The sequence below is a fragment of the Danio aesculapii genome, chromosome 16 (genome assembly GCF_903798145.1).
Source record: "Danio aesculapii chromosome 16, fDanAes4.1, whole genome shotgun sequence".
Classification (NCBI taxonomy): Eukaryota; Metazoa; Chordata; class Actinopteri; order Cypriniformes; family Danionidae; genus Danio; species Danio aesculapii.
In genome coordinates this window covers 35,227,640-35,346,532 of record NC_079450.1, presented here as the reverse complement: position 1 = coordinate 35,346,532, position 118,893 = coordinate 35,227,640, and the positions used below count along the sequence as shown (strand labels likewise).

The 118,893-nt window shown below is 37.1% G+C and overlaps 2 protein-coding genes across 5 annotated transcripts in view; both read right to left on the bottom strand.

Annotated features, from left to right (window-relative positions):
• grik5 (glutamate receptor, ionotropic, kainate 5) overlaps nt 1-38,642 on the bottom strand; it is a 183,693-nt gene extending 145,051 nt beyond the window's left edge. For both annotated transcript variants that reach the window (XM_056475318.1, XM_056475319.1), the window contains exons 1-2: nt 38,393-38,642; nt 21,442-22,514 (exon numbers count right to left, since the gene is read on the bottom strand). The gene's annotated coding sequence lies outside the window, so the exon portion shown is untranslated. The remainder of the gene's footprint in view (nt 1-21,441; nt 22,515-38,392) is intronic.
• A 16,228-nt stretch (nt 38,643-54,870) lies between these two features.
• znf574 (zinc finger protein 574) lies at nt 54,871-117,044 on the bottom strand. Of its 3 annotated transcripts, none has more exons than XM_056474941.1 (7): nt 116,976-117,044; nt 104,455-104,618; nt 89,192-90,536; nt 85,999-86,449; nt 71,256-71,350; nt 59,316-59,746; nt 54,871-56,253 (listed from the first exon to the last, which is right to left on the bottom strand). In XM_056474941.1, the coding sequence occupies exons 2-7, from the start codon at nt 104,614-104,616 to the stop codon at nt 55,708-55,710; spliced, it is 3,030 nt and encodes a 1,009-aa protein (XP_056330916.1). In that variant the 5' UTR covers nt 104,617-104,618; nt 116,976-117,044; the 3' UTR covers nt 54,871-55,707. The 3 variants fall into 3 exon arrangements, with proteins under 3 accessions (XP_056330916.1, XP_056330918.1, XP_056330917.1); XM_056474943.1 differs by having other exon boundaries at nt 85,999-86,443; XM_056474942.1 differs by having other exon boundaries at nt 104,455-104,621; nt 116,976-116,998.
• Between the last annotated feature and the right edge of the window lie 1,849 nt (nt 117,045-118,893).

Here is a 118,893-nt window from a genome sequence, read left to right as displayed (position 1 = left end):
CAGAGCAGATTTTTTGTTTTAAATTACAATAAACTATGAAATGTAACCCTGGTTACATTTTCATAAAATTGAAATGTAACCTTTGCTTCACAAACCAGCATCATTCTCCATTATGTGATAAACGTGTCGTGACCATTGGACCAAAGCAATAATGCAATTGGACAAAAGCAGTACTATTGGAGATATGATGTGGTAATTTAAGTGAAGTTTAGTTATAAACAAGTTTCGAGAGGATCACGTGCTTATGATTGCTAGCGGCTGGATCCGCATTATCCAATTCTCAATGCACCAATCAGACGACTCCTAAGCTACTACAATACCCTGGGTTACGTACCACCACGCTATCTTCGTTTTGAAGAATCCCCCCATCCACCCCTACTCCTCCTTCTTCCTAGATGGGTGACACGGTGGCCCAGTGCTTAGCACTGTTGCCTCACAGCAAGAATGTCTCTGGTTCTAGGCTTTACCAAACCAGCAGGACATTCTGTGCGGAGTGTTGCATTTCTCCCCGTGCTCACGTGGGTTTCCCCGGGTTTCCCGGTTTCCTCCCACCGTCCCAAAAAACATGCAAACATAAGTTAATTGACTAATCCAAACGGCACTATAGACATGCTCCTAGTAAATGGTTATCTCTCAAGAACAATCACTGGCTGTTCATTGGTTATTACAGCGGGGGAGTTCTCGAGATCTACCTGAGCTCAAACTCCCTTCTCGCCTTGCAACGGGAGGGAGCCCCGGGCTCGAGGATCTTATGAGCTCAGGGCTCTCTCCCGGGACAGCATGCCAAACAAGCTTATAATTAATCATCAGCTAAGTGTGAACTCTTGAAATAGATGTTAAACAAATGGATGGTTGTTTATCTAGCATTTATGTTTGTTGTATCCAGCTGCTAGACAGACATGTGATTTCTTGTAAAAAAAAAAAATTCTGCTCTGCTTTATACACTGTAAAAAGTGATTAGTTATTTTACATAAAAAAGTGAATAAACCCATTGTAATTTGGAACTGTTAAGTGGACAACTTAATTTTTCTAATTATGCACATAGATCATTTACTTAATTTTAAGGCAACAGGTTTACACACTTTTGTAAGACAACTAATCGCTTTGAAAGCAACAGGTTTACACACTTTAATTAAAGTTAACTAATTGCTTTCTATAGTGTTTATATACAGAACCTGACAATATTTTTTATCTGTTAAGTGAGATACATCAAATACACAAAGACAGAATTACATTTTTTATTCCTTTATGAAACATCATCGAACTTAAATTCTAAATAAGTGCAGTGTTTGTGTAATTATTTACTAAATGACTAATGTAATCAGATTACTTTTCAACTGAAAAAGTAAGGGATTACTTTTAATTTTTAGGTAATTTAGTTACTTATTACATATGATCCTGTTGTCATATGTAACTTTACTATTTTTGTATGTGTGATGATGTGTTTTTTGATTTTAGGTTGCCTTTTAAAATCGGGCAGGGGCAACAGATGAAATTTAGCCCTTGTGGCTAACTCTGGCTTATTTACAGTTTCACTGTTTATTAATGAGCATTGTCCCAGTTAAATAAATTACAAGATTCAAAGTTACTTATTAGTTACTCATTATATAAATACATTCAGAGAAGCAGTGTAGTTGTAAAAATATAATTTATGTTAGTCAGATACTTTGCAAATTAACTATTTTTTAATAGAAAAGGTTTTATTTGTCTGACAACTGCACATGTTTAAATAACAATGAAATGTAAGTTTATATATGTAAGCCAATATATGATATGTATATGTATGTATGTACAGTATTTGTGAAATATTGTCATTTATTTGTTTTTGTGGTTTTTTATACATGTACTTTTTAACATTTAAGTGTTTAGAAACAACTAAAAAGTACTGTTTGACTCAAAATTAAATAGTTAAAGGCATGGCCCAGAGTTTATTTTTAAGGCTTGGTTGTGTTTATGGGGTGCAAAGCAATGTGTGCTCATGCTTCATTGGTAAAAAAAAAAAATCACATTATTTTTTTCATATATCTTACTTTGATTATATCCTGCTACTCAGCTAACATAAAAACGACTGTCATATTTCCTAGTTCCTCCGTAGGCCCGCCCAAATATGCTTTGATTGGTCAGCTAACATAATGTGCTGTGATTTGCGGATCGGCTCCATGTCACCAGGAAGCGCCATGCCTCTGCTCTACTACCACGCACTTTGCCATAGTGTAAATACTGTCAGGCTGCATCCTAAATTGCCTACTACACAGTAGGTACTGCATTTGAATTTAAATTTACTACTCGGTCATTAGAAAAGTTGGTTCTATGCAGTATGAATGTGAGCAGTATGAATGGAACTGGGACTTACTACATCCGCCATTTTGTCATCCTCACGTGACCTAGCCGCTTCAGTTGTGTCGCTTCACTCACATTCATCAGTTATCTCGCGGTGCATCACGGGATAACGTATCATCATGCACACTTCAGAATCTCGCCGGAAGTAGTAGGTCATCCTGGGATTTCTCACATACTGTTTTTCGAATACTATGAATTTGTACATACTACTCGGCTCGTATTGTTTTTAGCGTACTATATAGTATGGAAGTATGCGATTTCGGATGCAGCTTCCGTCAGTGTAGCCTGAATCAGACAGAAAAGGAAGAGCTGAACCTCATGCCTGCTCTCTAAAGTAAAATCTGACACATGTCTTTCATTTATATTCGCGTTATAAGCATGTGTAAGTAATATAAAACGTTCACATATATTTTGTAAGTTTGTTATTTGAGATGTAGAATGCAGGGAAAGTGACCACATTGAGAGACACTGCAGCGCTGAAGATTGTGGGTGTTTACAGGGGTTTGATGGATAAATATGAATTTGTAGCTAAATTATTAACGATGCCAAACAGCATTTCCCGTTGTTTACATCCTTGTTTACGTCTTTGCTACAACATACCGTTAACGCTAGAAACTATGCATATAATGGATCAATTTTAATAAATAAAAATACTTACAGGTTGTGGCTCACAATCCGCAGCTTCGTCTACTATGGTTGGAGTTGCTCCTGATGAGTTTTTAGCCAGATCCAGCACTGAACTGGGAGAGATTCTGGAAGCTGTCCTTTGTCAAATGCTAGAGCTATAAATGTCCCTCTCTCTCTTTTCTCAGACTGATTAAAGACAAATGTCAAGATTTAAGTCATTAATAATTTACATTTTAAGCTGTTTCTCAGAAGACAAACTATTCTAGAGCATCAAGAAGACCATTCGAAAATAAAAAAATGTACTACTTGCTTAACTGACACTGTTTATGTCTTATTTTTGTCACTTTGATATTGCATCTAAAGTCATATGGGTTTAGAGCAGCATGAGGGTGAGAAAATGTTTTCGTTTTTTGAGTGAATGCTCATTTAACAGTGGCAAACGGCGACCTTTGGCCATGATATTTAATGTAACATATTGCAGAGAACATGGGGACAGCAGCAAACACATCTGAGCCTGTGCCCGTTTCTCCTGCTGCTTTACTTGAAAGCAAACACGGTTCATGTTTATTTATTAGACACCAATGCAAGGCACTTCAAAGGACTGTCCAGTCTGAAGCTCCCCGAGACTCACAGAACCCGTAAATTAATCCTGCTCCTGCAAGACCATACAGTATATATATACCTGCCAAGACGGTTACATTACCTTTCATTGTTTATCGCAGAGCCTAAAAACAAGTGCAGAGTGAAAACAGCCACATGCACAGGCCATATCAAGATTATATACAACTCAAGTGGCTAAAATAATAGGCTGACAGCCCAAATTGGGAAAGTGTCCTTAAATGACAGTGGAGGTTGTGCTGGGATGTTGAGTTTTTTGGTCTGTGAGGTCCCAGGCTTTACTTGATGGTTAATCAATGATACAGATTGTTTTAGGTCAAAAAAATTATGAGCTAGGTGAACAACCCATTGGAGACTCAGTCCAACTAAGAAAGTCAACTTGAGTAATTTAGCCATTAAATTCCACTGTTCAACTTAATAGTGCAAAACCAAGCCAGTTTCCTTGTTCCTCCCTTGCTCCCTTCAATGGCAGAATTCTTGAGAGAGGTCTGGGTGCAGACTCGGTGCAGTTGCAAACCTAGCTGCATGCAATGCTTATAAAGGTCCCATAAAATTAAAAGAAAGTTTTTTAGATATTAGTATTAGTATTGTTGATTTTTAAGATATCTATAAGCTAGTGTGCACCAAAACAGTGACAAAATTCACATTGAGAAGATATAAAACTGATATCAACATGTAAAGCTTGTAGTTTGTCACTTCTGCCTAAATGGATCAACAGTTTTATTCACGTCAAGCCATTCTATGGTATCTAATCAAATCATAGCCAAACGAATGCTCTCTAGTATCTGACATGCCCCGCCCCCTTCATTTGCTTTTCATTTGATGCACTGGAGCTCAACCACTCTCACTGCAGAGGCTGTTTTTTTAAAGGGGTGGAGCTACACTACAGTATGTCCCACCCTCTCCATGTTTCGATTGCGATTACGTCAAACATCAAATAAAAATTTCACTTCACGGGACCTTTAATGTTTACACCTAACCACACCCCTAACCCCTCTCAGTGACGTCACTAGCTCCAGTGCATTGTGTCTGACATTTCATCTCTGATATATGCAGTCTCAGCTTGCAAATCCAAGTCTGCATCCAGATACTATTGGAATTCTTACTCAACTTGGACTGGCTTCTCCACAAAGGATACATGTACTTTTGATGTAGACATTAGGGCCACATAAGAGTTTTCACGACAAAGAGGTGTACAAACACTTTTTGTATTTCTGATTTCTAGAAAAAGATTTAATGTTTTAAAATGAAAGCATATTTACTCATTACATATGAAACATATTTATTTTATTTATTTATTTATACAGGACAATGTACATCATGACATGTTGTGCCAGAGTTAGTTATAAGTTAATTTCCATCTGTAGTCCCTGGGCAGGAAGTTGAAACAAGTTTAACAGTAAAAATAATGCATTATACACTTACAATACAATACATGCAATACATCATTATCAATAAAATGAAATCAAATCAGTGGCTGCATATTTGATTTGTTTAAGCCAAATGTTAAGAACATTATGAAAGAAAAGGATTAAAAGTGGTACTTCCTCTAATATGCACTGGTATATTATTCCATCTTTCTGCTGCTCTGACTGAAAAAAACTGATTGTCCAAAAGCAGTTCTCTTAAGTTTAACTGAACAATTACCTCCTTGCCGACAATCACATATTGTTTGAAAGGTGGGGGTGCAATATCATTATATATTTTATAAATTAAACATACATCAGCATAAATAAGAAACTGTCGAATGTTAGTAATTTATGTTGTGCAATACAGTTACAATGATGATAGCTCCTTGGCTTATTAGCAAAAAATGTGTACAGTTTGTTTATATATATATAAAATACAATGGTTTTAATGTTCATGTGGGACCTGCTAGTAGTACAATAAGATAAGTGAGGGAAAATCATTGTATTAATAAAAAGTTTAGCAGCAGCCATAGGTAACTGACGCCTAATGTTTCTATAAATCCTCAGGCTTGCTCTAGCACTTTTGGAAACCTTCTTAATGTGTTGGGTTTTTTTTATTTAGAGTCAATAATTGTACCTAAATATTTAAAATGATCAACTTTATTTATTAATTCTCCATTAAATAAAATATCTAAGCAATGCTCCTCATTTTTCTTAATTGAAAAAAAAAACATTCCCACAGTTTTATTATGTTTTAAAAATAATTTATAGACCATTTAAATATGGTCATGTTATTGGCCCATGAACATTTCCTGTTTGTTGTCAAACTGCTTCATAACTGTGATAAGAAGCGATTCATTCATAACGTAACGTTAAAGGGTCATGAAAACAGTCATATATATGCCCCACATTGCTAAAAACACTAATAGGACACAAATATTTACTTAAAAAGTGAAAATTGGTTGTTTTTATGTTTTAGAGCAAATTCGTTCTTCCGGTTTCAAGGCGATGAGATCATTGTGTAAATTCCAGCATGTCTGTACCAGCTGGTACAAAGTGAGGTCATTGAGTTTTCAGCACATCTGTTCATTAATTCATGAGAAAGACTTGGTTCGAACCAATCAGGATGCTTTATTGTGAATGAGATGCAACTTATGAGATGTTAATATGCATGGTATAGCTTTGAAGACTCCTTTTACCTGTTAAAGTGTTTCAGAGAGATGACACGTTGTGTTACCAACAGTATTTCAAACAAGTAGAAGAAGAAGAATTGTTCGGAGACATGGGTCGTCAGTGTTGTGTTTATAAATGTTACAGTTGTCTGCTAACACGAGACCAAAAATACATCTGTATAGGAACATATGTTTGGATTTTTTCCTGAGAGCTTTTCACATCTGGAAATGGTAAACTCCGGATTTGCCACTCGCCTTCTTTTAAAAAATGACGCGGTTCCAGTTTGTGTTGATTGCCCTGTCTCTATGGATTTGGTAAGTGCGTGATCAATGTTCATTGTTTATGTAGTTATTATCATCAGCAGTACTCTTTCAGTTTTTAAAGACATACCTTAGTCAAAATGATTTAATTACTAAGTTTACTGTAATATCACTACAATATTGCAGACTGAAAATCCTCCACTTCCACACAGCTCTCAGATCTGCTGTAAAAGCTGCTCTCCAAATCACTGTCTATCTTCCCTGCATCTGTGTTTGTGTTGTCGCTGTAGTGCACATAATAAAACTCCCCTTTTCATGCAAACCCTTCCCTCTTTCGCAACCACTCGACTCATCCACTTTGATGACTTTTTTTAAACTGGAAGTGTGAGAACACCCTACTGAGACTTGGGGAGTTTCATGGCTCTTTAAAACAGCTATAATAACATTATTTATCAATATGTGGAACTTTTGGGATTCTCAGAAGCTATGGAAATTAAATATGTAAAACAGGAAATATGTTAGGACCATTGTTATTGTTTACATCCCTCAGAATGGTCTAATTTATAAGATGTTTTATGCTAAAACATGATTTGCCTGAAACAATACTAATAATACACAATGTTTCCCATTGTATTTTTTATTCTGGTGAAAGTCTGATTTAATTTGGTTGGAATAAATTGAGTTTTTAAAGGATTTTACTTAGTTAACCCTTAGACTTAGTTAAACCTTTAAAAATTACACTTTAAACTTAATCGTAGTATCTTGCAAAATTCATTCATTCATTTTCTTTTCTGCTTAGTCCCTTTATTAATCTGGGGTCGCCACAGCGGAATGAACTGCCAACTTATCCAGCACATGTTTTATGCAGCGGATGGCCTTCCAACCGCAACCCATCTCTGGGAAACATCCATACACTCACTCACACTCATACACTACGGACAATTTAGCCTGTACTGCATGTCTTTGGACTGTGGGGGAAACCTGGAGCACCTAGAGGAAACCCACGCGAATGCAGGGAGAACATGCAAACTTCACACAGAAACGCCAACTGACTCAGCCAAGGTTCGAACCAGCGACTTTATTGCTGTAAGGCGACAGCACTACCTACTGCGCCACTGCATCACCTATCTTGCAAAATAATTAGTAAAATATATATGTAATGTCATCATGACAAAGATTAAAGAATTAAGTTATTTTAAATTAGTTATTAAAGCTAGTTTGCTTTAAAAATGCTGTTGTTGTTGTTGTTGTTGTTGTTGTTGTTGTTGTTGTTGTTGTTGTTGTTGTTGTTGTTGCTGTTGCTGTTGTTGTTGTGCTTTTCATAAAAGTTCAAAACTTTCATAGTATTGTAATAACCCCTGTAACACTCCATTGTTTTTCCAATAAGTAATTAAATATGTTACCAATGAAGAGTTAATGGATTTATGATACAGACTATAATAAAAGAACCAAATAATAATATTAAAAAAATGAATGTAACATCACTGACCTTTAACCAAAAGATCCAACAAGACAAGATGATTAAACACCTTGAAACAGCCTTTTCTGTAAAAGAGCACATGACTTAAAGGTTTAAAAAAAGATCTGTAGTTCTTGTAAATCCTAAGAGCTTTACTGTACGATCCACTACCCTACATCTCATTTGCTTTTCCAGCAGCGTTTCTGCCCTCCCTCTGAGTGGCTTCTGCTACTGTTGGGTGAGACCTAAATCTGCAGAGATGTGGGAACCTGAGTTCACCCGCGCCCTGTTCTCTTATGAAAGAGTGCTGCCATTGATTTTGCAGTGTGAAGGACTAATAAAGATGGATCTTTTTCAGAGAAAGGCTGAAATGAGGGCCTACAGGTAAGAGCCACAGACAGACGCAGCCACTTGTCCTTAATGGAAGATTGATTTTAATTGTGACACCACCTGAGTGGCCCAGTTTGAAACGAATGTAACGGGGGGGGGGGGGGGGGGGGTGGACATGGAAATGAAAAGCAGAGGGTGACCAATATTTCCTCTAAAGCAAAAGCACTTCAAAAGCATTACCATGACTCGAGACTGGGTTTTTTCCCTTTTCAGCATTACGTTTTTCTTGAGGGGGTAAAAGGGTATCATTACTGTGACGAAGCAAGCTTCAAAAAGATATCAAATAACATCTGCAATCATTTTCTTTTTTCTTTTTAAAAATTTATTCTGAAAAAAGGTTGCTTTCTGGAAAAAAAAACAGCAATCTATTTTTTTTTAAATCTCTAAACCCACACATGGAAATGTGTTTCTTTTTTCTTTTATTTAAAGTGCACCCTTGACTCCTGACTGAGGCACTCTCAGACTTAAAAATTAGAAGATAAATGGCTAAATGATTCTGTGTGTTGGTGGAAATGCATTTAAATAAAGTGCACGTCTCAATAAATCTTAAGATTTTACAGTACTTTCAGATCAAACATCTTACAGAATATGATCACTTGTTGGGACTCGTGAAATATCTTCCGATTCTCGAAGAAAGAAGCCTTGGGAGTGCTATTCAGCCGTTATTTACACAAACACCCAGCTCGCAAAATTCACGTGGCTCAAGTCCGGTCCACACCAGACACTTAAATCTGGCCCATGGAATGATGGCATGGAATGATGGCAATTGGACGGTCCACTCCTGTTTGCCAGATATGGGCCACAATTAAGCAATAGCCATACCACATGGCAGCCAGAATTCAACCAAATGAACCAGAAATGACTCTATTCTGGGTCACAGTTTGCTTTTATTCTGGACCAGATCCGGCCCACACCAGACACTTACATCCGGCCCACATACTGCATGGAATGATGGCACTTGGGCGGTCCGCTCCTGTTTGCCAGATCTGGGCCACAATTAAGCCAAAGCAATACCACATATTAGCCACAATTAAACCAAATGTACCAAAAGTTACCCTATTCTGGGCCACAGTTTGCTTTTATTCTGGGCCAGATCCGGCCCACACCTTACACTTGCTGGGTGTGGCAAAGTACAAAAATCTCAGCATGCATTGCAGGATGAATACATTATATAGCTTATTGATGCTGCAGTTTTCATTATTTGCTGTTGATTCTGCTGTTTATGTTGATGTTGTTGATTTCGTCACTTTTAGTCTCCTTTTTGTGAGTTTTGTTCATTTTGTCAATTGTCACTGTTGTTGTGGTTCATACGCTGATTATTGATGTCTCTGTGAGCAGAGGTTAAACATAGAATTTTTTAGCTTATAAACCTTCATAATTCTGTGGCATGTGCAAGCATGTTATTACATTACTTCTAATAATGGATTAAACATTGGTGAACATCAGTGAATTATATTATTTCATCACAGGTTGTGCCTCACTTCATTTTATTGTTTGTTAGGTTTTTTTTTTTTTTGTTACTTGGCTTGTTTGCTGTAATGAATAAACTTTTCAAGCAAAGTTCTTAAACGTTACAGCAGCTCAAAAGAAATTTATATTAAGAGGTTCAGGGCTATGAGCCCAACTAAACCAAACACTTTTCTCCATGATGGTGACTTTGGTCTATGTGGTCCACTAATGTTTTAAGATAACTGGGCCACATTTGCCATACCTTCTCTGGGTCGCTTTAGGCTCACAGCCACATTAGCCAGAGCTAACTGTGCCAAATATTTGCTAAAAGTTGCCCACATTTGTTTTAGGATAACTGGGCCACATTTGCCATATCTTCTCTGGGCCACTATAGGCTAATGGTTGCATTAGCCAGAGTTTACTGTGTTGAATAATTGCCAAAAGTGGCCCACATATGTTTTAAAATAACTGGGCCACATTTGCCATATTTTCTCTGGGCCACATTAGGCTCACAGCTGCATTAGCCAGAGCTTACTGCGCCAAATATTTGCCAAAAGTGGCCCACATATGTTTTAAGATAACTGGGCCACATTTGCACCTGCACATGTAAGCCACTTTAGACTTGGACCCAGATTACCCTTGAATGACTATGCCACATTTTTGCTGACTGTGGCCCACATTTGTCCTCCATCATTTGGGCCAAATTTATCATTTTTCTCATGGGTCACATTAGGCTTACATTCAGATTACATTTTGCCATAAGTGCCAAATCTTTGCCTTAAATGGCCCATTTATGAATTTGAATCTTTGGCCCCCCTTTGCCATTGCACAGGTGGGCAACTCCAGGCTCACCTTCATTTTGTCTGGGCCGAAGGAATACCACCAGTGCCGCATAACTGCCTAAAGTGGCCCACATTCGTATGCTATCTGGGCACGCTCATTACAGATTCTTAGACATTTCATTCATGAATCAGAGATCTTCCGTTTTCCTGAGATAATTGAAAAAGGTCATTTCTAACATCCGTGCAGACATTCTGGAAAGCAATACAAACCCTGTTGTTGATTTCAGGTCTATTGTTCGCTTGAAGCCATGTAATTTGTACACTATTTTTATTTTGTGCATCATCCGTCTGCATTCTTCCCTTTATATGTTTCAAGTGTTATTTTTGGTATTCTCATCAATCAAAGCAGGAATTTGTTTTCTGCTTTACTCAGCACAGTGCGGCTCGGTTCAGCACAACAATGCACTAGGAACTAGTAAATATGCCATTTGCACGCCACGCCATTTATCACATTTTGCATAATCACGTGCAGATTATCAACTCACAAACACGGCGGCATATGAGAAGGGCATTAAAATGCATACCCCGGTGTCCTCAAAAACCACTGAGCCAGGAGTTTTTTTTTTTTTAATCTCTTTCACGCGTGGACCCAAACACGCACGCACAAATGCACCTGACAAGCTCTTATTCCAGATCAATACAATCGATCCTGCTGCCAGTGCACCAATGAACCGGAACTGATGTCATATTTGTGATGTCAACTTTTCACTGAGGTCATTTCATTCTCGCTAGTCGCTGCACAATAACGCACTCAGCAGCTGTCGATTGTGAATTGCGCACAATTATGAACAATACATAACTGCAAGGAAGCTTCAGGAGCTCCACTAAGCTCCATCTAGTGCTCCTCTCTTTACTGCTGCCAACACTGTTCTGCTAGGGATCCTTCTGACATTACAATAAAGCTGCTTTTCATCCTCGCTGCTGAACCCTCCTCATGTCTTTCTTTGCGACAATCACAGCTTTATTTCCTCGCTTGGCCTTTCCAATTTCACTGAATTTTGCTTTGCCGGTGGTTCTCCAAACAGGTAGAAATAAATCTGCCTCAAATTGAGGGATATTGTCACAGAATCTGATACTTTCTTTTGCGGCACAATTACACAGACATGTATTAGTCAGACCGAACCTCGTGTTTAAGGCTCTGTGAAATCCTGCCGGCTTTTTTTTCTTTCATTCCAAGTAGACTACGATATCATTTCATTCATCTATTCTTCAGCACAGAAGCTAATAAGACCAGCATCACCTTCCTGTAGTATCTAGTAATGGTGTGATCGTGTGATTTAACTATAGGGCTTAGCAATATTGGTAACACATTACAATAACAGTACATGAATAATGATGTATTAATATGTAAACTAAACATTCAATGGTGAATTAATGCATGCCCTAATAATGAGCTAACTTTAACTACAGCATGAGTCACAAGAGTTCATGTGTGAAATAACGGCTACCTTAATTACTTGTTAGTATATGATTGTTTGTTTATTAATGTATTAATTTCCGCATTAGTTTGAATTGAATTGTATAATTATATCATGACTTTACTTGGAGGGGTACATCATCATTAAGCCATTCTTAACTACTCATGAACTCCTTAAGCACGTCCAACTAGTGGGTTTACAATAGAAAAGTGTTCTGATAACATTAACATGAACAGTTTCAACACAGGAGTTTATGAGTAGTTAAGGATGAGTTAATGTTGGTTACATTTAGCTTAAACTTAAATGTTAATTAATACATTAACTTGCAATATTCATATCACAAGGGAGGACAATAAATTAAATTAGTTTTATATGTCAAGCATTTGTGTACTATATGAATTGTTTATCCAAATCTGACCAATCAGATGTGGACTTTCTATCTTCATCCACACCTCTCCAGTATGTGCTGTTAGGTAAACCTAGAGCTGACAAGTACTAAATACTAATGCTGGGAGACAAGAGAGGAAAATAATAACAACCAACAAGAATCAGAAATTCCACTGAGGTTTTCAGTCATTCATTCCTTTTCCTTTGGCTTGGTCCCTTTATTCATCAGTGGTCACCACAGCGGAATGAACCAATAACTTATCCAGCATATGTTTTACACAGCAGATTCCCTTCCAGCTGCAGCCCAGTACTGGGAAATATCCATACACACTCATACACATACAATACTGCCTATTTCACCTGCCTAATTCACCTACTGGGCATGCTTTTGAACTGTGGGGGAAACCGAAGCACCCAGTGGGAACTCCAGGTGAACACAGGGAGAACATGCAAACTCCATACAGAAATGCCAACTGACCCAGCTGGGATTCAAACTAGCGACCTTCTTGCTGTGCGGCAACAGTGCTAACCACTGAGCCACAGTGTCACCGTTTGTGGTGTTTTAAAGTGAAAATGTTTGCACCTTGACATTTTAATTAGGTCAGATATCCAAATATCAGTTACCTGTTTAAGTACAATATGAACATAATATAAATATATTTTCAATTGCTGATAAAATAACATTTTGCAAGTCATTTATATTGTAAGAAATATTGTTGCAACACTCAACAACAATATTGCATAATGCATATTTCCCACTATCGAGCAATCCTAGCAAGGTATCCAGCGTCACTAAAAATGGGAGTACATGTGGTCTCACATGGAGAAGATAACATGCTAGGTCTAGACTCAATAAAATGCCTACTATTTGAAGCTAAAGACCTATTATTAAGGCCACTAAACTTGTGGAGTGGAGGTGGATCCAACATCTGACCTACCTTACTTCTTACAGACGTCAATGAAAAGCAGCAGTTAGAATAGAACCGATTCTTACACACTCCATAAAGATACCAGTATGGCTTTTGACGTGAATATGATGGCAAGCAAGCAAGCATGATATTCATGTGATTACTTTCATGTAAGCTACCAGCATCAGTTATTCCTTCATTCATAAATCATCTCCCATGGCCTTGCGGAAAGGTAAAATATCCACTGAACACGCAAGAATGTTGAAAGATGGAATTATAAAAAAATATTTCATTATATTTATCAAACACTTTTCACATTTGGTGGTTGAAAACTCCTACACTGGATGGCAGCTGTGGCGTGCCAGGATGGCCTTTACACACTAGCATATTGGTAGAGCAGAATGATGAAGCCAATCAGGACATATAGGGATTCTTAGGAGGCCATGATGATGGATAGAGGCCAGTAGGCAAATCTGGCCAGGATACTGCGGTCACACCTCTACTTATTTCAAAGGACATCCTGGGATTTTTTTTTTATGACCACAGAGTCAGGACCTAAGTTTAATGTCTCATCCAAGGAGGGTGCTTTTTGACAGTTACACTATATCACTATACTGATGGTCTTGGATCTATACAGATCACAAGCATTCCAGCATTCCTTCAGCATGAACCAGGTGTTAGTTCAGAGCCACTGCTATTGCTGGTTCTTCTGGCAAACCGTTTGTTGAGTTTTGTTATGGTTTACACTACTCTGGCATCTTCGACCCATGAAAATGGAGGATTTTGAAAATGCTAAAGATCCCGATTTCGTTTGAAAACATTGGTGTTTCCATTTAGGTATAGATGGATGGTAATGCAAACTTTTGAAAATAGAGACATGGCTATCCCCAATTGCTCTCTGATGGGTTTTCTGGACTACTGTATATCATTAGCCCCTTTCACACAATGATCCTGGTAAATATGCAGAAATTTCCTGAACGACTTTACCAGTAATTTTAAAGAAGTGCTGTTCACATAGGCAAGGACGTTCTGGAATTTTTCCAGAAAACACCATTCACAAATCCATTCCAAAGTACCGGTAAATTCTGGCATCATTAACCAGAAATGAGCTCTAAACAGCTTGTATTTTTAAACATAGAAGGGGTCAGGCTTTTGTTGATGGTTTCACTTTTATCTAAATCTTTAGCATTCATGCAGCTGCTTTGTCCCAGAGACATCTAAATGCAGAAGTGGGAACAGCAGCTAAATGTTTACACATTTGGTCACAAATTCTGTGGATGGATAAGTATTCTGAACAACTTTGATGAAAACATATGGAGGAACACTTTCGCATGACGAGATGCACATAATATCTGTGTGTGTTGGCAGTCACCGGACCAGTCTTTCATGTGCACGTGTCATGCAGCTGAAGGAACGACTACTGGCAAAAATGGTAGTCTGGATGAAAAGTGTTTCCATTGTAAAACTTTAAAAATATAAATGTATACAAGGGAGAATAAAATGTTTGCGCAGCATGTCGCAATTTTTGAATAGATATAAACTACAAGTGAGAATAGTGTGTCCGGCATTGTGTTCTGCTAATATTTCAAATATGCGTTCAAAAGTGTTTCAGTTTGTCTTGTTGGCCACATTTACCCCAGCCTCAGCCCCAGACACAAACATGTTCTTACTGTACTTCTATCCCAGTGATGTTTTGGTGCTACTTAAGAACACTTCTCCTAGTTTAGAGCTGGTGCTTTGGATGTTGAAAGACAAAGAACCAATTTGGAATTAAGCTTTGCCTCTGAACCAGCACTTGGACTGCTTAATGCCTCGTTTCCACTGAATGTTACGGTTCAGTTCGGAATGGTACCTTTATCAGGCTTGTATCTCCACTGCAAAGTAGTATCAATGGTACCCTTTTGGTGGGCACAGTGTACAACAGAAAGTTGCAGTCGAAGTCATTCTCTAAAGTAAAGCTATACGGGTCATTCACATATCATATACCAAACAGACACTTTATACACATAAATAGATTGTGTATAAATGTTAAGAACTAACCTTTCGGAACATGATTTGATTATAGCTGCAGATCAGTGATAATGCTACTGTAACGTCTGCGATTTATATAAGATATTAAAAAATAAATGAAGCATTTATGAAAACATACAGAGCCTTACTCTGAAATGTTGCCAGTTACAAAAACTAAAAATACCCAAAACATAGATTTAGGTCTTATTTGGGTTCAGGAATGATACGAAACATATGCAGTCAGCACAAACCTCTCACTTCTATTCATTTTTATACCAGCACATGTAACTTTAACATCTTGTTAAAAAATAATTCCAGAAATTCTTTGGAAAGTGGTACGGTAGGGTTCGCTTTTTGGTACCTTTTGACAGTGGAAACGGGCATAAAAGTGAACTGTACCGTGCCATTTAACAAGCGTAAGTGGAAAAGGGGTACTTGAGCACCCCTTTCTTGTCCTCACTAGCACCCCTGTCAGCAGAAAACATTTTTTCCCAGGAGGCTTCCTATTCAGGTACTGACCAGGGACAACTCCATAGCTTAAGTGGGCTTCCAGCTGAAAGCTGCAGAGTAAAAGCTTCTGGCAAGCTGCAGGCTTCTGAATAAAGTGCATTAGTTTCATCAATATTACAAATTCACACCAAATTCATATTTTTGCCTACTATATAATACATAAAGTAGGCACCTTTATGAATAGGTCATTGAATCACTAGTACACTCGTTTGATAAAAAAAATATTCATTCAGGAATAAAACAACTAGGGGATGTCCCGATGAGGTTTTTTTGCCCTCAAGTCCAGGTAAGAGTCATTTGATATTCGGTATATACCAATACCGAAACCTGATCCGATTCTTTTATAATACATAAAAAAATTAAGAAGAGCAAAGAAACAGATTCAGGATGTTCCTAATTTTTTTATTTAACTCATCTTCGGTTGGGCTGCCAGGCTGTATTGTGTCGGGTTTTTGTTTTTGAGGTGCCTTATAGGGTTTATTGTGGTAAATGTAGCATTTTCCTTTCCACCTCTTGAAATTCCGAATCTCACAGTTTGTTATCTTTGTTGTTGTCATTAACTTTAAAATACCTCCAGACTGCAGATGTACTCGCGCTTTCCGCTTCAAGATGCTTCAGTGTTCTACTTTGCCGGCATGTGATGCCACACGGATTGCTGTTTCTGTGTTAATTCAAGAAAGAGGTCTAACTATGTGCCACCGCATAACTATAGATGTGTTTAAAAATAATGACATACATATAAATTCGACTCCTGATCGGGAGGTAACGTCCTATTCCAATTGAGTCTGAAACTGCGTGATCAGGCCCGATTTCCAATCACGTGATTGGACCTGGACATCCCTAAAAACAACACGTTGCTTTAAGTTGGACAAGTCTTCTGATGAGGTGTTGTTAGGAACTAGTTTCATTAACAAGACAAAAAACAATATTCAGTGCAAAATACAATATTATACCTCATACAATTTATTATTTTGTTTTAGTGGTGAACTGCTATATAAAATAACATCTCCAATTGCCCTCAGTGATATTTGGGAAAATGGCACTGTTGCTTATATGATATTAAGTGAAGTTTCACAAACTAATTTCAAGAGCAGCATGTGATATGATTGACCGCAGCTGGTCTCCCATCTACACTCATTAGTTAGCCAATCAGATTAATCCAAACTCACTATAAGTAGCCCAGCTAAAATTACTCCCTTATCTTCGTTTTCCGAAGAAACCCGCCATCCACCCCATCTCCCCCTTTCTTCCTTTACCACGGGGAGCTCTTGAGAACTACCTGATCTCGCACTCCCCTTACATGCGCATCGATCAGGCAGGAGCCCTGGGCTCAATTATCTCCGAGCTCAGGGTTTTCTTCTGGGACAGCATGCCAAACCTGCTATCATTGTCAAACAATATCTAAGTGTAAACTCTTGAACTATGTTAATTCATAAATTTACTGTATAATTGAAAACCTATACAGAGATTTTTGGGGGCTTTCATAATGGAATAATAGGTTTTTCTAATTGCTATCTAGTATGCATAATCACACAGTGAAAGCTTTTACAGTCTCAAGATGTGTTTTTGCAAAGTGAGTGACACACTCAATGATATCAGCTCACACATTGTTAAAACAACAATTACAGTATTACTGCAGATGATGAACATCGCACACCACTCCTTAACTAATAACAATTGCCAGTTTATTACTGGAGATAAAAGAGGATATTAATGAGCTGCTTCCTACTGTTAGCAAATATGCAAAGGTTTACTGCTGAGCGTTTCATTACAGTGCTGTATGAACTCTCGTAATGCTTATAGACACCAGTGCCTCCCCTAATATTTGTAGCCCAGACAGAAGTAACAAAAGTCCACTGCCATGGAAACAGTACAGGCTGATGTCAAGCAGCGGCTGCCTTGCGCATTCAGACTGTTTATAGTAATGTCAATTAAGAACAAAAAAAGCCAGAAAACATTTGTGTATGTGCACCAGCAGCCAAAGATAGCCTTCAGCCTTCAAGTAAAGTTGGACAGGGTTTAGCCAAAAGCGGTTTTGCTCTCGGTAAGCAGGAGAAAGACAGCAGGACAAAAGGACGTGCGATTCTATTAGAGCAGAGACACATCCATTATGTCAAAAAGGATTTACTAAACCTGTGGAGAGCGGTCACACACTGAGGAGATTACATAACACCTCTGGTTTTCAGTTTCAGATGCGATGTTAAAGGGATTGTTCACACAAAAACAAACATTCTGTCATTTACTCACTCAAACCTACAGTACATGTACTTATTTTTATGGGGAAACAAAGAATATGCAAATCACTCTTTTTATCAGTCAAATGATGTTTTGATTAATATATTGGCAGCTCTTTTTCACAATGTAACAGTGAAACTAAATGAAAAGCATCAAAAATGAGGCAAAGTAATACAGCACAAGTTTTAAAAAAGGCAAAAGATCTGGACGGTCAGTGCTCTGCCATTTCATACAGTAGAATGCTGTACAATTTACTTCTCAAAGTGTATTTTCAATTCTGTTTGTCTTTTTCCTTTGACCTAATGTCTATACTCAACTCTCAGATACCATAATAGAAGAAAATTGATCCAAATTTGAGGAAGTACAACTTTAAATAAATAAATTATTATTTTGCAAGAACACAATGAAAGTGGCGACATAGACTTTCATATTGTTACCAAAAAATTCTAATAAATGCTGATCTTTTTAACTTTTTCTTTAAAAAATCCTGAAAAAGTGTTAACAAAATTTTTTTAAAGGCACGGTATGTAATGTTCGCCACTAGAGGGCGCATATTCACAACAAACAAAGGTGTAGTTTAATGATGCCTTGACTGAATGTGTAATCATTCGAGTTGTTGTCTTCATTACCTCCTTCGGGACTCATGTTTAGGCTGAAATCATGTTTATGTTTGAGCTGAAGTATTCAAAACTTAATATTTTGGTGATACGAAGCAGAGTGAGGCTGAATGTTGTCAAATCGAACTTAGGCCACTGAAGCAATTGATGATGAGAGGAAAAACTCTAATGCAGTGGAGCTTTTATTATGCCACTGCTGACTGCTTCCATTTTTTCTGATCGTGATCACATGGGGAAGAAGCCAGTGGTGGAAAGAGTACTGACAAATTATTTTCAAGTAAAAGTACCATCACTTGCCCAAAAATCTAGTGTAAGTAGAGTTAGGGGCTGATCCCACCGAACAGGCTTTTTGCGTTGAGAGACGCTTTTTTTGAATGATTTACAAACGGCCGTGAGTGTTTTGCAGGCTGCTTATGCACCTCGTGTTTTAACTGCCTGCTGCCTTCTGTTTTTGCTGTTGCGCACCATATGCTTGCTGCTGGAAAAAAGACAACTCTGAGTGGAAAGAGCGTGTTACGTCAGTCACGTCTTTTTCATTCTCCAATCAAATGAAAGCAGTGGCGGGGTTTCCGTTGAGGTGCCTGTAGTGTTAATGTTGTAAAGACAACTACGGTGACTTTTGAGAGTGGAGGAGAAACTTGTGGATGCTGTCTTGAGTTATCCGGTGCTGCATGACTCACAAATCTTGAATTTTACAATATTATTACATTGTAAAGTTATACCAATATCAACAGCAACACTCGCGGGCATTACGCAACTGATTCAGTCATTGCCTAGCGACAAAAAAAGCACACCACACTTCTTTTTTTATTGTCAACAAAAAGGCAGTGTGGTGCGCCTCGTGTTTTTGGAACGTAAAAGCTGTTGTAAATATCACTCAAAGTATGAGAATAAAGTAGCCCTTTTAAAAGTACTCAAGAGTAGTGAGTAGTGAGTATTACGCTGTGAAAAGCTGATGTGTTTACATGTGATGTGTGTGTGTGTGTGTGTGTGTGTGTGTGTGTGTGCGTGCGTGCGTGCGTGCGTGTGTGTGTGTGTGTGTGTAAATGTAACATTCTGTAGTGCATTTAGTTATAGTTAAGGCCATTTCTGTCATCATACAGTAAACATCCGCCATCTTCACAGTCTAAACAGTCTCTCGATCATTGCGTGTGAAGATTTTTGACATCTTCTTGGACACTTTTAATCCTTCCAAACAGTTTGTTGTATTTATAAAGCGCTCATGTCTTGAGGTTGTTCAGTATGATGTGATTAAATTTCTTTGTGCGATTCAGACAGGAATCACAGGACTGATTTTTCTAATCCCCATAGACAGGAAATACTTAAGTAGTGACTACAGGTTGAAGGAAAGTAGTGGACTAAAAGTACCGGTACAGCACTGAAAATTTACTCAAAGGAAAGTAAAGGTACACATTTATAAAACAACTTAGTAAATTACCATTTCTAAACAAAACTACTCAATTACAGAAATTTACACCATAGGTCTCAAACTCAATTCCTGGAGGGCCGGAGCTCTGCGCAGTTTTGCTCCAACCCTAATCAAACACAACTGATGCAAATAATCGAGTGTTCAAAAGAGTCTTGAACACCTTGATTATTTGCATCAGCTATGTTTGAATGAGGTTGGAGCAAAACTGTGCAGAGCTGCGGCCCTCCAGGAATCGAGTTTTAGACCTATGCTTTACACCATTGGATGAAGCAGCAATATTTTGTCACACTACATACATTTTAGGGTTCTGTTATAATGCTGCTCTGCAGTCTAATAACACACAACATAATAAAGTGTGTTAGATGTTTTACTTTTACTATAAAACCAAACCAGAAATTGAGGGTGTGTGCTGTTATTAGCATATCAACACAGGACACAGTCCATGTCACTAGTTAACATCGCTTCTTTTGCTGAAAATATAACTGTTCTAGTAATTTTTGGTTATTATAATGAAAAAAAAATTGACATATTGTGCCTTTAAGAAGCACAACTGTTCTCAACATCCACATTTCTTGACCATTACATCAGCATATTAAACTGATTTCTGAAGAATCATATGACAATGAAAACTGGGCAAATGATGCTGATTTTCACCAAACATGGGAACAGTAGAGTTTCTCTCAAATGTCACAAACTGTCTTCAATAAAATTAATCAGTTGAGAGAATAACACTTCCTTAAATGTTTATATTATTAATATTAATATCTTCAAAAGAGCTTGGAACAACATGAGAGTGAATAAACGTCAGTAAACTATCTATTAATTCAGATTACGCCAGTCTTTTCTCACATTCTCGCCGAATCCCAAATGCGCACGAGCAGCTCAAATAGTCCTATTACACGGCTGCCTACAAAAAGCCATAAATGCACTCCATTTACTCAGAAGAGGATATTGAGGCCCGCAGAGCACCGTGGGAAGTGCGTGCGTTGGGAGTGTGTGGTGATGTTATTCATAGTTCACTGGGCTGTTTAAGGGCACATCCCTATTCACTTTCAGGTGATGGAGGGAGTCAGATCGCCCCATTCCTCACACTACGAAGGTTACACAAGAGAAAACAAAACAAACAAGTGGAACTTCATCTAATGGGCATTGACAGGATAAGGTGGGCGTCGCAGTAATAAAAGCCTCGTATTGTCTGTGAAGCAAAAAACACATGTACGATCACTTCAAGCGTACCGGGTTACATGACCGGCAAAACAAACAACAAGCTTAAAGCCTTTTAAGCCTAAACAACTGTTACAGATTCATTCCAAATGCTCACTCATGCACACACGCGCACAGCAAGAATAAAAATACTCACAGAATGAAGCGGACCTTGTCAGGAACAGGGTGCCATGGATTGCCGTGGTAACAAGTGAGCGCAGTCCTCTGGGGAATCGCCACACGTCTTCTAGGATGACAGGTTGAAAGTCACAGAAATGGAGTGGTGTGGAGAGTCTCAAAGGAGAAGGTATTCCAGCTAGAAATGATCCATCCGAGAGCCCTTCACAAGCTGTGATTCTTATAATAATCCATTTCGATGAGATAAAAGTAGGGTTTTTTTAGCAAACCTCAAGCACTCTCAGGAAAAAACACTGAAGTGTCACTGTTGCTTATTTATTTTTGGCCTCTTTCTGTTAATGTTGACCCTGCCTGCTTGGACACAGAAATAGTAGGGAATAATAGGCGATTCTCTCGAATTCTGCACTCCAAGAGACAATCACACGCTCTTGCATGCACATCCGTACTCTTCTGCGCACAGTTTTTCTAGCTTAGCTGCCTCTTCCTGTCAGCCCTCGGCACAAACCCTCATCCATTCCTGCTCAGGACTTCTGAGTCTCGCATACACACACATAAACACTCCAAGACCAGTCAGCACTTTTACCCTGCTTTCCTCTGCCGCCTCACTCTACCTTACACGTTATTGCTTTTAGTTTCGCAGCGAATCATTCTTGGAGCCCACCTGCCACATCTGATGAAGAGCGCATCGACTTGACACTAGAATAGATTCAAAAACATATAGTGGGAGATATGAAGTCTGGGAGCGAAAATCCTCCAGAATGACTTGAGCTCAAGTGTCTGAGAGGACAAACTGATTAAGGAGCCCAGTGCTTGGGTGGAAATGTGGAGAGCAGCTCACGCTCTGTTCTCCGGCACCCTCATCAATCCAGCTATCCTCCAATTCCCACGGCTCCTCCCTTCAGGAGTTTGGGAATGAGCTTTGGCACGCCAGACACTCCCACTCTCCTTACAACAGCACGTCTAGGATGGAGGCGGGTCAGGTTATGGCTGCTCCAGGGGCCGTGGAAGCTGATATTGGGAAAAGGAGGGGCGTCACATCTGTCGCCACGCTGAGAATTTCCTCATCAGAGTTTCTTGGTCTTGCTTTAAGACCTAAGAAGACAAAAACACCAATAAATATGCATGATTAATTATACGTTATGCTGTAGCACAGATGGCAACCTTCAATATTTATATGACCGTTCTACTATTTTGAAATTTTCTAAATTAAAACCATTATTTGATCATAGAACTTCTTGGCTCACGATATACAGTCACACTACTGAGCTTTTTACAGGTCATGCCAATGATGGCACTGTGTCTGTATAATTAATGTAATGTTATTGAGTGAATGTGGCCGTACGTGACAAGAACATTACATTGCAATCAATATCCAATCCAAACACAGCCTCATTATCATACAATAAAACCAGCGTATCATGACCGAACTGACATTAGCAACTACTTATCGTGTCTAAGTACCAACATCATGGACATATACAGTATGTTCATTGTGGCCCCACTAAATCTGATTGTTGAGCCCATCATTCACTGTATTTATTAATGTTAATGTGTGCAAATATGTAATTACTCAGTTTTTATATTAATTTCAGTATTATTATTGAATAAAATGCAAATGTTTAGATAATGTATGCACAATACAGCTTGTAAAAGTAAGTTTCCTGTCTTTTAGTGACTTAATTGCATGACAGACCTCCTGCAGTTTTGTTTATCCAGCAAGTGGTGCTAAGTTTGATTCATTCATTCATTTTCCTTCACCTTAGTCCCTTATTTATTAGGGGTTACCACAGCTGAATGAACCGAATTAATGAACTATTCCAGCAAAGGTTTCACACAGCGGATGACCCTCCAGCCGCAACCCATTACTATGAAACACACACACACACACTCTTACACATACAACATGACCAATTTAGTTTATTCAATTCATCTATAGCGCATGTGTTTGGACTGTAGGGAAAACCAGAGCACCTGGAGGAAACCCACTTGAAAAACATGCAAACTCCACACAGAAACGCTTCCTGGCTCAGCCGGGACTCGAACTAGCAACTTTCTTGCTGTGAGGCAACAGTGCTAACCACTGAGCCACTGTGCCGCCCCTAGTTTTGATATTGTTTTTTTCATTTTATGTATTAGGTTTTCACCTCCTGCACTCTCAAAATCATTCCACGTAATTGAGCAGCTTACCGAATTCTGCACAGAAAATGAAAAAAATGTCTGCAGATTCTGTCTGGCCCTATGGGTATCCCTATTTGATTTCTCAATGCATGTTTCGTCTTTTATTGTAAATGATTCATTGGTGCACATTCATCTAAGAAATGTTATTCAATAAGTAACAACCAATAAATTTTACATCAGAAACAGGCTTTTGGATATGTAACTAGATAGTCAATGTTTTAACAAACTAGTATTAGGTTTGAATCTTGCATCTCAGTGTTCAGAGTTTTGATTTGGTTTGATTAAAATACTGGAGCTGCTCTGATCTGTTAATTGTTAATCCTTTGTTAGTGTGGTTCATGTAAATAAATGTGTACACTGGTGTGCACCAAACAATTAGACAGAGACCTTTTAGAGTGGATTCATAACTGTAATTCGTTTCTCTTGATTCCTTTGGTCTAGACCAGGGATGCCCAAACTCGTTCCTAGAGGACCGATGTCCTGCAGAGCTTAGCTCCAACTCCTACCTGGAGGAGTTTACTGTGCCTATTAAGAGAATGATTAGCTGTTTCAGGCCTAATTGAGTCTAAGTAAGGTTGGAGCTAAAATCTGCAAGACACCAGCCCTCAAGGACCAAGCTTGGGCACCAGAGCTAAAGACCAATAAAAAAAAGTTATGTTTAGTTCGGATTGAGAACTTGCAAAGAGCGTAGAGTATGTTAAAACGAACACCATCAGGAATTCCTCCGTCACACATACAAACTACCATGATTTGATACAAAGAGATGTGTTTCTTATGCTAATACCAAACAGTGTAACAGAGGCCAGCTACAAAAGTGCTGTACAGGTAAACCTCACTCCTCTGAATTCGAAAAGGTTCTCTAGCGACAGACACTAGAGGCTATGGTCTTATACCTCCTTGTTAGAGCAACCGACTCCCATGCAAAAAGTCGCCAGTTCGATCCTAGCTAAGAGCGGGTTGGGTGGTGTAGGACCGGCATTACATTGGTGCTGTGACCCTGATGGGAGTGAGGTTTATGGGGGTGAGTGTAACAGAGGCCAGCTAGTGAAGTGCTGTGCAGGTGAACCTCACTCCTCTGAACCTAAAAATGTGCTCTTGTACCAAATGCTACAGGCCACGGTCTGTAGCCTTCTTGTTAGAGCGACCGACTCCCATGCAGAGAGTTGCAGGTATGATCCCAGTTCGGTGGTTACAACAGCAATCTGTAAGTTTTTAGTTTAGCAGCTATCTCATATGAAGTTATACGATGTCATTAGTACAATTTAGTATGATTTGTCGATCCTCCTTGGGTTTATGGGTGGGGTTTCGGAGCAAGCCTCCATTTAAAACAGCCTAGATTTTTTTGTCTAAAAATAAATGATATTAACTTGTATGAATTAGCCCATTTTCTAACAATGCATACGTTACATTTCCTTGTGAGATTGGGCTGTCATAATAGGTATGCCAGAGCATTCGGTTCCTTTTATGGTCAGATCTTGTGAAATTATCAGGGGCAGACTTAACCAATAATCGAGTAAGCAGCAGCTTAGGGTCCTGGGGAATTTGGAGGCCCCACTAATGCCAAGAAGCCTATATTAATCGTATAGCTCATTTAAACATTTTCTATCGTATGTTGTCAAATCTGTCTATAACTATTAAGATTTTAACATTACTTCTTTTCAAAACCAGGGGACCCCATGAATAATGGAACATTCCTTCCGTACTGCACATGTGTGAGGTGTGAGCGCTTCAATCAAATACACTGCCAGTCAATGTTGCGAACTTAGTGACTTTTCAGACCCCCTTACCACCAAATTTTAAAAAAAAAGTGACTAGCAAATATTTTTAGGTCTTACTGAAGATTTTTAGAGATTGTGCCGTTCCTAACCTTATTCTTCGCGAGGAGCTGCGGGTGATGCCGTCAGTCTCTCCACCACCTCAGAGCACTCAATGACAGCACAGTGCCACACGGCTGTCTCTCACACCTGCAGCATTGAGAGCAGATCATTCCCTTGCATATTGACAGCAAATGTTTTATCACCGCGAGTGAGTGGTATTTCCCTGGTCCAGTCAAACTCATCTACTTCTCCTCTATTTTAAATGTAATCATTTAAATGGAAAGTTTATTCTTTTCTTGCTGTTGTTCACAGTCATAGAGATTTTAGTGACACCAGTCTGCCAGCGATCAGAGTAGAGGTAGGTAAAGTGTGCAAGAGTGAGAATTTTGAGAACATTTGGGGGAAAATTAAACAGCGACAAACAGCGAAACGCAGCTTCCTCTGTGATCCTGTTGTCTGGCCGAAACATTATTTGTGAATTTATTGCCTTTAATTGTACATAAGGAAAATAAAGGTTCCTTTAAATATTAAAATATATAAAATATACTTTAAATCATGTCATGTTTTTGGTACACTAAGGTGTATTAAAGTCTGTTGCATTCCTACACTGTAAAAGTAATCCCCAATCTACTTGAGAAATGCTAGTAAACTTTACTAATTTTGGCAAATTTGTAGACTTTACTTGATTTGACTGTGTTAGGTGAACTTTAACGTGGATCCAGTAGATAAACTAAAGAACTTGAACTGTACTGAAGTTCATCAAGTAGGTTTGACTAAAGGTTGGAGCCATACAGTACCACACTTTGGTCAGCAGGTGGAGTAAGATCTGCACATGCGCAGACGGAAGGTGCATTCACTCGTGTGGCGCCATTTGAAAAAATAATAATACATTTGAGAAAATAAGCAAACATTTTCCACACAGGTGAGATATTTTATGCTTTATGCATGTATATTATAATGGTTCATCAAAAAGAGCATGCGTTTTGTGTATCATTTCATTTCATAAATTTCCCTCATGTGGTTTTCAGGTTTTTGCTAACCTTAGAAGCTCCAACGTTATTATTTTTTTTCTCGGTTGTGGTATTTATATTCTATTGAATATTAATAATGTTGGAATTTCTTCTGAGAAAATAAATGTTTTAACTACATTAGTAAGCAATACTTGATATAAATTTAAGAGGACTTATTTGACCTAAGTAAATGTGACTCAGTATAAGTAAGAATTTTCTACATTAGTAAATAATACATGATATAAAATTAAGATGACTCAACTGACCTAAGTAAATGTGACTCAGTATACAATAAGTAAGAACTAGAAAAGTAAAGTTCGTTGACAAAGTTTATGGTGGCTAGAAAAAAGCCTGGTCTGAAAGTTTGAAGTAGTTTTAAAGTTTAAATAATTTGAGTAGTTTTTAAGAAGTATGAAACAGTCGACAGACAGATAACTACATATATTGTATGTTAGCATGTTTCATGTATGGATTGCCATGTTTCTCACTAAGTGGTTGATAGGGGGTTCTGAGTGGTTGCTAAGGCACTGATAGGGTGATCTAGGTGGTTGCTAAGGTGTTGCTAGGCAGTTGCTAGTGTGTTCTAAGTGATTGCTAAGGTGTTGCTAGGGTGTTCTGAGTGGTTGCTAAGGCTTTGCTAAGTGGTTGCTAAGGTGTTGCTCTGTGGTTGCTAAGGTGTTCTAGATTGTTGCAAAGGCGTTGCTAGGTGGTTGCTTGGGTGTTCTGAATGATTGCTAGGTGGTTGCTAACATAAATTAGCATGGTTCTAGTTTGAATTGGTATGTTACTAACATAAATTAGCATGTTGTTAGCATTGCTCTATAAATTAGCATGTTGCTAGCATGTTTCTAGTATAAACTTGCATGCGGCTGGTATGAATTTGTATGTTGTTAGTATGTCCAATGTAAAGTCAATGGCAGTTTTTTTAATGGAAGTCTATAGGACAGTTGCAAGGGTGCCATGAGTGGTTGCTTGGCTGTGGCTAGTAAGTTGAATGGTCATCAGTGATTGGCAAAATGGTAGTCTGAGTTAAACGAGTCCAACCTTAAGTCTGTATGTCAGTCTGGCGCAAAGTTATGAGGTCACAAAGTTTGGTCCAATGTTAAGTCATTGGACTTTTCCTAAATTTGTGGGTGTTTTCTGAAAACTGTAAGTCGAATCAGCTGGAAAAGATATAGCAAACTGAGTCAGACCAGTTTGGAGGTTTGGAGTAAGTTTGGTGGCTGTAGTATGAACGGTCTAGGAGGAGATGCATATAGAAATTATCTCAGAAGAAGAAGAATATTACGTTTCTGTAATATAACAGTATGTTGGCTTTCTCAAGCACCATAATTACTTTTCTGCATTAGTAAATATTACTAATGCGATAAAGTTTTGATTACTTAATTGAATGAATAAAGGCAACAAGTTTGCATATTTTAATTACGTAAACTTAACAAATGACTTTTTACAGTGTATTTCAGTTAAATCGCAACAGAGTTTAAATTCAGATCCAAACTGCTGAGTGAACACTAAGCAAAGAACAGAAGAACCAAGAGAAAACAGCCTCAGTGTGAACACACCTTTATTCACTTTTCATCATCCACTAAATTGGATCCAATTATTTCTTGTCCTGTACCTTATTCCCTCATTGAATATAATGTTTCATTCAAAAATATATTATATCAGGAACAAAATGAGTTGCAAATGGGATTTCGCTTAAACTAATTTATTACAATTTGCTCAATGGAGAGCAGGAGCATTCTCGAATTAGACCACACTTTTATAAACATGCAATAGAGGGTTGAGTCAATCTGTGCAGACTTGGTCATGGGTTTCCTGACTGTAATTGTAGGTGGTCATGTCATATAACAGCCTCATCAGAGCGTCAAACTCTCCTGTGAGACAGACCGCTCTATAAATATGAAAGCAGCAGGTAATTAAAGGTGGATCCCAGTGTGGAGCCGTTCTATCTAGATTCTTATTTCCTTACAATTCTCCATGTCATGCTTTGATTATGAGGGGGTCTCTCTCATCAGCTGGACTGATATGAAGGGGAGGAGGAGGAGAGGGGTGAAGGGAGAAAAAAAAGAGTGATGAGATATTGGAGAAGAAGTGACAGGGACGATGGCAGAGTGAGAATGAGACATTAAAAAGAACTGCATTAAAAGGATATGCTCAGTTAGAAGAGAAAAAAGAAGACAGGAGAGGTCATCAAAGAGGTGTAGAGACAAAGAGGGAGAGACAGGGGGACACTGGGAGAATGGAGAAGGCAGAATAAGAGAATAACTTCTGGGGGAGGTCAGTTATGCAGCTCTTGCAGCAAAAGTCATACGTGAGAAGCACACCCTCAGAAACCAATTACAGCTTTAGCCCTTGGAAGCCAGAAGCATGGAAATAAGAAAATATGCTCTTTTCCTAAACATTAGGACTTATGACTCACATATTGTGCTTTCATAACATTTTACTGCAAAATACTTTTTATATAGCTGTCTCTTAAAGTAATGAAATATATTAACATTTACCTGTGTCTGAGTCAAGCCACTTTACCTGTGCACTGGCAAGGCATAAAGACTTATATTTTTCAAAAATCGAGCACACTCACTGTTTTCATTTATTAATAGTGCCTTGTTATTTTAAAACCCTTCCTTTTCCCTCATGTGGTTTTCAGGTTTTTGCTAACATTGGAAGCTCTAAAGTTATTATTTTTCACTCGTTGTGGTATTTATATTCTATTGAATATTAATAATGTTGGAATTTCATCTGAGAAAAGAAATGTTTTAACTACATTAGTAAGTAATACTTGATATAAATTTAAGAGGACTTATTTGACCTAAGTAAATGTGACTCAGTATAAGTAAGAATTACTTTTTCTACATTAGTAAATAATACATGATATAAAATTAAGATGACTCAACTGACCTAAGTAAATGTGACTCAGTATACAATAAGTAAGAACTAGAAAAGTAAAGTTCGTTGACAAGTTTGAAGTAGTTTTAAAGTTTAAATAATTGAAGTAGTTTTTAAGAAGTATGAAACAGTCGACAGACAGATAACTACATATACTGTATGTTAGCATGTTTCTAGTATGGACTGGATTGTTTCTCACTAAGTGGTGAATAGGGGGTTCTGAGTGGTTGCTAAGGTGTTGCTAGGCGGTTGCTAAGGTGTTGCTAGGTGGTTGCTAGGGTGTTCTGAGTGGTTGCTAAGTGGTTGTCAAGGCGTTGCTAGGAGGTTGCTAGGTTCTTCTGAGTGGTTGCTAAAGCTGTATGCTATATAAAGCTATATGATGTGTAGTACATTTTCCTCATCATTGACTGATACTCTTTTTGAAAACAGATGTGCTTTAAAAGGGGCCGAAACATAAATATCATAAAAATTTAAGGTACAATCTTGTTTAATGAGCAAAAACATCCATTTTATTTTGCTAATAGCAATGTATGAAGCAGCTCACACAGTCGCTTTTAAGGCAAGCAGCGTTCTGAACCATTACACAATAGGTGGGGAAATCTTACTGCCTTCGCATGGAATTTCAGTACATGTGGATTTATTTTAAACTGACTAGATTTTACTCTTGGAAATTAATGAGTTCGTTTGAGCAGGTCAGGAAATAACCACTTGAAATGCTCTAGCAACTACTATAGACCTATTAAAATCATCTTAGTAAAATCTTTTGACATGAAAAATCTTGTTTGTTAGAGTTCCCATTGAGGTTACTGGATTTCACTTTTAAAAATGTATCAAATAAGAGTCCATATGATCAAATTAACTATTGCTGGTGTTGATTTTGCCCAGAAGCAACCACATGGCAGAAGACAGTAGCAACCACATACCCATAAGCTAGCACCTCTTAAAAAAATCTTGACTGGAGTTTACTCTTGTGATGACAACTTTATGGTGGTTGTGTTTTGTTAGGAAGAAACCATCAAATAGCAACAACCCAAAAAAAACCTATCAATTATTTAGCAATATGCTAATACTTTCTATATTACAAATGTACTTATAAATGAGGGTAGCAAAGCAAATCTTTCAATCTCAATTAAAATGACTAATGGTTCAACTGCAATCGAAATAACTGCATTTTGCAAATGCCAGTTTGCCTATTGTGACAACTTTATCAGAGTTATTTTGACAGGAACATCCAGTTATACTTAATGAATTGCTGCGTTGCTGTAACCCAACATTTGGTACATAAAATATGGACAAACCCAACATTGGGTTTATTTTTTTTAATTGCATTTAAATTACAATTTTTAACCAAACAGCTGTGTTTGTCAATATTTGACCCAATGTTAGGTTACAACAAATAGCATTTTTAGAATCTAGCAATTACAACATAATATCTTAACATCTGTTAACATGTTGCAAACATCTTAGCTGCACAGCGACATATACCTAAGACTGAGGTTATTTCATTTTGTCATGAAATAAGCCAAACCATTTTCTCAAGATCAAAAGTTTATGCTTAAAGAGCCCCTATTATGCATTAAAAAGAGTCTTAATTTAGTTTTGGGTGTCTCCAACAACATGCTGATATGCATGCGAGGTCAAAAAAACACTTTCATTGTCTTATAATATGCATTTATTCTTACCTAATTATCCCAGCAACTCCCATATGATTTGTTCAGCGATTCATTTGTTCCAAAACCCAACCTTAGCGCGATGCTAATCTGTGCTGATTGGCTGGATGATCCAGTGTGTAGCGACTGGTCAATTGCATTCAGCGCAAGACAGAGAGAAACGCCCACCATGGCTTTTCAACATTGTTGAAGTAGTCAGAGTGCAGAGTATATGTGTTAGCCCAATGCAGGAGTGCATTAAAGCAATGCAGTTTAACAGCATCATATTGCTCTATACTTAACCATAAGTAAAAACAGTGACACACATTCAATATTAATCCACGCAGCGACAAAAGCTGGACTATTTTAAAACTTGACCACCACACTTGTGTAGGATCACAAGCTCACAAACGCATATAAATTGGTAAAGAATGCGTCACGCGTCACTTTTTCAACATGGTTTTAGACGCAATATTTGAATATAAAGTGTTAACCAGATACAGTTCAAGCCACGACGAGCAGTTACAAGTAACAAAACACAATTAAATTCATATTTTGAAGCTAGAGAAAACAAGGAGGCAACCAATTTAATCGCACTTACACTTCTGAACTGGAGAATGAAACTGGTCCATGAACGACGTACTGATTAAGTTCCTGACAGTGTCTCATACATCAATAGTTTTTTCTGGTTCTCCTTTAACAAATGGCTGACAAATCCCGTGTTGTGGGGTAAATTATTGCATTAATCACCAGAATGTTCACTTATTAATATTTACTCATCTTCAGTCCCACACACACCTGCAGTTTACTAGCATTTGAAGGGAAAGGCACGTTCACGTTTTACCGGATCTGGCACTTTATATTTGGTATTATTACATGTCGACGTCAATACAAACAGGCAAAAGATCCGGATGAACAATGAATCATTTAAACAACGATTCAAATCTTTTATTAAAAAAATCGATATTTATAAACAAGGTGCACTTTTCAGATTTAAATCTCAGCTGGATGTTCTCATTCACTTAGAGCTGGTCATTTTTAAAAAACCCATAATAGGGGCTCTTTAAGGAAACAACCAACGAGCCAGGAAAACACCTAGTAACTACCTAGAAAACCTTTGCAACAGAGCAGCAACATGGTAAAACCTTTTAAAACATCAGTGTATCTCCTCTGGTTACATGTGCACTTCTCAATTTGAACTTGCATTTGGGGCATTGGAGGTGGGTACACTAATATTGATGCAGTCTCTAGAACCGATCATTAGTGCACCTCTGGAGGCCAGCAAAGAAAGCTTTACTCAAACAGCTCCTATACCAGCTGCCCTCCGTTACACGCACTGCCCTAAACCTCACTCCTATCCGGATCACAGCACCAGCGTAACCCTATAGGGTCTGCTCACAATGCTCTGAGTGGGATTTGGGCGACAGTAAAGACCACAGTCTCCTGCATCAGTCACTAATGCGCCTCGTAAAAGCAGTGAAGTGAGATTTACTCACACAGCTCCTACTAGCTGGCCTGAAATAGACTCACTCCCCTTAACCTCACTCCTATCCGGGTCATAGCACCAATGTAACCCTTCTGGGTCTGTTCACAATGCTCCGAGCAGGATAATAAGAACAGCGAAGACCACAGTCTCTAGTGTCTGTCACAAATGCGCCTTCTCGAGGCCAAGAAAGTGAGCTTTACTCATACAGCTCCTACTAGCTGGCCTCTGTCACAATTAGCAATGTCCTGGAAAACATGTGCGAGTGTGGTGAGAAATTTGGATTTAGAAGAACTCAATCATTTATTTCAAGGCAGTGTGTTTACGTTACTATTGAACGCCCCCCTATTTTTAAATCAGCTTCTTATTAATGGTGTATTAGCAAAATAATAGAGCAAATAAAGTAGTTGTCAATCAAAAAAGTTGATAAAAGAGAAATCAAAGAGACAGACAGAGTGGATGGAAATGAGAGAAGGATGTCTGTGAGGGGCTACAGTCCTGACATTGGTGTCAATCCTGCTTATCACACGTGTCGCTCTCAGAAGTGAATTACTCTGTCTCTTTTCTTCTCTATTTCCAGCCCTTCCTCAGACCAGCCATATATCTACTAACACAGACGGTTCATTCTTCACACTCGCACATTTACACAGCCCACTACTCATAAACCCTGTTAGATAGTTAATAAGGATAGAAGGGGGTGAGATGCAGGGTGAAATGGACACTAAAATATGAACAGGCCTGAACCATGACCTTTTAAAGCTCTCGAAAATGCTACTGATCGATACACTGCTATCACCACACACACACAACCCCATGGGAGCATTTAGCATGTTAGCGCACTGTCACTTATGAGAGAGTAAGCAGGTGAGATCTGTTCTGTGTGTGTGTACAGTGTATTCCCTATATTGCTGGGACCATGCATGTCCCTTTAAGTATAGCAATAGCAGTTTAACCTTTTGGGGACATTTTTTATTTCTTATTTATTTATTTATTTAGTTGGTCCCCTTGAGGACCTGTGCTCTTAAATTACACAGGACTAAGTATTATGAATATGTAAAAATGCAGATTGTTGCTTGCGAGCATTGGGTTTAGGGGTAAGGTCTATAAGAAGTCCCCATAAAGACAGCTACTTGTGTGTGTATGTGTGCGTACATGTGTTAGTGTGTTTGTCAGGTGGGATGAAACAGAGACAAAAAGGGTAGAAATCTGGATCGATGTAGTGTGAGAAATCCATTTGAGGCACCAGACAAGAGCTGCCATGTACACTTCACACACACACACACACACTTACACAAGTGCAGAGAATGTGAAAAAGACTACATGTGAGTTAGTGAGTGAGCTGGATCTGGCTGTTAACAGTGAGCAACAGTGTCCACCGCAGAGACATAACAGACACAAACACACAGAGACAAACAGCAACAGTGCCAATGTGTGCAACCAGATCTTTCACTAATGTAAAGTCTTCACCCTGAATGTAAAGTGTGGAAAACCACTGCAATAATCAGCTTCTTCTCAATCAGTTTTTGTACACACATCCTTAAAATACGATTCATTTATTTAAGTAACACATATTTGTTTTTTAAACTGCCACATGGTTTAGATGTTTGAAGACTAAATCAAATTATATTTAAATAAAATGGAAAAAAAAATTGATGGGATTATTATTGTTTTAAGAATGTTTATGCTTATAAAAGAAAAAAGGGTAAAATGTAAAAAATAAATTCAATACAAATAGAATTTAAATTGTTTTAAACAGCCTATTCGAATGTTATCACTCTATTGAATGGGCTTTATCAATGGTTATCAGCTGATATGGGCCACTAGTAGGCTCGAAAGGCTGTTATCATCCATCCACATGGTTAATCTGCAATAGATCACAAACAGCTGCGGCCAGAAGTAATGAGAATTATTTATATTATTTATAAAATTTCCCATTACCTGTATTTTATTAATGTCTACCCCTACCCCAACTCTAAACCTAACCGTCACCATAATGTAAAAACAGATCTGGATCTGGAGTCTTCTCTATTAGTAGAACCCCTGGAAAAAAAGTGTAGAATCACCACTCTTGGAAGATGTTCATTCAAATGTTTAATTGTGTAGAAAAACAAACACATAAATGCCACAAAACTATTTTCATTCAACAATCCAACCTTCTGGCTTTATGAAACACTTAAAAAACGAAAAGAAAGAACAATGTAGTCATTTACAACAGTTTTTACCATTTAATTAGAGAAAAAAAATATGGAATCACACAAATCTGAGGAAAATTATATGGAATCAGCATGTACTTTGCAGTTTTAAAACAAACAACTGTATCTGATTACAACTGCTATAGTCAGCAGTTCAAAAAGAGGTGTTGAACCAAGCTGGGGTGCGATTCTGAAAACCATCGTTAGCCAATTAAGGTCACAAGTTGCGTCGTTACAAACATAGTTTGTTGATTTGCCGTTTCCCAAATCCATCGTTCCAACGAACATTTGTAAACTTGTACAATTGCAATAACACCTCTAGAGCAGTAGTTAGAAGCATAGTTCCTGGCTGTGTTCTATTTCCACTTACCCCCCCCCCCCCCCCCATGCCCTATTCCTTATGAACTTTCCAACATTTAAACTTGGAAAGATAAAAAAACAGTAAGGTCATCTCTCTTATGTGTAATTTGCTTTCGAAGTATTTTTTACAGTTGAGTTTTAGCGATCTTCATATTGACAATCGCGCTCCCTTTGCAGTGCATTTTGAAAACATTTAAGTAGACTTTTACAATAAATAAAATAAAATAATGAATAAACAAGATCCTGCTTAATAATAATAAAAGTAAAAATAATAATAATTATTAAGTAGGATTTTTCTTCATTTCTTAATAAATAGCCTACTGTAACTTACAACCATTAACGATTTGTATGATTTATATATGGGATTAAAATACGTGTTAGCTAAGTGGTTTAATGTTTAAGAATAGAATCTGGATTATTCTTAATAATATTTGTTAAAGGAACATTGGCCCACACGTGCCATTTACATATGTTTCAAATAATATGGAACATGAGAGCATGTGTTTACCAAAACTATTATTAGATTTTTTTTTTAATTGTGTGCTGCTAAAACAATATAATTTGCACAAAAAAATATGGGTTTAAAGAAGTCTCTTACTCCACCCTGTTTAGAGCGTCATTATGGCTGTTTTAAGTTATAACTGACGTGGTTAAAACGACGGATCTGCGACAGAGAAACTACAGGTTTTGGGAAACACTCTTCACTACATCGTTCTTTTAACAAACAATGCATCGTACTATGATAGTTCAGCTGCGAGTTACGTCATTGTTTGGGAAATGCACCCCTGATTGACATAACTCATGCCTTCAACACAAGAGATGTCAGCTGAAACTAAGGAGAGGACTATCAAACTTCTCAAGGGTAAATCTTCACGAAATGTTGCGAAAGACATTGGTTGTTCCCAATCAGCTGTGTATAAAATCTGGACGAAGTACAAATCAAATGGGAAGGTTGTACAAGTAAAGCATACTAGTTGACCAAGGAAGATGTCAAAGCGTCAAGACAGAAAACTTAAAGCAATATGCCTTCAAAACGAAAAATGCACAACAAAGCAAATAGATACTAGTAGGCGCAGAAGGCCCCTACTGGCTGATAATGCCCATTCAATTGAGTGATAACATTCGAAGCGGGTGGTTTTAAAAATGTTAGGTTATATATTATACAGTTTTTAAGAACTTTACATTCTTCATTTTTGTGGCATTTATAGTGTTTCTATTTCTAAAAACATTTTGATTAAATTAAAGGATTAAATAAGAAAATATCAAAAAGCCAGTGGGTGAAGAAACTATGACCCCGTTTACACTGCCAGTTAAATGTGACCCAATCCTGATTTTTTTGCTCATATGACACAGATCAGATCTGTTCTATGACCGTGTAAGCACAAAAAATTCTCACAAGGTCACCCACTGAAGCTTAGCAGGGCTGCGCCTGGTCAGTACCTAGATGGAAGACCATATGGGAAAAGCAAGGTTGGTGGTGGAAGTGGTGTTAGTGAGACCCAAAGGGGGCGCTCAACCTGCGCTCTACGTGGGTCCTAACACCCCAGTATATTGATCGGGACTCTATACTGCTCAGTGAGCTTTGTCTTTCAGATGAGATGTTAAACCAAGGTTCGACTCTCTGTGGTCGTTAAAAATCCCAGGATGTCCTTCTAAAAATAGTAGGGGTTAAACTCCTGCATCCTGGCCAAATTTGCCCACTGACCTCTGTTCATTATGGCCTCCTAACCGTCCCCATGTTATAATTGGCTTCATCACTTTGTCTCCTCTTCATAAGCTGGTGTGCGGTCTGGCACAATATGGCTGCCGTCGCGTCATCCAGATGGATGCTGCACACTGGTGGTGGATGAGGAGATTCCCCCCAATATGTAAAGCGATTTGAGTGTCCAGAAAAGCGCTATATAAATGTAAGTAATTATTATCATTATTAGTAACCACCATTTGCTCTCACCAGACCTGAGATCTCTCTCGTACCCACATATTTCTGTGAATGGTGGGGGACACCATATATAAATCAAAGGCGCAAGCTGCGATGACAGCCTCCTCCTCCACCTCAAAATCATTTTAAAGTTTGGCGAACTTCGCATGTTTCGCAGAGCTAAAAGCAAGACAATTTCTTCCATCGTGGCTAGTGTGGTGCAGATGCTAGAACCAGCCTTTACGCATGCGCGACATCGTAAATTGTATGGCAAGTGTAAACACATGAATCGGTGATCGGTCACAATTAAAAGAACGTGCAAACGGGCTATCTTACTATCTTACAAAACAGAAATGATTTGGTAACACTTTAGTTTAAGAACTGTTAAATAATGTCATATAACACTGAAAAACAAATATTCAAAGCTGATTCCTTGGATTTACAATTTTTTTTAAGTTAAGTGATTGTAAACAATTTATTTGAGCTGAATTTAATCAAACAAATTAAGTTGAACATGACTTAATTCAATTTGTTTGTTTAATTTCAATACATATACATTGTTTGCAACAATTTTGCAGAGATCATTTTTTTCAGTGTTCCTGCCAATTAATAAGATATTCTAGTACATTCCTAATCCTACCTTCATAACCATTAATAAGCAGCAAATTAGTGTTTATTGAGATAAAAGTTTGTTAATAGCCAGAATTATAAGTGTGACCAAAATATTTTAAACATACTATTCCATCCACCCAATGTAACAGTAGTTTATTTAATAATATTGATTTCTTGAGAATCCAGACAAAACCCTTAACAAGAAAATGATCATTGGAATAAAAATAGAGAAGAGGGACAACCGAAACAACCAAAAATTTCCTCAAAATGTGCCAGCAGAAGAAGACAGCCAGCTCTCTCTCTCTCTCTGACTCAGACTAGAGGATGGAGGAAGAATAAAAAGCAGGGGAGATCAGGGAAGAGGGGAGCAAATGTGAACGGTGCGCTGAGATTGAACGCAACGGCAAATGAGAAATTCATCAAGAGTGATGCCAGAGGACATCTCTGACAGGGAGATGAAGCAAAAGCAGAGGAGCCGAGCGAGATGTGGAGAAAGAGCGCAGAAGAAGAAGAAGCGTGAGAGGCTGTTGAGAACTCACCCCTGTGTGAGAGTGCTCCTCCTCAGGTTAACACAATCCCTGCTCTGTGGAGCCATTCTGAGCAGAGCCCGTTTGGAGCACCGCACACTGTCTACAGAATACCAATCACACGCCGGCAACACATACACACACACACATACACACGGGCAGGCAGGCAGCGGCATGACATACTCTTCGCTCAGTGTTTCAGAAGCAAATCACCCTACTTGTGAGCTTTGAATGAAATGGTCATAATGAAAGAAGCAGTGATTTTACACACACACAGAGAGAGAGAGAGAGAGAGAGAGAGAGAGAGAGAGAGAGAGAGAGAGAGAGATACTCACAGTGAGACGCAGTTCCAATGACGACCCCAGTGATGAGGGACAACAGGCCGATCTACTGAGGAACTGAAGATGAGAGGATTGGTGTGAAGCTCCTCCGGTGCGCCTCCTCTTTTCCTTCAGTCTTCTTCAGCGTCGCACATCAAGATGCTCTGCAATCTTTCTCTTGCTCCCTCTGTCCTTTTCTCCTTTGCTTCCCTTTCTTTTTCAAGTCCCTGACAATGTTCATAGCTGTAATTCCAAAGCACAGCAGTGCAAGCTGCATTCACTCTGACTCCAAACCCCCTCCCTTCCTCATCTGCGCTCTCTCTCTCTCTCTCTCTCTCTCTCTCTCTCTCTCTCTCTCTCTCTCAGCTCATTGTATCCCCATACCTCCTCTGCTCTCCCTCCAATCCAATCAGCTCTCATTGCTTCTCTCGCTGCTCCTTCCTACACCCCTTTTCTCCCCTCTCTCTCCTCCTCCTCCTTCAAAGACAAATATCAGGCAGCATCAGTGAGATCACTATCTTCTAAGTATTCAAAGAAATGTAGAACACCGTCACAAATGTTAAAACACTTGACGTGTCTTGACGCAGCAGTGAACACCAGGTAGCAGACGTCACAATGGCAGCTCGTACACGGAGAGTATTGAAGCTACAGCACAGGCTGACTAGCACAGAGATGCCCAACAGGTTATACGTTCATAATGCCGAATGTGTTTAAACTTGTGTCCTATATACTAAATATTATTTAAAAATGTATATATAATATAAAACATAGTATAATATTATAATATACAATATAAATATATATATATATATATATATATATATATATATATATATATATATATATATATATATATATATACACAGTGCTCAGCATATATGAGTACACCTCTCACAAATCTCTCTTTTAAATTCATATTTTTATAGGAAGCTATGCAATATAATATTTGTGCATATACATTAGATTAGTCTATACTAAAGCCAAATCTGGAGCTTATCTAACAAAATAACTTACTATAACAGTCTAAAAACTAATACACAAAAATTTATATGTTAAGGAAAAATATGAAATACAAATTTTAAAAAGGGAAAAATCAAGAGAAGCAAAAAATTGAAAAATTTAATTGAAATTTTGTAAGTTGTCATTTTTTTGCAATATTTCCTTGAATTTAAATGTTTTATCTTTCAATTTTCTATATGTTCTGTGATTAAATAATTATTTAAATAAATATATCTGTTTATTAAATCTGTTTGTTTAACCCACTATTGCATGAATTTTTGGTTTTAGGAGGAAAAAAATAATTCACCCTAATTTTTGCAAGTTTAGTTCCAACCCTGCTTCAACACACTTTCCTGTAGGATTTAAACAAGCTGGAAGAACTCAATTAGTTTAATCAGGGTTAAAGATAAACTTGCTTTTTGCAAGTTTATTTTGCATCTTTGGATGGAAACATAGCTACTGTGACTCTTCAAGCTCACTGTCCGAAGGAATGAGCCTAACTGCTCAATCTTGTTTTTTTACCTCCATAAAATTATTCAATATCCATTTCCTGAGTATTATTATACAGTAAAGCAACAAAATATTTATATTATGGTGATCACTATACATTTCTGCACATTTCCATCCATAGTTTTTTTCAAAAGTGGTCTAAAAGTGGTTGCCATGAGGCAACAAATGAAAAACTACCATTTTAGAATATGGATAAAACAAATGGTGTCTATTCTTAATTAAATATGCTTCTTCACATATCCATACATATCACACATAGTTTTAATATAAAGTTATTTAAATTTAAATATGTTAAACAGTGAAATCTATCTTACGTTCTGCTAGCAGTGTGCCCAAGCAGGCTATGGTCCCCAAAAAATGGCTGTTTTGTCCCTAGAAGAAAGGTCAAACCCACACCAACCTCAAATTTTATTGGTCCCCAACTTATTATAAGACTTTTTTTGTGTTATTTTATTTTTAATAAATGTAAAGGGAGGAGTTTGTGGGCCAAAAACCTGGTTTGATGCCTGAGGGCAACACCATGCCATAGAGGGTTAAATGGATCAAAAACATTGCCTATATTCACTGAGAAATTGATTAAAATATTCATTTTCAAAATGTTCTAAAACTAGGCAATGCGGTAGCGCAGTGGGTTGCATAATCGCCTCACAGCAAGAAGGCCGCTGGTTCAAGCCTCAGCTGGGTCAGTTGGCGTTCCTGTGTGGAGTTTGCATGTTCTCCCCATGTTCACGTGGGTTTCCTCCAGGTGCTTCGGTTTCCCCCACAAGTACAAAGACATGAGCTATAGATGAATTGGGTAAGCTAAATTGTCTGTAGTGTGTGAATGAGAGTGTATGGGTGTTTCCCAGTGCAGCTGGAAGGGCATCCTCTGCGTAAAACATATGCTGGATAAGTTGGCGGTTCATTCCGCTGTGGTGACCCCAGATTAATAAAGGCACTAAGCCGAAAAGAAAATGAATGAATGAATGTTCTAAAATGATTAGATGTATTTTAATATGTATTTCTGCATGTACATTAGGGTTAATAAGGTAATCAATCACTAATAGTCTAATTAATAATTTAAATAATGATCTAAAAATAAAACTAAATCCATTTTCATCTGTAAACGTTCATCTTTTCTACATGCACACAGATGTGAGTGTCTATACATTCACTTGTACATTTGTTTATACTATTCATGTCATTTTAATAATCTGTATAATTATTGTATTTTAAATGCTAATTTCATGTTCATATAGCTTTATTTGTTTTACAAAACTGTATAAAAATATTTTAAATCCATTTACTATTTAAAACTAGTCATACTATTTTAGTGTAATAGTTGTATTATGTATCATTACAATTGACATAAATGTGAATATTGATGATTTATTTTTTTATTTCTCATTTTTAAAAACAACTAAAATTTATGTGAGGCAAACAGGTAAAAAAAAACTGAAACCACTTCATTGACATTTTTATTTCACCGGCACGTTAATGAAAACACAGACTCAAACTATTCACCTCTAATTACCAGCTAATCATCTTTGTCGTGCAGTGTCTCTTTAAGGGTTGTCATGTGCACCTGTTGTTAAGCAGGAGTCCCCCTCACTGCAGCCCTGTTTGTCTACTCACACGAGAATCATCCCTCTCTCTCTCTCTCTCCCTCCCTGAACTGGCTAAATATGCATTCAACAGCTGTCTCTCCACCTCTGCTCTGCTCCGCAGCCTCATCAGCGCTGAATCCCCTTTTGATGCAACCCAACACAGACTCTCCAATAAGACACGAGGCGCAATTCTAGCGCTGGGATGAATGACACCGTCTCAAATCCTTGTGTTCTCTACCTGCAACCGGTGGTAAATCCTTGAATACAACCCTTATTTCCATAAGATTTCCTGTATTATTCTAACAGAGACAGGCAGAAACCCAAGGGTGCAGGGCAAAGAGAGAGGACTGAAACGGAAAGAGAAAAAGAAGGAGAATGATGGAGTGAATTGGAAGAGGGATGTGGGAATGGAGGGAGGGATTGGGAGAAGGATGGAATGGGAAAAGGAAAGAGAGAGAGAATTGACATTCAGCCTGTGCACTGTGCCTCACTGGTGGAATAATGATTAGCTACTCAGTATTCCAGTCACACAGCCGCTACAATAAATGGGGGAAAGAGGGGGAGAGAGAGAGAGAGAGAGAGAGAGAGAGATGGTATAGCGCTTTAAGGAGAAGGACCAGCAGACAGAGAGCACGAGCGAGTGAGGGAGAACGCGAAAGAAACAGAGCCGACTAGACCAGATAAGCATGACAAACCTTTCAACAGGAGGCTGAGCACACATGTAGCCATTTCAAAAACACACATGAGCATAATATAGCATTTTCCAGCAGCGCCGGTACATAATAGCTTCTTCAGCATATTCCCACATCATTCGTCACGTTTACCCCGACTCTCGCTCTGAAACGCACAAAGACAAAAGGGTCAGAGCGATCCATGAGGGCCAGAGCATCGTTTCCACGTGCAAAACACAGCTTGTGTGTCTTTTGCGTTAATGAATATATATACTGCAGCTCATACACATGCTGCAGTACGGATATAGAACGCACACACACACACACACATAGAGGGGCAACACACAAGGGGGAACACTCTGTCAAAGTCACAGTAGGTACAGCTACCTCAGCAAAGAGACAGACGCAGAGCCAAAGAGAGGACGAGAAATACGCAGCATCTTTCAAATCATTTAAACTGAGAGCAAATCTCGGGGCTGGAAAGAGTCTCGGTGAAGGAGTCAAAGAGCTGTGGTCGAATCGGGGTTTGTGGTCCAGACCCTCGTATAGTCTTTCCTCACTGTAAGGTCAGCAGATTTAGAGCTCATTCTTGAATATGCAGCATCACGGGTTATACTCATGGGCAGATATTTATAGAGCATAAGATGAAAGAATGAAAAACAACCAGGGTAAAGGTGACACAAGTAGTTTGTGCTCTTGAATGATTTGATTTTTTATGAATCCGTGCAATGTGATTCTCTATATCTTAAGTCATTCTCAGCACATGAGTTATATAATATTCCTTGGATGAAACATCCTAGATATCCTCCATTTAGCACACATTCAAGGTTCAGCACAGGTTAAGCTCAATCAGAAGCATTTGTGCTGTGTTGATTAACACAAAAATAATAATTAGTGCCTCACTTTGATTAAATAAAAAGCAACTGTCAAGGTTAAGATGAGTCATTACAATGGAAGCAAATTTTGAAGGATTGTAGAAAAGGAAGGGCTTAGTATTTTATCAAAGCAATTACAAGAATTATTTTCTTGGAACTTTGAGTAAAGTTACTTGTTTCGGGTTTATGGTGAGTTTTAGGCATTTTCATGGCAACACAAACTTTAAAATTGAATATAACTGTAGACAGTAATTGGTGTAGACACCAGTTATTTATGTCTTGAGTAAAGTTTGGGGTCCTATCATACACCCGGCGCAATGAGGCGCAAGACATGTATCCACGACGTGTTGCTGTAATTTTAGACCAACGCAAACCTAATTTTCCAGTTTTCTGCCACGTTGTTTAAATAGCTAATCCATTTGCGCCACTTTGTGGACTTATGGGTGTTTCGGTTTAGAAAAGAGGTGTGTGAAGGCGCATTGTTGGCGCATTGCTATTTTGAGGAACTAAAATACTGTAGACTGTTTTATAGTCCAGCTGAGAGCAGGTCTAAAGTCCAGCACAGAGTGCGTTAGTTGTGCGCCTCGCTTACACATAGCTAAATACACACAGGATATACAGCAATACACACATATCTTTAAAAATGAAAAAGTATTAAAGGATTAAAATGTTTTAAAAATATATTACTTTCTACATAAATATAAAAACCACTGCCTTCATGCCTTCTTCATCTCGGGAGGCTTTTTTTTGTTTATTCTTTGCGCTTAACAAATTTAATTAATTATGTAGGCTAATCGATGTCTGTGCATACAACACGTTTCACAAGAGCGTATTTTTCCATCCTTAAAATAGCAAACGTGGATTCGGACACGCCCTTAATTTGTTTGCGCCCTGTTCTTTAGACTTTGTGCCTAGACCATTAAAATAGATGGTAATCTTTTTACATAGTTGACAAGGGGGTATATGCACAGCTAGTGATTTTCAGCCAATGATAAACTTTTGCTGAAAGCTTAATGTGACTATTTTCAATTTCATAAGGTTCCTTTCACAGCATCGACGTTGCAATGTAATTAAAATACATCAAGTTTAATAGACTTAAGCATTCATTTAGTTGTTCAAGCGGAAAACGAGATAAAAGACTATGGAACCGCTAGCTGCGTCAGAATCAGCAGGCTAGCGCAGAAACTCCATTGAAAATATTGGGGTAAAATAAATTTATATATTTTAAAGACAAGGTGGTGGAAAATGGAAAAACGTGGTGATTTTATAATAGAAAGACATTTCACTGGAAGCCATGAGGCTGGCTGGCTGAAAATTAAAAGTCATAGAGCCCATTTGGCTAATAAATGTTTGTTTTACTCAGAAAAAATTTACACTACCTGCGATGAACACTGACAGATCTGTTACAATGCAGATATTTGCTATGTTTTCATCCACCTATTTAAATGCACATTTTTGATATAATATAAAAAATGGAAACGGTTAATGGAAATGCCAAGATGCATATACAAATGTGCATAACTGTGTAAAATAAACTAAGAAAAACTAAGAAAACTGCGATGCAAACACTTTTACCGAACAAATTCAAATTTCAGTATAAGTGTTATTATATTATTAATGACCTCCAGAATTGTTAAGAGCATCTGTTCTCCGCATCTCATGCCTTCAGACACCACAATGCGTTCATTTTGTGTCGGCATTGCTTTCTAAAATGCAAGTCATTTATTAAATAAAAAAACATTGGCGCATCTTCTACTGCAGCAAATTTCGTTTTTACTGTTGATATTCAGAAAGTGACGAACTTGTTCTCTTTGACTCGTGGGATAGAAATGCTGCTTAATTCGCACGTCTTGTATGGAATATTCCAGTTTTGTACATGAATTTAATCCGCATCTTTGGATGGAAACATAGCTACACTTTGTCATGTGTATTGAAAACCTTTTAATAATCCAAAGGAAAAACAATTATGTAATCATATAACGATACGTATATCGTAATGGAATTTCAAATTTCGGCGGTTCATTCCGCTGTAGTGGCCCTAATAAATAAGGGAGAAGGAGAATGAATGAATGAATCGCATTTCAGTACGATTATGCATTTCCAACTGAAACTGAATAGTGAGTAGTGGGCAGGGTTTTATTTTTGCTTTCTCCTCTCTCATCTTTCATACGCAGCTAACTAACAAAGAGCTTATAGTCCTATATAAACATCCTGTAAGTTTCAGAACTGCACACTTTGTGGTTCCTCTAAATTCAGCTTATATTGAAGACCGTCTGAAAAAACACAGGTTCTGGAATTTTCTACTCTTTGATGTAACAGGGTGTATAAGCTCCACCTCCACAGAAGATCTTCACTGCCTAGTAAAGTGGGCGTGTACTTTTGAATCTACAGTTGGCCATGCCTATTGAAACAGCAGTTAGATGAGGTTACAAAAAAACTGTCAATTACTTCTAAATTATGATGTTTTTTATTTTAAAAAGTGGGCCTCACATAATAGTACAAATTCAGAAAAAAAAAACTGCTAATAAAAACTTTTTCAATAACAGGGAATTACAATGAAAATACAGAAGAACAAGTAAAATACAAATGCAAATATTACTTTTTGCACAAAAAGAAAATGAAAAATTTGAAAGAAATGTTACAATGGTATGGAAAAGAGAATGAAAATGAGAAAGAATAAAAGACAATAAAATAATAAAATAAAAATGATATAAAAAGGAAAAAAGGGCACATGAAAAAATAACACAAACTAAAGCAGAACTCGTTAATTAACTCGGAAATTCCTTTTAGACCAACAATATCCTCTAAATTACATTCAGTATGGTTTGAAACAACACCGGTGTTATCAACCATAATGTTAACAGAAGGTAGATTCAATCAAAAGCGTTTTGTATAAATCGATTATCTTATTTATTTGTCCCCTAAAGCAGTCCAACGGCAAAAAAGACCCCTGGTGCATCCTAAACTGCCAAATTGCCCATTTACATGAAGGTCACGCAGTAATTGCTAGACAAAGTCTGTAAATTAATGAGCTGAGGAAGAGATCTATCAAAGAGTTATTTGGGAATTCAGCGCGGGAAGAGGAATGCTGTTTCAATATCACTGTCCATCATTTCTGGGACTAATCATAATGATGCCGCAGCTGTATGGAGGAGGAGTTCAGCGGGGCCTGACTAAATTGAGGGAGCAAAGAAGCGAGCGCAGGCAAACACTATGAGCTCCAGTAATGGCTCTACTTAGCCTCAATCTCTCAATGAGCTGAGGTAATGGAGCTCAACTCAAACCTCATTCAACTAGTGAAAATTCATGACAAGATTTGCCGTTTAAAGAGCTGGTTTCACTGCAGTCATCACTTACATCTAAAACTGCAGGATCATTTATTAGGTTTGTACTCAAGGGGCCTGCTGTGGTTAATGTCATGAGGGGATAAAAATTAATTTTCAAACACTTTTTTTCTCTCTGCCATGTTATTTCATTTGTGCCTGCACAAAGAGATGCCTGATTCTAAGCACACTATTCAGAGGCGAATATGCTGGACAAATTATGCCTGTTTCCTGCAAATATTTGGTCATTTTTCCAAAGAGTTGCCCACCTGGGACCGCACATTATATATCAGTCCATCCTATTTCTAAGTTGCTTGGCAACAGTAAATAGCCTACAGTTAGGACTGAAGTACAGTATATTATTTGGCTGAAGAATTGCTTTTCGTCATTATTACTACTATTATTGTTATTACTATACATTTGATTTGTTTATTGAGCACAGCTTTCTTAAGTCGTCGTTTTATGATAGCAATCAATCACTTCAGGTTGTGCTTTTAAGGTGATGTTTGCTTCATATATTAAGAACATATATTAATCCCAGTAACCAAAACTGTTAGCTAAATCTTCACAGCGTGTTGTTTGAAGGGGTCATGTACCAGGATTTTTTTTTTTTTCGCTGAGGTCCCTTTTTATTGGTAGCAACATTTTTATTTTAATAATAAAAATAATTTAGGCTATTCTTATTAAAACACTCCATTTTAGTATAGAGGTTGCTTTCAAGATATTTATGAATATCTTGAATCACTTTCTTAATCTCTCCGTGTCTCTTGGAAACGTTTAAACGTATTTAAAATTGGGCTTCATATAGGTGAGTGGGCTTGACAAACCACCTGTAGAAACACTTCTCTCTTATGCACATGACACTTTATCTTACATATTATACATTAGATTTAACTTCATCTTACAAGAACTCAATAAGGAAAATGATGTTTACTATAAATGTACCACAGTCATGTTACACTGCTTGCTTTAACCCTAAATATCGTATTTGCATCATATTCACATTTAATAAGTCTCTTGTGCAATATCCTGCACAACATTGTTCAGTCACATGTAAAAGTACTTGTATAGCCTATCTTGTGTGTGCGTGCGTGCGTGCGTATGTATATGTATATGTATATATATATATATATATATATATATATATATATATAAATAAATAAATAAATTCAAAGAGGGACTAATAATTCTGTCTTCAACTGTGTGTGTGTGTATATATATATATACATTCAAAGGACTAATAATTCTGTCATTAACAGTATATTTATTCATATATATAGTTATATTTATACATATATAATAAATATATGGTTAATATATAGTTTAATATATAGTTTGTGTTTATGATTAATTTATGTAGCACTGTTGTTGTGCAAGACACAACATTTCGTTCCTCTGAATGTTCACACGTGTAGTGGAATGACAGTAAAGCTTGACTTCACTTGGCTTGACTTGAATAGCTCACAGTTTGTGCGTCGTATAAATTCAACAACTGTGGAATCATTTTGAAAATGTCTGTTAAAAAATTGTTTAAACCAGAGTCTAAATCCTGTCTGTAACAGTGAGTCTTAATAAGATTTTTCCATGTCTGTATGACTATAGAAGGCCGTTGGGGCCAATTCATCTGCAACAAAGGCGTTTACATATTGTTAAGTGTTACCATGTAATTTATGTGTTAACACGCAATTTACGTGTTAACACATTTTTTTTCTGTATTATATAGTAGTGTAACAGAAGCCAACTGTGGAAATATTCATTTTACGTATGTTTTGTGTGCAAAGCAGGTATTGTTTAATAAGTCTATCATGACCACATGTCTGTATAACTATGGAAGGCCATTGGGGGCAAAACATCTGCAACAAATGCATTTACACATTGTTCTGTGTTAACATGTACTTTATGTTAAGACGGAATTTACGTGTTAACGGTTTTTTTTAATATATAGTGGTGTCACAAAAGCCAACTGTAGAAATATTCATATTACGTATGTTTTATATGCAAAACAGTTATTGTTTAATTAGTCTAGCGTTACCACATGTCTGTATGACCACTGGTTTGTCTATTCTGTTTTACAGTCTGTGTTTTTTGTTAGCGCACCTTGTTATAAGTAAACAACTAATTGCAAGAAAAAAAAAGTTTGACTATTTTCTTCCGCATTTGGAGTGGTGGTCCTTCTCTGTTGATGTCAGTTTGACGTCTTAAGCCATAATATTCTTAACCACACCCCTCTTACAGTTAGTATGCTACAAAGTAATGATGTGCAAAAAGAAAGCTCCGCCTCTACTCAATATTCTGTTTAAATTGGAATTGCTTCAGCATACTGAAATAAAAGTCTCAGCAACTTCCGATTCACGCTGACTTGAAATAAAATGAAAGGTTATCTAAGTGCCTTTTTATTTAAATGTATTTGTGTATAAACAACAAAGTTTCTAGTTAGGAACTTGTAGAGTGTCTTTTTTTATAGTGCACTGGTTTCATATGTTTAAAGTCCACATGAACTAGAAGCTGCGACCGCTTTGTTTTTGTATTGTAACGCAGTTCCTAGAAAAACGGAATATTAAATACAGTGGGCGTGGCTTGTTTTTTAGACAGCAATTTGATTGAATGTAGTAAAGTAGGCATTTCATTCAGAAAGATCAGGGTTTGGGGAGAGTTATTACAACCTAACAGACTCATCATCCTCACCATTTCTGTTTGTTGACAGTTGGAGCAGCGTGAATAAATATGTTAGCCACGCCCAATTTCTAAGATATACGTAATCTGACAATTTAGATGAAAAAGAAAAAACAGCAAGTGTTTTTACACATTTCATTTAAAGTTTAGAAGGGCAAACTATTTTTTTTTTCTTAATGACATGCACATGAATTATTCACCACAAAACTAGCAATGAGCTAACAAAATCACATGGTCAGGTTCAAGTGTATCAAGGTGATGTAAGTAACCTGACTAGAACTTTAGCCACCACCTCCTCCAAATGTCGTTTTGATGTAATAATTTTAACTGTCAAGCAGTACAAGTACATTTTAAGGCGCTTTACAGCTCAGCGCTCTCCAGCATGAAATGCTTGAAGGGATACTCACTTTAGTCTTGTTCCTGTTTGACCTCTTTGACTATTACTTTTAATACATTTGGCTATGCAGCAGCAGGTCAAAGTAAGAAATCCTCCAAACACATGAAAACTACTTCACTTGCGCTACATGCTCAGCTTCCGGCTTCCCATATCTGCAAAATGATTGAGAGTTGGAAATGACCACAAAAGCCTTCAATGGCTAAACAAACCATGACATAAAGAGGCATGAGACAGGAGTATTGAGAAAACCCAAATCTACTGAAGCAGTAACAATAATATGAGCCACTGCATTATATTATGAAGTATTTCCATAATTACCTCTTTACAAGTTGTTATACCCAAATCTATTCTGTTGGGAAATGAATATTTATACTGACAAAATAAATATTGTATATTAAAGGTGAAGGAAATGTCAATGTAAAATAAACAGGTCGTGTACAACATGATATTCTATATAAGCACTTAAAGCACCTTTAATCCCGGTGAAAAGAACACAGCATATGTTTTTAAATGGTAATTATACACTGTAATATGTGATTAGATACTTTTTATGAAAAGTGAATGAACCTGTTGCCTTAAAGGGGACTTATTAAAGTTGTGTGGTCTGTGAATATATCTATATAATATATAATAGAATATATATATATATATATATATATATATATATATATATATATATATATATATATATATATATATATATATTGTAATGGTAAAAAAAATGTAATTTTGTAATTGTAATTTTTTAATGTAAAAAAATGTAACACTTGATAAAAACAGTCTGCAGAAACACTTTGGCTGTTTCTCAATATGCGTTCTTCAGCGATCTTGTGTTCCCATGTATTTGTATGTCATCATAAACTACCAAAGTTCAGTTCCAAAACTTAAGACCGCAAGAACAGAGGACACGTGAAGGTTCCCGGATGTGTTCTTGATATCGAGGACGCAGACTTGAGCGCAAACCTCGCTTCAGAAGTCTCAGAAGTCCTTGCGGCTGAACAAAGGAGGTGGGAAGCGCAGCATTTAATATAGATTTATTATTATTTATTATTATAAGTTCAGAGATATAACTTATTTATCTCAGGAGTTTCCCTAAATGAAACGATGAAAGTAAACATTAAAATGAAAATTTTATAAAGGCATAAACACATTAAGGGTGTTTATTTGCTGAAATTCGTATTAAAATCGGTTTTATTTGTATTGTGCAACTCATATTTGTAAAGTCTTTTTGCATAGTATATATTGTGAAAAGGGGAAAAACAATAAATCATTAAGAAAAACAAACAAAAAGCGCTCAGAGGTAACTCAAATATTTGGTCGGTGCTCATTGGGTATAAGGGATTCATCAAAACATCAACAGAAATTAGTCCAAGGCACTCGGAAAATGTGGAAAATTTAAAAAGCCATGTGAATAAAGGCTTTTTAAATTTTTCACATTTTCCGAGTGCCTTGGACTAATTTCTAACAATTAATCATTGTATGAATGCTGTAATGTTTAAATCATTTTCTGTTAAAAGCACGTGAAGGTTATGTGACCATTAGGAAGATCTAGGGAAGAACGCAGCATCTCATTTCTCACAGGACGCGTTCTCTGTTCTCGCGGTCCACCGAGTTCGTTCTTCTGAGGTAACTTGGCAAGACCGGTCTCCACAAGAACAGATCTGTTCTCAGCGTTCTTGGAACTGAAAAAAAAAACAGCTTTTAATTGACATTCTCCCTTTACACATGTCGAGTAGGAAAGCCACCCATTAGTGACCATCTCTCCCTCCTTACCATAGGCTATTAGTCTTGTTTTTAAATCTGCCACTATGCTGACACATAGACATTCATAGCTCCACCCTCTTTTGAAAAGAGCACAATCTCATTTGAATTTAAAGTGACAGTCACTAAAATGGCACAATTAGAAAAAAAGGGGCAGTTTCAAAGCATTATAAAACATTATTCATGGGGTATTTTGTGCTGAAACTTCACATAGACTCTGTAAGGACATCAGAGACTTATTTTACATCTTGTGAAAAGGAGCATAATAGGTCACAAATTGAGTTTTTTTTTAAATTGAGTAAACCCATTGTAATTTACACTTAGCTGTCACATCTTGGCCAATTATTTATGTTATTCTACTCATATGGACACATTTAGACTTCATTTACACTACATGGTTCAAGTGAGTCTATACCGGGTTTTTTTCTCTTCTATGTGGCACAGATTAGATATGGCTCTTGTACGTGTAAGCAGGAAAACAGATCACATGTATTCCGATTTACTTAAATCAAATTCAGGCCTTATTTATATGTGGAAATGTATCCAATATGAATTTGATCTGTGCCCTCATGTCTGCAGTGTAAGCAGATAGATTAGATTGTTCAGACATCAAGTCTGACGATTTCATTTCAGAACAGACTTTAGCAGAGTCGCAAACCTTAAATCTGATACACGAGGACTAAAAAAGCTTTTATATTGTCATGTAGCACAAGTATTTAAGCATGTTAAGGAGAGAGAGAGCGCGCAACATCCGCCATGTAACCAATATAAAACTGTAGCTTACGTCACGTTCGTAAATCACGCCATTACATTACATTAAGACGCCTACTGGTTTAACAAGACCTAAATTAAAAGAAGATGGCCCAAGGAGAATGTTTCAGTCATAAACTATAATAAAACAGCTTCATTCATTCATTCATTTTTTTTATGGCTAAGTCCCTTTATTCATCAGGGGTCACCACAGGGGAATGAACCGCCAACTTATCCAGCATATGTTTAACGCAGCGGATGCCCTTCCAGCCACAACCTAGCACTGAGAAACACCCATACACTCTTGCATTCACACACATACACTACGGCCAATTTAGCCAACTCACCTGTACCGCATGACTTTGGACTGTGGGGGAAACTGGAGCACGTTGAGGATACCCACGCGAACACGGGGAGAGCATGCACAGAAACTCCACACAGAAACGCCAACTGGCCCAGCTGGGGTTCAAACCATAGACTGTAAAATATATGGACGTAGCATCCGTGACGTCACCCATAGGTTTCTAAAGAGCGCAAAAGAAGCCACAAGTAGGCACGGCCAACCGTCGCCATTTTTTTCGCGCGTCATCGCTCCCACGGCGGGATACTAAACAAGGGCAAAGAGGCGGAGAGTGGGCGGAGCTACAGACACCTGTTGGCCCTTCGCTTAGACCTGGCAGACAGACTTTACTTTGGGAGAAACGCTTGATACTTTATTACCTGCGACTCGTTTGTGTTCTGACCACATGTGCTTGACTGTACACTATATCAATAAAGTGTTTAGACTTTTAAGAACACTGTTGTAATACATTGAGCCACTAAACATTGCTCTTATGACGTTTTTCTACAGGAGGTAAACGCGAATTACATCCAAACACTTCAGATGTGTGTGTGTGTTAGTAAATGCAAGACTATTGATAAAATCCAGTACAACACTGTATGACAACGCTTTAGATGACTGATCTACTAGAGCCTACAGCTAATCAATCTGTCACATTCTGGAGTGCTTTACGGGTCTAAAGAAAAATATTAATGATAAATGATCTTAAATAAAACAAATACATTTATAGAGATGGTATACAAGTATATAACTTTACTCACATGGGAAACGGAGGCCACGTGAACGGTTTGTGAGCACAATTAAATGCACACAGCATCCCATATCATCTGATAATTGTAAGAAATAAGTCCAAAAGGCAGCTGACTGTGTAAAGCCCCATAAAACAAAACAAAAATACGATGAATATGCCGAGATCAGTGGCTAATCTGCCGGATTCAGCTGAGGTGAAGTGACGGCGACCAGCGAGACCTAGCTGTCACTCAAGTGGCCACGCCCTTAATTATGCAAACTTAATATAACCTAATATAAAGGAAATAGATGAGTTATAAAAAAATTCACCCCCCTCACAGTTATCATGGAGGGTAATAATAGCTATATGAACCAAAATCGTTCTTTGTACCAGGCTGTAAACACCTTTTTTTCTGCAGTAAAGTTGGCCATTCTAACAGTGGGCTCAATTGCACTTTGCTCTATTATGGAGCCAGGACTAGCGGAATTTTGATGAATTGCAGTTTCAGTTACTTCCGTATTGGCCTCCCGAGGGAGAGCGGGAGGTTGCCGCTTGGTTCAAACCAACGACATTCTTGCTGTAAGGCGATCAGGCTACCTACTGTGCGAACGTGAAGCCCTGTAAAACAACTTATCGAAAATAATTTTTTAAAATGAACAGGAATAAATACAGGAACAAATAAAAGAGCGCTCTTTTATTATCAGCTGTCAGTCAGCGCCCGCTCTTTTTTTTCCCCGGTCATTGTGCCTTTGCCGTGTGCAGTGTAAATACAGACAATCGGATACGAGTCACTTTAAAATGATGATGTAAGCAGGTTAGCAAAAAAATTGGATACAGTCACAAAATCGGAATTGACCATCAAGATCTGCAGTGTAAATGCAGCCTTTGACATTTTCCAGATGTTGTATTCTAAGACATGTCATCCCAATCCTCTGTTAGTAATCCCATATGTCCATTTTAAGTTATTAATATGCAGACTAAATCATTTATTAGAAGGCGAGAGAGATTAAGAGTGTACAAATCTGTGTATTAGTCTGTGCATCTGTTCAGCAGCACTACTTGAGCACATTAAGCATGATTAATTGTCATCTTATTGTATAATTCTAAATATGTGTTTGTGTGCGCAAGAAATCTAGTGTAAAGAAAAAAAAAGATGTAATTATAAACATTTTCTGACATGGCACCTTTAATTCATTCAAAATGATCAGCAATTTAATTTTTCCCTGACTGGCCAAAGCTTCACGCGCAGTCATCAGCGAGTTGACATGAACACTTTTACTCCCTCAGCGACTGTATTCCAGAATGCTGAAGTCAAAGTATCCTGAAATGAATAGGCGACAGACCCCAAGTAGCTCAAGCTCAATTTATTAAAACGAAACACCACAAACTCTGGTCCGCTTTCTGCATTAAAGGCAGATAAAACGCTCAAATTAAAAGACAACTGATGTAATTATAGTGTCAACTTTAAATACAAAACCAGCGTGGTTTTATATTCTCCAGGATAAAGGTGCTGAGTTGTTGATATTCCTAGATCACAAAAGCAAAATATATCCTAGTCAAATAAGCGACTTTCACAAATCCACAAATATAAATACACTTTTGTTAAAGGGATAGTTCATCCAAACTTTATAATGCACTTGCCATTTACTCACACTCAAGCGCTTCCAAACATTTTCTGAAGAATGTTGGAAGCCAGTAGCCACTGACATCCACTGCAGAAACAAATATGCAAATTAAGGCAACCAACATGAAAATATCTTAAAATGAAATGAATCTGAAACAGGTTTGGAAGCACTTGCGAGAGAGTAAATGATGACAACATTTTTATCTTGGTGAGAACCATCCTTTTAAAGGAACACTCCACTTCTTTTGGAAATAGGCTCATTTTACAACTCCAATAGAGATAAACAGTTGAGCTTTACCATATTAGATATAATTTAGCCGATCTACAAGTCTGGCGGGAGCAATTTTAGCTTAGCTTAGCATAAATCATTGAATCAGATTAGACCATTAGCATCTCGCAAAAAAAAAAAAAAATGTAAATAGTTTGAGTTTAAACTTTGACCCTTCTGGAGTTACATCGTGTACTAGAAATGACAGAAATTTTTTATTTTCTTGATATAGCTAGGAACCACTCTCATTCCAGCGTAATGATCAAGGAACTTTGCTGCCATACCATACCTAAACCAGGGGCAATAATATTACACTGCGCTGTTACCTTGTTACCTATGTAGGAATTATTTCAAGTGCGGCGTAATATCATTGCATCTGCTGCAGCCATGCTACGACACAATAATAATGCTTATTAATTATACGACATTTATAATTATGCCAGAATCACAGTATAGTTCCTAGCCATATTGACTGAGAAAATAGCTAATTTCCATCCATCTTAGTACACAACATGACTACAGAAGAGTCAAGCTTTAAGTAAGGGAACTATCAAAACTCTTGTTTGAAAATTTTGAATAAGATGCTAACTGTCTAATCAGATTCAATGATTGATGCTAAGCTAAGCTAAAAGTGCTCCCACAACCTCGAGATTGGTTGAGTGGATTAAAATATGGTCAAATTACAAGTAGGGGACTTAAAATGAGCCTATTTCCAAAAAAAAAACAAAAACAAAAAGAGTAGTGTTCCTGTAATTCTGAACATCATACTGCCTTTCAAAGAAATTGCAAACCGAAAAATAAATTTGACATCCTGTTCAAATTTTCACACAGTCTCCTCTAAGATGACCTCAATAGTGTGAGGAACATCCTGACCCGCTACGACAGAGATGTTGGGCATATTCATGGAGGGCACAGAAATGGTTGGCACAGTGATGGTGGGCATACTCATATTGGGGTGCAGGAAAACCACAGATGAACCGCCCTCCTCCGTCACGAACATGCCCTCCTGGACCACGGGCATGACAGACGAGGAGGACGAGGGTGAAGACGATGCCGACTCCTGCACCAGGAGGATGGTCTGCACCGCGGCATCATCATCCATGACGTTCTGAGCGGTGGGGTCCACGGGGTCGTTGGCGTGGATACGCATGTGCTTGTCGAGGTTTGGCCGTGAGCGGAAGGCGGTGGGACAGCGGGGGCAGACGTACGGCCTCTCGCCGCTGTGAACCCGCGCGTGCTCCGTCAGCCTCGCTGCCACGCTGAAGCTCTTCCCGCACACCCAGCAAGTGAAAGGCCGCTCGCCGCTGTGGATGCGCTCGTGGTCCTGCAGGTGTGGAAGCTGCCGGAAACGCTTGCCACACTGAGCACACTGAACCACAGAGAGAGGAACAGTGTTATCATCAGCAGTAGCAGGATAATAGAAGGACATTTTCTGATTTTAGCAATCTTTGGGGTGAAAAACTGCAATAATTGGATGCTTTTTTATTTAGAAACTGCCTAATTTAAAAATGTCTTTACCAACTAAAATAATTGTAAGGAATAAACTGATGCCAACACAATGTTTGCGTAAAGTCTTCAAAGAAAAATGTGCAGAGCACGATAAGTTGTATTAGCAGCACTTAGAATTAAAAACAGATCTCCATTTCTTTGGAATTCACTTTATCAACAACAAAAAAGCTTTTCGTACTCAGTTTATTAACAGAAATACGCAAATCTAACAATACATAACACATTTTACCTCTTCATGTCTCTCCACTGTTAAACATATTAACTTCATTTGCCATGGAAGTCACTTGATGAGCAAGTTATGATCAAAAATGTTTTCTATATTCACACATCAAATACCTCGTCTCCTAGGGGTTTGAATTTAGATTTTGACTTGAAATCTTTACTAGCGGTCAAAAGTTTGGGGTCAGTAGGATTTGTAAATGTTTTAAAATAAGCTTCTCCTGCTCACCAAGGCTGCATTTATTTCATCAAAAATACAGTCAAATTGTGAAATGTTATTGCACTATAAAATAACAGTTCAAAACTTGTTTATAAATTAATTTAATTATTTATTCCAGTGATTTTAATGATGAATTTTCAGCTTCATTACTTCAGTCTTCAGTTACATGATTCTTCAGAAATCAATCAAATATTAATTATTAATGTTGTTATTATTATTATTATTAATAATAATGATAATGGTAATAAAAGCAGTAATGACTGGAGTAATAATTTTATTTGAAACTAAATGCATACAATAATGTTCTTTAAAAAAAAACATGAAAAAAAAACTCTGACCCCAAACTTTTGACCAATAGTGTGTATATATATGTATGTATGTGTTTTTTGTAGTCATTTTCTGTTTGTTTTGACTTGTGTATTTCTCTTATTTACTTACTCATTGGTTAATTGGGGTGTTGTTTGCATGTGTGACGTCTAGAGTGACTATAGCTGCATCCAAAATAGCTTCCAAACTATTCGCTAAAAACAGTATGCGTAAACAGTATTGTGTTTGACTTGATCGAGCACCTGCCTTCAAGATTTATCTAGATGTGCGCATACTGATGTTTGTCTCTGCACATGTTTTACATCCTTATATAAAGTGTGTGTGTGTGTGTGTGTGTGTGTGTGTGTGTGTGTATATATATATATATATATATATATATATATATATATATATACATACATATATTGTTTTTTTTTTTTTACATATATATTTATATATATATAAATATTTATTTATTATGTATACACTCACCAGCTACTTTATTAGGTACACCTGTCCAACTGCTCTTTAACAAATTTCTAATCAGCCAATCACATGGCAGTAACTCAGTGCATTTAGGCATGTAGACATGGTCAAGACCATCTGCTGCAGTTCAAACTGAGCATCAGAATGGGGAAGAAAGGGGATTTAAGTGACTTTGAACATGTGGCATGGTTGTTGGTGCCAGATGGGCTGGTCTGAAGCCACCTTTCCACTGTCCTCGACATTTGGACACGACTGTCTGAATACGCCTCCTTATGGCAGTCGCACAGAATTTTCAGTTTTGTCGTGCACCATGGGAGAGAAGCTGTTCTCGCAGTGTCCGAAATAAAGGAGTACAAAAGCAAGAGCCTATGTTATCCGTGCGTTCACCATGGTTGAATGAGTGAATACTAGAAATATTAGTAGACCGCTAAAAACTTTGGAGAGAATATGGAGAAAACATGAAAAAAAAATATTTTTATTCCTCATTTATGAAAAGAAATGTTTTTTGATATAAACTTTTTACTGATTACAAAAATAATGAAAAAAAAATTGTATTTGTCATTTCACGCACACGGACCTGCTTGGACAACACTGAAATATCTAGTCACAGAAGTTTCAACGGATCCGCAGCTCAATTCGCATCCAAATTTTCCGAACTTCACGCAGCTCCCAGACTATTCTTCATTGAAAATTAATAACTTCCAGTATGTCGTTTGTCATGTGCAGTGGAAAGGAGGCTTGAGTATTTCAGAAACTGCTGATCTACTGGGATTTTTACACACAACCATCTCCATTTACAGAGAATGGTCCGAAAAAGTGAAAATATCCAGTGAGCGGCAGCTCTGTGGGCGCAAATGCCATGTTGATACCAGAGGTCAGAGGAGAATGGCCTGATAGAAAAGGCAACAGTAACTCAAATAACCACTCGTTTCAGCTGAGGTATGCAGAAGAGCATCTCTGAATGCATAACGCGTCAAACCTTGGATGGGCTACAGCAGCAGAAGACCACACCAGGTGCGACTCCTGTTAACTAAGGACAGGAAACTGAGGCTACAATTGGCACAGGCTCACCAAAATTGCACAATAGAAGATTGGAAAAACCTTGCCTGGTCTTATGAGTCTCGATTTCTGCTGTGACATTCAAGCGTCAACAACATGAAAGCATGGATCCATCCTGCCTTTTATCAATGGTTCAGGCTAATGGTGGTGTGAGGGTATGGGGGATATTTTCTTGGCACAGTTTGGGCCCATTAGTACCAATTAAACACCTCAGCCTACCCGAGTATTGTTGCTGACCATGTCTATCCCTTTATGACCACAGTGTACCCTTCTGATGGCTACTTCTAGCAGGATAACACACCATGTCATAAAGCGTGAATCATCTCAGACTGGTTTCTTGAACATGACAATGAGTTCACTGCACTCAAATGGCCTCCACAGTCACCAGATCACAATCCAATTGATAACAACTGCGTGAGGCTATTATTATCATTATGCAACATAATCTTGGATGAATATTCCCAATAATCTATGCTACAAAGGATTAGGAATTCTTAAGGAAAAAGAGGTTCCAACACGATACTAGTAAGATCTACCTAATAAAGTGGCCGATGAATGTATATATGGCAAAATACAAATGAATAGTGCACATATTTAAGCCATCTGAGTTCCCTTTCCTGCAAGAAACATACCTCGAAGGGTCTTTCGTTGGTGTGTGTCCTCATGTGAACAGTGAAAGTTGAGGCGTAGGCAAACTCCTTGCCGCAGAACTCGCAGGTGAAGCGGCGTGGGGCGTTTCTCTTGCCCAGGGCTCCGCAGCAGTGGGCAACCAGATGCTCTCCTAAAGCAGCACTGGAGGCGAAGCGGCGTCTGCAGGGGGCGAGCGGGCACCGCAGGGGTGTCTGACCCGTGTGGGAGAGACGGTGCAGGTCCAGCCCGTCCTGAGTCACGCACCGGTGCCCGCACATGTCACACTCCAACTGACCTCCCACCTTGCCTCTTCCCTGCCCTTTATATTTGCGCTGTCCCGTCTGCTCCCCTGTGCAGCGCTGCAGGTGTGTGTCCAGCACTGTCTGATTCAGGAACTGAGAGCCACAGTTTGGACACATCTTTGGTTCTTTGTCTGCAAACAATAACAGACAGGTTGCAGGGGGTTGAGACAGGGGTAAAACAGGTCACTTACTCTATGTCAATGTTTCCATGTAAAAAAGCCCTAAAGCTAAAATTTCTAAGCTCGCTCGCTCGCTCTCGCTCTCTCTCTCTCTCGCTCTCTCTCTCTCTCTCTCTATATATATATATATATACACATATATATACATACATATATACACACATATACATATATACACACATATACATATATACACACATATACATATATACACACACATATATACACACATATATATATACACATATATATATATATATATACACACATGACCTTAAAAGCATTCAAGCTTAAGAAACTGTACCATTTGTAACTTTAACAATTAATTTTATTAAATTGCTTTTATTGTTATGATTCCGTTACTAAACTTGAATACCAAAACCGTTAGAATTGGAAAATGATAAAACATTTATTTCAATTGTATCTTTTTCTTGATTGTATTAATAGATCGTTATGCATGAAAATACTCACAACACATGCAAATAGAGAAATGCACTGCAAGTAGCACAGACCACAATGAAAATGTGTCGGGGGACCCCAAAAAGTTAATAGATTGTTTATTCGATTTTATGGAGATCATCCTAATCAATCTAGCATTATAAATTCCTTCGAAATAGAGATATTAAGTCATACGGTGAAATTGTATTTATATCGTAATATATATCGCAAAATAAAAAAGTACTGCAATGCTAGATTTTTCCAATATTGCGCAGCCCTAAACTACAGTATTTCATAATTGGTAACGGTTAACTTTAAAGCGATTTGTCGGAGCCAGTGGTGTAGTGGTTAGTGCATGCACTCTGGTGCTCACGGCGACCTGAGTTCGATTCCCGCCTCGTGGTCCTATGCCGATCCTTCCCTCTCTCTGCTCCCCATTCTTTCCTGTCAATACTCTCTACTGTCCTATACAATAAAAGGTGAAAACCCCTAAAAAATAATTATAAAAACTACAAATTTAAAGTGACTGTTCAGTAGGGCTATGCGATTAATCGAAATCGCAAATGTTGCAATTAGCTAATTGCAAGAGGCTGTGATATGAAATATAACTGTATCATTTAATTTCCCCACCCAGAGCAAATGCCTGACTGCCGTCTGTGTGTGACAGTCTTACTATCCATTTGAGTGAGGACACATTCACACTCATAATAAACAGGAAAAGCATGGTTGTTCAGAAGCATTAACAGACAAAATAATAACAAAGAAAAACAGCACATCTGTAATATTGTAGAATATTTTGGTTTCAAAGTCACAGACACCGAACAAAAACAGGTCATTTGTAAGGGCTGTTGCAGAATTGTTCCCACATCATGAGGAAATACAACAACCAGCACCTAAAAAGCACCACAAGTGGCTATATGAAGAGTGTCTTGCTGAAAAGTCAACTGATAGTATTTTCAATAACATTCAATTTAGTAAATGTTGTAGTAAGTTAATATATTTTTCAGTTTCTTTTTTTAACTAACACTCACTGCAGTAAGAAGCTATGATATAGAATAGTGAGCTGAATCTTGATTACAAAACTAAATCGCAATATCTGTCAAAAAATAAATAAATGAATTAATATTTTCCCTAAATCGCACAGCCCTATTGTTCACACAAAAATAAACATTTACTCACTATTAACTGAAGTCCAGGTGCTTCTTTTCGAGTTTCTTCTGTTAAACACAATATAAGATACTTTGAAGAAAGCTGAAAACCTGTAACCATTGATATCTACAGTAGGAAAAGCAAATACTGTTGAATTCAATGGTTATGGGTTTCCAGCTTGCTTCAAAGTATCTTCTTTTGTATTTAACAGAAGAAAGAAACTCAAACAGGTTTTGGAACAGGTAAAGTATGAGTAAACGATGACAGTTTACTTTAATATCAGGCTGAAACTGCGGCATATCAAATGCAACTTTACATAATTTATCCATTGATAAAACACTTCATTCAAGCCATTTTAAACAAAGATCATTAAATAAACTCGTTTTTCCTCAAAATGCTTTGGTGTAAATTCTGTAGACGCCTCAAATACTCACAAATACAATTGAAACATGTTTCCTGCATGAATTCACAACCAATTCACACAATACAAATATTGGAGAAAGATATGCCAGCGGAACACTTAAAAGTCACACACTTCCTAAGTTAAGTTTTACTCTTGTTTCCCATTTCTCCTTGACTAGAGGACAAGTTAAAAGTGGCCAACTTCCTCCACAATATATAATGCATCAAAAGTGCTTATCTTCAGATAGAGGAATGGAGAGACATGCAGAGCCTCTAGTCCTTGGCTTCTGATGTATCGGACATGAGAGATACTTATGTTTACCCGCACGTTCCCTCACAAACACTCGAGCAATAATACTTTTTTCGGCTTCTTATCGAGTGAGGAAAAACAAACATGTATTGTTTGCTCCTTATCTAAAAAAAGCTGCAAATGGGGGAGAGAGAGCACACAAAAAGACCTGCCTCTTTTACAGAGGACCATTCACAGCTGATAAACAGACATTTTCACAGAATGCCCAGCGCATACGCACAAATAACACACCGCTTTATGGGGTCACAGGTGATGTGATGTTTAGACGCAGAGCATTCAAACTGTCAGGCTGTGACTCAGCTTTACTGACCTTTACAGGCTTTTAAAAGCTCCTCCCTTGTTTACTCTTATCCACCGTTTCCATGATGCTTTGCAAGCATTATAGGAATAACTTCCGTTAAAATGTAAATCATCAGTGAAGTTAAGTTCATCCATCACATGTCAAAAGTAAACTTATTAGAATTAGCAAACTATAATGACTAAGGATGTACCGATATGGACCGATATCAATAACCGTTAACTCTTAAGATTTGGAGGCCAATAACTGATTTAAACCAAAATACACAATAACACTCTATCAAACATATCTATAATGATAAGGAATATGGTTACTTACTGAGTTGTTAACTCACAGCAATACCACATGAAGAAAGGATGGACTTTGAAGGAATAAACAATGTGAGTTAAGCTCTGTTATAGTGCACTGGACAAGTCTGAACAAGTTTGACCCATGCATGTGCGAGGCAGGCAGTTCTGTACATATACATAATGTATCAGCTTAAAGATATTAGCCTATTTTGATATCAGACTGATAACAATAACATTAAAAATAGCAATATATCGGGAATCCCTAATAATGACCATGAATTACCTCAAATATAACATTCTTTCTGCAGAAATATTATGAATGTTATGTAAAAAAAGATGCTTCTTTACATGTTCTTTGCACATAGTAATAGTTCTATGTCAAACTGTATTTTCCCAAAGAACCTTGAGGCTTCCTTCTCTAAGCCAATTGACAAATTCCATGACTTTCACTGACTAAAATGCTGAATTTCCATTACATATAATAAATAGAAAATCAAGCAGCTCTTGAGGAGTTCCTCCAGAATTTTCTGATTGTTGAATCAAATGCAAGTAGTGCAAAATTTAGAGAAGCTTGCAATATTTTAACCCTTGTGTATTGTTCAAATTTATTACCCTTTTGTTATTTTTGTGGCTGTTTTTTCCCTATTGGCTTCCATTATAATGACATCTTTTGATTGCAATGCCATGACACCAAATAATCATGCATTCTTGATTGTTGGTAGTTTTCCCTGTTGGGAAGAGGTCAAATTTGATTCATTAAAACTTAAATCATCTCCAAAAAGGTAGCACTCCTAGCAATGGCCATAAAGACATCATAGAGTATTGTAAATACATTTCACAGCAACCTTGTCCTTCATTGCATCCTGTTTCAGTTTTTACATTTTTTTATTGATTTATACAGTGTCAACTGTTGTTGGTTGTATATATAGTGTTTTTTTGTTAGGGTTTTGTTTTTTTACTTTAACATAGCCTGCGAGATGCAAGACTACGCAATTATAATTATAATATATATTATAATATATACATTTATACTAATAAGTCTTAGTAACTTATAAGTTTGTAAATAAAAAAAATATTATTACAAATATAATTTTATATATTGCAAAACAAATATTAAAATACTTTAAAGGTTCTGTACAGCACTTTCAAAGCATGGTTTCAAAGGGCACATAGTTTACCTCTTTTTTATGATTTAATATTAAAGAGCCCATATTATAGATGAAATAGGGTCATATTTAGGTTGTATGGGTCTCCAACAACAGTCTAATATGCATGCAAGGTCAAAAAACACTTTGATGGTCTTATAATCTGCATTTATTTTTACCTAATTATCCCAACGACTCCCATATGAATCGTTCAGCGATTCATTTGTTCCCAACCCCCTCCTCAGCGCGAAGCTAATCTGCGCTGATTGGACCGATGACAGCCTGCTGCGATTGGTCGACAGTGACAGGCTTCAGCGCGAGACAGAGTGAAATGCCCAGCTGGTAATCAACTATATAAACGTAGTCACAGTGCATACACGCTTCATAGTGTAAGGCTTTTTTCACACACACACACACAACCCTCCTCAGAAGATCTGGGGAGATCGACGCGAGTCTCCTAGCCTCTCCCTCTCCCTCTCCCTCTCTCTCTCTCTCTCACACACACACACACACACAACGCTCCTCAGAAGAACTAGGGAAAGCGACGCGAGTCTCTCTCTCTCTCTCTCACACACACACACACACACACACACACACACACACACACACACACACACACACACACACAACGCTCCTCAGAAAAAACTAGGGAAAGCGACGCGAGTCTCTCTCTCTCTCTCTCTCTCTCACACACACACACACACACACACACACACACACACACACACACACACACACACACACACACACACACACACACACACACACACACACACACACACACACACACACACACACACACACACACACACACACACACACACACACAACGCTCCTCAGAAGAACTAGGGAAAGCGACGCGAGTCTCCTGTCTCCTAGCCCCTAGGCGTCACAAACTCGACCTGTTCTTTTTCTCTCTCTCTCTCTCACACACACACACACACACACACATCACGTTCCTCCTCAGAACTAGGGAGATCGACACGAGTCTCCTAGCTTATGATCGCCATAGCAACGACAAACGGCAGTGGAACCCGAGCTCACAAAAGCCTTTAACGTTAAATCCGTAAACAAAGCGGCACGCGTCGCGTTTTTAACGTGGCTTACATGTGATAAGAGAATATAAAGAGTAACCGCGTGTACTGTACCAGGTTAACAAGTAACAAAACACAATAAATACATAATTTGCAAGTTAAACGAGGCAACAATTTTAATCGCACTTACTTACACTAGTGAATAAACCTCAACCACTGACTCTTCACAGTTCACAACTCATCTTTGGGTAGAGACTGTCAATATTATCCATCTGAGCACAGCGTGACTTCATTCGACCGGCGGCATCTGTGTGTGTGTGTGTCTAGTGTTTTTTCTGTGTTAGTGGGCGGGGCCGCAGGTTTCAAATCTCCCTGGTTTGCGCGCGTAACTACTGGCGAGGCTTGTGTTTCGTGGCTGCGTCATCGCGAAACACCTAATGACTCGTTAACAAGACGACTCGTTTGAAGCACTATGAGTCGACTCTTTTATAGATGAATCAATAGTTTTAAACACTGTACACTTACAGATTTAAGCCTTAGCTGGATATTTCACTTCACTTAGAGCTGTGTTACACACTACATGGAAGGGCATTTTCAAAAACCCATAATATGGGCTCTTTAATATTATGGTTCTTCTGAGTGTGCCAGTTTAGGTTCAGTTTAAAACACAATTTAGATTTTTTTATTATAATGTGTTAAAAAGTGTCATGTTGGGGGCGTGTCCACAGTTCGCTGATTTATGGGTGTGTTGCTTCACATGTAAATTAGTTTCGGCTTCCCGCCAACGTAACAAGGGGGCGGGGCCATGAGCTCACCCGCTCTGCGTTTGCAACACAGACAGGCAGATTGAGAGAGGGAGCAGGAGGAAAGGATCCGCATTCAGTCGTACATGTACGACTCGGACACAGACCAAGCAGAGAGTACAAAATCATTTGTGTCTTTGTACAGTTTTACAGCCAACTGTGTGCTAGTTTCAAGTGCCGAGCTTGTACACAGAAACTAATAACCACGCACACTGAATTAACTTTGACTGAGGCACCGGATGCGCTGTTCGAAGCCGCGACACGACTTACCAGACACTCTCTGTGGCGCACCAGAAACATGAAGTGTCCCGAATCGTCGCGCCACGCATTTTTGAATTCTGCGCTTGAGTGTAACCTGATAGATATGCAAAAAATGCAAGAAATGCAAACGGCTGAAGTATAAGGTAGACTCAATGAGAAGTACACATATTTGCAAACCTACCTAAAGATACTATCTACCTAAAGATACAACCAATAATTCCGATTAGAGCGATAATGTGGAGAATATTGATCTTGTGTTGAGCCCAATGAGCCTTGCATCTAAAAATAGAGCTAGGGTGTTCCTTTAGTGATATTTAGTGAAATGGCGGACGTGAATCAACAAACTGAGGATATGATGACGCGCCTGTCAATCAATATTGGTGGGCGGGGGGACCGCACTCTTACGTAAAGTTGCGGTCGGTTTGAAAACCGCTCCAATTGGTCCAGCGTTTTTTATGTTGTTAAATTGAAAAAAAAAAAGCACTGGGTGTGCTTATATCACCCCAATATGACGGTCTATACACCATACATGCACATATGTCTGTCCAAACAGCTTGAAAAGTAGATTTTTTACCATAGGTGCCCTTTAATGTAATCTAAAGAAACCTTTTCTATTTAATATCAAAACAGCTTCTGCAAGGGCTTGGCGATTAATCGAAAAGTAGCTGAAATCCACATTCAGAACCTGTAATCGATCAAATTTTTCCATGACGATTTTTTCAATTGCATGCCCTGCATGTCATGTGACCCGGCTCTGTTAAAGGCTGTGGATGATTTCTACTTCTGCAGCCACATCTGATCTCTGGTCAAGTAGAACGATGGACCCATTCTTAAGCCTTACTTTGCACTACACTGATAATGATTGGAAGATGCACCAGAGATGCCTTGAGACGGCATATTTTCATTACATTAAAATTATTATTTACATAAAAAAAAATTGTTTACAGAAGATATGATAAGATAATATTTATTTACAGAGCATAATGTCCAAAACTTGTAAATAAAATAAATAAATAAAATAATCGTTCATGAATCGTAATCGAGTTAAAAATGTTCAATTAATAGAGATGTCTATTTTAGCTATTGTTAAAAGCCGAATAACATAACTTTCATGATGGCTAAAAATAAAAAAGTTTGGTTTGAAACATTACGATTCAAAATATTTGTATCAGTTCTTTTTAAATGGAAAACCTCCAAACTGGAAGTGAAACACATCATTTGAAAGTAGTCAGTAGTGATGAGCAGAAAATGGTGGATATAAAAAAAAAAAACCTTTGGTTCCCTCCCAGTGTTGAGCTAAAGAGAGCAACAGATGCAGCTACTGAGGGACTGATCCGTTTAAGACGCTCTGATCAGAGGTGATAGTGATCAGCTGCTGATCTTATCAATACACACACACAACCCATCCAGATCAATGTGACCTCTGACCCCATCTATTTACTTGGAAGCGATCAATAAAGGCTCATTCATTTGACAGGTCTGTCAAAGAGCTTATGTGTGTGTGCGTGTGTGCATGTGTGGTTAGCTATACAAACAGAGTTGGGCAGAATAGACACTGACCACTTAATAAAGTGAGTTTGTGAGTGTATTAGGGATATGCATTGTAAATGACTGCTGTTAGCAGATAATATATGAAGTTATATTTAGATGCAAAACCCTCTAAATCCATCAGACCCCTTTTTTGTAAATGAGCATTTTCTATCAGGCTCCTCTGATTAGGTTCAGAAGTTTAATTTTATAGGGAATGATACGGTTATTAGCTAGTAAATAAAACAACCTTTTTCAAAAATGTCACTAGACAATTCTTTGGTTTTTAACAAGGTAACTTTTCTTTTGCGTCAAAACCAGCAAAATCCACTTGTGCTTTTTTTGCTTTTTTTCCAGCTATTAGGACAAGACAGTGTAATTACTTGAAAAATCACTAAAGATGCAATTAGAAATTATTTTACCAAACATAAAACACATTACACAAACCCCCTAAAATACAGAAATCTGTCAAGTAAGTGGCGGTTCATTCCACTGTGATAAACCAGGGAAAAATCAGAAGGAAAATGAATGAATGAAATCTGTCAAGAAAGTGCATTAGTCAATAACATTAAAACTGACCTTAATTAAATCTTAACAATCTGTTGTCATTTCTGATATTTGGGATTTAGATTTAATGTGAGTAGAACAATGTAAACATTGCAAACTTTGCTTGGTAGAGTCAAATAATGAAGTGTTAAAACATTGTGAAACATCAATATCTGTGCATTGTCCATTAATATAAAAAGCTTATCAGACATATAGCTATTCTGAAGTAATATAAATAATTTATAGTTTTATACATTATATTTATCTTTTAAAAAATAGCTGACATTAGCAAATAAAACACAAGGTAGGCCTACTGGGCAAAAAGGGGATGCCTCTCAGACAATTTTAGAAGCTGTTATTCTTACATTCTCACCATACTTAAGGTCTTGGTCTCTTGTTTACCTTCATAGCATCCACGTGGGATAAAAGAACGGAATCTTAACTCTGTCTTTCATATAACGCAGTTGCAGTTTAATGTATACTAAATCAGACTCATTTAAAGTAGCGCCACTGTGCAAAAAACGTTGTGAATGCATGTTAGTTTTGAGGTAAAGGACGTTTTCATTTGCCATTCACTGACAGTCTGACAGGCTCATCCAGTTAATCAAACTCCATCTTTTAAAATCGGAGCCGGAACTAAACAATCTCCTTATAAAAGCCAGCGGATCAGCGTGCCGTTTCATTGAAAACATATGATTCGATTCGCACCTTCTCATTGGTTGTCAGGATATAGCGGCTTTTGCAGTCAAAGGCAAGTGGCGTTTAGCTGCTTTCGCCAACAAACTGTTATTTCTGAATGAGCTGACCCTGGGATTTAGATGAATTGAAGCAAAAATATTTGTTGAACATGTACTACTTGCCTTAAGCATTCACTCAATGTCATTATTTAATGTTTGGCGGAAGTGGCGTTTAGCGGCTTTTGCATCTAAACTTCTCATATATTAAATACCAATTACAAAACAGAGCTTTGGAATTCTGTATATTGTCTGTATATAACAGAAATGACCACAGAGCTGTTTTAATCTTACTAACCCATTATATTTTATAATATCACTTGTTTTACTAGGTATAACTGAGTAAAAAGTGATTATTTTTAATTATATAAAGGTCTGATCAAACTTCTTCCACCTTTCAAATAAAATATATATTTTTAATTATTAATTCAGGAAATAAATATTGATCAAAATATTAATGTAATTATTAATCATAGTTATTACACAAAATCTGTCATTTTTTAAATTATATCTGTGTGTTAATGTAATATTTGAAAATAATAATAATAATAATAATAATGTATAGGGATGCTATTTCACATTTCATGACTCGATCAGTACTCATGAACCGATCACAAGTGTTTGTTTACAAGTTTACACACAGAGAAAGTCGCATGTTTACTCATTATTATTGCTCCAACACGTGCAGAGGTAAATGATGTGTGGGGGCATGAGTGATCACTGTGCTCACGTCACAGCAGCTAAAATATACAGTTTATCCAGTCTATTGGCGCAACACGCGCGAGTAATGATCTCTTTGTTACAAGTGCAACCATTGATTGTCCAGTGTTTTAAGCTGCTGTGACCCAAGCGGCACGATCGCAGCTATCTAGTGTCTCATGCAGCCATGTGGCCTCTCCCAGAAGCTCCCAATAGGGTATGAGTGGAAGTATGCGGAAGAACTTTTCATTTGTCAGTAACCTGCACTTCCGATGAACTGTATGCCATTACAAAATCGGCACGTTTAAGGTCTGTTTTCTTTAAAGATCAGCAATCTCCACTGGCTGAGTGATATCCGATATAAAGTGAGTGTCAGATTGTACAAGAAGCCCTGCAATAAATACAAATTCTCCCACCATGTCTTTAGAATATGAACATTTATTTTACTCCAGTATATTCAATGAAGCTTCAGCGCTAGCCTGCCGATTCTGACAGGCGGTTGAGAGTAAACGGCTTTTCAACTCGTTTTACACTTACAACTAAAAAAGTCTATTTAACTGGTTGTATTTTAATTGCATTACAACATTGATGCTGTAAAAGGAACTGTATAAAATGGAAAAAAAAGTCACATTAACCCTTCACCGGAAGATTATCAGTACGGGAAGAAACACTAGCTCGACATATATTATACATTCTCCTGCATAGGCCTCTTCATAGTGGTGCCATGACGCCCGGGAATTAGATCAAATCCCCCATAAATAATGGCAACGAAAGTGAATGAGCAAGAGAACAGATCACGAGAGACACAGTGATGTTTCAAGCATTATATTTGTTAGGTTAACTGAATAGTGCAGTAAAGAAAATCACCGCTCTCTCATCAAGCTGCTGTGACTGTCCGAAGCTGCGATCATAGAGCTGCTACCAGGAGTTGGAGATGAGCAAAGATAATATTGCAAGTTCACTAAAACCTGGCTGGAAATATTAATGAAATGCCTATTTTTTAACTTATTTAATATAATATAACTTTTTCTAATATAGGCCTAGTAATTGCAATAAACAGTAGTTTAAAGGCCTAACTTTTAAATTTTAACTTCCTTTGTATCAAATAAAGTTTACGCTCCAAACTTTTTGTTGTTGAATTCTTCTTCCATCATTTGCAATGTTTCTAAATTGCACTGTTAGTCATTTCTTACCATTTTTTTTAACGTGCTTTATCTATTATTATCTGTAAAGCTGCATCTGACCATTACAAGTCCAGACTAAATGGTTATAAGAGACATGTTTAAGGGATTATATGCAGCATCCTTCATTTATTCTCTTAGATAAGGAGAGATCTGCACTTAAGTATCATACTTAGAGGGAAAATATGCTTTAGGCATTATAAAGCTTGAAGCATCAAAATCGGCATCGGCCGATCATCATGACAAGGAATCGGTACTTGGTATCGGCTGCAAAAATCCTGATCAAAGCATCCCTAATAATGTACAATACGATATTTATAATTCAATAATAAACTATTTAAAATAAAAATAAAGAGAGAGAGAGCAATAGAACATAATAAAAAAATTAATTATTAGTTTTATATACCCACAATAGACTTATTCAGTGCCACAATGAAATACCAACATTGAAACATTTTCATTTGAGAGCTTTCCTCAGTCTCTTGATATGTATTTCATTTAATTAATTGGCATATTGTTGAATTAATTTGACTACATTTTGAATCAATTAACAGGCCTAATCCTAATGCATGTAAGAAATTTGGTGTGAATGAGAGAGCTGGGAGACAAAAGGCTGGATGTGTGATTGTTTCCTGTAGGCTGACCTTGGTGGATGAGAGAGTGCAGGTCCAGCTCTTTGCGTCGTATAAAAGCCTCTCCGCACACACTGCAAGGGAACGGGTGGCTGGTGTGTAGGAGTCTAAAACAGGGAAAAACACAGAGAAAGTGGATAAGAAAGCATGCATCATGCAATCCCTGGAGCCAATCCAGCAACCACTGCTATACGAGAAAAGCTACGTTTGAATTCACCTGCATTTCATAAAGCACACATTCATGCACTCGCATAAAGGTATAATTAACACCACTTGAAAATAATGCAGCTTCAACTTGGAGCTGCAGAAACGTCATTAAACTAAGAATGGCAGACCCCGTAAAGTCTTAAAGTCCACTCTCGAATGGGATTCAAATCACTAAGGTCCTTAGTAATTATTGGTGACATCAATAATTACTGCTCATATTTACTTTGAAGTCCCGTGTGTCGTCTTTAACCAGTGCCCTCATTAAAATGACTGGAGGGGAGAACAATTAATTATTGACATTTCAATTAAAGGGTTAGTTCACCAAAAAAAGACTATTCTGTTTATAATTAGTCACCCTTTTATCAATCCAAACCCCTGAGACCTTTGTGCATGTTCAGAACACAAATTAAGATATTTTAGATGAAATCCAAGAGCTCTCTCATCCTCCATATACAACAGTCCAGAGACATTTTAAATCTAGTAAAGGAACATTGTCAGAACATTCCATGTGACTTTAATAGTTAAACTTTAATCATATGGTGCTTCAAAAACACATATGTGCACCAATATCTTGTGTTTACTATGAACAATACAACCCTTCCGTGTTGCAATGCTGACTCCGATGACAATACAATGTACTGTCCATAGTAAACATGCGCCATGACCTAGAGTGGGAGAGATACAGATGAACAGTCATATCTACAGATTTCTGGCACATAAAAGTGTTCTTGAAGCTTCATATAACTAAAGTTGAACCACTGAAGTCACTGAAAATGGTTTTAGTTTTTTTCTGGACTTTGAATGTCTCAAGACCCTTGTTTTTTTTATGGAGAGCTCTTCTATTTGATCTAAAATACCTTAATTTGTGTTCAGAAGATAAACAAAGTCCTCAGGGAATTGGAATGACATGAGGGTAATTAACAACAAAAAAATGTTTGGGTCAACAAACCCTTTACAGTCTGTGTGAAATCTAAATATATTGTTTATTTTGCTAGTGAACAGTGTTAGTCTTTAGGTGAACAATTAATCTGTGCAAGTTAATAGTGCTGTATGTAAGTATTTGACTCTTCTAAAGCATAAACATACCATAATATTTTTGCAGATATTTAAGAAACATGCCAAGTGTACATTCTTGTTTATCTGAAAAACAATGCTGACGTCAGATATTCTTCTTTGAAATTTTTTTTTTTTTTTCGTGCCGGAACGCTGTCTGTTTCAGTAATTTTAACCTGCCCAATGCCAGTTAGCCAATTATATTTCAGCACTCTGGGTTGCCTTGGTGAAAAACCATGTATTCCATTCATTCATTCAAAAAGGCTCTAAAAGCAAGCGTCCGTGACCGAAATGCGTCCTCCGGTGGACAGTAGCAGACTCCGAAATGAGACAGATTTAGTTCCACATGAGGTTATTAATTAGCAAACAATATAAATATTACGAACGTAAACATTAGGTGAGCAGGTTACATTGTATCCGCGTGTCCTAACAACACGCTTTGTGATGAGATAGGCAGTGATAAGCAAACAAAAACTCCTTTTAATATGGAAAATATGTCTTCCATCGCGTTCCAATGCTTTTATTTAGAACACTGTTTAAATCACTTACTCCTGTCATCAATCTGGCAACCTGCGCTTGTGTTTGTTTTGATCCAGGAGTCCAATACCTAGTTCAACAACTGGCTGTCAAACTTACATACAGCATCTTTAAAGGTGCAAGTCTAAGCAACTTCAAGGCTAAATACACCGTTTCAGTACATTACTGTATTTTTAAACAGCTGAACAGCTTATCTACAAGTTTGCTTAAATATGCCAAATCAAAAATTTGTTGAAATGTAAAAAGATATTATAATATCTTTAACACTTATAGGCATGCATACAAGAAGTAGGGTAGCATGGTGTACCGTTACTATGGTAGTATTGCGATATGGCTCCAAAATACTGGTGGTGCCACTGTAGTTTGTAAACGGTAGTATCGTCAACAATCTGTCTACAACAGATAATGTTGCATGTGGAAAAGTCACTAAAATGCTCACACATTTGTGCAACAATACACCATTTTATTTTAATAGTCTGTGGAGCCCTTTAAGGTTGCATGTTTTCTGACGTTTAAAACGCACATCTGAATCGCATCATTTCTGTTCCTGTCAATATGATTTAGTAGCTACAACAACCGTGACAATCTCTTAAAAAGAACAACTCGCAAAGTGAAATTTTGCAATACTTTGGATTCTTACCTGATAAGACTGAAAAAAACAACAATAGATGAAAAACCCAAAATAACAACGGGAAACATTGAAGCAATTTTTGACCACTTCATATAACCTAATTTTGTTGGAAAAATGCTCTTTTTATAACAAATTTCATTTGGTATAATTAGTATCTTTATTTTAATGTATTTTTGGTTGGTCAGTCATCTACAAAAAACAAAAAGAATGAATAAATTTTAGGTGAATTATTGTGCAAATAATACTTTTTTCAATAATAAGGGAATTATAAATTAAATTCAAGTAGGCTGATTATAACATGTAAAATATAGTATTTCTGACAATTTTCTTTATAATTTGAGTTATGAATTACAGTATCGCAATACTACTTGGTACCGTGAAACTTTAGTTGGTATAGTATCGTAAGATGAATTAATGGTATCTTGACAACCCTAACAAGAAGTACTTTTTCCTGTTTTTGAAGCATCACCAAATGCATCAGAGACAATAGACAGTAGGGGTGGGCGATATGACCTAAAATTAATATCACGGTATTTTTCATCTTTTGAACGGTGACGGTATAATATCATGGTATTACTTTCAATAGCAAAATAATATACATCTCAAGGAAGAACGTACAAAAGAAAGTCTCACTTCTATCACTCTTTAAAAGTTTCGGTTTGGTTCATTGTAAATGCTCAGTCTTGTTATGAGCTGATCTTCATTTCTCTGTGTTTCTGGAATAAAGCAGGCGAGTCAGCCGCACCAATTTATGAGCAGACAGAGCAGGATTCTCGCGATGACCACCAGCGCAATTCCGCTCTTTGTTATGAGCCGTAGTTTCAGTGTAAACTTAGTAAAGGTGAGTTTCTTTGGCGATGATGTGTACAGTGTTAGATTTTATATTTAGCGGACATTTGCGCTGAACACGCGGTGAATGCAACGCATCAAGATTCGGGCACCTTCTCCGAAAACACTCGATTGATCTCAGCTGGCGGATCAACATTTACCTCATGTCATGATCGCTGTCATCTGCACCATTATTATTATTATAACTTTAGGTGAGGTTTGCACACCTGTGCACTTTTCACTCTTCAGCCATTTGCATTTCCTGCAGTAACAAAAGCTCCCTGTTATCTGACAGCGGGAAGCGTTGAGTGACTGACAGCTAATATGAACCAATACAGCAGCAGGGTAGAGCGATTCAGCAAGTTTTATATCTACAACCATTATATTCAGACACACAAATGCTCCCAAATATATTATGAGGGCGCATAGATTAAATTTCGGGCGCTCATGCGACCAAAATGGTTGCAATTTCGAGCCCTGTAGTATAAGGACATGTATTCAGACCACAACTGAACGTTTGAAGAAAATTGAATGCCTTATTATTTAGAATTAGCTATTATTGATGTAAATGCAGCCGTTCAAGGCGCATAATTGATTTATTAAGGTATTGACGGTATTAGAAAATCCATGTCGTGGCGCAATGTCACACCGGTGATGACTATGACATCGGTGTATCGCCTACCCCTAATAGACAGTGCAACAAAGATGGCTAAAATCAAATGTTTGTTTTAACAGATCTTCCAGACTCTATGAGACATGACTTTTTTTAACCTGCATCTAATTCAGGACAAAAAAAAATATTGATTTTACCCTCTAATTACTTACTTAACAGTGTATTACCACTGTATGTAAAATTTAGAATTTTGTCTGTCATCACTTTTTGTCTTGTTTTCTTTTTGTTTTAGAAAGAAAATATTAACTGAATCAAAAATTGAGCCTGGAATCTCTTTTTGAGTTGACTTTTGTCTTGACATTTTAATTAAAAACTCAGTAAATTACTGACAAATGCTTATTAGTTGTAAACAGCTGAACAGCTTATCTGCATATTGCTTTTATTAGCTGTATCAGTGCACTGGAAAATCAAGAAACTTGGATTTAACTGAGATAATAGCTCTGCACAAATCCAGCATTAATGCATTTTACTGCTCTGCCACCGAGCATTATGAGGGATCCGGTAATGAAGGCCCTTGTGAATAGAGTTTCAGATAATTAGATAGGCTTTATAATCTTGCATAATGTATAATAAGGCCTTGTGCAATTCTGGTTACGGAATTCTTCAGGATGTACATCAGGGGAAGAAACAGCACATTTAACTGTAATCACTGTGCTGATGACAGCAAACAGAGGAAATAACCGCAATCACGTAAATCAAAGAGTCATATCTCACAATACCATCTTTAAGGTACTTCAGGAGAATGAAGCGTTCAGCCTCAACATTTCTTTATCTGCTGCTCAATAAGTGCTTTGCATGCCGAAGACTTCATCTGAATATTAGAGGTTGTGAAATGGTATATTTTAATTATTTATATCTCATAAATAACTTGGCATTAGCATCTTAATTGTTTTCATCATATTACATGGTCACTTTACCATTCAGAATTGTTAAAGCTCAAGAAATCATTACAGTTAATGTCTTTACCAATCTTTCTTTTGACATCCTTATTTTTATGACCTTATATGTTGAGCTACACACAATTTAAATTCTCTATAAAAGTCTATAAAAAAAAAAAAGTATCAGTTGTATGCAAAGTGACCCAAACCTGGTTTTTGATTTACATTGAGATCCTGAAACTGAACAATAGGGCTATATAAATAAGGATCTCAAAATATATTTATGAGCCTCGATTTTTCATTAAAAAGCTCATAATTTAGCTATAGGGGTCTCCAATAACAGGCTGAGATGTGTGCAAGGTCAAAAAACACTTTTATTGTCTTATTATTTGCATTTATTTTCACCTAATTATGCGAACGACTGCCATATGACTTGTTCAACGATTCATTTGTTCCCAAACCCCTCCTTAGCACGAAGCTAATCTGCGATGATTGGACCAATGACCCAGTCTTTTGTGATGGGTCGAATGTGTTCAGCGCGAGACAGAGAGAAATGCCCACCATGGCTATGAAGTAGCACCCAGAGAGCAAGCCCAATGCAGGAATGAAACAAAGCAATGCAGTTAAACACCAGCATATTGCTCCACTCTTAACGCTAACCCCAAGTAATAAGAATGACACACATTCAGTATTAATCCACACAGTGCAAAAGTTGAACTATTTTGAAAATTATCTGCGCCGCGTCTGAGGAACAGCTGAGGGTGGCTATAGCAGAGGATCGCGAGTTCAGAAACACAAATTGGTAAAGGAATAAGCACGCGTTGCATTTTCAATGTGGTTTTGGACACAATAGTGCCATACAGATTTAACCTGAGATATACAGTACAAGCAGTGATCTATAATAGATAAGTAATTACAAGCCGCGCGGGGACTTATAACACAAAATTAACCATATATTTTGCAAACTACACAAAACGAGGCAATAATTTTAATTACACTTACATGTTGTGATCCAGAGGAAGAAGAAACTGGTCCATATGAACAGTAAAAGTTACTGACAAAGTCCATCAAAGTCTGACAAAGTCCCATACATAATAGTTTCTGCTGCTCCTTTGTTTGATAGCAAACTGTCTGCGAATCCCACGTTACAGCGTAGGTTATTGTAACAAAAATCAGAAAAAAAATGACAGGAACAAACACAGCACATGGATGGCTATACTGTGGTATAGTTGTGAAAATTAACGTTTAACCCTTTATTCCCTGCAGCCGAATCTCCATCTGTCAGTTATCGTCATCTATTCGCGTCATGATCAGTCCCGTGATCTCCCGCGCTCCTAGTGTCTGAAGGAAAAGCGCGTTCACATTTTACTGGATCTCGAACTATATATTTGATGATGTACCATATCAACATCGACGCGTTCAAGCAAGAGATCCAAACCCAACTCGACTATTTCGTTAAAGAATCAGTAGTTTTAAACATCTAAAAACTTTCTGATTTAAACCACAGCTGGATTTTTTCACTCACTTAGTGCTGTGTTACACACTGCATGGAAGGTCATTTTTAAAAACCCATAATAGGGGCTCTTTAAGGTATCTTCAATTCCAAGTTACAGGCATGCAAACTGTTAAGAAAAACAACCGAGCAGTCTTTTGGGTGTACTTTTTTCCCTGTTTTTGAACTGTCACATTTGGTATTGACCTTATTCTTTAATGTGCAAGTGAGCTCATTTTCTGCGATTGTTTTAGAACTTCCGATATAGTTGCCTATGAGAGAAATGACTAGGAATAATAAACGGCAGAAAATGGTCAAACGACTTGCTCTACAAACAAGTTTGTTCATGACTATACATATACAGTAGAATAATTTATTAATAAAATGTCAACTTGCAACAAATCAGCATAAGTTGTTTTTAACATCTAAAAATTAAATGGAAGTCGCGAACCCGCTGTGCCCCCTCGTACGTCAAGAATAAGGTCAATACAATGCAACAGAGCATACAAATAACATAACAAAGCTACGAAATCATTTTGCATCAAATTTGGCTCCAATCTCAAGTGAAAAACGTCCTGTTGACCACTCTCTACAAAACAGCAAACTACCCAGTAAATAAACATTTTGGGAATTTATAATTTGGCCTTAATTGCTATTTAATGTTTGTGTTTCATTTGAAATATAACAATAAATTAAACATTTGTTTTGGGGATCTCTGGATGAGTGAGTTGACTTCAGTTTATTTCATGAATATAAAGCAGAGATGAGCAAACTCGATCCTGGAGGGCCAGTGCAGAGTTTAGCTCCAACCCTAATCAAACACACCTGCCTGTAGCTTTCTAGTGATTTTGACGACACTGATTAGCATGTTCAGGTGTGTTTGATTTGTGTTGGAGCAAAACTCTGCAGGAACACCGGCCCCCCAGGCAGACCGCATTCAAAAATGTCAGATTTTGAGGGGATGTTTCCACAGCAGCGTTTTTAACTAAAAATAGGAAAAAATTATAATTTGGTTGTTCTTTCTACAAATAAAAATTAAGTACACATCTTTGAAAACAACAGTTATCATTTCCATTTAAACTCAAAAAAACAACATTTTGTTAAAACTATATAGGTGTATGAATATTAATGCTCAATGTCTGTGCAAGCACTTGACAACCAAAACAACAATGGCGGACTACAAGACTGCATGTGTGCATGTGCATAATTCAAAGAGACACTAGCTGGGTTAACATCACTCTTTTTGTTAATGCAAATCTTAAAGTTCTGCATGAGAACCGAATGATAAAAATGGCACATTTTTAATAAAAATACCATAATTTGCAAATAAAAGTCAACGATCACTTGAGGTACTTTTGCAAAAAAAAAAAAATAATAAAATAAATAAATAAAAATAAATGATGTGAAAAATGGTAGATGGAAACACATTTAAAGTCCGCAAGAAATCAAAACTAACCATATGATTGTATTAGCTCATTGTTAGTTTTGTGATGAACAATTCATCTATGGATGTCATAAACAAAACAAAAAATTCTTTGCCCTTCTAACCTTTAATTGCAATTTGAAAATGTTTTTTTTTTCTGTTAAATTTTCAGATTATGTATGTCTTAGGAACTCGGAATGGCTCACATATTTAACCACGCTGACTGTCAGTTGTCAGTTTGAAATGGTGAGAAGGAGGTGTCTGTTAGGTTGTTATAACTCTCCCCAAACCCTGATCTTTCTGAATGAAATGCCTACTTTACTATATCCATTCAGTTCGCAGTAGAAAAAACAAGCCATTCCCACAGTTTTGTCAAATTGCAGCTTCCAGTTCATGGGGACTTTAAAGAATAAACTTAGTGAACATTAAACCCACATGACTAATCATTTGTGCCTTGTTTACTGTTGGTTACTAGGTTACCAATACTACAGTTAGCCACTCTAACAACTTGACAGAAACGCATCTAGTTAACTTACAGTAGGGATTTTTCATTTATTATTTGCAAACTTTAAAAAGATACCCTTTACGGTAAGATGGAAATCCAGCTATCACCAAACACTAGCTAATAATACATCTGCATAATAAAGAATTTATAGTCTATATTTTAGCAATATTATTTCTTCTGAGTCTTTACTGTCACTTTTATTCAATTTAAATCATTCTGGCAGTATAGCAAATAATAATTTTCTTTAAAAACATCATAAATATTATACATATGTAACTATACTTTTGACTCTTTATGCAATCAATGTTCAAGCACAACAGCAAGATGCTGAATGTCAACATGGAGTGGCTGTTTAGTGCTCCTTTTCTTATTTCTCCAAGATTCACATTGACCGGCTGCCAAATTAAGGCATCGCTAAATACATCACAAGGGAATCAGTGAGAAATGTCAGAGGCACTTGTTTAATTGATCACTTCTCTTAGAGACTAATCAGACCTCTCCCTGATGCTGGACGGTTTGACAGGACAAGCGTTTCTGGGACAGAAAAATCCCGGCTGGGTCATAGACTAGAACAAGGAAGGTCATAAAAGAGCTTGTTAACCAACAGGAACATCCTCTGATTGGTTCAGTGTCATCTTAAGTTCCCAGCCAAGTGAACTTAGAACCAGACTCTTCGAGACAGGCGGCAAAAAAGGTATTTTCTGGTATATTCACTCAGAAAAAAACAACAACAACAGTCCTTTCTGCGTTTACAACTGCATACATCATTTTTGCTCACTCTTCTGGTATATGCACAAAATGCATCTGCTTTTTCACGCACATCGCAGTTGAGCACGGCAGCGAGATGTTATGATAGACAGGAGAGGAGGCAGTTTTCCATCTCCTCTTCCCACACTGACAAATACTTTGAGTTGTTGTTTGAGAAAGTCTGGCACCATGCTGATTCTTACATCATTACTACAGCAATCCATGTTCATGCACCGGATACTGACTACACTGTCTGAACAAATGGATCAGGTTTCATCACTAGCTCAATGACAGTCGCTCCTAGAGATCAGATTTGAAAACCAAATCGGATTTGTGCGCAGCGTGAGGCAATTTAAGTTCTTATCGACTACTTTTATCTTTCCATATTTAAAGTCAGATTAAATATCAGTCATCTCTACAAAGGAGCATAGGAGGAAGATGAATATGGCACCCTGTGAAATTAAAATTGATCATTCATATCTTTTAGAGTACTGTGATAAATTCTTTATCAGTGCACATTAGCGTGTGTGGGGTTGTGATGTTTAATCAAAATAACTTGCCCTCCTTCTCACATTGATGTTTCTTCTGTGATTACGTGTTTACTTGTAAGAGGGCGGAACAAACCTGTCATGACATCACAGCCATAGCAAAAAACAGCAACCATCCAATCAATACCCAATGAATAACATCAAGTCCTGTCTGACATTTTCTTATTTGAGAAGCTGTTTGACTCACAATAGGGTAGGAAAAAACTTCAGATTCAAGCCGACTAGACACACAGGTAGAAATGTCTTTTTCTCAAAGTTTTTTTTAGGTCATCTCCACAGTCCACACTAATATGTTTTCATTTAAAAATCCTTCCGTCCACACTGAGACACCCTTGTTAGGAAATGGAAACGTCCAAAGTGGATAAACTTGAAAATGGAGCCTTTCGAAAACGATGATGCATTGTATACATGTAATGCAATCATGAGACTAATTCAGCTAACATGGTGGACAACATTGTAAAGCAGATGTTTTGGATGCTGTCCATTTTGACAGCTTTATTAAAGATTTAGTAGTTCAAACTTGGATACTGCTTAATAATAATAGCAGGTTTGGCATGCTGTCCTAGGAGAGAATCCTGAGCTCGGAGATAATTGAGCCCAGGGCTCTCGCCTGGTCAATGAGCATGTAAGGGGGTACAAGATCAGGTAGGTCTCGAGAGCCTCCCTTGATAAAGGTGGAAAGGGGGAGATGGGGTGGATGAGGGGATTCTTCAAAAAAATGAAGATAAGGGAGTAATGCTAGTCGGGCTATTTATAGTGAGTTTGGAATGATCCGATTGGCTTACTAATGATAACAGATGAGAGACCAGCCGTGATCGATCACATCACGTGCTGCTCTTGAAATTAGTTTGTGAAACTTCACTTAATGTGAACAAAGAACAGCTATTGTTCAGCGGGAAGAGCAGATGAAAGTTGCAATATTTTGCTGCAACATTTCAAAGAGATGGAAAGTAAATAAACACTAGACGAATATGACGCAGATAAAAGTGTCTTGTGTCTGTGCAGAACATCAACGAAAGTGCTTCCAGTCGTTTTAGTGTGAATGAAGGAAAGAATTGAAAACGATAGTGTGGACATTTTTAGATGAAAACTCCATTTTCAAATGTATCCAGATTAGCGTAGTCGTAGTCTAAAAAAGCAAAGTCCAGTCAACGACAGCAATTTAAAAAAAAAAAGTTTGTTAAAAACGTATGATAAGATTCATCAAAAATAGGGGTGTCAAAATGAATCGTTTTTTCGATCCACTGTGATGCAAACGCGGACAATTCGGTCTCGGTTCAGCAATAGATCATAACCGGTTATTATGTAGTGAGGTCATTTATCTCATATGCACTACAATGCGATAGCTTACAATTGCAAGGGAGGCGAGCAGGAGTAATTAAAACACTCAAACTACCTAAAAACACAAAGCTCTGCGAGACACTGCGAGTGTGTTTGCTGGACGGTCTTTCACTGACACTGAAGGTACAACAAAGCCCCTATTTCACTGTTATGGAGAAACTAAAAGTAAACTCCACTTCTCTTTCACTGTGGACCTTTAACCTACTGGCATGAGGTAACTTTTCATCTCCTGTCGGCTGTTACAGCGAGACTTCTGGATACAGACACGAGCGCGTGTCTGCAGAGTTTTCTCCACCGCGTATATCATGGACCAGCTGTGATCGCCACTGCTGTTTATCAGTGTCACTCATCAGTGAACATTGCCAGAGCATTAGAGCCAATCGCAGCCCTTTCTGTTGAGCGTGCGATCAATCATAGGGGTGTACGAGCTCACTAGACAAGGCTCAGAAAGCGAGTGGGATAATTATATTTGTTTATTTGCTATGAATGCTCATGTTGTTCTGTGCATTTACTTGAGTTTTTAAAGGTTTTTATCTGACTGTTTGTATTAAAGGGCTAATTGTATTACAAATAATATATAAATATAAATATATTTATACATTTTAATACAATAATTGTTGTGCTGTAAAGTAAAATATCAAATTGTGTATGGACCATTATATATGAAAGCATCGTCAATGCACCAAGATGCATCGAGATCTCGAGTTCAACCGAATTGATAGCATGATAATAATAACCAAACCGACCTGTGAAACCAGTGTAGGTTTACACCTCTAATCAAAAATACAACATTTTTGACAAAGTGTGTGTGTGAGAGTGTGTAAAATACAGACACGTCTATAACATCCAGATCGACAGGGGCGGATCATTCCGCTGTGGTGAGTCCTGATAAAGAACGGACAATGCTGAAAGAAAGAGAAAGCGAGACTGACGGGTTATCGAGGATCTCTCTTATTGACTTCTTCAGCCCGATGAGATTGAAACATGAGTGATCAGAGTCCATCAACGCCTGCCTCTTTAACTGTAAAGGCTACCTTGTCATTGTTACATGCAATCTGATCTACTTTGACCGTCTTTGTATTTAAAACCCGAGAGACCACGAAGTCCCTTAACTCATTTAGGACATGCCCTAGGGATCCCCTTAACACACCTTAAACACGGATTGCTGTAAAAACAAGTCAATGGTGTGAAAAGCATCGTCTCTCAATTGAAAAAGATATTGCATCTATGGCAGGGAAAAGTTAAAGAGAAAATACATAACAAATCCTGTTGTGAATACCATTAACTTCATTTACAATCACAAATCCAATACTGATTTTACACTAGGACTGAACATTACATCATTTGAGCATCGATATCGCAATGTGCGTCTCCGCAATAGTCACATCACAGGATTCGTTTATTTATTAAAGATTAAAAGATGAAGATATTATTAAATATTACTTTTATATTATTGTATTAAATTATTTATACAATGACCATGTTCAGTGCTTCCCACACATAGACTTTACTTGTACGGTCGGCCTGATTTCACAGCTGACAGCGCACGCACAGCCACGATACCAAGAGAAAAAGTAAACAGTAGATTCATTAATCTAAACGGCTCAGAAAACTTTACTACATACTCAAAGAGGACGAAACGCTATCTAAACTGGCTGCAAAATATATGTACATCATTAGTAATGGTTAATCAATGCATTTGCCTTTTTTTTTTAAATCTACTCATTCATTACCTTTTCTGTCATTTATTTCTCCTGAGCTGATTATTTTATTAATTTGATGATGTTAATATATTACATATACTATTTTATATAGATATCTAAAATGCTTTGCCATTCAAGTTTGCTTTGAACTTAAAGGAGAGAGAGAAGCAGATTTCATCCGTCAGTGGGTGCACATGGCTCCTGAATAGCATAAAGGATTTCTTTTTTTATTTCAAGTCTTTTTTTTTATTACCTAAACCCATTGAAAAGAAACTGTGTATAACAATGGCACAATAAATACAATTATTATTAAAAATGAAATCATGCTTTGTTTGTTGCATATAGTTAACCACTTATGTGATGTGGGTAAACGGTGCGTTTCAATCCAGCTACCACCGCAAGTATATTTTAAACCTGTGGGAAGCACTGATGTCATTTTACATGCTTGATTGTTTAATTTCTGTATATGAATACTGTTAGACTCCCCAGTTTATTTAACTTTTATTTGTGCTCTGTCACATTTATATATGCTTCTAATTTATATTTCATGCAGATGCTATGCATAAAAAGGCTTGATCACCTAAGTCTATCTAATGTAATCTATCTAAATAGAGTTTTATTCAGATCATCTAGTGAAAATATGTTCCTATCGCCATCTACAGTTGAAGTCAGAATTATTAGCCCCCTGAATTATTAGCCCCCCGGTTAATTTTTTCCCCATTTTCTGTTTAACAGTGAGCAGATTTCATTCATGCATTCATTTTCTTTTCGGCTTAGTCCCTTTATTAATCCGGGGTCGCCACAGCAGAATGAACCGCCAACGTATCCAGCACATGTTTTACGCAGCGGATACCCTTCCAGCCGCAACCCATCTCTGGGATGCATCCATACACACTCACTCACACTCATACACTACGGAAAATTTTGCCTTCCCAATTCACCTGTACCGCATGTCTTTGGGCTGTGGGGGAAACCGGAGCACCCGGAGGAAACCCACTCGAACGCAGGGAGAATACCTCCACACAGAAACGGCAACTGACTCAGCCGAGGCTCGAACCAGCGACCATCTTGCTGTGAGGCGACAGCATTACCTACTGCGCCACTGCCTTGCCGAGAGCAGATGTTTTCAACACATTTCTAAACATAATAGTTTAAAATGAATGGTAACAAACTCAACTGTTAAAAGACAAAGTCCACCATTCTCCAATTCTCGTACAGCTCTCTCGACAAAAATGCTTGCTGCAAACCAACAGCTTTGCTGTATCGACCCTGACAGCATGGCAGGGAAACACATGCAACAAACCCCGTGAATCATGGAAACCAACACAATGTTATGGCCCTTCATGAACGCCTAAATACTGCTTGCCGTACGCAGACGTGGTCTCACCCAGTCATTGGGTGTCACAGCTTGGCAGGTCTGCTTTGCCTTCGGAAAGCATGTGCTCTCATGAATAATTAAGAAGCAGGGTCTTCTCATAGTATAAGAAAACTCAGCTATGAATAATAATGAGAAACCCGACACGTCATCACTCCAATGGCAGATTTGTCACTGATTCTGATCCAGCCTCAAAAATTATTTTAAAGTCGAAAGATGAAATTAGCTGGCAAAAGCTCAAAATTCTCCAGTTTTCCCTACAATTAAAGCTAACAGCTGCGAAGGTTGTCTTAACTGATGCTCAACACACACAAATTTGTTCTACGGTGTCTTGAACCTATATATATATATATATATACACACACACATAATATATATAATATTTGAATCAATTTGTTTTATCAATTACGCCAGTGCTAAAAGCTTCAAACAAAGCCAGAGCAGAATATTTGTTCACATCAGAGCAACATTAGGGTCTTTTGTTCGTGATTGATCAGTTTTTAAACATAATTTTAATTTAATTTTAATTTTAAACAATTTTAATTTAATTTTTAAACATAATTTTAATTTAATTTTAAACATAGAAACTTTTACAAAAGATTTGCTTAATTTCTAAATGAACCAGCCATTTTGAACAAATCATTTGAATAAATGACTATGATAAATATAATGATCCCTCAACCAACAAAGTAACACCACAACAACCTTAAGTAAAATATTGTTAAATTATCAATAAATTTTTTTTAATATATTTAAATCATCCCTGAAAAAAAATGATTAATTTAAATATATTTTTTTTAAAAGGTGCACAAACCTGTGACTCTTTAGCTGGGACTCTAACTTGAAGCTGGCCGGACACTCGGGGCAGATGTGCAGACGGCCATCACTTGATGGTCCCCTGCCTTTCCCTCTGCCTCGGGTCCTGCGCTCCTGGACTCCCCCCTGGTGAGTCATCATGTGGCGTTTGAGGGACGTGGGCTGGAAGAAGCGCTTGTCACAGATGGGGCAGCTGTAGATGCGGGATCCTCCGTGGATGAGGCTGTGACGCAGCAGGTTGGCCGGAGACGGGAAGCTCTTTTTGCAGATTTTGCAGTTGAAGAGTTTCTCGCCCGTGTGCTGGAACACATGCTCACGCAGACGGCTGCGGCGAGTAAAGCCCTGGCCACAATGGGGGCACTCGTGGGGCAGAGCGGTGCGTGACCATTCACGGCTCAGTTTTGCGGGGGCTTCAAGACCACCGTCTGCTGCTGCTGCTGCTCCTGTTGCTGGTGACAGAAACACTTTTGTTAATGTGAAATGTAAATGGAAGAGATGGTCCATGTAATAGGAAATTAACTTGATGCGTTTCAGGCTTAAACATTATGAAGGATGTGAAATGCTGATTAAGTGAGGTGATCCTGAAGACTACTCTTCTGAAGAAGAACTATTCTTGAAAATTCTGCATTTGCCATCATTATATTTTAAATATAATATCATAGAGAAAGTTATAATAATACATTACAATATAAGGTACATATTTATTAAAGGTGCAGTATGTAGTTTGACACCCAGTGGTTGAACTAGGTATTGCATTCCTGAACCAAAGCAAGCGCAGGTTGCCAGATTGAGCAACCTGGGAATGATCACCTCAGGTACACCTCATGTGCTTTATTCAGTGTTAAATGCTAATAATGCGAGTTTGAATGCCATTTTACATGACTTTTATTGCCATATTACTAATATACAGCAGCAGATAGTTCACCTATAGATTTTGAAAATAAAGCGTTTGAAATTGAATTTTTAAACTGTGAAATAGTGCAAACCAACACATATCAGTGATTAAGCATCTACATTTAATAATGTTAAAGAGGTTAAATAAGTATACATTAGATTATAAACTTAACCATTTCATGTTAAGTTTTGAAGAAGCATATTCTGTGCTTCTGAATGGCTGTATTTAAATTTCTGTCGTGTATCGTCTGGACATGAGGTTACAATGAAAAAACTGCTCACCTAATGTTTACGTTGGTAATATTTATATAATTTGCTAATTAGTAACCTCATGTTGAACTCTGAATATGTGTCATTTCGGAGTCTGCTACTGTCCACCAGCGGTTGCATTTCGGTCAAGAGTGCTTGCTTTGAGAGCCTTCCTACTTGAATGTATGAAATATGCAGTTTTCCAACAAGGCAACCCGGGGTGCTGAAATATAATTGGCTAAACTGGCATTGGGCAGGTTAAAAGAACCAAAACAAAGACAGCGCTCCGGCACGGAAAACACATTTTCAAAGCAGAATATCTGACTTCAGTATTGTTTTTCAGATAAACAAGAATGTACACTTAGCAATATCTGCAAACATGTTATGGTATTTTAATGATTTAGAGGAGTCAAAAACTTACATACGGCACCTTTAAGCAAATTCCAACTTGGTCAACAACAATTTCATGGAGTCCTTAATCACAATTTGAAAACCTCTGATTTAAGTAACTAATTTGGTTCTGCTGATACTTATACATAGTTAAGCACTTTAAAACTTTAAGATCTTTAAAATTTCCCATCTTCTGTGGACCATAAAGTAAACACAACATTTAAGAAGTTTTAAACAAATATCTCCAATGTGTTTTTGTTCATCACAATGGAAGTCAATAGTAACTACTAGGGATGCAACGGTTCTTGGTAAAAAAAAAAATAAAAATGGGTATCATTCCGTTGTTCTCCCATGGTTTGTCCTGTGATGTGCGGTTCAGAATATGCATTATTAATATTGTTTTGTAAATAAAAACAAATGCAATAAAGCAGTTCCACCTTTGTACGCTTCCGATTACCTTTTGCCATTCAATGCACATGCGAAGACCTGTCCAATCACCTCTCAGTACGTAAATCTGTTGTTGACATCACATTTCCTCACGTGTGAGTGTGTGTGTGTGTGGAGTTTCTGTGTGTTTCAGCATGGCAGGTGAAGGAGATAAAGAGCAAATGCACAGGTGAGGCCAAATCATAGCGCATTGCTGTCAGTGTTTCAACAGACACTCAATATAAATTCAGACAGACACAAAAACATAACGAATGGCATCTTTTGTTGTTGTTGCAAAGATCGGTGGTCACTAACAGGCGGATCGAGGTCCGTGTCCAGACCCAGAAGCGTCACATATGTACACAGACTTTCAACGGGTCTGTTACTTCAGTCCAGCTCCTTCTGGGTGTTCTTCCACACCAATCACTCGCGCTATTCACTCTGTTTACCTGCTGTCTTCTAAGAACAGTTTTCTTCTCGACTGACCGTTCCCGCTGAATTAAAAGAGAAGAGCCAAACACTCTTTCTTTGCTTAAGTTTCATGCACTACGATGGTGCCAAGTGAAACAGAACTCTCTGGAATCATAATAAAATCCTAAAGAAATTATAATTAGAAATGCGTTGTTGCCTTGGTAAAGCAAGCATGATGTAAACAGAAATAAAGTGCTCAGTTATTAAGATGTGTTGACTTAATTATTATCTGCGTAAATGGTTGAGATGTTGAGTCGAGATGTAAAATAGAAAAAGGGGAAATCTAAGTTTATTTTCTTATGCAATTAATTTGAACATACAATTTTCTAAAAGCCCTTCTTTTAATCAATGCGAGAATATGCAAATCTACAGTCATGTTTGAAGCTGTTGCATTGTCAGTTGTTTGTTACCCAATAAATATGTTTATTGTTCTTTGAATTGTTCTGTAGGGAGTTTTTTTCTAAGCATAGCATTTGTATCGTACCGAAACCGTGAGTAGATTGAATCGTTGCACCCCTAGTAATTACAATTGTTTAAATCAGGACAGAATTTCAATTAATTAATGACTTCATTTGGCAAAATCCACATTTACTCAGGTCTGATTATCCTAAGACTATCCTGTGCAGGCTGCAACTTGAAGTTTCATTATCAGTTAGTAAAACCATAGCACATGTGCAGATATCCTACTTAGCTTGGTCTCTTTAGGACTGCTTTATGGACTCAGTCTGACCTGATTGTCTGAGATTCATGTTTCACAATACCTGAAGCTGCAGTAATGTAGAGTCTGCTTTTGACTTCAGCAGTGGCTGGATGTCCAGCAGTTGTGTTCTTATGCTCCCGCCGATGGTACAGGAACTGTGTGGTACTCATAAACTCAGCCCCACAGTCTCCACAAGTGTGCAGCGCCGCCTCCAGACCGTGCTCAGCTTTACGGTGCTTGGCCAGCTCCTGATCATTGTCAAATACAGATCCACACTGATGGCAGAGAAAAGCAGTGGATGTTTCCTCTGAGGGGTTACTCTCCACCGCATCCTGGATCTCCTCCTCCTCACCACTCTTCTCCATTTGCACATTTCCTTCAACCTTCTCAATGACCAACTCCATTTTTACCTCCTGGTTCGATGCTTCATGCTCCTCTAACATCTCCACAGTCTTCTCCACCAATATCTCTGCTCCTTCAACCACGGGCTCCTGTTCGGTTCCTCGTATCTCATTGCCTTCCAGCTCAACCTCCACTTGCGCTACAGGGGTCTCTGTGATGGTTTGCTCCAGAGTGGTCACCTCCATTAGGCTCTGGCCTTCTCCAGCTGTTGCCAAAAGCAGGAGACCCTCTCCTGGGGCCTCCAGCATGGCTGTGGAGATCTGAGGGATGGCAGATGAAGCCTGCCTGGGTTCCTCCTCCACCTCTGAACGGTGCTGCCTGCGGTGGTAAAGGAAAAGCGTGGTGTTAAGGAAGCCCTCTCCACAGACAGCACAGCGGTGTATGGCATCTTTCAAGCCATGTTGAGTCCTGCGGTGAGTCACAAGCTCTGGAACCAGACTGAAGCTTTGACCACACTCCACACAGAGCAGGCTGGACGGGGGTTTGGCCTTCTTCTGCCCCCTACGCCTCGTGGCGGGACTGCTTGCCTCAACTGAGGTCTCCACAGATGAAGCCTCTTGGGTGGCCAAGGCCTCCTTCGGGACACTGTTGCTCGATTCTTCCTCCTCAGAGGTCGCAGGCGCTGCTACTTTTCCAGCAACTTCCACCGACCCCTGACTAGCGATCTCGAACCTAATTTCTGCCACTTCGTTGACCTGGGTTTGTTCAGACGTATTCTGTTCCTGCTCGGCATTCTCGTTTTCTGTTTGGCTAGGCTGCGGTTGGGCTACTGCTTCATATGTTTCTCCACTTTGCTCTCCTGAAGGTCCTGTCTCGAGGCAACAACCCATCTTACGGTGCTGCTGCCACAGCGACAGAGCATCGAAGAGGACCTCGCAGTCAGCGCACTGGTACAGCACACGCGGGGCATCCGCCTGGATAGTTTTCTTCTGCTGAAGCAGGGAAGACAGATCAACTGCTGTCTGAGTTTGAATTTGGGGAACCGTCACAGCCTGCATCGCCACCTAGTGAGAGGAGTGAGAACAGACACATCAGCTAATCTGATCTGAGTAATGATGAAAGTTACTGACAAAGTTAAATTTAAAAAAGGATATATGACAGAGATTGTCCTGTATAAAGAATTACAAGGCAACCACCTCCGCCTTTTGACAAAAATCAGGTAGGCAATCATGTCTACTGACAGACCCCAAATGATGCTCAAGCACTGGTCGTGTAATTAATCACATAATATTTAAATAATATAATGTTTACTTGCTAATATTAAAAGAATAATGCAAAATGTATTTGCTTCAAGTAACAAAAATTTCATGAATATATGAATGCAATGAATATATGTATTATGCAATGTAAATGCAATTTTGGTTACCATTATGGTGATAGTTTTGTGTTCAAATATTTAATTATTTATTTAAAATGCTACTGACCGATAGCTAATAAAGCTCTTCACAAATTTGTATGTTTTGCATTCGAAGAGTTCAGATGCAAAAACCCGCCTAAAATTTCCATCGAAAATGAACATTTTTCTCAGACTGCTTTGTTTGTTGAGTTCTTTTACATTAAAGACTATGAAAAGGACTTTTTCTTTGCCATAAAAGTAATATTACTAAAACCTACAATTTTGAGCCTGATAAAAAATAAAATTTTAGATGGCAATTAGAGGTTTTTGCATCTGAACTCTTCATTTCTAAAATATAATTTACTTTAATATTTTTGACTACATACTCCTAAAAATATCCCAGAGGATGGAACTGTTCTGATATTCAAAAATAAATAAATAAAGAAATACAATGCAATAAAACATTTGGTAACACTTTAGTTTAAGTAGCAATTTTCATTAACTAGTGGCTAACCTGCCTATTATTAAGATGTTGATTGTGCTTATAAAATACATATTTATTTGTCATTATAAAGTACATATGCTGCATGAGGGTAAAGCGGTGGCGCAGTGGGTAGCACGTTCGCCTCACAGCAAGAAGGTCACTGGTTCGAGGTCAGTTGGTCAGTTGGAGGTCAGGTTCGATGCTGGGTCAGTTGGCATTTCTGTGTGGAGTTTGCATGTTCTACCTGTGTTTGCGTGGGTTTCCTCCGTTTCCCCCACAAGTCCAAAGACATTTGGTACAGGTGAATTGGGTATGCTAAAATTGACTGTAGTGCGTGTGTGTTTCCCAGTGATGGGTTGCAGCTGGAAGGGCATCCACTGAGTAAAAACATGTGCTGGATAAGTTGGCAGTTCATTCCGCTGTGGCGACTAGTCATGGGAGAACAACCTTTTTTTAAGGTATACCGCGGTTTGGAAGAGTCAAGGTTTTAAAAATTTTCTGTAATACCGTAATATTTTTTATTTACATTTTTTTTGTTTGTTTTTAGGACAAAAGTAGAAAAAATATCCAAAGATGCCATTTTAAATTGTAAAGAAATTAGTGTTTTTGAAATGAATGAAGACAACAGAAGTCAATGATTCTTTTGAATTATTTAGCCTGACATTCTTACTGCTCCATAATATTATAAACATTTCTAAAAATAAAATATATTGTTAAAAGTGGAAAAAAGTTTTAGTTTTTTACCCAGACATTTAAAAAGAATATATTTTAGAGGAGTAAGCACAATACCGCGATACCGTGAAACCGTGATATTTTTATCCAAGGTTATCATCCCGTCAGAATCTTATAACGGCCTATGCCTAGTGGCGACCCTAGATTAATAAAGGGACTAAGCTGAAAAGAAAATGAATTAATGAATGAATGAATATTCTGCATGATCTTGTTCTACATCCCTAATGACTATTAATAAGCAGCAAAATACACAAGACATGTCATTCGTATCTTTTTGAATGTGGAAAAGTGCAACTGTCAATATGGCGAATAAAGCCCTGCCTGCTAGTATAAGAGCCATCGATCGCTATATGGTGAAAATAGCCCGCCTTCTAGTACAAGAGCCAATTATCAATCGCTATATGGTGAAAATAGCCCGCCTTCTAGTAGAGAAGCTAATCATCAATCGCTATAGACTGATAATACTCTGGGGGAGGGGCTTGGACCAGACGTGAGTTTCTGCAGATTTTGTGAGATTTGGACGTTTAGAAATAAAAGGGACCGTTGTTGTTCAATTTTAGTGGTGATTCCTACTATGAAATTCAATCATAAGCTTGGCAAGCAATTTTGGAGAATTTGATGTGTCCCCATTCAGACAGAATGCCTGAACATACTGCCTGAGAGGCATTTCAAAGATGGCTGCCGAGTGAAATGACTTGCCTTAAAGGGACTTTGATATACGTACACACAGACCTGCGTTTGCAGCAGGTCACCACCCAGAGTGACAGGCAAGTCGCTGCTATAGTCTGAATGAGGCATAAATACTGAATTCCAAATGTTATTGTAGCATTTCACTATTTGTCATTCCCTTTAAATATTAATATTAAAAAAGTGTGTTTATATCTAGGTTTGAATATCAAAATATCCAGTGTTTCAGTGTATTTGCTCTTGTATCAACGCACTCCATATAAAGGCCTTTAATATTTTATACACACTAAAAAGAACAAACAAGTTTCAGCTTCCTCGAGAGGAATCACCCCGATGCCGATAGCTCTAACACGGTGTAAAAACCCACTCAAGGAGTTAGTTCATGTCACAGTCAATTCAAAATAACATTCACAGTTACCAAGGGCACGACGCGGGGGTCCGTATTACAGTCATCTGACGCAACCGACTGCGACGGTTGAACTAACACGGCACAAACCTGTATGTGTTCACCATGCAATTCTTTTTAAAAATGCAAGCACCCACTTAAGCCATCTAGATGAGGGGGTATTAAGAGTAAGAGAGAATGACTCAGAGAGAGGCTGCAGACGTCTATAAACCGGACGGACAGATCAACTTATGTTCCATCCATTTTCAGTGTGGATGGTTCAAATGAGCTAAGAGCAGATGGAGATCAGAAAACAAAGTCAAAAAGATGATGACACTGCCAACAGGGATAACAGGTTGCATTCTCATCTCCTCCACCAGCTGATATGGTGTCATTATCACATACTGAAAAATGAGATCAAAACTATTGAGATAAAAGCAGCGAATGAAGTAATTGAATCAAAAAAATAGATTAGCTTTTAAAAAGCAAACAAAACTACTTCTTAAAATAAAATGATCAGATGTCGCCTTATGTCCAGAGATTTTTTGTTTTGAGTCAGTGTTGCGCATTTTGTTAAAGGGATAGTTCACCCAAAAATTAAAGCTTTCTCACCATTTACTCAACCTTAGGTGGTTATAAACCTTTATGAGGTTTTTTTTCTTCTCTTTAACACAAAAGAAGATATTTGAAAAATGCTGAAAACTGTAACCATTGACATGCATAATAGAAAAACAAGACTGCACTGTAAAACTCAACAGTCAACTTTATCAAATGAAATGAGTGTAGTGAACTCAAAATTTACTGAAAGTTAATTCTACTCGTTTGAAAAGAGTTTTGAACTCAGTGTTGAAGGTAATTAAATACCTCATTACTTCAACTCAAATGGAGTAAGTTGAAAGTGCTCATATAGATTTGTTTTTTAACTCAAATGGTTTGTCACAATCGGTTTCTTCATATGGTTTGAGTTGCCTAAACTTATTGGGTTTTACAGTACTCAGTACAGTACAGTTGGTTTAAGTTCTCTTTATTTATTGGGCTTTACTGTGCTCAAATTGCTTCGTTTACTCAAATAGATTAAGTTCACAGTACTCATTAAGATTAGCTTTTGAACTTAAATGGTTTGTTGCAATCGGTTTACTCAAATGGTTTGAGTTACCTCAATTTTTTGGGTTTTACAGTGTGTGAAAGTTATATTTTTCCACAAAGCTGTATATAAATAAAAAAATAAAAAAATTAGAGAGTAAACGTGACAGAATATTTATTTTTTTGGTGAACTATCAATTAAAATAAATCAATAAAATAATTTTCTGTGATTGTAATTCAAGTGAACATATAGACTTTTTTCTTCATTGCTAAATGAAGGAATGCCAATAGTGGCCAGCGCCTTCCGGTAGGGTGCTTAGAACTTCCGTTAAGAATTGTCATCAGCCTGATCAGCATTTCTCAAGTGGGTGTCAACACAAAGCATATTTCCAAAAATTACCAATAAAAGTATGTTACTGATCCTACTCCGGCTGATTTGCATGTTAAATCTAATCGGGATTAGTTTATGTTTCATTTAGTTTGTATTGTGTAGTATTTACCATGGTATGTGTTTTTCTGTCATTTCAAAATGCCACTTTATTTTCATTTTGTGACACTAATTCGAATGTGTTAGTGTGACAGTACAGGCTCTGTGTGTGTCAAACATTTTGGTGAACTACAATTGTTTGGGCTGGTTATATATTTGTGATTCAAAGAGAAAATGATCACTTTAGCAATAACACGACAAAGATGCCGCCTGGCAACGAGGGAAATATACCTCACAGCTGTTGTTTTCCATCCCATTAGATCACATTTAAAATCACTGTTTAAAATAAACAGTCCAGAAGGTGGTGCTGATTGACAGCAGTATTAGTTGAAAGACGTTAAAAGCAAGTAAAATAGATCAGAAATATCTTTCAAAGCTGTCCGATTGTGACTGTTTATACCAGGGTATATGCAGGAATCCTAAAGATAATTTCAATACCTTTTTAAGACTTTTTAAAGACCTTCTCAGAATGTTTTAAGACCTCATCGCCACTTCAAGTAGTAATCAGTATCAAACCTTTAACTTAATAAAGAGTTGCTAATAAACAGTTGTAGTTAAATAAATGAATGGAGAACAACCATGCAACAGAACTCAGATAAGCTCGGAAGAAACAGCGATTTCAGCGATTGAGCATACCATCATTAATATTAGGAGGAAAATAAATATATGTATGCTTTTTTGGAGTTGAACACTTTGGACAATGCTTAAACAAAACCTAAGATGTTGTAAAAACGCAATTAAGACATTTTTAAATAACTTTTAAGGGCCTTTTTTCCTCACATAATTGATTTATCAACTTTTAATACCTTTTAAGACCCCGCAGACACCCTGTATACTCATCAGCTGCCAACCAGAGGTTTGTAGCATCCTCCTTGCGCATACACACAAAGCATAATGGGTAATTTTGCGTTCTACGAAAAAGGTCTATAGTGTGATATTAGGAGTGCCAGTAGATTAAAAAAATTGTGATGGTAAGACATCTTAGGGACAAATTTCAGAAAGGAGATTAAGTGAAACTCTAAATAGGATAACTCAAAAATGAGGGAAATCCTGGGTTTTTTGTTTTAGAATGGGAGGTATGTCAAGCCCATTCTAAAACGGAGGCAACTTATATTCAGAGACAGTCATCATGGTAACTTACTCCATGAACATACCTGGGGTGCGTTTCCCAAACAACGATGTAACTCGCGGCTGAACAATCATAGTATGATGCATCATTTGGGAAAAGAACGAAGTAGTGACGAGTGTTTCCCAAAACTCGTAGATTCTCTGTCGCAGATCCATCGTTTGAACAATGTTCGTTATAATGTAAAATGCTCATAATGATGCTCTGAACGGGGTCGAGTCACAACTTCTTAAGAGAAGAACCCCATAATTTCTTTGTGCAAATGATATTGTTTTACACACGCACGCATGTTTAAAAAAATCCAATATTAGTTTTGGTAAAAACATGCACTCGTTTTAAATATGAATTGATGTAAACGGCGCATATAGGGCCTATGTATCCTTTACAAATATTGAGAACACTACATATTATATTCTAAAACATAAAATCACTTCCAAAAGCCAACACGTATTCTATTAGCATATATAAATCATATAAATAAATAAATAATAAGGCGATTTATTAAGAAATGAAATTTAATATTTATTATTTATTAGGAAATAAAAAACCTACTTTAATAATAATATTATTAATGATGATGATGATGATTATTATTATTATTATTATTATTATTATTATTAAGTAGGATATTGTTTATTTATTTTTAAGTCTAGTTTTACAATTTGACAGATGCAAGCCACATGCAGAAATGTTTTAATCAAACATGCCCATGTCATATACAGTACAGATACATTTCTTAATAAATAACCTACTATAAATGAAAAACATTAACGTATGCTATGTTTTTTTTTTTTTGTTTTCACAAGCTTTAGAGACGTAACATCCATTCCTCTTTTAAATAATAGGTCACCTATAGCTTTCATCATGAGCCACGGCTGCGTTCAAAATGACATCAATGTTTTTTAAAGTGCACTGCGAAGGGAGCGCAATTGTAAACATGAAGATCTCTAAAACTGAACTGTAAAAGCAAATTACACACATGAGGGATGACTTTAATGCTTTTTTAAAATAATTCCAAGTTTAAATGTTGGAATTTTTTACAAGAATAGGGCATGGGGGTTAACTGGGATTAGAACACAGCCAGGAACTATGCTTCTAACTACAGCTCAAGAGGTTTGCGAATGTTCGTTGGAACGGTGGATTTGGGAAACATCAAATCAACTAACTATGATTGTAACGATGGAACTTGCGACCTTGGTTGGCAAACGATGGTTTTAGGAAACGCAGCCCGGGTGAGGAGTAGGTTTTCATCAGAGAACCCATAGTTTCTTTTGCTCTGCTCTCCCTTTTTAAACAGCAAGTGGCGTTTAAATAATACATTCATTCACACATGTACAATGCAAAATGCATTTCTTAAGTATTTCAAGAACAAATATTTAAAACGTATTAAACCAAGATGGAACTTTTTTTATTAGAAGATATTAGATGCAATCTTTATTTCATTACGCTTTTCATAACTGTTTGCATTTTACTTTAAGAGATAGCTCAACCAAAATTATAAATTATATCATCATTTACTCACCCTAAACTTTCTATTTGTATCTATTTGAGTTTCTCTTATCTGATGAACTCAAAAGAAGATTTTTTGGAAAAAATATGGTTGCTGGGACCCATTGTTATCCATAGTAATTTTTTGTCCAACTATGGACGTTGATGGGTCCCATGCAAACAGCATTCTTCAAAATATCTTCTTTTGTGTTCAGCAGAAATTCATTAAGGTTCACAACCACATTTTAATTTTGGGAAGTCTATCTCTTTACAGTTTTTCTCAGTCGCTTTGGTGCATTTCTCACAACACTATTTACATTTGCACAACAGTTAATGCATTTCTCAAAACAATTAGTCATTTGTGCACATCATAGTTGCAGTTTCTTATTCTTTCCAACAAATTGCAAATGCTTTAGGACATGCATCAATTGCTTTCATACAACTCTCTGCTGTTTTATAACATTATCATTTACTTACGTCAGTCAAAATTAACTAAACTTGAATGCTGAATAGTCATTCCATATAAAACTAACAGTCCTCATTTCCTTACTTGAGTCATTACATACAAAAATGTTGAAGTAGTGGTCAAAATCTGTCAAGCAAATTTTAATTTTAAGATTTTAAATCCTTTAATGAAAGGTCTTCTATATTGAACAATTTACAGATCTATGCATGTTGTAGGTTTGGTTCCAGCATGTATTTCAATATAGTTTAAAGTTGTGCACAGCTCTACCCAAAGGAAGTTTATGTTTGGTGTAAATTAGGGTGCATTTATTCTTTTGCACAATGCTGTGACAAAATTGAATTGCAAAGAGTATATGCAGTAAAAATGTGAAATATACATATTCAGTGTCTTGTACTCAGATACCTCACTAATTGCAGTGATGTCTAACATTACTGTAGTTTTTGAATGGCTGTGCAAATAGTATCTACTACGGTCTTCAGCATTTTCAGGAAGTGTCACCAAAATCTGACTTTTTTGCATTGGAAAAAATGTACAGAGTAAACTGTCATAACAAAAACATGACAAAGCTATTTGACTATCTTTGTCATAAACAATGGAGTCGGAACTTTTCATCTTGAGGATACTGACACTTTCATTGACACGAATACTTGCTTTTGAGGAATGAGCTCTCCATTTTGAGCAAGTGACACACTTTTGCAGGATGTCAACTAGGTTTAGCAGTTTGCACTAATTGTTTTGAGAAGTGCATCAACTGTTGTGCAAATGTAAATAGTGTTGTGAGAAATGCACCGAAGCCACTGAGAAAAACTGTAAATAAAATTATCCATCGCTTTGGTAACAAAAATATTTTTAATGCGAATTTAAGCAAAAGTGCTTAGAATTTGTCTATTACAAAGTACACTATTTTATTTTTTAAATATTACACATTTTTAAAGTACATATGATATATCTTTTTAAAGTACAAACTTCTGCCTTCTCATATCACTTCAGTTTTTTCTTTCAATTAAAATGAAGCAGATGTTCTGTGGAATTGCCTAATGAATGTTTCCACTGCTATTATTGCATCCTGTTAATCTACAATATGAGGTGCAAATAGTATGTATCTGCTAGTATAAAATCGATTAAATTAATATTTACACTGCAAAGATCTGCTACTTTTACATGGAATATGATGTATACTGAGCTCAATCGTCTAGAGCTACTGAGCTTTCTGTAAATAGGATCTATCAATAAGAAAGTATTCTAATTGCATTCAGTATAAATAGCCACTGGTCTGTTTTTCTAACCATGATGGCAGATCATTAGCAAAATAAGAAAAAAAAAACATGTTTTTTTGCCTATGGGATACCAGATATCTTTTTGTTAGGTGTCGTTGCCATGGTGAATCCTAATATTGGAGCACCATTAATCATGGCTTTTCATAGTCATGGTGTACATCTTTCATATTCGGCTTACTCATAAGTTTACTGAACTAACTCTATTCAGCTGATCTGAAACCAAATCTCAGAGTAACTCAACTAAGAGTTCAAGTTTAAACTCAGAGTTTGTCGATCCTCCTTACTGAAACAGACCCTCAGTGAAGCTCAGAAAAACATTTCTCACCATACCGCCAAAGTTGACTGATTGCACCAAGAATGGCAAATGCTTTTGTATTACACGATTTCTAGAATCAGTATAGGGCTGGGCAATAAAATCGATTATTCGGTATCGGTATCGATTATTTATTGACTGAACACCATTGTCCAAAAATAAATAAATAATAAATAAAACATATATATATATATATATATTTATATATTTTGTAAATCAGTATGTAGTTGATATGAAGCGCTATAGTTTTACTAAAATGTGTCTGCTCAGTGCGCTCCTTGGAAGCAGTGCCAATAAGCTTAGGGAAGGGATGTCAAACTCAATTCCTGGAGGGCTGCAGACCTGCACAGTTTAGTTCCAACCCTAATTAAACACAGCTGATCAAACTAATTAAGTCTTTCGGTCTTGTTTGACACCTATACAGGTAAGTGTGTTGAAGCAGGGCTGGAACAAAACTGTGCAGGGCTGCGGCCCTCGAGGAATGGAGTTTGACATCACAGACTTAGGGTGTAAGTTGTAAGTGTAAGTCATTTCCAATGACTTACACTAGCACAAAACTTGCACGATGTGCACATGGGAGGGACGCGCACATGGTGTGCAAGCGGCATCTATGTGAAATGCACACATTTTCCAGGTACACCTAGTTGAAAAACATTTGAACTTTTCCGAGTGTGCACTGCGATTCATGCAAGCAGAACTAACCAATCTGCTTTACACTTTGTATGGAATATACACATTTCTGTAATAACGGCAGACACTGCAGTGCTTTTTAATTTTCTACATAAACTTGTATCGGAGCTGCAGCAATGGTGTTTACGATTGTCATCCTCTGAGAAAACGGTCACCTAGTTACGAGAGACGCCAAGGAAAATGATGAAGGAAACCACGTGCTCACGTATGTCACTTCATGACAGAATAACAGCACACGCAAAAATGAGTGCTGTATAGCAGCAGTGAGGAGATTCTAAATAAAAAAAGAATGTAAGGATGTCACCAGAGCGGCTTTTTGGTTTCTTTTCTTGTGCAATCCAGCCACTAGCACCCCATCTGAAAGAGTATTTAGCATAGGGGGTAATGTAGTCATTCAAATTCACAATTTTTGTTTTTGACTATTAAAGCTGTTTGCCTTGGTAATGTTGGTAAATTAAAATAATTTTAAAAAATTAAAATTAAAAAATCCTAATATTCCTAAATGTATTGTTAAAAAATATTTAATAATTATCAATATCGAATGATGTGAAACATGATATCGTGATAATAATTTTTTTTTTGCAATATTGCCCTGCCCGAAATCAGTATTTATTAATACATCTAATATATACTGCATATTTATTAAATATGTGGCAACAAAAACTTCCACTTCAAATGTCCTATCATTTTACTCCATTAATAAAAAAATAATAATAAGGTTGTTGTTTTTTCTGTGATCACAGTTTTTTTTTGTAGAGTGTCATGTTTAATATACAATATAATATATAATATTATATCTTTTGTAGTCACAATATTATTATTATTTATTTTATTTTATTTCTGTAGGATAAAATGTTGTATATACATTCCAGTAAATTAAGCATGTACATATCCCTGAGTAAAAAATCTTTGGAATGTAGATAAGATAAAGTTTTAAAGGGATAGTAACTCAAAAAATAAAATATAACCAACCTTTGAGAAGTTTTTAAGAAGTTAAGAAGTTATCTTAATAACGCTGGATACCAGTAGCCATTAATGTCCATAGCAGGAAAAAAATATTCCAACTTTCTTCAAAATATCTTGTTCATTAGAAGAAAGAAACTCCAATATGTTTAGAACAAGTAGAGGGGGAAATGATGACATTTCATTTTTGAGTGAACTACTGCTTTAAAATCCTTTGGTTTTCCCTTTGTCTCAGACCATCAAGAGCAGACATGAGTGAAAACTGACATGTAATTCTAATTAAGAGTGACAATAGCACTGTTGTTTTTTTATTTTCATGTTTAATGCTGTAAGGCTGCTTGCTTTAAGACAATCTGAACATGACATGACTTGACTGGAGTGCTTGTGCAAACATCCACATAAGCATTATCAGATCCTTCATTACGTGCTTTTTTCTCCCCGCTGTCATTTTAGATGCAAGTTCAATTGTATTATTGAGATGCAAGCGCACAGCACATATTTACACATCTAGAGGTCGCTCTTGCCAGTGGGGACATCATCAGGATGTTTGCTAACAGTTTATCACTGCTCAAGGAATTCAAACACATTAAAGACTCAAATGACACAAGCATAATGTACTACTAAAATGTATTTAAAACTTTACATAAGTCTTTTTTGGTCATGGCAGCTAAAAGACGCCTCTCATATGGAGAATGAAGTCATGCATTGCTCAGGTGTGAGTTTTTCACAGACTACATCAGAGTGTAAAAATCTTGATGGTTCTGTCGGTCTCGTCTTTCAAATCTGATCTTTATTTAGTATTTTCTATTGGGTTCAAGTCAGGTCATTGGCTGGGCCATTCCACAGCTTGATTTTCTTTCTCTGAAAGCATTTCAGTTTCCTTAACTGTATGTTGGATTATGTCTTGCTGAAATGTCCACCCTGGTTTCATCTTCATGTTTTCTGATAATGTAGCTAATATTCATTTACAATGAGGAAGGGCACAGGGTTGCTGAATAACTACTGAGAGATTTCAGCTGCTGTCTGGGCTTTCACTCCCTTTCTACACCTCCCTTTCATCATGTGTTCAATACTTCTCATGTCATTTCATTTTATTATGCATAACTTCATTTGTAAACTAATTAATAGTGTTTTCTTTGCATATATGGATTTCTTTGGTTGTTACCAACATCTGGTGAAAATTTCAAGTCAACGGCATCTTTAGAAATATGTTTTCTGAGAAAAATGGTGACAAGTACAATACTTATTTCCCCCACAGTATACATAATAAATATACATAATGCATATATTATGTCAAAACAAACTTGAATGTGATTAATCTGTGCCCAGCAGTAATTATAATCCAATAAATAATTAAATAACAATAGAAAATTATACAATAGTAAATAATTATTTCATGTGAGAGGCCTCATTTATGACAATAGAAAACTAAAAAAAAGCACAATTTCTCTCCTGATTTCCTACTTAAAAAAAGGAGCAAAAGAGTAGAGACAGAAACTATTATTTTTTTTAGCTGTGGCTAATAAACAGCTTGAAGAGAGCGGCTAATTGAAACTGCACTGCTATAATAACAACTAGAACAAAAGTAAATGCACATCAGAGCGTAAAAACAGAATCTGGAGTGCCTAATTTCTGCCCCCCGTAGTGAAGAGGCAAATTAGGAGTTGCGCAAAAAAAATAAAATAAATACATCCGTTTACAAAATGATCCTTTCGCATTTGAGTTCAGCATTCAGGATTACTGGAAGCTGCTCTTCAAAATTCTAGTCTGTTTTGGATAATTATAGTTATGAGTTCAAGGGGTATTAGAGGAATAAAACAGATTACATTTCTCACAGGCTTTCAGGAGGCACATGTTAATGCACGCCATTTCCTGATAACGCCGACTAACAACAAAGAGGAAAGACTTTTATAATGAAAAGAAATTTGACAAATCTACCACATGAAGACAAAGAGAGAGAGGCCATTGAGCTTTAGCAGAAACATTCCATTTTGGATGAGCTCAGGGTGTGTGTGTGTGTGTGTGTGTGTGTGTGTGTGTATGTGTGTGTGTGTGTGTGTGAGATGCATGTATGCAGGTACGTGTGTGTGATTGCATGAATGTGTATGTTTGTTTGTGTGTGCGTGCATGAATGTGTATTGATGTGTGCATGCATGTGTGGTGTGTGTGTGTGTGTGTGTGGTGTGTGTCTGTGTACATGAGTGTGTGTGTGGTGTTTGCAAGTGTGTGTGTGTGTGCGTGCGTGCGTGCGTGCGTGCGTGTGTGTGATGCATGTATGCAGGTACGTGTGTGTGGGGGTTTGAACATGAATTTGTATGTGTGTGTGCATGAATGTATATGTTTGTTTGTGTGTGCGTGCATGAATGTGTATTGATGTGTGCATGCATGTGTGGTGTGTGTGTGTGTGTGTGTGATTGTATGTATGTATATGTTTGTTTGTGTGTGCGTGCATGAATGTGTATTGATGTGTGCATGCATGTGTGGTGTGTGTGTGTGTGTGATTGCATGAATGTATATGTTTGTTTGTGTGTGCGTGCATGAATGTGTATTGATGTGTGCATGCATGTGTGGTGTGTGTGTGTGTGTGTGTGTACATGAATGTGTGTGTGTGTGTGTGTGAGATGCATGTATGCAGGTATGTGTGTGTGTCTGTGTGTGTGTGTATATATATATATATATGTTTGTTTGTTTGTGTGTGTGTGCGTGTGTGCATGAATGTGTATTGATATGGGCATGCATGTGTGTGTGTGTGTGTGTGTTTGTATGTGTGTGCGCATTAATGTGTGTGTGGTGTGTTTATGCATATGTTTGTGTGTGCATGAATGTGTGTGTGTCTGTGTATTGATGTGCGCATGCATGTGTATATGTGTGTGCATGTATGTGTGTGTATGTGCAAGCAAGTGTGTGTGTGTGTGAGCATGAGTGTGTGTGTGTGTGTGTGTGTGTGTGTGTGTGTGTGTGTGTGTGTGTGTGTGTGCAAGAATGTGTGCGTGTGCATGCGTGTCTCCCTACTTAACCATTGTTTGGTGATACTTTTGTTTCCAAAAGTTAGCGAATCCTGACAAATCTCCAAATCCTGACTTTGGGAACTTCCTCAAAAGTAAAAGTTGTATAAAATAAAGTTGAAAGTTGTTGGCGTTGAGGATCGGTGCAGGTTTAAAATGTATAACTATCAGTATATAAAAACAACACAAGTCTATGCAATGCCCCTTTTTAGATAGTCAAATAAACGTGTGTGCGTCAGTGTGTTGTGCTATATCAGGACACAAATGTGTATACTTACATGGCTATTACACAGCTATTACAAGGACATGGTGAACTTAGAAATCATTTCTGATGTCACCATTTTTCAAAAGGCTAATAAGTCATTGAGAATTTTTTGGGGGGGTGGGGAGGGTTGTTTACCTGTGGCAGGCCGACGGCAGCTGCTGCTGCTTCGACTGGCGTCTCATTGGGCAGGAGTTGTGGGTTCTCTGCAGTGCAGGTCATCTGATGTGCAAGCACTTCCTCCAGTGTAGGAAACTCCCGATAACAGGGAAAACACATATACACTGAAGAGGACTCCATGGCTGCTTCACACACACACACACAAACAGAAAAACGTGTTTAAGTAAATGTGTTACAATACAATAACAAAACACACAAAGAGGAAGCATTAACAGCTTCCACTTCAATAACAGCGCCCTCTACTGTCCATACAGCATTACTTTTTTCTAAATCAGGAGATATCAATCATTTAGATGTCATGGACCCCAAATATGAGCATCTTGGTCTGAGAGACCCTTATTCAAAAAAAAGGCAACTATATATTTGCACATATAAAGACTTAAATAATGCTGTGAACATTTTATTCATTCATTTTCCTTTCGCTTCTCCGATTTATCAAGGGTCACCACAGCGGAATGAACAGCCAACTTCTCTGGCAAATATTTTACACAGTGTATGCCTTTCTGGACACAAACCAACACCATGATGGAAAACACCCATACACTCTCTCATACACACATACGCACACACTAAAGCTAATTGCCAATTTAGTGAAAAAAAAAACAATATATATACACATTACAGGGCAACACATGGCTCAGTGGTTAGCACTGTCACCTCAGAGCAAGAAGGTCGCTGGTTCGAGTCCCGGTTGGGTCAGTTGGGATTTCTGTGTGGAGTTTGCATGTTCTCCCCGTGTTCAAGTGGGTTTTCTCCGGGTGCTCCAGTTTCCAAAAACATGCACTTTAGATGAATTGAATAAACTAAATTGTATGTGTGTAAATGTATGGGTGTTTCCCAGCACTGGGTTGCAGCTGGCAGGGCATCCGCTGTGCAAAAGGATAAGTTGGTGGTTCATTCCGCTGTGGCAACCCCTAATGAATAAAGGAACTAAGCTGAAGAAAAACGAATGAATAAACAAAATGTGTGTGTGTGTATATATATATATTACATTAGAGGTTTAGTACTTCGTTTTTCTACTTATTTACTGCTATATATAACAGGCTGTAAAACAATAAACTTTATAATCTTCAGAGAGGATCTCGAGAAAGCCATCTGGACAGTTGACACATCACCTATCCTCAGGCCCTCTTACCCTCCCCAGTTATACGGCCTGGGTCATTAAAAAGGTTACTCAGGAATGACCAGATTTCAAGCTTCTATGGTGAACTGATATAAGATGTATATTTGCAGTATTTGTGAATTTTAACTTGTCATGCTTAGTGTCATTTTAAATGTCTCTGTGTGATTGGTAAAGTGGTCTTAATTTCTTTGATAAGATCTTTGCCAGATGCTCCACTCCAGGGAAAATGGTCTTTGTATCAACTCATGACCAGGCAAGAGGCTTGGTGACGCTTTTATTGTCTTGAATTTATGACGATTTGAGTATTTAGGCAAAGGGTGCAGAAGTGTCTGTGGGATTCTGTAGGCAGGATACCCCATTGCAGTTTGTGAGTCTCTGAGCTCTGCATCAGGACTTATATGCTGCAATGTATTTCTACACGGTCAGGTATTAATCTCTAACTTAAATGTATCTTCGAATAATTGATGTTGTACAATCTTGATTGGCTTATTTTGTTTAATTATGTGAATTGGAATAGAAAATCTTTGCCTGACAAATAAATGTAAAATTCTTGTTTAACTCTAATATCTCCTGAAATCATTTAAATCTAGTAGATTGTTTAGGCTGATGTTTCCGCAGCTTACGACCAGGATTTGTCATACATTCAGGATCAATGGATGGAGCATGGGCACAGCATTAGAGACCTGATGATTTCTGACAATCACTGACTTAGTATAATATAAATTAGGGGGCTAAATACAACTTCCTTTAAATATGGGCAAGCATGGGGCGGCCAATTATTGCTTAAAGGAAGTAGCTTTCAGTTATATTCTTTGACTAAGCTAAATTAAACTTTTCTTTAAATATGTGCAAGCATGGGGCGGCCTATTATTATTTAAAGGAAATTAGCTTATCGGCTAAGAATCGGAACTGGCGAGGTTGTGTCCGTGAGCAGATGTAACTGGCCAGCATACTGACTCTAAGCGACTTCGGGTAAATGATGAACCATTACTTGAGAATAAGGATTTATTAGGTTAATCATTCTAAATTAGACCAAATCACAACCTATAAGGTGATCAGCATGAATTAGATGAATCTAAAATTATTATAAATTGGAGTCAGATTAAAATTCGGAGTTGGAAACAAATTAAAATAAATCTTAATGAATAAAAATATTTCTTTTCACATGTGCTAAAAGGCTTACATGCATTTAACCTTCACCCATGCTGTTAGTTCCGTCATAGGAAAATAGATGGGCCTTACAATTGGTGACCCCGACGTGATCTCCCATAAAGTTTCAGACGAGTGATGTCTTTCAGCGCAAGATTCAAAAGAAATGCTCCGAAAAAAGAGGTTCGAGTTTCTCTTCTTCTTCCAACTGTTGAGGTAAGTCAATTATTTTGCTTTTTAAAGTGTTGAGGGAAAGATAAATGCATCTTATATAGACACATTTTGTAGAATGAGTCGGAATACTCAAAAAGGATAGACCAGAGACCGTAAAAATCTGGTTGGGCTTAAGAATTAGACAAAACCACATTGTTCGTCAGGGACATAATAGCAGCAGAGTGGGAGAAGAATGAAAACTCTAAACCCAAAATTCTCAAAATCTCTTCAAGAGGTTAAATTTTAAGATGGAATAACATCATCCAAATTTTATTCTGGTACTTAACAGAGAGCGGCAAATGAAAATCTAAATTCTGAATATAACTGTTTCCACTAAGGGTTGCTTATTGCGCATGTTACAATAACTTTGCAACACTGCAAACAAGCAGCATTTATATTTCAAGAATTTTGAAATTTGTAATTAGATTAATTGGAAATTCTTATTGTAATCTTTGTATTAAATGTAATGAAAGTCTTCCAAGAGATATATAAAAACACTGAAAATAGTTTTTTAAATGCTGTTTAAGACTCTGTCTAAATAGTTAAATTATTACACTATTATGAGGTTCAAAGCTGTAAGGCAGATAAGGACATGGTCAGTGTTGGGAGTGTTACTTTAAAGACAAAAGAAACAAATTATTAATTACATCACTAAAGTTGTAGTTAATTTATGTTTCCAATGGCTTTGCCTGAAAAGTAACTTGGTTACTTGATAAGTAATTTAATTACTTGACTAAAGACTAAAATTCCACATAAATTGCATGGGCAATAGAAAATAAACAATCAGGAATTTTTTGTATTGTTTTGAGAAAAAGACAATATGTTTCAAATAAATGACACTATATTTCATAAATTCACATTTCATTGTTTGAGATGATATCACCTTACTTATCGGAATTGAGTTATATAGAACCATTGAATTTCTATATAGCAGTTAAGGCAAGTACATTATAAGTCACTGTAATTAAGCTACCTAAGAATGAGAAATAATCTCTCACTTAATTCTTTGCGAAAAGGTAATTTTAAATTGCAGTGACTATTTACTTAGTAACTAATTACACCCCACACTGGACATGATAAGATCATACATCTACAAGATGTGTATTCTGCATTTGCCCTTACGTGCCAAACTTTCAAACATTAACATATGAAAAAAGAGTTACAAAAGAAAGCTCACCTAATAACAACTAAGCTCAAAATAAGAAAATTGTGACTAACCCACAAAATTCTTTAAACCGAGCAATGATTGACTTGGAGATGTGCTTGCAATTCACTAAATGTCCAGGCAATAAAGTTTACGACTGGTTTCCAGTGTGACTTGATCCTGCATTGATAGTGAACGTGTAAGAACAACCGTAGCCCAGAGCCAAATCAAAAGGTGACATTCCAAAAGATCAATAAGATGATAATCAGTCATTCTAGACAAATTACTAAACAGCCACTCCAGAGACCAGTAATAAAATGATTTTAAAATGTATACTATGTTAAGGTAATATGATTTATATCGTAAAAACATTATGATATTGTATATTATCACAGCCAATAATGGCGTCCAATCTCATTAAGATTCAGCATGATTTAGGAAGGAAAAGAAAATTGAAGTGTGTAAAATGGACAAAGCAGGTGTGAAAATGAGAGTAAATGCATGTAGCAAGAAAATGAGGATCTTTCTTAATGTTAAAACATTAAAAAGAAGTCAGCAGATAGTTAAAGATGGAAAACAGTAAGTAGCTAAGAGAGGAAACGGAAAGGAAAAATAATCAAATTAATAAGAAGGAATTTCTTTATCTTCTAATAATGCAAAAATCTGTGATGAGAGAAATTGACATGCCCGAAAATTATCAACTAAACTAATCGATCTGATTGGAATGAAAATACTCTCAGTGAAAAACAACGCTGTAGCAATGGCAATAAAAGTTAACAATTGCTGATCCTGTTTGCATTTCCAAATTTGTTATATTTGTGTTATACACATTTTCATTTCCACAGAACACAATGGTATTGTGTGATACTACAAGTACACATAGACTGAGTAATTCCTTAAAACATGATTTTCTTAATGTACTGTAGGTGTAAAAACACTCAGGTCTGATGTTTTAGAAGCCACAGATGCATTCTAGACCGCATGTCATGTATAAATAAGGAATTAACTGTATGCTGAAATTCATTAATTTTAAGGTACTTGTGTTTATATGTTGGATGAGTCTCATCTCCTAAAAGTGGTAAACTCTGCTATCCTCAATATAGCTGTAGTTTAAACTACAAACAGGAGTATAGAATTGCCTTGTGGCTCCAGTGTAATAACTGCAGTAACTATGGAAATGCTTTCTTACAGGATTCAGCCTTAAACATTGCATTTTATCATGCTCCTTAAAAAACATTGATTTGGAAGTATTTTGAGCCAGATCACAGTCACATCTCATGCTCAAATTCCATCCTGGCTCCCTGTTACCACAGGACTAAATTTTACACACTGTCGTAAAACTTCCACCCTTTGTTGCGAGCATGTTTACACAAACACATAGCCTCAGCTGAAACACTGCCACACAGAGAACATTTCAAATCTTCACACACATAAAACTCACGTTATGGCAGACTGAAAGTTCAAAAGCTAAAGAAATTTAAAAGGATATGCTCAAATTTGACCATCAATGCTCAGTTGATCTGACCTTTTGCTTTGCAAAAACATGATTATGATAATAAGATGTCTTTGTAAACCAACACAAATTAAATTCTAATTGTATGTAAGTTGATGCCAATTATAAAACATGTCTAGCTAAGACCATAAATAGGAAATTAAAGTAGTACTATCTATTTTAATATAATTTGTGTAAAGGCTCAGATAAAACTGTGTTTTTTCTCTCTGCATATTTTACCATTCAGGTTGGCGTCTGCCCAAACCTGCCTGTATTCAGACAGGACACACAGTTTGACATAAGATGGGTTATAAAGGTACTTAAAGAGGCCAATCACACCCAATAAATACACTAACACTGCCTGTCTACATGGCCTCCCAGTGTAGCACTGGATCTAAATTTTGTAACACAAATTATAACTAAACCTTACCCATCTCATGCACACAAACACACACAACATACATTCATTATTGCAACCTCAGTATTTTTAACTGGTATATGTCGACTATCCAGGTTAAAATTATTTACATCATTCAAATCTATCATACATTATTTACTTCATACATATAGGACAATGTGGAAATATTACTTAAATATCAATTGTGGTAAACAATTTTGCAACTTTGTGGTTTTTCAAATTGCTGTGTATTGATATAGTAATGTACAGAAGACTTATGCATGGCTACAGTCACATAACGAACTAATTAGCAAAATCTAAATGAGACTACTAGTCTATTTAGATGTTCAGTTCATTCATGTTTATTCATTAGCCCTGTTGCAAAGTAGTAGGGCCCACTATTTTCCAACAGTGACTTTTGAAAACTCAAAAATGATAAGAACAACTAAAATCTAAAAATGCAGGCACTAGCAATTAAAAAAAAATTCTAAATTAAACCTGCATTGTTGAATGTGACTTTAGCCTGTACATCAGATACACAAAGAATGAGAAAAAATAACCTGAAGATTGTAAATCTTACTTTGTTTGAATTTTCATTCTCTTGTTGATTTAGTCAAACCTTTGGTCTGCATTAATGTTTTTTTCAATTGAACCATTTATATAGACAATTTTATGATTGTAATTGTGAAATTGTGTATTTTTCTTATTGATGTTATATTTTTTATTATGCATACCACTGGTAAAAATACTGGTTATATTGGCTTTTGCACCTTTCCTTTAAATTACTCTTATCAAATATTTTTAAATACCATACTGTCATTCATCATGGAAGTGAAGCATCTGGGAATTTACTAGCACTAAATTTAGGACTTATTAAGACCTTATTTACCTCTCACACTTTGAACATGGTTATTGTGTTTTGTGTTTACCCATTCTACAGTGATGCAAAGCTCATTGATATTCAACTATTGCATGGTCATTCAGCTGTCTCACATAAAGTGGAGCATCATCAGTGACGTTGGTCCTTAACCTGTAAATATATGAACTGCCCTGTGAAACTCACCTTATGTCTGACGCTGACAAAGGTCTTTCCAGTGGAACTGGTAATGACCTGGGGAGGATCTAATGCACATGAATGTTTCTCAAAGTGCAATGAGATTTGCAACTTGTTTGATCAATGCACTGAACTTTGTCATCCTATAGACTGAATACCACCACAGATGGACACAAATACAACGAAGCGGATGGCAAAAATGCCTGAGCAGCCACTTGAGCCCAAGCTCAACACAGCATGCCTACAACTAAAAAGACTGTGGGGTTCAGCGATATAACTCCATATTAATGTTGAAGCTGCTTTTAATGTTGTGATTTCAGGTGATGACATTGTTTCTACAATCAACACCAACGCTCGCCAAAGCCATCCAAAACTATGATCTTGTGGCCCCTTGAGAGACTGCTCAGAATTGCTCCAAGGGACCAGGGGAGGAAATCTGTAAGGATGGCTATATCTCTCTATAATATTAAACCCTGAAAACGGTTATTGAGCTCCACACGAGACAAGACCACGAGAATGGTCAAGCACTAAAACAATAAACTTTCTAATCTGAGAAGAAGATCAGCTAAGAAACCAGTTGTTCGGGTTGTCTCGATCATGCATCCTGAGCCCCCCTCTTTATCCTGGAGTTTACTGTCTGAAAACTGCTGTGAAATTCTCTAAAGATCAGACCACGAGAACTAACAGGCTGTAAAACAATAAACTTTATAATCTTCAGAGAGGATCTCGAGAAAGCCATCTGGACAGTTGACACATCACCTATCCTCAGGCCCTCTTACCCTCCCCAGTTATACGGCCTGGGTCATTAAAAAGGTTACTCAGGAATGACCAGATTTCAAGCTTCTATGGTGAACTGATATAAGATGTATATTTGCAGTATTTGTGAATTTTAACTTGTCATGCTTAGTGTCATTTTAAATGTCTCTGTGTGATTGGTAAAGTGGTCTTAATTTCTTTGATAAGATCTTTGCCAGATGCTCCACTCCAGGGAAAATGGTCTTTGTATCAACTCATGACCAGGCAAGAGGCTTGGTGACGCTTTTATTGTCTTGAATTTATGACGATTTGAGTATTTAGGCAAAGGGTGCAGAAGTGTCTGTGGGATTCTGTAGGCAGGATACCCCATTGCAGTTTGTGAGTCTCTGAGCTCTGCATCAGGACTTATATGCTGCAATGTATTTCTACACGGTCAGGTATTAATCTCTAACTTAAATGTATCTTCGAATAATTGATGTTGTACAATCTTGATTGGCTTATTTTGTTTAATTATGTGAATTGGAATAGAAAATCTTTGCCTGACAAATAAATGTAAAATTCTTGTTTAACTCTAATATCTCCTGAAATCATTTAAATCTAGTAGATTGTTTAGGCTGATGTTTCCGCAGCTTACGACCAGGATTTGTCATACATTCAGGATCAATGGATGGAGCATGGGCACAGCATTAGAGACCTGATGATTTCTGACAATCACTGACTTAGTATAATATAAATTAGGGGGCTAAATACAACTTCCTTTAAATATGGGCAAGCATGGGGCGGCCAATTATTGCTTAAAGGAAGTAGCTTTCAGTTATATTCTTTGACTAAGCTAAATTAAACTTTTCTTTAAATATGTGCAAGCATGGGGCGGCCTATTATTATTTAAAGGAAATTAGCTTATCGGCTAAGAATCGGAACTGGCGAGGTTGTGTCCGTGAGCAGATGTAACTGGCCAGCATACTGACTCTAAGCGACTTCGGGTAAATGATGAACCATTACTTGAGAATAAGGATTTATTAGGTTAATCATTCTAAATTAGACCAAATCACAACCTATAAGGTGATCAGCATGAATTAGATGAATCTAAAATTATTATAAATTGGAGTCAGATTAAAATTCGGAGTTGGAAACAAATTAAAATAAATCTTAATGAATAAAAATATTTCTTTTCACATGTGCTAAAAGGCTTACATGCATTTAACCTTCACCCATGCTGTTAGTTCCGTCATAGGAAAATAGATGGGCCTTACAGTGCCAAGAAATTAATCCCCTACACCATTACACCACCAGCAGCCCGAACTTTTATTACAAGGCAGGATGGATCCATGCTTTCATGTTGTTGATGCCAAATTCTGACCCTACCATCTGAATGTCACAGCAGAAAATAAGACTCATAACACCAGGCAACGATTATCCAATCTTCTATTGTCCAATTTTGGTGAGCCTGTGCCAATTGTAGCTTCAGTTTCCTGTTCTTAGCTGACAGGAGTGGCACCCGGTGTGGTCTTCTGCTGCTGCAGCCTATCTGCCTCAAGGTTTGACATGTTGTGCATTCAGAGATGCTCTTCTGCATACCTTGATTGTAACAAGTGGTTATTTGAGTCACTGTTGCCTTTCTATCAGCTTGAACCAGTCTGGACATTCTCCTCTGACCTCCGGCATTAACAAGGCATTTGCGCCCACAGAACTGCCCCTCACTGGATATCTCCTTTTTTTGTCCATTCTCTGTAAACCCTATGGATGGTTGTGCGTGAAAATCTCAGTAGATCAGCAGTTTCTGAAACACTCAGACCAGCCCATCTGGCACCAACAACCACGCCACACGTTCAAAGTCACTTAAATCCTCTTTCTTCCTCATTCTGATGCTCGGTTTGAACTGCAGCAGATAGTCTTGACCATGTCTACATGCCTAAATGCACTGAGTTGCGGCCATGTGATTGGCTGATGAGATTTTTGCGCTAACGAGCTGTTGGACAGGTGTACCCAGTAAGTAAGTGGCCTGTATTTATGAAAAATCAGCTTTGCCATCACAGGAATACGTTTTACTTTAAAGTATAATAAAAACTTAAAATGTATGTTAAAATGTGTCTTTAAATGAGCACAACTGTTTAGAACCTAATGTCTAATGAAAGTTCAAAAGTAAGAAGAAAAAGTATGAAAGCACAGAAGTGTTGAGAAATGTTTTTGGGGGTTGATTTGGTCTGCATGAGGCGACAGACAAGAAGAGCATGAACTGGAATGATTTAAAGAAGAGACCAGGATGAGTGTGAAATAGCAGATATTCATGGCAGATGGCAAGTGAAATGTCCTTACAGCGTGTTAGCAGTGTTAACGTGAGGGGGCTGAGCACGACATGACGTGCAAACTGTGGCAAAACAAAGCCACACTCATTAGTTTCACTCTGCATAATCGATCAAGACAGCACAAAAGACTGTAAATTACAAGCTTAAATATGAGTTTATATATCAACTTCATTTAAATGCATGTAAATCGCAACTAAATCAAAATTTAAATCTCTTTTTCTGTAAAAGAAAACATTTTTTTAATTAGCCCTCCTGTGAAATGTTTATTCTTTTTCAATTACTTCCCAAGTGATGTTTTCCTATATTTCCACAGTAGTTATATTTTTCTCCTGGAGAATTTCTTATACTGTAGCTTTGCTGGAATAAAAAAAGCTAAGGTCAATATTATTAGCCTCCTTATGGTTTTTTTCCTATTGGCTGCTGTTGTGTTTTCAATGCAAACTATAGTGTTCACAGCTGAACCAACTATATAGACCATTTTGAGGGATGAAAACAACAACAACGGTCCCAGCCTATTTCCTGTTTTACATTTTTAATTTCTAAAGCTTTCTAGAATCCAAAAAGAGACACATTTTGATAAATAATGTTATGATAGCTGTTTTAACATAAAGATATGATTAAATTGCCTCATTACAGTTATGAAATAGTTTGATAACAAGCAGGAAATGTTCATGGGCCAATGACATGACCACATTGTTATGGTCTACTTTCTGTTGCTGCTTGTGTGGTGGTCAGAAATGACCGAAATAATTAGTTTCAAAGTGAATGTATTATATTTAAGCACATTTTTATTGTACAACTCATCTAAATTTATAAAGTTGTTTGAATTAATGTATGGCCTGTTAACCACTTCTTGAGAATAGCACTGAAAATGACATTTTCGATTCGCAAGTTGTGTCATTTCTTACCACAAACACCATTACAAAATTAACCTTTGGTTTTGTATTCTCTAAAGGTCCTTTACTTATTCTTTCTTTCTTTTACCAAATTCTGCATTATTCTAACAACAAATCAAGAAGACGAAAAAAAGAAAACACTCAATTTTCATTCAAAATGACCATAATGAGTTAGTGTATATAGGCCATTTCAATGTGGTCATGTCATTGGCCCATGAACATTTCCTGCTTGTCATCAAACTATTTTGTAACTGCAACAAGAGGCAATTCAATCATAACTTCACGTTAAAACAGCTATCATAACATTATTTATCAATTTGTGGCTCTTTTTAGATTCTCAAATGCTATAGAAATTAAAAATGTAAAACAAGAACGCTGAGACCATTGTTTTTGTTTACATCCCTGAAAATTGCCTAATATATATATATATATATATATATATATATATATATATATATATATATATATATATATATATATATGTGTGTGTGTGTGTGTGTGTGTGTGTGTGTGTATGAAGAGTTTAGATGCAAAAAACTCTAAATGCTGTTTGATATTTTCTTCTAAAATTGCCATTTTTCTCAGACTCTCATATGTAGGCACAGCAATTTTACTTTTATAGTGATGAATAAGTTCTTTTCATTGCCTTTAAAGTGAAATACTTGAACATAAACATAGGAGGCTGAGAAAAATGCTAATTTTAGGACAAAATTTCAGATGGCATTTAAGAGATTTTTGCATCTAAACTCTCCATATATATATATATATATATATATATATATATATATATATATATATATATATATATATATACACACACACACACACACACTAAATATATTATGATTTTGCAATGCAATATTACGGTTTATTTGATACCTCTATTTGCTTTTTTTCTATTGCTTCTACATTATTATAAATCATAAACAATGATAACAGCTTTAATTTAAACTGACTTAGCAATAATGCTATACATTTAAGAAATATTTAGTGTGTATTTTTATTTTTATATACATTTATTACTTTATAGATTAGTTAATGCATTATTTATTATTACTAAAAATATATTTTATGTTGTAAAAAACAACAACAAAACTTTAGAATAGTAATCGCATAAAATAAGTTATGACTGCCTGGACATTAAAGACAAAAGGTAAGAATAGTCATCAAACGTTTTAAACATTTGACACTTTTCCTTATTTTATGCATCACTTATCACAAGAAGTTTCATTATTTTGTTTTCTAATTCAACTCATCAATGCTTTGACAATCATTGTCGATAATGTAAATAACGGTTCCGGTTCTGGACATAATACACTGTAATAAACCACTGACATATCTCTTTATCTTGACAGGAACTTTAATCACAATAACAGTACTTTACTAGTTCAACTATGTCAGTAGCAAAATTATTTAATCTATATGGCTTAATAAACTCTGTGTGTTCTTCTTTTCCACCAAATCTGCGTTGAGTTGGGGGATCTGGAGTACAGAAAGATCACAGCGCCACTCAGTCGCTGCACAGAGTAGCTAACATGCTAACACCGGTTAGCCAACAACCTCAACGAGCGGCCTCAGCTGGCCTGCTGTGCTAGCTGCTATGAAACACAACCGTCTCTCACTGAACAACAAAAATATGCTATAAATATATTCTCTACATTACAGTCACGGGTATAGTGTCAGTAATGTTTTCAAAGTGCCGCCGCTGTGGGTGCTCGGTCGCGCTTAAACGTTGAACACAGAGTGCGAGTGAGCGAGAAGCGCCGAAGAAGGACAGCACGCGCTTCTTCGGTGGTAGTTCGGCGGAATCCGCCCTTTAGCAAACGACGAATGTCTCCCCCAGTCGAGTCTCCGAGACGCCGGTTACAACTAAATTACAGAAACCGTGGGTAAACTCGGATTAGCCGCAAAAAACATCGCTTTAGTTTGATATAAAATAAACAACTCACCCGATTACGGCCTTCTCCTTTCGTATCTGTCAGAAATGTTTTTTGAACGTCTCAACAAAACGCACCGTGATTGGTCCACTGTACATTTCAAGTGGACCAATAGAATTCATCTTAAGTCAAGCCTACTTGCAGAAATGCGTCATGTGCTTCATCAACATAACATCTTTTACAGTCAATGATAACATCATAACATCTACATCAGGTCAAACGCGGGATCTGTAAGTTTAAATTAAGATGCTACTTTTTACAGCTTTTTTATTGTTTGCATTTGGCAACTTGGCCCACATTTTCTGGCATTTTTCTTCCCAGGCTTTTGTTAACTGTCAGTTTTTTATTTATGCATAACATAACTGTTGATTTTGTACTAATAATTGTGTGATAATTATATAATTTCTAATCTCTTATATTTAATAATTTAATAATTCAATTTAATATTTTCATATATTGAAATATACAGTTGAAGTCAGAATTATTAGCCCCCCTGAATTATTACCCCATCTGTTTATTTTTTTTCCTCAATTTCTGTTTAACAGAGAGATTTTTTCATCACATTTCTAAACATAATAGTTTTAATAACTCATTTCTAATAACTGAAATATTTTATCTTTGCCATGATGACAGTAAATAATATTTGACTAGATATTTTTCAAGACGCTTCTATACAGCTTAAAGTTCAATTTAAAGGCTTAACTAGGTTAATTAGGTTAACTAGGCAGGTTAGGGTAATTAGGCAAGTTATTGTATAATGATGGTTTGTTCTATAGACTATTGAAAATATATAGCTTAAAGGGGCTAATAATTTTGACCTTAAAATGGTGTTTAAAAATTTAAAACTGCTTTTATTCTAGCCGAAATAAAACTAATAAGACTTTCTCCAGAAGAAAAAATATTATCAGACATACTGTGAAAATTTCCTTGCTCTGTTAAACATCATTTGGGAAATATTTAAAAAAGAAAAAAAATTCAAAGGGGGTTAATAATTCTGACTTCAACTGTAGTATACGTTTTATAACAAATTTAAATATATGTTTGATAATTTACATAAAAAAACAATAGTGTGATACTTTCGGCAAGTTTAAAAGTGTCTTTTCTGTTATCTTAAAAATGTTGTTCTAATATTTTTAAACTAGTGTTAAACTTCAAGTAGATATTACTGTTGAGGAATGGGAATATTCATGTCTTTTAGCTCAAACTCAAACCGGTAATACCAGATGTAGAAAACTGCAATAGCAATACAAATGGTTGATGATGACTTACATTACACCTGTAAAATTACATCGGATTAACTTTAATATTCCAGACTATTGCACAAAATGTAAAGATGAAATTGGAACTCTGTTTCACTGTATGTGAGTGTGGAGAGCTGCAGTTGTTTTGAAAGCAGGTGCTTGGTGTGGTCTGTGAAATGGCTGGAGAAAATGTTCCTTTACTATACATATTAAAACATTTTACAGCTTTTTAATACTGATTCATAAGAGTTTGTCATTTTATACTACATTTACACGCCATATATTTCACATACGTTTCAATTTTGGGTGTAACTATTGTCCACAGAACTGCATAGTTATGGCCCTGTTGCCATTTTGTTTAATGAACAATTTTCTAATAAACCAACTCATTTACCCTTGAATGAACCTAGAAAATCTGCTCACTTATACGCTTTAAAGTATTTGAGTAATTTAAAGGTGTGTTCATGTGTATTTATTTTTATATAAATGAGAACATATGAAGAGTCCAGATGCAAAAGCCTCCAAGACCCGTCTGAAACTTCCATCAAAAATGAAAATTTTTCTCAGCCTCCTTTGTTTATGTTGAGATTTTTCACTTTAAAGATCAGCAAAGGGACTTATTCTTTGCCTTAAAAGTGATTTTATTGAACACACACACAGGAGCCTAAAAAAAATCTAATTTTAGAGGA

What these genes read in the sequence shown, in the direction of transcription:
- znf574 (XM_056474941.1), bottom strand. Translation starts at nt 104,616, where the DNA reads ATGGAGTCCTCTTCAGTGTATATGTGTTTTCCCTGTTATCGGGAGTTT. An exon ending in CTACATTACTGCAGCTTCAG is followed by an intron (nt 86,450 to 89,191) that starts GTATTGTGAAAC and finishes TTCTGTCACCAG; the next exon opens with CAACAGGAGCAGCAGCAGCA. An exon ending in TCCCAGCTAAAGAGTCACAG is followed by an intron (nt 71,351 to 85,998) that starts GTTTGTGCACCT and finishes TCCCTGTTTTAG; the next exon opens with ACTCCTACACACCAGCCACC.